This window comes from Bombina bombina, chromosome 3, assembly GCF_027579735.1.
Source record: "Bombina bombina isolate aBomBom1 chromosome 3, aBomBom1.pri, whole genome shotgun sequence".
Lineage (NCBI taxonomy): Eukaryota > Metazoa > Chordata > Amphibia > Anura > Bombinatoridae > Bombina > Bombina bombina.
The window spans coordinates 880,341,181-880,485,359 of NC_069501.1; the positions used below are offsets into that span (position 1 = coordinate 880,341,181).

The 144,179-nt window shown below is 38.6% G+C and overlaps 1 non-coding gene across 1 annotated transcript; it reads right to left on the reverse strand.

Moving 5' to 3' along the window:
- Nucleotides 1–56,414: 56,414 nt before the first annotated feature.
- On the reverse strand, nt 56,415–56,605 carry LOC128654935 (U2 spliceosomal RNA). Its single transcript, XR_008401573.1, has one exon. It is a non-coding gene; the product is annotated as a U2 spliceosomal RNA (small nuclear RNA).
- Between the last annotated feature and the right edge of the window lie 87,574 nt (nt 56,606–144,179).

Sequence of the window (144,179 nt, forward strand, 5' to 3'; positions counted from 1 at the left end):
ACTGGAACGTTGCAGGAGCGTTGCACAGCCCAAAAGGCATTACTGTATATTCATACAGTCCATAACGTGTGCGGAAAGCTGTTAGCCACTCATCGCCTTTCCTCATTCTTATCAAGTTATAAGCTCCTCTAAGATCTAATTTTGTGTAAATTTTAGCTCCTTGCAACCGTTCTATAAGTTCAGGGATAAGTGGGAGTGGGTACCTGTTTTTCTTGGTACATTTATTAAGTTGTCTGTAGTCGATAATAGGACGAAGTGATCCGTCCTTATTTTTAACAAAAAACATTGCAGCACCCGCTGGAGAGGTGGAAGGTCTTATAAAACCTTTCTTAAGGTTATCCTCTAAGTACTGTTTCAAATGAACCAATTCAGGTTCTGACATAGGGTATATATGACCAAAGGGAATGGAACTGCCCGGTAGTAAGTCTATAGGACAGTCATATGACCTGTGGGGGGGTAAGTTCTGAGCTTCTACTTTGTCAAACACATCAGAATATTCTTTATAACATTCAGGTAAAACATGATCAGTCATACAACACACAGAAGCTTTGGGAAAACAGACTTCCTTACAGTAAGTGGAATTAAAATTCACAACACCTTGCTTCCAAGAAATATCAGGATCATGTTTTATCAACCAATTGATACCAAAAATTAACGGGTATAAACTAGAGGGCAAAATGTCAAATGTACATGTCTCAGTATGGCCCTTCTGTGTGATAACTTGTAAGGGTGTAGTGTGATGGGTGATAGGCCCCGTATTCATAAGAAAACCATCAACCAATCTTATGGCTTGTGCACTATCTTTTTTTATTGTGGGTATTTTATGTTTTGTTACAAATGCTTGGTCAATGAAATTCCCAGATGCACCAGAGTCAATAACGGCCTGGGTTTTTGTCTTCTGTAGACGCCACTGCAAAAGAACAGAAATTGGTAAATGAGTGGTAAGCGCAGACAATTTATTAAGGCAATTTTGGTGTTGAAGATTCTTACCCCTCTTCTGTCTGATAAGCACAGGACAGTCTCTAACAGCATGGTCCTTTGCTGCGCAATATAAACACAAGTTATGTAGCTTCCTTCTGGCTTTTTCCTCTGGTTTTAGAGGACCCCTCATGACAGCAACTTCCATAGGTTCATCATTTGATTTAGATGGTGCAGTGACCACAGGATGGTATGCTGGGATTTTCTTGACAACAGGATCAGATAGTGCCCTTTCAGATCTACGTTCTCTTATCCTTCTATCAACAGTGATACATAAGGTCATAAGATTCTCTAAATCCACAGGAACTGCACCACGGGCTAATTCATCTTTTAATGTTTCAGAAAGACCTGTTCTGAACTGATTTCTCAGAGCAGGTTCATTCCATTGGGTGTCTGGTGCCCATCTTTTAAAGTCCGTGATATATTCTTCTACTGCTCTTTTACCTTGTCGTAGGTTCCTAAGAGCAGTCTCAGCAGTATTCTGCTTATGATGGTCTTCATATAATAGGGACATGGCAGAGAAAAAGGCATCTAAGGAGTCCAATATGGGGTCATTGTTCTCATAGAAGGCGTTAGCCCATGATTTAGCCTCTCCTCTGAGATATGAGATGACCGTTAGAACTTTGACTCGATCAGATGCATAGGTTCGGGGTTTTAAAGAAAAATACAAAGTACAGGAGTTTTTAAATTCTCTAAACTGAGTCCTGTCACCAAAGAATTTTTCAGGTGGAGATACAATTGGTTCAGGTGTTAAATCAATAGGAGCAGGTTTATCAGATAAATGCACATTAATAAACTTCCTAATGTGATCATTTTCAATTTTAATTTCTCTGAGGCCTTGTAGCATATGGTCCATGCTTTGTGCAAGGGAACCAACACGGTTTGTAAGTTCACTGATATCCATGCTGTAGGATATATGTTAGGCTTGGTAATATGTTATGTTAGGTGCAAGTATTTGATATCCTTAACTGCAGGACCACTCAGTCTCACACCAAACCTTTAGGTTCATTAGATGTAATCAAGAACCTAGTTTTTGCTCATAGATCTGAGGGTCACTGCTGCATGGATGCAGAGTGAAAGAAATGAGATTTAAAGGTATATTATCCCGATTGCAATAGCAGTTTGCAATATGCAGATAATTATACAGATAGTAGATAAAAGAAAGATAAATATAGATTAGTGTTAGTAGGTGAATGTCAGCCTCAAATAACACAGGTTGCAACCAGGAGGTGTTTCTATTTAAATTAAGCAGGAGAGCTCTATAACAGGTTATATTGTTTTTAGTTAACAGGCAGTCCTTAGTTAGTCTATAACGTTGTTAGTATTCATGTAAACAGCAGGCAGTCCTTCACAACCAACAGTATGATATTTGATAAGGCACATAGAATATTAAAGCACAGTTCGTCAAGCTGAATCGATAGATATTACAAGCAATCAGATTGTTAAAGGTAGCTGTATTTGCATAAGCGTCACACTGTATAACATGCAGGAAAGTCCTTAAAAGTAGTAAGTGAATTAAGGTATAATACGTTACCACCTTCAGAGAGTAAGAAATAGTAACGGTTACCGCAGCTTCAAGGTGAGTTGCTATTAAGCACAGGAGTTGGTTGTTTGCAGCCAGAGTGAGAGAGAGCTCCTGAGACTTACGGTGACGTCAGACGCCGATACACGGCTTTCAATGTATAAGCCGGGAGAAACAGATTTAACAAGTGAAAGATACTTTGAGGATTCCGGTCAAAATAAGGAAACCTGAAATATGACGATCCAAAGTTGAAAAGCACACAGCAATTGTAGTTACTAATAGTAAATTCCTAGGTTAGGAATATCAGCAAGGTGTCTTCGTTGTTGCTCAGCTTATAGCTAAGTGAATACAAATTACCAAGCATAGGTAGACTGGAGGAGGGGCCTTATATAGGAATGTGAATACCTGAACATCCTGATTTAAAGGGACAGGAACATAACAGATATCAGGTGTTAGGCTTTTTTTTGTCGGACTCTCCCCATTGATGTCTATGGGGAAATCGTGCATGAGCATGTCAAAACACGGCTTGTTTTTGGGTGAGGTATGGAGCTCAATGCCACCATATCGCCTGCACAAGCCGGGTTTTAAAAAACCTGTAATAGCAACGCTATAGGGAGGTGAAATAACAACGCTTTTGTGTCGGACGTTAATTTCCCTATAGCGCTCAAAACTCGTAATCTATCTGATAGTTAGTGCAGAGTAGAAAGACAATTATTGACAAGTTTGTCTAAATCAGTGTGTTTGTGCTAAAGTACATTCGGAATGAAAAAGCATAATTTATGTAAGAATTTACCTGATAAATTCATTTCTTTCATATTGGCAAGAGTCCATGAGCTAGTGACGTATGGGATATACAATCCTACTAGGAGGGGCAAAGTTTACCAAACCTCAAAATGCCTATAAATATACCCCTCACCACACCCACAATTCAGTTTAACGAATAGCCAAGTAGTGGGGTGATAAAGAAAGGAGTAAAAAGCATCAACAAAGGAAATTGGAAATAATTGTGCTCTATAAAAAAAAATCATAACCACCATAAAAAAGGGTTGGCCTCATGGACTCTTACCAATATGAAAGAAAGGAATTTTCAGGTAAATTCTTACATAAATTATGTTTTCTTTAATGTAATTGGCAAGAGTCCATTCGCTAGGGACGTATGGGATATCAATACCCAAGATGTGGAACTCCACGCAAGAGTCACTAGAGAGGGAGGGATAAAATAAAAAACAGCCATTTTCCCCTGAAAAAATAATCCACAACACAAATTTTAAGTTTATTCTTTAATGACATGAAAAACTTAAAACATCAGCAGAAGAATCAAACTGAAACAGCTGCCTGAAGAACTTTTCTACCAAAAACTGCTTCTGAAGAAGCAAATACATTAAAACGGTAGAATTTAGTAAATGTATGCAAAGAGGACCAAGTTGCCGCTTTGCAAATCTGATCAACTGAAGCTTCATTATTAAAAGCCCACGAAGTGGAGACTGATCTAGTAGAATGAGCTGTAATTCTATGAGGCAGCGTCAGACCCGACTCCAAATAATCTTGAAGAATCAAAAGCTTTAACCCAGAAGCCAAGGAAATAGCAGAAGCCTTCTGACCTTTCCTAGGACCAGGAAATATAACAAATAGACTAGAAGTCTTCCTGAAATCTTTAGTAGCTTCAACATAATATTTCAAAGCTCTCACCACATCCAAAGAATGTAGGATCTGTCCAAAGAATTCTTAGGATTAGGACACAAGGAAGGGACAACAATTTCTCTACTAATGTTGTTAGATTTCACAACCTTAGGTAAAAATTTAAATAAAGTCCGCAAAACTGCCTTATTCTGATGAAAAATCAGAAAAGGAGATTCGCAAGAAAGAGCAGATAGCTCAGAAACTCTTCTAACAGAAGAGATAGCCAAAAGGAACAACACTTTCCAAGAAAGAAGTTTAATGTCCAAAGAATGCATAGGCTCAAATGGAGGAGCCTGTAACGCCTTCCAAACCAAATTAAGACTCCAAGGAGGAGAAATTTATTTAATGACAGGCTTAATACGAACTAAAGCCTGTACAAAACAGTGAATATCAGGAAGTTTAGCAATCTTTCTGTGAAATAAAACAGAAAGAGCTGAGATTTGTCCCTTCAAGGAACTTACAGACAAACCCTTATCCAAACCATCCTGAAGAAACTGTAAAATTCTAGGAATTCTAAAAGAATGCCAAGAGAATTTATGAGAAGAACACCATGAAATGTAGGTCTTCCAAACTCAATAATAAATCTTTCTAGAGACAGATTTACGAGCTTGTAACATAGTATAAATCACTGAGTCAGAGAACCCTCTATGACTTAGCACTAAACGTTCAATTTCCATACCTTCAAATTTAATGATTTGAGATCCTGATGGAAAAACGGACCTTGAGACAGTAGGTCCGGCCTTAACGGAAGTGGCAAGGTTGGCAAAGGGACATCCAAACAAGATCCGCATACCAAAACCTGTGTGGGCATGCTGGAGCCACCAGCAACACAAACGATTGTTCCATGATGATTTTGGAGATCACTCTTGGAAGAAATAGAGGCGGGAAAATGTAAGCAGGATGATAACACCAAGAAAGTGTCAGCGTATCCACTGCTTCCACCTGAACATCCTTGGACATGGACAGGTATCTGGGAAGTTTCTTTTTTAAATGAGAGGCCATCAGATCTATCTCTGGAAGACCCAACATCTGAACAATCTGAGAAAACACATCTGGATGGAGGGACCACTCCCCTGGATGTAAAGTCTGACGGCTGAGATAATCCGCCTCCCAATTGTCTATACCTAGGATATGCACCGCAGAGATTAGACAGGAGCTGGATTCCGCCCAAGCAAGTATCCGAGATACTTCTTTCATAGCTTGGGGACTGTGAGTCCCACCATGATGATTGACATATGCCACAGTTGTAATATTGTCTGTCTAAAAGCAAATGAACGGTTCTCTCTTCAACAGAGGCCAAAACTGAAGAGTTCTGAGAATTGCAGAGATTGGTAATCTCGCCTCTTGAGATTTCCAAACCCCTTGCACTGTCAGAGATCCCCAAACAGCTCCCCAACCTGAAAGACTTGCATCTGTAGTGATCACAGTCCAGGTTGGCCGAACAAAGGAAGCCCCTTGAACTAAACGCTGGTGATTTGACCACCACGTCAGAGAGTGTTAAACATTGGGATTTAAGGATATTAATTGTGATATCTTTGTATAATCCCTGCACCATTGATTCAGCATACAAAGCTGGAGAGGTCTCATGTGAAAACGAGCAAAAGGAATCGCGCCCGATGCTGCAGTCATGATGCCTAAAACTTACATGCACATAGCCACTGAAGGGAATGACTGAGGACTGAAGGTGCCAACAGGTTGCAACCAATTTCAAATGAATCTTGTCTTTTAAAGACAGAGTCATGGACACTGAATCTATCTGGAATTCTAACAAGGTGACCCTTGTCTGAGGAAACAAGAAACTTTTTGGTAAATTGATCCTCCAACCATGTCTTTGAAGAAACAACACTAGTTGATTTGTGTGAGATTCTGCAAAACGTAAAGACTGAGCTAGTACCAAGATATTGTCCGAATAAGGAAACACCACAATACCCTGCTCTCTGATTACAGAAAGTAGGGCACCTAGAACCTTTGAAAAGATTCCTGGAGCTGTTGTTAGGCCAAATGGAAGAGCAACAAATTGTTAATCCTTATCTAGAAAAGAGAATCTCAGGAACGGATAATGTTCTGGATGAATCGGAATATGAAGGTATGCATCCTGTAAGTCTATTGTAGACATATAATGTTCTTGCTCAACAAAAGGCAGAATAGTCCTTATAGTCACCATCTTGAAAGTTGGTACTTTTACATAACGATTCAAAATTTTCAGATCCAGAACTGGTCTGAATGAATTTTCCTTCTTTGGGACAATAAATAGATTTGAATAAAACCCTAGACCTTGTTCCTGAAAAGGAACTGGCATGATTACCCCTGAACACTCCAGGTCTGAAACACACTTCTGTAAAGCCTGAGCTTTTACTGGATTTGGGATACGTGAGAAAAAAAATATTCTCACAGGAAGTCTTACTTTGAATCCTATTCGATACCCTTGAGAGACAATGCTCTGAATCCATTGATTTTGGACAGAATTTATCCAAATATCCTTGAAAAGCCCTAATCTGCCCCCTACCTGCTGAGCTGGAATGAGGGCCGCACCTTAATGTGGACTTAGGGGATGACTTTGGTTTTTTAAAAGGCTTGGATTTATTCCAATTTGAGGAAGGCTTCCAATTGGAAACATATTACTTGGGGGAAGGATTAGATTTTTGTTCCTTATTTTTATGAAAGGAATGAAATTGGGTAGAAGCCTTAGATTTACCCTTAGGTTTTTTTATCTTGAGGCAGAAAAACTCCTTTTCCCCCACTAACAGTTGAAATAATAGAATCCAACTAAGAACCAAATAAATGATTACCTTGGAAAGAAAGAGATAATGGTCTAGACTTAGATGTCATATCAGCATTTCAAGGTTTAAGCCACAAAGCTCTTCTAGCAAAAAATAGCTAAAGATATGGATCTAACATCAATTTTGATAATATCAAAAATGGCATCACAAATAAAAGGATTAGCATGTTGCAGTAAGCGAACAATGCTAGATATGTCAGAATCCAATAATTGTTGTGCTAATTCTCCAACCAAAAAGTTGATGCAGCCGCAACATCAGCCAAAGAAATTGCAGGCCTAAGAAGATGACCTGAATATAAATAGGCTTTCCTTAGATAAGATTCAAGTTTCCTATCTAAAGGGTCTTTAAAAGAAGTACTATCTTCCATAGGAATAGTGGTACTTTTAGCAAGAGTAGAAATAGCCCCATCAACTTTGGGGATCTTTTCCCAAAACTCTATTGAAATTGCTGGTAAAGGATAAAATTTTTTAAACCTTGAAGAAGGAATGAAAGGAGTACCTAGCTTATTCCATTCCTTAGAAATCATATTAGAAATACCATCAGGAATAGGAAAAACCTCTGGAGTAACCACAGGAGGTTTAAAAACAGCATTTAAATGTTTACTAGTCTTAACGTCAAGAGGACTGGCTTCCTCAATATCCAAAGTAATTAACACTTCTTTTAACAAAGAACGAATATACTCTATTTTAAATAAATAATTAGATTTGTCAGTGTCAATATCTGAGGAAGGATCTTCTGAATCATATAGATCCTCATCAGAGGAGGATAAATCATTATGTTGTCAGTCATTTGAAATTTCATCATCATCAACTTTATGAGAAGTTTTAAAAGACCTTTTACATTTATAAGAAGGCAGAAATGCAGACAAAGCCTTCTGAATAGATTTAGTAACAAATTCTTTAAAATTCATAGGTATATCATGTACATTAGAAGTTGAAGGAACTGCAACTGGCAATGTACTATTACTGATGGATACATTCTCTGCATGTAAAAGTTTATCATGACAACTATTACAAATGACATTCGGAGATATAATTTCCACAATCTTACAATAATTGCACTTAGCTTTGGTAGAACCGATGTCAAGCAGCAAAGTTACAACAGATACTTTTCAGACAGGATCAGATTGAGACAACTTGCAAAATGTAAAAGAAAAAAACAACATATACAGCAAAATTATCAATTTCCTTATATGACAGTTTCAGGAATGGGAAAAAAATGCAAATAGCATAGCCCTCTGACATAGAAAAAGGCAATGGGGTAATAAATGAATGAAAAATTTGGCGCCAAGTATGACGCACAACGTAACTGATTTTTTTTTTCCACCAACAACATCTGGAAATGATACACTTGCGTTACTAACGATGCAACCCTGTGTAAGGACTCGGCGTCAACTACGATGTTGGAAATGACGAACTTGCGTCAATGGACATACTTTCGCCCCAACAAATTCTCACGCCAAGAATGATGCAATAAAGTCTTTGCAAGAAAAATGTAGTCAATCTGAAAAAAAGACTAAACCCCAGATATGAAAAAATATTTCTTTATATGTTTATTTTCCCCAAATATGAAAATGACAGTCTGCACAAGGAAATACATGAACCTGACTCATGGCAAATATAAGTACAATACATATATTTAGAACTTTATATAAATGCATCAAGTGCCAAGCCATAGCTGGAGTGTCTTAAGTAATAAAAAACATACTTACCGAAAGACACCCATCCACATACAGAAGATAACCAAACCAGTACTGAAACAGTTATCAGTAGAGGTAATGGTATATAAGAGTATATCATCTATCTGAAAAGGGAGGTAGGAGATGAATCTCTACGACCGATAACAGAGAACCTATGAAATAGTTCTTCCATGCGGAAAACCATTGCATTCAATACGTGATACTCCCTTCACATCCCTCTCACATTTACTGTACTCTGAGAGGAATCGGGCTTCAAAATGCTGAGAAGCACATGTCAACATAGAAATCTAAGCACAAACTTACTTCACCACCTCCATAGGAGGCAAAGTTTGTAAAACTGAATTGTGGGTGTGGTGAGGGGTGTATTTATAGGCATTTTGAGGTTTGGGAAACTTTGCCCCTCCTGGTAGGATTGTATATCCCATACGTCACTAGCTCATGGACTCTTGCCAATTACATGAAAGAAATAAAGCATAGCTTCCAAATTCCATTACCACAGCATGTGACAGAGTTAAGTTAAGCACATAGTTAGTGCATGTCATTAAAACAATCAACAAATATTTTTTTGGGAATCAAAATCTTAGGAATGTTCTTAATAAGGTATGCAGTCATAATTACACATGGTATGGAAACATTAGAACGAACAAAAAATAAATAAGTAAACATGAATGGACTTATCTCATTGATATAGATGCTATGCACTGTTGCTTTGTAATAGAGGATACAAAAATAGACCAAACCTGTACTGGGGAAGCTGCACAGCCAAAACCCTGAGATTAATCAGATGTATTAACCCTGGAGCAGATCGATGAATTCTATCACAGGTGATAGAAGGAAACCCTGGTCTAAGGTGTTGTATCCCTTTAATTAAAGGCAAACATATTATAAGAAACAGTGCCACTCTAGCATCATGTTTAAACCCTTTGGGTAGAGTGTGTCCAGTTTGTAAATCCATCTGGATTCAATTTGGAGGAGTTTTTTGTCCCTGTTACCTTCTCGCTTTGCAGGAGGGACATGGTCAATTATCTTGGTTTTCAGTTGGGAAACTGTGTTCCATTTCCGCAAAAAGTCTAGCAACTGGCTGATCAGAAGTGCTTTTCACCATATTTTTTCTCAAGGTGTCACAAGTCTTTCCCACATAAAAAAGTCCACATGCACAAATAATTATGTAGATTATGTAAGTAGTGGTGCAAGTGACATAATGTTTAATCACAAATTCTTTGTTGGTATGGGGATGGTGGATCCTGGTTGGTAGCATCCTGGTTTCTTTACAGGCAACCATGTTCTTTGTGTTATTCTGTTGTCCATGGTCGCATCAATTGGTCCTTGAGGTTAATACCCCGACAAAAACATACAAGTGGTGGGTCGTAGTCCTCAAAAGGTAGATTAGGATCAGTTTTGATAATGTCCCAATGTTTTTGTAGAGTGGAACCTATTAGTTGTTTGTCCGGGTAGTACGTTGTGGTAAAAGTGAGTATTTTCTGTGCCCTCTTGGTATGTTTGGTTTCAGCTTCCACTGCTTTTATTTTGGATTTTTTTAACAATCTTGCTCCATAGCCCCTCTGTTTAAATCGTTGTTCCATTTAATTGATCTGAATTAGTTTAGTATCATCCAAAGTATTGTTCCTAATTACTCGATCAAACTGTGCCTTTGGGATAGCAGGTAGAAGTATTGGAGGATGGAAACTTCTGCCATGGAGAATTGAATTCCTGTCTGTAGGCTTTCTGTTCAAAGTGGTGCCAAATTTACCTTTGTTTTTAAAAATTCTAATGTAAAGAAAATCAATCTGTTGTTTGTATAGTTGTATAGTACATTTTAAGGGGCTTGGTAGCGCATTAAGGTTATCAAACCATTTTAAGAGTGCAGATTCCTCCCCTTGCCAAATTAGGAGAATATCATCGATATAGCGATAGAACGCTAAGATTTCTGGTGTATCCAGAAGTTTATTATTCTCTTCAAATTGCGCCACAAACAGATTTGCATAGCATGGTGCTATATTAGATTTGGGATCTATGCTTTATTTTCATTCCGAATGTGCTATACTAGCACAAACACACTGATTTAGACAAACTTGTCAATAATTGTCTTTCTCCTCTGCACTAACTATCACCTAGATTTAGAGTTTTGTCGGTAAAGACCCGCATAGCTAACGCTGCTTTTTTTCCCAGCGCACCCTTCAAGCAACGCTGGTATTTAGAGTTTTCTGAGTGGCTGTGTTAGGCTCAGAAAAGGGTGTGTTGAGCATAATTTAGCTCCACTTCAACCCTCAATACCAGCGTTGCTTACGGTAGCGGTAAGCTGGCAAAACATGCTCATGCACAATATCCTCATAGGATACAATGGGGCCGAGCTGGCTGAAAAAAAAACCTAACACCTGCAAAAAAGCAGCGTTCAGCTCCTAAAGCAGCCCCATTGTTTCCTATGGGGAAACACTCTCTAAGTCTACAACTAACACTCTAACATAAACCCCGAGTCTAAACACCCCTAACTTTACACTTATTAACCCCTAATCCGCCACCCCTGCTATCGCTGACACCTACATTATATTATTAACCCCTAATCTACCGCTCCGGACACCGCCGTAACCTACATTATAGCTATGAACCCCTAGCGGTAAGCTGGCAAAACGTGCTCATGCACGATATCCTCATAGGATACAATGGGGCTGAGCTGGCTGAAAAAAAACCTAACACCTGCAAAAAAGCAGCGTTCAGCTCCTAAAGCAGCCCCATTGTTTCCTATGGGGAAAAACTCTCTAAGTCTACATCTAACACTCTAACATAAACCCCGAGTCTAAACACCCCTAACTTAACACTTATTAACCCCTAATCTGCCACCCCCGCTATCGCTGACACCTACATTATATTATTAACCCCTAATCTGCCGCTCCGGACACCGCCGCAACCTACATTATAGCTATGAACCCCTAATCTGCTGCCCCTAACACCGCCGACACCTACATTATATTTATTAACCCCTAATCTGCCCCCCCAATGTCGCTACCACCAAACTACACTTATTAACCCCTAATCTGCCGACTGGACCTCGCCGCCACTATAATAAATGTATTAACCCCTAAACCACCGCACTCCCGCCTCGAAAACACTATAATAAATAGTATTAACCCCTAATCTGCCCTCCCTAACATCGCCGCCACCTATCTACAATTATTAACCCCTAATCTTCCACCCGCAACCTCGCCGCTACTATAATAAATTTATTAACCCCTAAACCTAAGTCTAACCCTAACACCCCTAACATAAATATAATTTAAAATAAACAAAATAATATTCCTAAATTGAAATAAATTAATCCTATTTAAAACTAAATACTTACCTAGAAAATAAACCCTAATATAGCTACAATATAACTAATAATTACATTGTAGCTATTTTAGGATTTATATTTATTTTACAGGCAACTTTGTATTTATTTTAACTAGGTACAATAGCTATTAAATGGTTAATAACTATTTAATAGCTACCTAGTTAAAATAAGTACAAAATTACCTGTAAAATAAATCCTAACCTAAGTTACAAATACACCTAACACTACACTATCATTGAATTAATTAAATAAATTACCAACAATTAACTAAACTAAAATACAATAAAATAAACTATTCTATAATACAAAAACAAACAAACACTAAATTACAAAAAATAAAAAAAAATACAAGAATTTTAAACTAATTACACTTAATCTAAGCCCCCTAATAAAATAAAAAAGCCCCCCAAAATAAAAAAAATAAAAAAAATGCCCTACCCTATTCTAAACTACAAAAGTAATCAGCTCTTTTACCAGCCCTTAAAAGGGCTTTTTGTGGGGCATTGCCCCAAAGTAATCAGCTCTTTTACCTGAAAATAAAAATACAATACTCCCCCAACATTACAACCCACCACCCACATACCCCTACTCTAACCCACCCAGACCCCCCGCTAACCCCCTGAAGATCATCCTTCCTTGAGTCGTCTTCACTCTGCCGAGCTGAATTCTTCATCCAAGGTGCACAGAGGAGGACCTTCATCTGGTAGAAGTCTTCATCCATGCGGGGCAAGAAGAGGTCCTCCATTCGGTAGAAGTCTTCATCCAGGCGGCGTCTTCAATCTTCATCCATCCAGAGCGGAGCGGAGCCATCTTCAAAGGAGCCGACGCGGAGCCATCGTCTTCAACCGACGACTTCCCGATGAATGAAGGTTCCTTTAAGGGACGTCATCCAAGATGGCGTCCCTTCAATTTCGATTGGCTGATAGGATTCTATCAGCCAATCGGAATTAAGGTAGAAAAAATCTGATTGGCTGATGCAATCAGCCAATCAGATTGAAGTTCAATCCGATTGGCTGATCCAATCAGCCAATCATATTGAGTTTGCATTCTATTGGCTGTTCCGATCAGGGGGGTATTAGGGTTAGGGGGGTGTTAGGGTTAGGTTTAGACTTAGGTTTAGGGGTTAATAACTTTATTATAGTAGCGGTGACGTTGTGGGCGGGAGATTAGGGGTTAATAATTATAGGTAGGTGGCGGCGATGTTAGGGAGGGCAGATTAGGGGTTAATACTATTTATTATAGTGTTTGCGAGGCGGGAGTTGGGCGGTTTAGGGGTTAATACATTTATTATAGTGGCGGCGAGGTCCGGTCGGCAGATTAGGGGTTAATAAGTGTAGGTAGGTAGCGGCGACTTTGGGGGGGCAGATTAGGGGTTAATAAATATAATATAGGTGTCGGCGATGTTAGGGGCAGCAGATTAGGGGTACATAGCTATAATGTAGGTTGTGGTGGTGTACAGAGCGGCAGATTAGGGGTTAAAAGTGTAATGCAGGGGTCAGCGATAGTGGGGGCAGCAGATTAGGGGTTAATAAGTGTAAGGTTAGGGGTGTTTAGACTAGGGGTACATGTTAGGGTGTTAGGTGCAGACTTAGGAAGTGTTTCCCCATAGGAAACAATGGGGCTGCGTTAGGAGCTGAACGCTGCTTTTTTGCAGGTGTTAGGTTTTTTTCAGCTCAAACTGCCCCATTGTTTCCTATGGGGGAATCCTGCATGAGCACGTTTTTGAAGCTGGCCGCGTCCGTAAGCAACGCTGGTATTGAGGGTTGAAGTGGCGGTAAATATGCCTGTACGCTCCCTTTTTGGAGCCTAATACAGCCCTTCAGAGAACTCTAAATACCAGCGTTACTTAACCCCTTAGTGACCAGACCACTTTTCAATTTGTTGACCATCTGGGACCAAGGCTATTTTTGCATTTCTGCGATGTTTGTGTTTAACTGTAATTTTCCTCTTACTCATTTACTGTACCCACACATATTATATACTGTTTTTCTCGCCATTAAATGGACTTTCAAAAGATATGATTATTTTCATCATATCTTATAATTTACTATAAAACAAAATATAAAATATGAGGAAAAAATGAAAAAAAATGCACTTTTTCTAACTTTGAGCCCCAAAATCTCTTACACATCTACAACCACCATAAAATACCAATGCTAAACAGTTTCTAAATTTTGTCCTGAGTTTATAAATACCCAATGTTTACATGTTCTTTGCTTTTTTTGCAAGTTATAGGGCAATAAGTACAAGTAGCACTTTGCTATTTCAAAACCATGTTTTTTAAAAATTGGCGATAGTTACATTGTAACACCAATATCTGTCATGAATCCCTGAATAACCCTTCAAATGTATATATTTTTTAAAAGAAGACAACCTAAGGTATTAAACTTGGGGTATTTTGACTTTTTTCATGCAACCATTTTACCACCAATCAATGCCAAAGTTTTGGGGGGGAAAAAAAATAATTTGATTTTTTGACAAAATAGCAATTTAAGAATACATTTACTGATAATATTAAGGGTTACTGCCAAATAACACCCTCATATGTCTTCATCAGCATCTCCTGGGTACAGTGATACCACCCATGTATAGGTGTGTTGGGTTCTCGGGGGGCTAAAAGCTCTTATTTTTAGGGAGCGCATTCCAGTTTTTCAACTTGGAATTTTCACATCGGTCATCATGCACCCTTGTCCTATTTGGGACATTTCTGAAGCTGGTCAATGGAATTTACCCACATCAAACCATATATTTTTGAAAAGTAGATACCCTGGGGTATTTCAAATGCTTGTATTTTAACACTTTCAATGCACTAATTCAACCACCAGACTTTGTCAAACTTTTGGGTAGTCATTATTTTGTGTTATTTTCACACACATTGTATTTTAGGCATGGATTCTCAGTTCCTGTTATGTGTTACTGCCAAAAAACACCTCAATATGTGTTCAACAACATCTCCTGAGTACAGTGATACCACCCATGTATAGGTGTGTCGGGTTCTCTGGGGGCTAAAAGGCCTTAATATTAGGAAGCGCATTCCAGTTTTTCAACTTGGAATTTTCACATCGGTCATCATGCACCCATGTCCTATTTGGGACATTTCTGAAGCTGGTCAATGGAATTTACCCCCATCAAACCATATATTTTTGAAAAGTAGACACCCTAGGGTATTTCAAATGCTTGTATTTTAACACTTTCCATGCACTAATTCAACCACCAGTCTTTGTCAAACTTTTGGGTAGTCATTATTTTGTGTTATTTTTCACACACATTGTACTTTAGGCATGGATTCTCAGTTCCTGTTATGTGTTACTGCCAAAAAAACACCTCAATATGTGTTCAACAACATCTCCTGAGTACAGTGATACCACCCATGTATAGGTGTGTCGGGTTCTCTGGGGGCTAAAAGGCCTTAATTTTAGGAAGCGCATTCCAGTTTTTCAACTTGGAATTTTCACATCGGTCATCATGCACCCATGTCCTATTTGGGACATTTCTGAAGCTGGCCAATGGAATTTACCCCCATCAAACCATATATTTTTGAAAAGTAGACACCCTAGGGTATTTCAAATGCTGGTATTTTAACACTTTCCATGCACTAATTCAACCACCAGTCTTTGTCAAACTTTTGGATAGTCATTTTTTGTGTTATTTTTCACACACATTGTACTTTAGGCATGGATTCTCAGTTCCTGTTATGTGTTACTGCCAAAAAACACCTCAATATGTATTCAACAACATCTCCTGAGTACAGTGATACCACCCATGTATAGGTGTGTCAGGTTCTCTGGGGGCTAAAAGGCCTTAATTTTAGGAAGCGCATTCCAGTTTTTCAACTTGGCATTTTCACATCGGTCATCATGCACCCATGTCCTATTTGGGACATTTCTGAAGCCGGTCAATGAAATTTACCCCCATCAAACCATATATTTTTGAGAAGTAGACCCCCTAGGGTATTTGAAATGCTGGTATTTTCACACTTTCCATGAACTTATTTAACCACCAGTCTTTGTCAAACTTTTGGGTAGTCATTTGTTTGTGTTATTTTTCACACACATTGTACTTTAGGCATGGATTCTCAGTTCCTGTTATGTGTTACTGCCAAAAAACACCTCAATATGTGTTCAACAACATCTCCTGAGTACAGTGATACCACCCATGTATAGGTGTGTTGGGTTCTCTGGGGGCTAGAAGGCCTTATTTTTAGGAAGCGCATTCCAGTTTTTCAACTTGGAATTTTCACATCGGTCATCATGCACCCATGTCCTATTTGGGACATTTCTGAAGCCGGTCAATGAAATTTACCCCCATAAAACCATATATTTTTGAGAAGTAGACCCCCTAGGGTATTTGAAATGCTGGTATTTTCACACTTTCCATGAACTTATTTAACCACCAGTCTTTGTCAAACTTTTGGGTAGTCATTATTTTGTGTTATTTTTCACACACATTGTACTTTAGGCATGGATTCTCAGTTCCTGTTATGTGTTACTGCCAAAAAACACCTCAATATGTGTTCAACAACATCTCCTGAGTACAGTGATACCACCCATGTATAGGTGTGTTGGGTTCTCTGGGGGCTAGAAGGCCTTATTTTTAGGAAGCGCATTCCAGTTTTTCAACTTGGAATTTTCACATCGGTCATCATGCACCCATGTCCTATTTGGGACATTTCTGAAGCCGGTCAATGAAATTTACCCCCATAAAACCATATATTTTTGAGAAGTAGACCCCCTAGGGTATTTGAAATGCTGGTATTTTCACACTTTCCATAAACTTATTTAACCACCAGTCTTTGTCAAACTTTTGGGTAGTCATTATTTTGTGTTATTTTTCACACACATTGTACTTTAGGCATGGATTCTCAGTTCCTGTTATGTGTTACTGCCAAAAAACACCTCAATATGTGTTCAACAACATCTCCTGAGTACAGTGATACCACCCATGTATAGGTGTGTTGGGTTCTCTGGGGGCTAGAAGGCCTTATTTTTAGGAAGCGCATTCCAGTTTTTCAACTTGGAATTTTCACATCGGTCATCATGCACCCATGTCCTATTTGGGACATTTCTGAAGCCGGTCAATGAAATTTACCCCCATAAAACCATATATTTTTGAGAAGTAGACCCCCTAGGGTATTTGAAATGCTGGTATTTTCACACTTTCCATGAACTTATTTAACCACCAGTCTTTGTCAAACTTTTGGGTAGTCATTTGTTTGTGTTATTTTTCACACACATTGTACTTTAGGCATGGATTCTCAGTTCCTGTTATGTGTTACTGCCAAAATACACCTCAATATGTGTTCAACAATATCTCCTGAGTACAGTGATACCACCCATGTATAGGTGTGTTGGGTTCTCTGGGGGCTAGAAGGCCTTATTTTTAGGAAGCGCATTCCAGTTTTTCAACTTGGAATTTTCACATCGGTCATCATGCACCCATGTCCTATTTGGGACATTTCTGAAGCCGGTCAATGAAATTTACCCCCATAAAAACATATATTTTTGAGAAGTAGACCCCCTAGGGTATTTGAAATGCTGGTATTTTCACACTTTCCATGAACTTATTTAACCACCAGTCTTTGTCAAACTTTTGGGTAGTCATTATTTTGTGTTATTTTTCACACACATTGTACTTTAGGCATGGATTCTCAGTTCCTGTTATGTGTTACTGCCAAAAAACACCTCAATATGTGTTCAACAACATCTCCTGAGTACAGTGATACCACACATGTATAGGTGTGTTGGGTTCTCTGGGGGCTAGAAGGCCTTATTTTTAGGAAGCGCATTCCAGTTTTTCAACTTGGAATTTTCACATCGGTCATCATGCACCCATGTCCTATTTGGGACATTTCTGAAGCCGGTCAATGAAATTTACCCCCGTAAAACCATATATTTTTGAGAAGTAGACCCCCTAGGGTATTTGAAATGCTGGTATTTTCACACTTTCCATAAACTTATTTAACCACCAATCTTTGTCAAACTTTTGGGTAGTCATTATTTTGTGTTATTTTTCACACACATTGTACTTTAGGCATGGATTCTCAGTTCCTTTTATGTGCTACTGCCAAAAAACACCTCAATATATGTTCAACAACATCTCCTGAGTACAGTGATACCACCCATGTATAGGTGTGTTGAGTTCTCTGGGGGGCTAGAAGGCCTTATTTTTAGGAAGCGCATTCCAGTTTTTCAACTTGGAATTTTCACATCGGTCATCATGCACCCATGTCCTATTTGGGACATTTCTGAAGCCGGTCAATGAAATTTACCCCCATAAAACCATATATTTTTGAGAAGTAGACCCCCTAGGGTATTTGAAATGCTGGTACTTTCACACTTTCCATGAACTTATTTAACCACCAGTCTTTGTCAAACTTTTGGGTAGTCATTTTTTTGTGTTATTTTTCACACACATTGTACTTTAGGCATGGATTCTCAGTTCCTGTTATGTGTTACTGCCAAAAAACACCTCAATATGTGTTCAACAACATCTCCTGAGTACAGTGATACCACCCATGTATAGGTGTGTTGGGTTCTCTGGGGGCTAGAAGGCCTTATTTTTAGGAAGCGCATTCCATTTTTTACACTTCCCATTTTCACATCCCATGCACCCATGTTCTATTTAAGACATTTCTGAAGCCGGCCAATGTAATTTACCCCCATAAAACCATATATTTTTGAAAAGTAGACATCCTAGGGTATTTCAAATGCAGGTGTTTTAACACTTTCCATACACTAATTCAACCACTAGTCTTTGTCAAACTATTGGGCATTCATTTCTTTGTGTTATTTTTCACATACATTGTACTTTAGACATGGATTCACAGCTCCTGTTATGTGTTACTACCAAAGAAGACACCAATATGTGGTCACCAACATCTCTTGATTCAGTGATACCACCTATGCATAGGTTTGGTGGCTTGTTTGGGCGGTGCAATGCCAAATGTCTGACATGTGTTTGTGATTTTTTTTCACATTTAACATATTTTCTTTGCCTATCGTCTTTTTTGGGGGTCTTTTAACATACCCCAATTTATTTGTTTTCCATAAATGTGATTATATTTAAAAAGTTGACCCCCCAAGGTATTATACATGGAGTGGTTTGATGACTTTGATGCAACCGTTTTAGCCCAAAAAATTGGAGAAAGTATATGGTGGTAATTTTTCAATTTTCATTGTTACAGACACATTGCTTTTTTACTATGATTTAGGAGATATTGTTGTAAGTTATTGCAAAAGAATACTTCAGGTTGTTTTCTGCAAGGCACCCTGAGTACACCTATGCCCCCCATGCATAGGTTTGCCAGGATTTTGGGAAGGTTATGTTACATGATTTTAGTTATTAAAAATGAGAGTATTTCTTCTGATAGGCCTATCTTTAGTTTGGGGCCTATCACATACCCCACTTTTATTTATTGCATTCAAAGTGTATATTTTTTAAATGTTGACACCCCAAGGTATTGTATATGGTGTGCTTTGATGCCTTTGAAGCAACCGTTTTAGCCCAAAAAATTGGAGAAAGTATATGGTGGTAATTTTTCAATTTTCATTTTTACAGACACATTGCTTTTTGACTATGATTTAGGAGAGATTGTTGTAAGTTATTGCAAAAGAATACTTCAGGTTGTTTTCTGCAAGGCACCCTGAGTACACCTATGCCCCCCATTCATAGGTTTGCCAGGATTTTGGGAAGGTTATGTTACAATGTTATGACTTGTGATTTTAGTTATTAAAAATTAGAGTATTTCTTCTGATAGGCCTATCTTTAGTCTGGGGCCTATCGCATACCCCACTTTTATTTATTGCATTCAAAGTGTATATTTTTTTAAATGTTGACACCCCAAGGTATTGTATATGGTGTGCTTTGATGCCTTTGAAGCAACCGTTTTAGCCCAAAAAATTGGAGAAAGTGTATGGTGGTAATTTTTCAATTTTCATTTTTACAGACACATTGCTTTTTGACTATAATTTAGGAGAGACTGTTGTAAGTTATTACAAAAACATACTTCAGGTTGTTTTCTGCAAGGCACCCTGAGAACACCTATGTCCCCCATGCATAGGTTTGACAGGGGTTTTGGTTAAAAAAAAACAGGCCCAATTTTAGAAAAAAATAGAGTAGTGAAATGTAAAAATCTGGCACAGTAAAAGTAAAAAAAACAAAAAAACATCTAACTGTAAACATAACCAAAAAATATATATATATATATATGTAACAGCAAATGTATTTATTTTTTTAAAAATTGACCATTGTATGGTACCGCTTGAAGCAGTCCCCAATGCAGAGTGCAGGCTGTCCAGGGCAATCAGGACAGTAATATATGGTGTCCCTTCTCTTCCCCCTCTTGGTACAGACTCTGCATTTTTTTTGTGGTTTCTGCTTTGTGGCAGTAGGGGGGATTTTAAAAATAAAATGGGTAGCCCCAACTCTGCTCTCTCCCATCACCGCCCGGGGAGCAGGTGCATCATGGTACAAAATCCCCGTAATAATCTGGAGCTGAAACTGTAAAAAAGTCTTTTAACTCTGGGGTTTGCTTTTTTGAACAACAAAAAAGCGTTGTGGGTTGCAATCTGCATTAGGTAAATTGCAACCTTTTTGTACCAGGCCCTTGTCTTCCGCATAATTAGGTAGGGCTGCAGCAGCTGATCAGCCAGATCAACCCCACCGATATGCCGGTTATAAGACTTGATGCACACTGGCTTCCTTATGATCTCAGCTCTGCCACGTACAGAAACCGCCACCGTCCTCTCTGTGTGGATGGTGGTAAGAAGGTATACATCCTTCTTGTCTCTGTACTTCAGTGCCAACAGCTCCTCTTGGCGCAGAGCTGAGGTCTCCCCCCTTCGTAGCCGGGTGCGTACAAGCTGTCCTGGGAAACCTGCGCGGTTCTTTTTAATTGTACCGCAAGCTACTGTATCAAAGCAATACAGTAGCTTGAACAAAAGGACACTTGTATAAAAATTGTCTAAGTACAAGTGATACCCTTTGTTCATTAGGGGTAATATCAGGTCCCAGACAATCTTGCCAGTGGTTCCCATATGTTCTGGGCAACCTGGAGGGTCAAGGTGGCTATCCTTTCCCTCATACACCCGGAAGGCCTGAGTATACCCAGTCTCGCTGTCACAGAGCTTATACACCTTTACCCCATATCTGGAGCGTTTGGAAGGAATATACTGCTTGAATCCCAGCCTTCCCTTATACTTCATTAGGGATTCATCAACGCATATATTCCTTCCAGGTGTATAAGCCTCTGCAAACCTGGCAGAAAAGTGGGTTATCAGGGGGCGGATTTTATACAGCCTGTCAAATTGGGGATGCTCCCTAGGGGGGCACAGGCTGTTGTCGCTGAAGTGCATGAAATGCAGAATCATTTCATACCTCTTCCTCGACATAGTCTGGGAGAAAATGGGGGTAGAGCAGATGGGGCTAGTACTCCAGTAAGAGCGAATGGAGGGTTTCTTTATGATGCCCATCAGCATAGTCAATGCCCAGAATTTTTTGAATTCTGGCACATTGATGGGGGCCCATTGCTGCTTTGCCAAATATGTTCCAGGCTTTGCAGCACGGAACTGATGGGCATATAAATTAGTTTGGGCGACAATGTTCCCCAATATATCATCGCCCAGAAACACTTCCAGAAACTGCTGGGGGCTAAAACCTGCCACATCTATATTTATGCCAGCATTTGCTGTGAAGGGTGGGATATCTGGCCTCTGGAGATGAGGCGTTACCCACTCTTCAGCAGCAATGGCAGCAACACGCCTCCTTCTGGCAGGGGGGCTGGCAGGGGGGGTAGCAGGGGGGCTGGCAGGGGGGCTAGCAGCCACAGATACATCACTATCAGTTGAGACTGCATCTAGTGATGTATCTGAGCACATGGCAGGGTCAAAATTGGGGTCTGAGTCAGAAATAGAGGCATCTGACTCTGACGCAAGGATGGCATACGCCTCCTCAGCACTATATCTTTTCTGTGACATGTTTGTATCTGTCACAGAAAACAATTACTAAAAAAAATTAAATTAACTAAATTAATTAACTAAATTAACTAGCAAAAAAGTACAGCTATGCTACTGCCAGTGATTTATAGCGATCACTGGCAAGCTAGGGGTTAATGGCTCTGAAAATTAAATTAAATTAACTAAATGTTTCTGAAAAGAGCCTTTGGGTTTTTAAAAAATTACAACAACAAAATTAACCCCTAAAAAAATGCACAGACAGCAAAAAAGTACAGCTATGTAACTGCCAGTGATTTATAGCGATCACTGGCAAGCTAGGGGTTAATGGCTCTGAAAATTAAATTAAATTAACTAAATTAATTAACTAAATTAACTAGCAAAAAAGTACAGCTATGCTACTACCAGTGATTTATAGCGATCACTGGCAAGCTAGGGGTTAATGGCTCTGAAAATTAAATTAAATTAACTAAATGTTTCTGAAAAGAGCCTTTGGGTTTTTAAAAAATTACAACAACAAAATTAACCCCTAAAAAAAATGCACAGACAGCAAAAAAGTACAGCTATGCAACTGCCAGTGATTTATAGCGATCACTGGCAAGCTAGGGGTTAATGGCTCTGAAAATTAAATTAAATTAACTAAATTAACTAACTAAATTAACTAGCAAAAAAGTACAGCTATGCTACTGCCAGTGATTTATAGCGATCACTGGCAAGCTAGGGGTTAATGGCTCTGAAAATTAAATTAAATTAACTAAATGTTTCTGAAAAGAGCCTTTGGGTTTTTAAAAAATTACAACAACAAAATTAACCCCTAAAAAAATGCACAGACAGCAAAAAAGTACAGCTATGCAACTGCCAGTGATTTATAGCGATCACTGGCAAGCTAGGGGTTAATGGCTCTGAAAATTAAATTAAATTAACTAAATGTTTCTGAAAAGAGCCTTTGGGTTTTTAAAAAATTACAACAACAAAATTAACCCCTAAAAAAATGCGCAGACAGCAAAAAAGTACAGCTATGCAACTGCCAGTGATTTATAGCGATCACTGGCAAGCTAGGGGTTAATGGCTCTGAAAATTAAATTAAATTAACTAAATGTTTCTGAAAAGAGCCTTTGGGTTTTTAAAAAATTACAACAACAAAATTAACCCCTAAAAAAAATGCACAGACAGCAAAATGCAGCAAAAAAAAAGTGCACCTATGCTACTGCCAGTGATATATAGTGATCACTGGCAAGCTAGGGGTTAATGGCTCTGAAAATTAAATTAAATTAACTAAATGTTTCTGAAAAGAGCCTTTGGGTTTTTAAAAAATTACAACAACAAAATTAACCCCTAAAAAAATGCACAGACAGCAAAATGCAGCAAAAAAAAAGTGCACCTATTTTACTGCCAGTGATATATAGTGATCACTGGCAAGCTAGGGGTTAATGGCTCTGAAAAGAGCCTTTGGTTCTATATTTTTTAACAAATAAAAGAAATAAATCTCTCTCTCTGCTAAATACAGGTCTCTCTCTCTCTCCAACAAAATGGCAAGTGAGGAGAGGAAGGGAGATCCACACTGATCATAGTCAATATTTACAAATATTGACATGCTCAGACAAATGGGGTATTTTATTATTATTTTTTTTTTTAGGGTGGGAGGCTCAGATTGGGTGACCCTAGCTTGCCCCTATGATGATGCAGGCTAGGGACACCCCCAGAGGCCCCATGATGCACTGGGCATCGCCATCTTGGATGCCTAGTGAAGGGGGAGGGGGGGGGCTATTTAGGGCTTTCTTTTATTTATTCGGGTTTTTTTTTAAAATTTTTTTACTTTTATTTTACAAATATCTAAGTGCCTCGACCCACCGAGGCACGTAGCACACAAGCAGAGCATCGGAAGCGTGTCCGATCGCTTCCGATGCTCTGAAACACTGCTGGGCTCCACGTGGAGCGAAACCGGAAGTGATCACTCGTGGGGGAGTGATCAATCCGGTCCCGGCACTCGGGAACAGTATTGCAGGATGCCTAGACCTCAAGGCAAGCCTGCAATACTGTTAGAGCAGCTGGAAGCGATTTCGATCGCTTCCAGTGCTCTGTTAAACCGACGACGTATGCCATACGTCCTCGGTCGTTAAGTGCTTTTTTTTTTGAGGACGTATGGCATACGTCGTCGGTCGTTAAGGGGTTAAAAGGTGCAGGGGAAAAAAAACATGCGTAGCTAACGCACCCCTTCTAACGCAAAACTCTAAATCTAGGCGATTGTCTTTTTTATTATTATTATTTACTTATTAAGATCACCCATCCACATTGTATAACAATTTGTTTCAGCACTCTAATCACTGACTAAGTGTAACATGGTGTCTCAATGTTATGTGTATAATAGTTTTTGTTTATCATGATCACTATGGTAACCCAGGGGTCAGATCACATGGGAGAGTAAACCAGAAGTTGTTCAGGATTCAAACTGCTACAGTTGTCTAACTGCACAGAGGGGTATGTTTCAATTTCAAATCCAGTGAGTGCCGCTTCCCTACCACAACTTCTGTTTGGGTTCTTTTGATATATATATATATATATATATATATATATATATATATATATATATATATATATATATATATATATATATATATATATATATAGTTAAGAAATTTATAGAACATTCTCTGCTATGTAAAGAACATTGGAATGTGAAATATCATGCAGTTGGATTTGTTGGGTGTTTTTCCTTTTCATGCTCCTTTAAAGTCTGTGGGGATTATTTATTATGTGTCTGTCCAACATGATCCAATCAGCGGATCATGTCTGACAGATATCGCTGAATGCGGAGAGCAATACACCCCCTGCAGATTTGCAGCCAATCAGCCGCTAGCAGGGGGGGGGGGGAATCAACCAGATCGTATTCAATCGGGTTGAATTGCGCCAATGTCTGTCCGCCTCCTCAGAACAGGCGGATAGGTTATGGAGCAACAGTCTTTAGACCGCTGCTTCATAACTGGTGATTCTGGCAAGCCTGAAGGCTCGCCAGAAACGCGGGCCTTCGAGCTCCCTACAGAGCTTGATAAATGGGCCCCTATGGGGGAATATGTTAACACAGTCATGATATTCCAAGTTCATGCATGCAATAATATTTTACTTTAAATTTGTAATACCCTATGCACGCAAAAATCTTAGTTCTAGCAGAGTTAACGCAAGAGCAGGAGTGATAAATAGAGCTCCACTCATAGCTTAGCCCATAATTGCTCCACACACACTGATGATTAATCCTATATGAAGCTGACAATTAAAACAACATATATTTAAACTCTCAATCAATTGTTATTTTATTTGTAGGTTCTTTAAAATCCAGACTTTAAACTGCAGACAGGTATTCCCCATACACTGGAGTCTGGACTAGTTATTTGCATTGTAAAAGTTAAATACTTTTTCTTTGAATTCTCAATGTGTTCATTCTCCCTGTGGGTATATGTAGATGAGGTCGTTTTTCTCAGAGTTGCTTTGCAGGCTTGACCTCTTCAGAAAGATAAAAACTTTTCATAACTGCATTCATTTATCTTTTATCTTCTCTAATATGTACATAAGATGAAGACAGAACACATTTTTAGTTACCTAGCTTTGTTGAAATGTATTACATATATGTCAAATGGAATACCACTTATATTTCCAGTGGTAATGTAAGTGATTTTGTTATATGGGCTCCATGTACTAAAGCGTCAGTTTGCTCACGACAGTGTGTCTGATCGACTCACTAGAACTCGCAGGTAGCGAGACGCTGCCCACTTGCCATATGTACTAAAAACAGTGTAAACATTGTTGAGTGCAGGCGAATGATTCATACATCTGATGCCTCACTAGTAAAGACTGTACTATTATTTTCTTACAACTTGTCAGTCATGTTTGTCCCACGTGACTGTAAGGTGTCAGAAACGTCACATTTGTCACAGGAAGTTATTTCAGTAATATATAAAGTCCACTTTATCTATTTTTTCAGGCAGAAAAATTACTGAACTTGAAGCGTTTCAAACTTATATATATATATTTAATAAATTAAGTAGGGAAACTTCAGGAGAACCAGCAGAAACTGGTTCTTGTTGATATGGTACTCGACTCTTATGACTATTTATTTGGTTGTCGTGCAAAGCAAACTTCCAGTCACCCTATAAAGAGTATCTGGACTCGTATCAGTGATGCTGTCAGTGCTCAGGGCCCCGGAAAAAAGAACGCTGACCAGATAAAGAAAAGGTACAATGACATTAATTTGCCAAAGCGAAATTGTCAAAAGAAAAAAAATTCTTCCCGTGCTACCGGAGGTGGAACAGCTTATGTCGCAGATCTGACCGATTACAAGCAGAGACTGGTGCAGTGTTTAGGCCCGAAGTTATCACCATGATTACAGACGATTGTGATAGCGACCTAAGAGGTATAAAATTTAATAAATCTAATTTCTTAAATTTTAAAACTTTTAATAGAATGTAATCCTATTAGAATGATATAGTGCAGTAGGTTTAGCCAATTTCTTATTAGTTCAAACATTTTGAAAATCCATGTTATTTTGCGACAATTTTGATCATCTAACATATAGGCCTATCCTGCCCATATTTTATGATGCATTTTCTATTTTCTGTGGTAGATGGTAGACAATCTATCTTCTGTGGTAGATGGTAGACATACATATTCTGGGAATATATGCATGAGTGCATCGATAACTTTTGTTAAATGATGCAAAAAGGCAGATTGACTGAAACCAATGATGATGCTGGTCACTGTCTGAAACGATCCGGTGGCAAAAAAGTGCAAGGCAGCAAGAAACTTGAGAAGTCCGGGAATGGCCATTGAACGTGCCGTCACTGGCTCTAGGAACTGTGCAACTTGAGCATATGAAGTCAATATTGAATGTCGATACAGATGGAACCTTTGAATAACCTCTCTTTTGGAAAGGCCATCTAAAGGAACCCGAGGAAGGAATACACGCTGTACCCGCAATCTCCTTCTTCTAACAACATTTTCTACAGCATCAGGTTCCTGAATTTGCCTTCTCCCCCTGATTTGCATCAGACGAAGAATATATAGCTGAAGAAGTGCCTCCATGGCTAGCAGGATCAACAGTGAGTAAAGATTCAAGTGTATTGTTCATCTTTTATATCACTTGTAGGCGTATATCTTATAGACCCTATTGTTTTTTATTGTGCTCGCCACCTATAAGTTGGCAAAGGAGTTTTGTAAATGTCAGTTTTTCAATGAATTTGGGGCATAGTACATTCAATCCGCACGCAGAAATTTAAACCGAAAAACTCACGAACACCTTGCAGACACCTTAGTACATGGAGCCCTATGTCTCAGTTTCCCTCATCAAATATCAAATACAGTCTAGAATAGAGGGATTTCAGTAAACGTTAAAAGAATGAGGCACATGCAAATTCCAAGATATGTATTAGCCAAAGCAATAGAATATTTAAAAAACTGTGGGGGGGGGGGTAGCCGACTGTGCTATAGAACAGTGGCATGTTACTGGAGCTCTGCTACAAAAAGTGACTCTTAAACTTAAGTTTTATTGCCAAAAAGCCCAAGAAAAGGCTCAATAGCCCTTAAATAAGGGGGGAAATCCTTCATAACTTGAAATCCGTCAGCATATAGCAGAAGATCGATCTTTGCTTACTACCCTCCTGAGCAGCTTCGGAGCATCAGCAGAAAAGTCTGAGGCTGTCCCTTAACAGTCTGTCCCTTAACTGTAGAAGAGGCTGCCCCGACCCTGTTAGTGTTATAACTACACTATTTAAATGTTGTGTAGCTGTAATAGCGGAACAACCACAGGAAAGGCTTAGCCTGCAGTGTCAGTATTAGTACAGCACTTTAATAGTAATGGATGATTCCCAGCAGTGGTGTAAGAGTGAAACTGAGTGTTTGCAAAGTAATACAGCAGGTAGAGGTTAGGATAACTGCTGATATAAGTATAAATGACACTATGCAAAAATATACGGCTGATATGTTCTTAGTACTTTGATTGTTGCAAAGTATAAGATATGGATAGAATGCAGACTGGAGATTTAAGCAGCAAATGATAGAAAACAGGTTATCCAATAGATAAGCAAAGTATTGCAAGCAAGGAATGGCAGACAAATAACAATTAGCAGTTCAATATAGATTGAGATATACTTGCAAGTACTAGCAGCTGTAGCAGAATGAATCCGGTGGTTGGTGTATGTTAACACGATGAGAAGGGAGCAGTAGCAGTGTCCGTGAAAGCTACTGGAAGGTGTGAGCGTGAAACATCGTGTAGATCCGGCTGTACAAAGTCAATCCGCTGGGAACAGGAAGTGTTCTGTAGCTGAGATCGGAGAGGAACTGAACAGCAAAATGTGTAACAAAAAGAGTCAGGTACTTTGTTCAGGATAGCGATGAAGGCAACAAGTAGCCTAATAGGTAAAAAAGGCTTGAGGCTCAATATCTGTCAGCTGGAGTGGAGGAGTGTATCCTTTAACCTGTGCCAAACAAAATAATCAAGCAAAGAGGATAGCAGGAAGTGCACTTATAAAGCAAAAGAAGGTGGGGCTGAATTAAAGGAGACATTACAGACCCCCCCCCCCCCTTCAGGGCATCATCACAGAGGATGCATTGGGTTTCTGAGGGTAACGTCTATGAAAAAGAGCAACAAGACGTGGAGCATGGACCAGAGAGTGCAACAACCAAGAGTCCTCCTCCTGCCCATACCCCTTCCATCAAACCAAATACTGCAGTCTCCCACGATGTATACGTGAGTCGAGGACGCTATCAACTTCATATTCCTCATGATCCTCGACAGTAACAGGCGGTGGAGGAACACTTAAGCGTGGAAATTCTTCACTGGTTCTGTAGGTTTGAGCAACGATATATGAAAATAAGGATGAATCTTGTATTTCTCTGGCAGGTCCAACACAACAGTTGTTGGGTTGAGAATACGTAGAATACGGAATGGTCCCGATGAATTGACAACCCAATTCTTAGAAGGTATAACAAGTTTAAGAAATTTGGTGGGAAAGCCACACTTGGTCGCCTACTTTATAATTAGGACCTGGACGATGTCTTGTGTTATAATAGTGTTGTTGATCAGTCTTGGCTTTGTGTAGGTGAACTTTCAGTAGTTGTAGGGCATCCTGTAGATTGGCTAAGTAAGAAGTGACAGATGGTGATGCAGAATCTATTTTAGGCAGTCGGATGGTTTGAGGGTGATAACCATAAGTGGCATAGAAAGGGGTCATCTTAGTTGAGGTCGATACAGAATTGTTATAAGAGAATTTGGCTAAGGCCAAATGATGGAGCCAGTCATTCTGCTGGTGTGTAATGTAGCATCTAAGATATTGTTCAAGGATACCATTCACTCGCTCAGTGAGGCCATTAGTCTGGGGGTGATATGCCGTTGAAAGTCTAGGATGTATGTTTAACAGTTTGCAAATTTCCTTCCAGAAATGGGAGGTAAACTGAGAGCCACGATCTGTTATAATGACATTTGGTATCCCATGTAGTTTTACAATTTGCTTTAGGAAGGTATCAGCAGTTTGGGAGGCTGTGGGTAAACTTTTTAAAGGTATTAAAGTGAGCAAGCTTCGTCAAATGGTCGACGACTACCATGATTGTGTTGTGGTTTTGTGATGGTGGAAGTTCCACTATAAAATCCATGGAAATTACAGTCCAGGGAATATCAGGAATAGGAAGAGGTGTGAGATAACCTATTGGTTTTTTCCTCTCGATTTTGTATCGTGCACATGTCTCACAAGATGTGACATTAATCTTGTATAGTTTTACCCATATTTGGCCACCAGAAATTCCTTTGCATCAGTTCGGTTGTTTTGGATATACCTAAATGACCAGACAGAGGATGATCATGATAATGATCTAGGATTCTGGATCTTAATTGTTTTGGTATGTACAATTTCTGATTCATTGTGAGAAGACCGTTTGGTTCTTTGTGCAATTGAAATTGGTGTAGGCAGCCTGTCACTTTCTAAAGCCTCTAAAATATCAACTTCAAGATTATTTAAAGTTCCGATTATTTTATGAGAAGGTTATCATATGTAAAGTGTCGTCTGTATGTGGTCTGCTATCTTACAGTCGAGAAAGGGCATCAGCTTTGGTGTTTAGTTTGCCTGGTCTGTATGTTATTAAAAAATTAAATCTATCAAAAAAAGTGACCAACGCACTTGACGGGAAGATAATGTCTTATTCTGTCTTAAATATTGAAGGTTTTTATGATCAGTGTAGATAATGAAAGCTTTGTCAGTGCCTTCCAAGATATGGCCTCCAGACCTCCAGTGCACATTTTATTGCCAGCAACTCCTTGTCACCTACTGAATAATTAACTTCAGCGGGTAAACAACGTTCTGGAATAAAAGGCAATGGGGTGAGTAGGATGTTTCTCATCAGATCTTTGGAATAAAACTGCACCCAAGCCCGTGTCTGAGGCATCCACCTCCAGAATGAACTGACAAGTATGATCTGGTAAACTTAAAATTGGAGCGGTAGTAAAACAGTCTTTTAGTAAGTTAAAGGTTTGATCAGCATCTGGGGTCCACCGAAATGGAACAGCCTTTCTGGTTAGATTTGTGAGTGGTTTCACAATAGTAGAAAAGTTGTATATGAATCTACGATAAAAATTAGTGAACCCTAAAAATCTCTGTAGAGATTTCAAGTTAGTGGGGTTTGGGCCAGTTCTTAATTGCCATCACTTTTTCGGGATCCATCTGTACTTTGTCAGGGGAGATGATATAACCTAAAAATTTTATTTCATGTACATGAAATAAACATTTTTCTGCCTTTGCAAATAATTTATGTTCACGAAGTCTTGTTAAGACCCACCTGACATGTTTTATGTGTTCCTGTGTATCTCTAGAATAAACCAAAATGTCATTGAGATAGATGATAACACACACATCAATTAGATCTTTGAAAATGTCATTTATAAAGTTTTGAAATGTGCCAGGGGCATTGCACAGCCCAAATTTCATAACCTTATACTCAAAGAGTCCGTACCTCGTTCTAAAAGCTGTCTTCCACTCATCCCCCTCCTTGATTCTTATTAAGTTATAGGCCCCCTTCAAATCCAATTTAGTAAAAATGGTGGCGCCATTTAAGCGTTCTAGGAGTTCGGGGATGAGTGGCAGAGGGTAACGGTTCTTTATGGTAATTGAGTTCAAGGCCCGATAATCGATGATTGGTCTTAGTGACTGATCCTTATTAGTAACAAAAAACATGCCTGCAGCTGCAGGTGAGACAGAGGGTACTATAAAGCCTTTTCTCAAGTTGTCATTCTAAGTATTCCCTTAAGTGTTGCAACTCCTTCTGTGAAAGTGGATAAATTTACCCGTATGGGATTTGGGAACCAGGGATTAAATCTATGGGGCAATCGTATACCCTATGAGGAGGCAGGACCTCAGCCTCTTTTAGATCAAAGACATCATTAAATCATGGTATTCAGAAGGAATAGCTATGTCTACTGCTCCAAGTAACTGATAGGGGAAACAAGTGGTTTTGCAGTAATGGGAATCAAATACAATATTAGGTTTCACCCCAATTTATACTCGGGTTATGTTTTTTCAACCATCTATATCCCATAATATAGGATGTAAAGAGTTTGGTATTACATCGAAACTGAGATATTCACTGAGACCATGATTTGTAGTAATTAACAAAGGTATGGTGTGCTGTGTGATGGGTCTGTTATGTATGAAGGAACCGTCAATAACTTTTATAAACACAGGTGTATGCTTATCAACACAAGGTATTTTATTTACAGAAACAAACTTAGAATCTATGAAATAATCATAAGCCCCGGAGTCAATTATTGCGTCAGTCTTGATTTGTTGGAGATCCCACTGCAAAGACAGAGATAATGTGAATGATTGGTGGTCTACACTTAATTTAGATGTGGCAGAATTGTATACTAGTCAGCTTACCCTTCTTTTGTCGGTTTAAAATTGGACAGGATGAAACTGAATGATCCTTATTCGCACAATAAAGACAGAGATTAGACATGCGTCGTCTCATTTTTCCTCAGTGATAGAGGACCTTTAATGACACCTATCTCCATGGGTGTTTGTTGGTGATTATGTTTTTCAGTAGTGGGGAACAATAACCTTCTAGGGGGTGTGTCTGTTGATAATTTTTCAGAGCGTCTCTCCCTAAAACCTACGGTCTAAAGTGGTTGCTAGTTTCATTAATCCTTGCAATGTATCAGGCATCTCAAGCCTTAAAAGTTCAATCTATAAGTGTGTCATTAAGTCCCAATCTAAACTGATTTTTTAGGGAAATGTTATTCCATTGGGAGTCAGTTGCCCACATTTGAAAATCAGTTATAAACTCCTCAACAGGACGTTTACCCTGTTTAAGTGCTCTGAGTTTAATTTCTGCTTGAATCTGGGTATTAGTATCCTCATATAAAGCTGCCATGGAAAGGAAGAATTGATCAATGGACTCCAAAATAGGATTATTTGACTCAAATAGTCTGTTTGCCCATGACCTGGGTTCGGCAGTTAAATAAGATATGGCTGTGCAGACTTTTATTTTATCAGAACAATAGGTCCTGGGTTTCATGGTGAATAGAAGATAACAGGCATTTTTAAAGTCTCTGAATTCATTTCTTTCCCTGAAAATAAAGCTGGTGGATTTACCTGTGGCCTCTGGAGGCTCAGGGTTTTTTGGTGCAACTATGTCTTTAACCCAAATTCTTTAAGGCATTGTTCTCGGTTTGCAAATCTGTAAGTGCTCTTGCCAGATATTACACTTTTTGATTAAGAGTGTCAATTTCAGTTTTCACAGTTTGGGGATCCATTACTATCTAGTAGCTATTTTTTAAAGCTTGATTATTATGTTATAACTAACTACCTTTAAATATTGTCGTAGCTGTAATAGCGGAACAACCACAGGAAAGGCTTAGCCTGCAGTGTCAGTATTAATACAGCACTTTAATAGTAATGGATGATTCCCAGCAGCGGTTGTAAGGGTGAATCTGAGTGTTTGCAAAGTAATACAGCAGGTAGAGGTTAGGATAACTGCTGATATAAGTATAAATGACACTATGCAAAAATATACGGCTGATATGTTCTTAGTACTTTGATTGTTGCAAAGTATAAGATATGGGATAGATGCAGACTGGAGATTTAAGCAGCAAATGATAGAAAACAGGTTATCCAAATAGATAAGCAAAGTATTGCAAGCAAGGAATGGCAGACAAATAACAATTAGCAGTTCAATACAGATTGAGATATACTTGCAAGTACTAGCAGCTGTAGCAGAATGAATCCAGTGGTTGGTGTATGTTAACACGATGAGAAGGGCAGCAGTAGCAGTGTCCCGTGAAAGCTACTGGAAGGAGTGAGCGTGAAACAGCGTGTAGATCCTGCTGTACAAAGTCCAATCCGCTGGGAACAGGAAGTGTTCTGTAGCTGAGAACGGAGAGGAACTGAACAGCAAAATGTGTAACAAAAAGAGTCAGGTACTTTGTTCAGGATAGCGATGAAGGCAACAAGTAGCCTAATAGGCTAAAAAAGGCTTGAGGCTCAATATCTCTCAGCTGGAGTGGAGGAGTGTATCCCTTTAACCTGGGCCAAACAAAAATAATCAAGCAAAGAGGATAGCAGGAAGTGCACTTATAAAGCAAAAGAAGGTGGGAGCTGAATTAAAGGGGACATTACAGTTAGTAAAGCTTAAAGTGATACTGACAAGGAGAAGATTAGTGGAAGGAATTTAAAGATTTAAAGGGGACACTACAACTAGTAGCAACTAACGGCAAGAGAACCAAGCTTGTCTAAAGCTGCCAGAGATTCTCAGTGCAGTGAGACGGTTTACACCATGAGATGATAAATTGAGCAAATGAGCCGCGGCAACTAGATTACATATCAGGAGGGCAAACCATAGCACGCACGAGCAAGCAAACCACATGACTTAAAGCATCATAGAGAGAATATATTTCAATGACATAAGCAACTCTTCACTCATTTTATCCATGAAGAATAAAAAAATTCAGCGATTAGAGGATCAGATCGAAGACCTTGAAAACCAGTCCAGGCGATCCAATATCTACATCCAAAATCTAGCCGAAAGCTATACCAACCTCCCTGAAACAATGTTGAAACTATTCCATCAACTCCTACTACCAGATGTATATAATACAATATTCCTGATGGACAGAGCATATATAGCATTATCAAGACCACCAGAGCCATCTCTTGCTAGGGAAGCTCCACTATTACCACATCAAAAAACAACTAATTAAATCAGCAAGACTCTCCTCTTCCTTGTCATTCGAGGGGAAATCGTATCCAGATCTATACAGATCTTGCTCTGGTCACACTCCGCAGATGGTAGAGAATTCAAACCCATGCTCTTGGTTCTCAACAACTCTCATATCAGATACATATGGAACTTTCCTTTTGGATTGGTTTTTAATTAACCAGAATCTACCTACTCTGCACGATCGATTGAGGAAAGGAAAAAGGCTATTAAAGAAACTCCATCCAACCCCAGACCCCCCCCCCCCAAACTGCAAAGGAAAACATTACAATGGGAATGGACCACCTGTGACCAGACAAAAAAAGTCAAAAAGGGACTCCAGAGATCCTAAAACTCCGGAGTGGGCTGCACAAGCACAAGAAGAAGAGAGCATTCCACCTTTCTTATTTTGTTTAGTAAATCATTACTGAAGATGAACAATGTTTATAATGAGTGTTGGTTAGCCCTGTTTACTTAAGCCTTCAGGTTACAACTGATTGTTGATCTAGTTAATTCTAAATATGTTATTGAAAATTCACTAATGTTTTGAAAAGGGTTCATTATTGCACCTTTTCTCCCACATAGATGGAAGACATTTTACCCTCTTGTCTTTCTTGCCCCCCCCCTACCCCCCCCTCCCTCCCCCTTCCTATCACAAAAAAAAAAAAAAAACATCTGGTGAAATCTACCTTCTTTCATAAATGGATGTTACTGCCTTACTAAGTAACCAGATCAGGTTTCCTCACAGAAAAGGCTAGTTTGTTTTGCTGTGGCTCAATTATTAGTATCATAGTTGATAAACTGTTATTTATGTTTATTTTGTTAAAAAAAAAAATTTTGGATCATCTCTTTTGTTCACATACATATTCTCTCTATGTAATATAACTATCATAACCACTCTTAGTGTAGGACAGAAGTCTTCTTTACCTCAGGTACAGATTTCTAGAATATTACATCTTCCCACTCAGGCTACCCACCAGCAAACTCCTAACATAGATAACCACTGTAATTATGGTACAATTGAGCGTCATTCCCTTTACTACACATGGGGCCCATTAAAATGATATCACACAATGTGAAAGGCCTACAATCCAATGTAAAACGCAAAAAAGCAATCACTGAGTACAAATCCCTCAATGCACATATCATACTACTACAGGAAACACTTTTCACTAAGGCAAATACACCCAGATACTGGGATAGATAATTCCCTCAACAATATCATAATGTGAGCCCCAAAAAACAGAGCATCCCTTAATTTCAAGGAAGAGGAAATAATCACAGACAAAAGAAGGACGGTTATCTCAGTTAAGGGCTATATACACAACACACCCATTATAATTTGTAACATCTTTGCTCCCAAACAAGAATCTGTCAGCCTTCATCTCCAAAATAGCAAACAGCTTACCCTATGGAAAAAACATTGACTGATAATTGGAGAGAATTTAATTTGACCATTAATAATCACCTTTACAGATCTAAACTTACTACACTTGGAATCCAAAGACAGGAGCGCAGCCACAACCTCTTAGGTGACTTTGTACTTGACCATAACTTGATAGATGCATGGAGGACCATGAATAAAAAAACTAGAGATTACACATATTATTCAGCAGTACACAAATCTCACTTGAGGATCGATTACATTCTTTTAAGCAAACACTAGTTCCATTACTAACTCAAGCACACTTACGCTCATGCCCTTGGTCAGATCACGCCACAGTAGAGACTCAGCTTCAGGGCATTATAAAGCAGGATAGACCCGATCCTGGGTGCTTAACCCCAGGCTGCTGGACGACTCAGTAGTTTCTGTAAAAACTACAAAAGATATAGCACAATTCATAGCGACAAATAAGGACACTACAGATAACCCATTGCATCTTTGGGGTGCTCTTAAAACATATGAGAGAGGGAACCTTATAAGCGAATCTGCGAAACAGAATAGAATCCATAAGGCGAGACTAGAAAACCTATGGGCAAAAATCAACTGGCTAAAGGTGACCAAGATAGGCAACACACGGAACAAACCAGATATAATGCTCGTTTAATAAACTAAAGGAGGTAACTAGAGCTACTTCAGTCCCCCAAATACAAACCACCTGGGTTTTTTCTCTGCATTGTTTGCCATGTGCTGCTGGCAGCCATTTTTACTCACCTCTCTTGCTGACTCTGTGTGCATACTGAGTGTGATGCTGCTCATTTCTGCACTTCATTTATGGCCAGACTGGTGTACATCATCCGTGTGAGACAGAATGCAGTCTCAGAATTGTGATGTCATCACTTATTATTTAAAGGGCCTCTGTTCAGTATGCTTTGCCCTTGCGTTATCTCAGACCTGTTTGAGAGAGCTCCTGTGTATTACCTGGCTGTCTGACATCCCTCCTGGTCCTGATCCCTGGCTTGTTCCTGACTCTGCGGTTCTCCTTGTTCCTGATTCCGGCTCGTCTGACCTATTCGCTTGGGCTCCTGACTCTGCTCGTCTGACTACCAGCTCTGTTTTGATTCCTGGCTTGTTATTTAACTTGTGGACTTTTTATTATTTTTTGCTGTTAATAAAGGTGTGATTAATTTTGCACTTCTCGTCTTAGTCTGATTCCTCGCACCCTGACACCTCCAACAGGTAGCATGTCAAACAACCCTAATTGAGATAGCCAACACTTAGCAGACTACTAACAAACCTTATATAACTTATCTACACAAGCTAAGGAACTGGCAGCAGGGGGCGCCCTAGATACATTTATGGATGATAGCATTCTGCCCTCCCTCACTGACGAAGACAGAAGCTCTCTTAACTCGCCCATAAACCCTCTCAGAGGTATTGACAGTCATTAAGGATCTAAAAACCAATAAGGCACCAGGCCCTGATGGTTATAAAGGCATATTTACAAAACATTTAAAAATATTATAATACCATTGCTAGTTTCCATATTTAATGCCATAATGAAGGGTAATGAGATTCCCAGTGAAATGCTCCTGGCTAGAATCTCGGTGATCCCCAAACCTGGGAAGAACAAACAATATTGCAAGAACTATAGACCCATCTCCCTAATATATCACAACATCAAAATATTACAAAAATGTAAGCTAATAGACTGAACGGGCCTTTGACTAACTTAATTCACACTGATCAAGTCAGATTTATCAAGGCAATGAAAGCCCCAGATAATGATCATAAAGTCATAGACAATAAATTAAGCTTCGATCAATAAAGTGCCTTCTCTGCTCCTATCACTGGATGCAGAGAAGGCTTTCAATAGAGTAAATTGGAATTATATGCATGCCCTATTGGAAAAGGCTGGAATTAGAGGGGAGTTCCATACAGATTTCATCTTTATACTCCCCATCAGATCGCTACCCATCTCAGTTTCACTTACAGACCTTAACAACCTACAAAGGGATATCCAGGCCTTCATTTGGAATAATAACAGAGCAAGTATTAACAAGCAAATATTAACTAGACATAGATCAGGGGGTGGGTTGGGCCTACCACACTTGGTCTCATATTATAATGCTGCCAGAATGGCACAAACTGCCCTGTGGCATAATAGATCAGGCAATATCCAATGGATACAGTTAGAAGCTGAGATAATGGGAATAGATGATATAGTCAAACTACTGTGGACGGCAAAGATAAATAGACCTCAGAAGGGGACAAGCTACATAGATAAAGCACACACCTTGTTCATGTGGGATAGAACCACTAAACTTTTTCCGTTACTAAATAATAACTTGACAGTCGCCCCACTGATAGATCTAAACTCCTCCTTAGATAAAATAGTACAAGGTAAATGGATAAACAGCAACTTGTACAGGATAGCTGATACACTTGATAATGGTAAGTTTTTCTCGATACAACAATACAATGAGTTAGACCAATCTGATAAAAACACCTTATTTCATTATTTCCATTTGAGATCTAGAGTAGCAGAGGTGCTTGGAAAAGCTCACACATAGCTCTACATCTTTTGAAATTATCTGTCTGTCAAAACAAAGACCAAAGAGATCAATAGCCAAACTGTACCCCATATTTAATAAGTCAGACTCCATCACCAAAAAGCATTTATGCACAAATGGGAAAAATAATTAGGTAAAGAATGGTCAGTCCAAGTATGGGTCGAAACACTGCAAAGAGGGACCTCATTTACTATTAGTTCCCCACTACAGGAAAATTACATAAGGCTGTGTTTAGATGGTATCTACACCCCTCCAGATTAATCAAGACGGGAGGTAAGGATAATAATCTTTGCTTCAGAGGTTATGGAGAGAAGGGGACATATCTACATACATGGTGGCACTGTAGTAAAATACAACCCTTCTGAAAGGACACAGCTAATTTACTAGGTAGAGTTTTTGACAAAGAGATAGAATTACTCCCTGAGCACACACTACTGCACTTTCCAGTTACAGGACTTACCACTAGCCAAAATAAGTTGATAGCTATAACCTGCACAGCTACCAGAATGTGCCTCATCAAATACTGGAATACAAAACCCCCAGGATTCTTAATCATAGAGCGAAATATAAACCTCTTCTATAAGATGTCTAGTCTGGCAGCCGACCTACTAGCGACTAAGGATCAATTCCTCACCATATGGGAGCCATTAATTATGCTCACAGAAGCAAGAGATAGATGCACTTAGGCGAAAGTGAGATAGAATTCTCACTAACGGGTAATGGGATTAGAATTGTACGACTACACACTAACTAGTTGTGAACAATTACTGAGAGAAATGTCAGTTATATTTGCATTTGTTAATTTTTACTTGCGAAATATTTTAAATGTTTTTGACAAGTTTCGAACTGCAAGTTGTTAGAAAACAGTTTGTTTCTAATATGTGAAGAATTGTTGTATTAAAAGAAAAATGTAAGCTGTAAAATGGATGTTATACCATATAACAATAAAAGCAATTTCAACAGAGTATTTAAACACTGTATAGGTTTGAGAAATATTGAACGCTACTACCATCAGCCATAATTCTTGGGTGAAATCACGATGTTTTATTTTCATAATAAAAAGTCATTTTAATCGATCTGAAAGTGCCACGATAAAGCACTTGTCATAAGCATTTCAGATAATATTTTCGTAGGAGGATACCTAATTCAGAAAAAAACACGTATCAAGCATATATACTGCCTTTTTAAAACCTACACAGAGTACCTATTGAAAATTAATTTCTTGTCTGTTTTGAATGTTGTTTCTTAGCTTTTATTTTGTTTTGTTTGCTTATTTGTTTTTTGCTCAAGTTCTCATTTATAAACATAATTCTTATTTAAAGGGACACTAAACCCATTTTTTTCTTTCATGATTCAGATAGAGCATGCAATTTTAAGCAACTTTCTAGTTTACTCCTATTATAAAAAAGCTGTCCTCTTGATATCTTTATTTGAAAAGCAATAATGTAAGCTTAGGAGATGGCTCATTTTTGGTTCATCACATAGGAAGCGGTTGCTGATTGGTAGCTTAATGTAGCCACCGATCAGCAAGCACTACCCAGGGTGCTGAACCAAAAATGGGCCGGCTCCTAAGCTTAGATTCCTGCTTTTTCAAATAAAGATAGCAAGAGTGTGAAGAAAAATGTATAAAAGGAATAAATTAGAAAGTTGATTAAAATGTTATGCTCTATCTGAATCATGCAAGAAAACAAATGGGTTTAGTATCCCTTTAATGCAAAATTAAAAATCATAGCAAAAAACTTGTAATGAATTATAATGCAATCTCCCAAGAATTCTTTAATGCTTTTAAAGAAGTGTTTTGAAATTTAAATGAATTGAAGGGACATTATACCTATACGGTAAATCTTGAAAGTGATGCAGTATAGCTGTAAAAAGCAGACTAGAAAATATCACATAAACTCTTAGTAAAAAAATATATTTTACCTCAAAATGTTTTTAGATCACCAGAGTAAGTGCTCAGTTATATAGAGCTACTGTTTATACTGTCATCTACATGTTGGAAAATAAGCCAAAAAGCTTTATCAGTGCCAAATTCATACTTAACTTTATTGTTATTTTCCATAATCTTGAAAGAATTCATAGTAAACTTCCTTAAATTGAGGAGGTAAACTGCATAACTGATCCTGCATGTGCCAGATGCATAATCCCTTGCAAGTCACAGGACTATCTTGATTGTATGTTGAAAGCCCATTTACAATAGAATATGGCTATTGAGGAAGGTTTGAAGTAAAATATCTTACTTTTTTACACAGAGATGTTCATGTGATATTTTCTATTCAGCTTTTTATAGATATTTTTGACTCACATTCAAGTTATTCAACATATTGGTATGATGTCCTTTTAATTATAAAATTACTTAAAAAGATATGAAATTATTAATTGCCAAAATGTCATGAATGTATATTTTTAGTTATGTGAAAAGGCAGTTATCATCAGTTATCATCTGATTTTCATGTGTTTAAGGGGATATTATTAATCTAAATTAATCTTTCATTGTCCACATATAGAGCATGTAATTTTAGGAGACTTTTATTATTGAATTTACATGTTTTTATTAGTTTCTTTTGTTGAAAACAATTAGATTAAGGATTAGCAATGCAATATGTTATCTGGCTGACGAGGTTGAATATGTTCAGCTAGGTAAAAATAGTGCATTGTGCTATGTTTTAACCCTTTTGCACAGGGTTCAAGTCGAGCAGGAACGTATGGGAACGGATTTCCTGCACTATTTTTGCAGGAGGAGCTAAGTTCCCTCTGAACAGAGAACATAAACACTTCAGTAAACACTGCTGCTGCTAGTGGGAAGAGCTGGAGCACAATTTGCTTAAAGGGATAGTGAGATCCTCTAGCAATCGGCAGTAACACTTCCTCCAATACACAAAATGCAAACCGTGTTATCACCCCACACTGTGTGTAACACATGGTGCTTACATTTCTGTGTGCCTTGCTCTGGGGTTATTTAGCTCCGTTTATCAGAAATAGGACTATTGCACCTTAAGTTGGTGAGACTCTGTGACAGAGGAGGATTCTCAGGCCCAAAGGCAACCATTCAACCCTTCATTGGATTTAAAGTGAAGGTCCATTTTATAGAATTAGTGCCCGGTTTTTAATAAACCTATTAAAAACAAGGGCACTTTAATTCATCAAAATTGACATTTCACTGTTTTCTTCAAAGACTTACCTTTTAATCCTCAATGCCGCTTCAGCGATTCCCCCGGCTGTTGGAAGCCTCTGCAGATGTCAGAAATGATGAATCAGGCTTCCTTCAATCACAGCTTCCCCCCCCCCCCGGGGGAATCTAGGCCTGATGCAATGCTGTGATTGGAGGAAGCCGGATTTGTTATTTTGGCCCTGCTCTTGTTTTTAATAGGTTTATTAAAAAAAAACAGGCACTAATTCATCAAAATGGACCTTCACTTTAATTTACTTTCATTAACCAAAGTGTATAGATTATATATATACAAATACAGTGTGTGCGTGTTTTTATATAAAACAATATTAATTGTGAGGGGGGAGTCTTGGCGAGTTCCAACACTTTTCTTGATTGGATTCGACCCTTGCCTTTGTGGGTTTAAACACATAGGGCCATATTATGAGTTGAGCACAAAATATTGCTTATGCAAATGTGATATTTGTGCTCTACTAAGTAATACCAGCTCACGCATATATGTGCTGGAATTACATGTGAGGTGCAATGTGCAACAATGTCATCGATCTATGATTGAATGTTCCGTCCTCCATTTTAGAAAAGGGGAAGATTCCAAACAATACACTTTTCGTGCATACATTGTCCATTTTGAAAAAGGGCAGGTATTAGATGCTATTTATTCCTTCATTATGATATGATATCTATATTAGTATGTAGTAAGATTAAATAAAATATTGGGAAATATTCACATCAACAGCAAAAAGTGTGTTATTACATATTTAAACAAATCTACCTTACAGTGTTATAAAGTCGCTATATACCAATTACGGAGCCTATTCAAAAAGCATTCAACTTATTTAGCTTCCAGAAATAGAAAAATCCTATATATATATTGTGACAGAAAGCAAGGCCTGGTTATAAATGGAAGATATTTAAGACCAAGCATTGTACATGCTATTTCTCCTTTCAGTTAAAACCCCAGGGAGAAAGTGTGTGTATTTGATTATCCCAGACAGCTGGGAACCTGTCCAGCAGCTAATCACAGTTGTGGCTAATTAGAAGTTGTGAGGGTTTAAATAGCAGCCTCACTTAGGCCTTGGGAGAGAGATATACAGCTACAGAAGCTGGTGTGTGTGTTTGTTGCACTGTGTAAAAGACTTTTGTTCCTGTGAACTGTAAAAGGACATTATTTTTACAAAGCACTTGTGGAATGCTGTGAAGTGCTGGGACACATTTAAAAGCATTTAGCTTTGCTGCAGAGGAAGCATTTCCCTCTGTTGAAAATGAACTGCCTGTTTGTTATTGCTGTGAAAAATAAAGCCTTTTGAACTACAGTGACTGTCCTGTGCTGCATTTGTGCCCTAGAAGACCGTGGTTAAAAGTGGTTCCTGTTACACTTGGTGGAGAATGCGGGCATCCACGTTGTAAGTCTGTGGGCATAATAATCTGCAAGCAACATGGAGGAAGTCATTAAAGCTTTGATCCATTCTAATGCTATACAGCAAGAGACTAACAGAAAAGCTGCTGAAAATAGTGCAGCACTGCAACAGTTGGTCTTGGCCCAGTCAGAGAGTGCTATGCTGCTGGCTAAATCACAGAAGGAGAACACTGAATTGTTGATACAACAGATGGCTGCTGTGCAAGCTGAGACATTCAGGAAGACCCGGGAGGAGCAGCAAAGTGCTACACAGACTCTGCAACGAGAGGTTCAAGCCATATCAGAAAGACTAAACTCTGAATATGTTGGTGGCAGCCAAGGTTCCAGAGTAATAAGGGCTAGTCATTATCTTCAAAAAATGACAGCAGCTGATGATGTTGAGGCGTATCTTTTGGCATTTGAACGCACAGCAGAAAGAGAAAAATGGCCGACAGTTGAGTGGGCAAGTATACTTGCGCCATTTCTTAGTGGTGAACCTCAGAAGGCCTACTTTGATTTAGAGCCAGCACAAGCCACTATGAGAAATTGAAAGCAGAAATCCTTGCACGCCTGGGGGTGACTTCGGCAGTCCGTGCACAAAGATTCCATTCCTGGATGTTTTCATCTCATAATGCTGCAAGATCCCAGATGTTCAACCTTATACACCTTGCCAGGAAGTGGCTGCAACCAGAGGTTAATTCGGCTACCAAAATAGTGGAACTACTGGTGATGGACTGGTTTCAGCGTGGATTACCTGCTTCCCTGCGGCGGTGGGTTAATCAAGGTGATCCTCAAACAGCGGATCAGTTGATTGTATTGGTCGAAAGATTTATAGCTTCAGGAGAAGTTTTGCAACAATCTTCAATGGATCAGCCCCACAATCCCAAGTCCCAGAGCTCTACAAGAACTGGTAAGACTGTTCAGGGGATAAAAGGGATAAGAGAGCAGCAGGTGTATAGGCAAAACACCAGAGACATTTCCCCAGGAATTAAGGAAACATTTAAATATAACCAACCTGTAAGATGTTTTAAATGTAATGAGGTTGGGCATATTGCTAGAGACTGTGATAAAGATGAATCTATGGACTGTAATGTTGCACATTCACTATTGTCTAATAGCAACAGCTCTGTTAATAATGATTCCCATTGGTGTACTGTGACGGTTAATGGTAAAGTGTCTAGGGCTTTGCTTGATTCAGGAAGTATGGTCACACTAGTGGCTAAATCTTTAGTACCAGATGCAGTATTAGATTATGGGGAAAAAATGGGAATTATCTGTGTTCATGGAGATAAACGGGCATATCCTACAGCTGAGGTGGAGATTGAGACTCAGTGTGGTAAATTAAAATATTGTGTTGGTGTAGTACCAAATTTAGCCCATGAGGTGGTGATAGGGAGAAATTTTCCAAAATTTCTGGAGTTATGGGAATCTCCAGAAATATGTCAAACTTCTGATATTTATGTATTTCCTTTCTCTGAAACTGATTTTGAAGGGGGTTCCATTGAAAAGGAGAAAAATAAGATTTATTGCCCTATGCCTGTATTAGTAGGTCATCAACCTTCTCAGAGTAATGAAGTACCAAGTACTAGCTTGGAAAATATTGATGATTTGATAGATCTGGTTGGTGGCCCTGGTAATTTTAAAAAAGCCCAATGGGAGGATCCAACATTGGTAGAGGCAAGAAATAATATCAGGGTTATAAATTATGTTAATTACAAAGTAAGTCAGCCAGGGAGAAGGAAACCTGAGCAAATATATCATATAAATCTGGTAAAACCTACAGAACTCCCTGTCACTGAACCAGAGGTGAATATATCGGAAACCCTATCTGTACATCAGAAGAGAGAGGTCAAGGATTTTATTAGAATGAACAAAGAGGTATGTTACGGTTACCCTTAGTCTCGCTGAGAGATGGACCGCTTAGTAGCCTGGATCCCTATTGCTAAAGAGGGGAGAAGCTGCTTTCCATAGTATTCTATATGAGTCTCGCAAATATAGAATAATCTCCCTTAGCTGCAGTACAGCTAGGATACCCTTCTGCCCACAAAAACGAGTCAACGCTGCGATTGAGGGTCAAACAAGAACTCAGGACTGGGATGCCCAGCCTGCTTTTTATTAAGGTTACATGCACACAGGGCACTCCCAGGGGGAGAGGGGGGGAAGCACAAAATCCCCCATCACACATTTAGATAGAGAGCACTGTCCTTTGACAGGCCACAATAGGATTACAGTACTTAAGATAACAAGTTTACAAGTTCATCTTATCAATTAGCAGTCTGGCTCCAGAGGTGATTAGACAATAGTTTCTAAAAGCTGAAAAAAAAGAGTTAACTCTTTATGAAATGAAACTTGTTACAGTTTTCTTGGAGCCCTTCTTAGGCGCTGGCTTGCTGGTTCAGGCATTGCTGCTGGGAAATAAGCTCTTCACAACAGAATAACTAATGCTTCTGTAACATTGCTCCCTTTCTGTGGAACACTCTGGCAGACACGGTCTGACCCCTTTTCGGGGCAGACTAAGGCTGTCCAGACCGCTGGTTATGCGGGGCTGAGGTCGGTTTGTCTGGACAACCCGTCGGCGTTGCCATTCTGTTTCCCAGGTCTGTAAGTAATGGTGAAATTGAAGGTTTGCAACGATAAGCTCCAACGTAATAGCCTGCCGTTATCTCCAGAGACCCGGTTCAGCCACACCAACGGGTTATGGTCGGTGACCAGAGTGAACTCCTGACCATATAAATAGGGAGTCAATTTCTTTAATGCCCACACCAAAGCCAAACACTCCTTTTCGACCGCTGCATAGCTGACTTCGCGGGGCAGGAGCTTCCGGCTGATGTAGGCAACTGGATGCTCCCCTCCATCTTCGCCTACTTGGCTGAGGACAGCTCCCAGCCCGAACATGGAAGCATCTGTATGGACGATAAAACGTTTGTTAAGGGCTGGGGCCGCCAAGACAGGAGCGTTAATTAGAGCATTTTTGAGAGCCTGGAAAGCCGTTTCACAGTGGGGAGACCACAGGACCTGTCGAGGTAAGTTCTTCTTGGTCAAGTCAGTCAGGGGTTTGGCAAGTGTGCTGTAGTCTGGTACGAACCGTCTATAGTACCCTGCCGTGCCCAGGAAGGCTAGGACCTGAGTCTTAGTGATGGGGGTGGGCCAATTGGCGACAGCTTCTATTTTGGCCGGCTCTGGTCGCTGCTTTCCACACCCCACCCGGTGACCCAGGTACTGTACCTCGGCCATCCCAAAGTGGCATTTTTCTGGCTTCAGAGTCAGGCCAGCAGCCCGGATCTGATCCAGAACCATTCCCACATGAGCTAAGTGGTCCTCCCAGGACTCACTGTGGATCGCTATGTCGTCCAGGTAGGCGCAAGCAAAACTCTGGAAGCCATCCAGGAGCCTATCCACCAAGCGCTGGAATGTAGCTGGGGCATTCTTCATCCCAAACGGCATTACCCTAAACTGATATAAGCCGAATGGGGTGACGAATGCCGACTTGGGGATAGCCTCCGGGGCCAGGGGAATCTGCCAGTAACCTTTGCAGAGGTCAATAGTGGTCAGGTAATTTCCCCTGGCTATACGATCGAGTAGCTCGTCTACCCTGGGCATAGGGTAAGCGTCCGTCACGGTATTTTCATTGAGCCTCCGATAGTCTACGCAGAACCGGGTGGTCCCATCTTTCTTGGGCACCAAGACAACTGGGGAGGCCCAGGGACTATCGGAGGGCTCAATTACCCTGAGCTGGAGCATCTCATCGATCTCCTTCTTCATTCCTGTCCTAACTGCTTCGGGGATTCGGTACGGAGCCTGGCGCAAGGGAGCTTGTCCCGGAGTATCTACCTGGTGGGTGGTTAAAGTAGTGTACCCTGGCTTCGGGGAGAAGGTGAGGTGTTTGGACTGGAGGAGTTGGTTGAGCTGCTCCCTTTCAGTGGGGCTAAGTCGGTCCCCTATCTGAACCTGCGCCACTATACCTGTGGGGAGGCTCTTTTCTAATAGGTCTGGAATGGGTAAACTGTCGGGGTCTTCCTGAGGGGAACAACATACGGCCGTCACGTTCTCTGGTCGCTCAAAATATTCCTTGAGCATGTTTACATGGAATGTCTTTCTAAGATTGTTGTCGTGGCAGCTAGCTATCACATAAGTGGTGTCTCCCCTTTTCTCTACGATCTGGTAGGGACCCTGCCAGGACGCCTGCAATTTGTCTGTCTTCACCGGCTTAAGTACTAACACCTTTTGTCCTATGGTGAAGATTCTCTTTCGGGCCCCCCGATCGTACCATACTTTCTGTCTTCTCTGGGCCAACTGGAGATTAGCCCGCACGGATTTGGCTAATTGCTCCATTCGGTCCCTGAGTTCCAGCACGTATGGCACAATTGGGACACCGTCAGCCTCCATCTCTCCCTCCCAGTGCTCCCGGATCAGGTTTAGGGGTCCCCGTACCTTTCTTCCGTAGAGCAACTCGAAGGGAGAGAACCCTGTCGTTTCCTGGGGCACCTCCCGATAAGCAAATAGGAGGTGCGGCAGGAAGCGTTCCCAGTCTCGGTATTCCTGAGTGAACGTCTTGAGCATTTGCTTGAGGGTCCCATTGAACCTCTCACACAGCCCGTTCGTCTGGGGGTGGTATGGGGAGCTTAGGAGGGACTTAATTTTGCAAACCTGCCAGAGTTGTTGGGTCAATTCAGCCGTAAATTGGGTGCCTCAGTCGGATAGGATTTCTTTTGGAAATCCTACCCGGGAGAACACCTGTACTAGTGCATTCGCTACCGTATCCGCTTGTATGTTGGATAGGGCGACAGCCTCTGGGTACCTGGTAGCGTAGTCCACTACGGTAAGAATGTATCGCTTACCGGAGGGACTAGGGGTAGCCAGTGGTCCCACTAGGTCAATAGCAACCCGGCTGAAGGGTTCCTCTACAATGGGCATATTTACTAGCTGGGCTTTAGGGTGATCGCCTCGCCTTCCTACTCGTTGACACACATCGCAGGTGTTACAGTAAGTTCTAACGTCAGCGTGCACCCCTGGCCAAAAGAACGTGTGAGTAATGCGGTGTAGGGTACGGGTAACGGCTAGGTGGCCTGCTAAGGGGATGTCGTGGCCTATTTTGAGGATTTCTTGACGGTATTTGTGGGGCACTACCAGCTGTCGCCTACGCTGTCCCCTTTTCTCTGTCCAGCGGTATAGTTTCCCTTTTTCCCATAAGAATGTTTCGTTATCTGCCCCGCCCCCTCCGGTCTCTGCTCGTTCCCGGTACTTTTGTAAGGTCGGGTCAGTCTTAGACTCTGCCTCGAAGGCATCTGGGGTGTCCCAGGGTATGGGGCCTAACCTGTCAGGCAAGGTCGGGGTAGGTCTTACCTGTGTCTCCCGCACTGGTGAGAGCTCTCGCTCCGTCCGGGCTTGGGCCCGTGTAGTCACTGGGTCCGCCTCGTTGTTGCATACTGGAGCATAGGCAGAAGTCATGGGGCCCAAATCGTTGCCCAGTAGTACTTCGGCAGGTAAATTATCCATTAGGCCCACGTTCACAGCCCCCTTTCCCGCTCCCCAATCAAGATGCACTTTAGCTGTTGGAATTTTGTACACATCCCCCCCCCGCCACTCTAACGGCCACAGTCTGTCCGGATCGCTTGTGCTCTGGCACCAAATGACTCTGTACCAGCGTGATAGTAGCCCCTGTGTCTCGCAATCCCTCGGTAGATCGCCCCTCGAGCCATACCCTCTGCCGATGGTGCTGGCGGTTATCTGAGGCAGCATATACAGGGTCTGCCTCGTGAAGCGGCCCCACATATCCCTCCATAGGGGCCTCTTGGTTAACACAGAGGGCCCGGGCCGGACGATAGGACCCAGAGGGGTAATTGTAATTCCTGGGTGTCTGGTGCGTATTAAGGGGGCAGCTAGCCATGAAATGCCCTGGTTGCTTGCATCGGTGGCAAGTCGGTCTGGGACGCTCAGAGCTGTTATTGGGTGGTCCTGAGTGTCGGACGGGCCCTGTGGGCACCGGGGCTCGGAATTCAGCACGAGGGGGTGCACGGTAAACCTCTCTGGGTTCGACCCGTGCTGGAGCTCGGTAGTTCATGGGTTCGTGAAGACGGGAGTCATAATGTTCATCGGCCAATTTGGCTGCTTCTTCTAAGGTAGAAGGCCGCCTGTCTCGCAGCCATTCCTTCCCTTGCTGTTCCATGCCATTATAAAAATGTTCTAAGAGAAACAATTGTAAAATTTCCTCCCCAGTCACCGCTTTACTTCCGCTCAGCCAGTGATTTGCCGCTCTCCGCATTCGGTGCGCCCATTCCATATGGGTATCGTTAGGCTTCTTTTCCGTGCCCCGAAACTGTCGGCGATACGTGTCCGGAGTTACAGCGTACCGTCGCAACAGTGTCTCCTTAACTAGCTCATACTGTGTCACTTCCTCAGCACCCAGAGTACGAAAGGCTTCCAGGGCTCGCCCGGATAGTTTCCCAGACAATATCGTGGGCCACTCTCTGTTGGGAATCTGGTGCAGGGCACATTGCCTTTCGAAGTCCGCCAAATATTCATCAATCCCTGTCTTGCTCTCTAGGAAGGGTCGAAATGCCGCATAGGGTATCTTGGGCCTCCCAGCATTTTCGACAGGGATGATTACCTGCGGGGCTTCAGCATTGCGGTGTGCGTTCGCTAGGTTGAGTTTGTGGGCTCGAGTCTCTCGTATATCCTCGTCCGCCTCCGCCATCAACTGCTGTACCAATTCCATGGAGGGGTTCGGCCCGTATAATGAGAGCCTTTCCCGAACAATCCTGGTTTTTTCGTCACTAATCGTGGTCGGTGTTTCCGCCATTGTGACGCTCTGATCCAGTTCGGTCAATTCTGCGATCAGCTCTCTCCTCGGCCGGTTGCTGGCGTACCCCCCTCTGCTTTCAAGTAAATCCTTTAGGGTTGTACGCTTCAATTTTTCGTAAGCGCTCTCCATCCGTTCTGTACCTCTCCTAGGAAATCCAGGAAAATCCCGCCGCTGCCGCCAAATGTTACGGTTACCCTTAGTCTCGCTGAGAGATGGACCGCTTAGTAGCCTGGATCCCTATTGCTAAAGAGGGGAGAAGCTGCTTTCCATAGTATTCTATATGAGTCTCGCAAATATAGAATAATCTCCCTTAGCTGCAGTACAGCTAGGATACCCTTCTGCCCACAAAAACGAGTCAACGCTGCGATTGAGGGTCAAACAAGAACTCAGGACTGGGATGCCCAGCCTGCTTTTTATTAAGGTTACATGCACACAGGGCACTCCCAGGGGGAGAGGGGGGGAAGCACAAAATCCCCCATCACACATTTAGATAGAGAGCACTGTCCTTTGACAGGCCACAATAGGATTACAGTACTTAAGATAACAAGTTTACAAGTTCATCTTATCAATTAGCAGTCTGGCTCCAGAGGTGATTAGACAATAGTTTCTAAAAGCTGAAAAAAAAGAGTTAACTCTTTATGAAATGAAACTTGTTACAGTTTTCTTGGAGCCCTTCTTAGGCGCTGGCTTGCTGGTTCAGGCATTGCTGCTGGGAAATAAGCTCTTCACAACAGAATAACTAATGCTTCTGTAACAAGGTATTTTCTGTGGTACCGGGAAAAACTAATGTTATTAAGCATGACATAATAACAGAACCAGGGAAGAAGGTCTACCTTAAACCCTATAGGGTCCCTGAGGCTCGTAGAAAGGCTATTAAACTGGAGGTAGAAAAAATGTTAAAGCTTGGGGTAATTGAGGAATCACAAAGTGAGTGGAACAGTCCAATCGTGCTTGTTCCAAAGCCGGATGGTTCATTAAGGTTCTGTAATGACTTTCGTAAGCTTAATTGTGTTTCCAAATTTGACACCTACCCAATGCCTAGGGTAGATGAGTTGATAGAAAGGCTAGGAAAAGCACGTTATCTCACTACAATTGATTTAGCGAAAGGGTATTGGCAGGTGCCTCTCACTAGTCAAGCAAAGGAAAAGACAGCTTTTTCAACCCCAGAGGGCTTATTTCAGTATACGGTGTTGCCATTTGGTTTACATGGGGCCCCGGCAACATTCCAGAGGATGATGGATAGAATTCTGAAACCCCATGTTCGTTATGCGGCAGCATATTTGGATGATGTTATAATTTATAGTACAGATTGGGAATCCCATCTTCCAAAAGTTCAAGCAGTACTTGATGCAATACGGTCCGCTGGGTTAACTGCCAATCCTGCAAAATGTACCGTTGGTTTACAGGAAGCTAAGTACTTGGGTTATACTATTGGTAGATGATTAGTTAAACCTCAGACAACAAAAGTAGAGGCCATACAGAACTGGCCACAGCCTCTAACTAAAAAACAAGTAAGAGCATTTATTGGGATAACTAGTTATTATAGAAGGTTTATCCCGAATTTCGCTACAATTGCGGCACCCTTGACAGATCTCACAAAAGCAAGGGCCCCAATTATGATAAAATGGTCCCCAGAAGCAGAACAAGCTTTTAAGCATTTGAAAGATGCCCTTTGTGCCCATCCAGTTTTGGTAACCCCCAATTTCGGTAAAGATTTTATTGTACAGACAGATGCCTCTGATGTTGGTTTAGGAGCAGTTCTCTCGCAGGAGTGTCAGGGAGAAGAGCATCCTGTCCTTTTCCTAAGCAGAAAACTTATTCCACAGGAAAAGAACTATTCTATAGTGGAGAAAGAATGCCTTGCCATTAAGTGGGCTTTAGAGACCCTTAGGTACTATCTGTTGGGAAGAAAATTTAAATTAATAACAGATCATGCTCCTCTCACATGGATGAGTCAGAATAAGGAAACAAATTCAAGGGTTACTAGGTGGTTTCTTAGCTTGCAACCCTTCAATTTTACTGTTGAGCACGGGGCCGGTCTTTTGCAGGGCAATGCTGATGGTTTGTCTCGGGTACATTCATTGATATCCATGGTCGCTCAACCCACTGGGTGTGAGCTGGGGGGAGGATATGTGACAGAAAGCAAGGCCTGGTTATAAATGGAAGATATTTAAGACCAAGCATTGTACATGCTATTTCTCCTTTCAGTTAAAACCCCAGGGAGAAAGTGTGTGTATTTGATTATCCCAGACAGCCGGGAACCTGTCCAGCAGCTAATCACCGGTGTGGCTAATTAGAAGTTGTGAGGGTTTAAATAGCAGCCTCACTTAGGCCTTGGGAGAGAGATATACAGCTACAGAAGCTGGTGTGTGTGTTTGTTACACTGTGTAAAAGACTTTTGTTCCTGTGAACTGTAAAAGGACATTATTTTTACAAAGCACTTGTGGAATGCTGTGAAGTGCTGGGACACATTTAAAAGCATTTAGCTTTGCTGCAGAGGAAGGATTTCCCTCTGTTGAAAATGAACTGCCTGTTTGTTATTGCTGTGAAAAATAAAGCCTTTTGAACTACAGTGACTGTCCTGTGCTGCATTTGTGCCCTAGAAGACCGTGGTTAAAAGTGGTTCCTGTTACAATATATATATATATATATATATATATATATATATATATATATATATATATATATATATATATATAATAGGTGATAAAACAACGTTCTCCCTTAGTTTTTTCAACTAACATTGTAAAAAATTAACCAAACATGGAAGGAGGGAAATAAGAAATGAAAAATTATAACTTCACATTATTGTTCAAGCCATAGTATATTAAAGTATCAAGAGTATTAATACTGATTGGAACAGCCAATAGAATGCGAGCGCAATCCTATTGGCTGATTGGATCAGCCAATAGGATTGAAGTTTAATCCTATTGGCTGATTGCATCAGCCAATAGGATTTTTTCAACCATAATTCCGATTGGCTGATTCTATCAGCCAATCGGAATCTAAGGGACGCCATCTTGGATGACATCACTTAAAGGGACACTGAACCAAATTTTTTTCTTTTGTGATTCATATAGAGCAAGCAATTTTAAGCAACTTTCTAATTTACTCCTATTATCAATTTTTTATTTGTTCTCTTGCTTTCTTTATTTGAAAAAGAAGACATCTAAGCTAAGGAGCCAGCCAATTTGTGGTTCAGAACCATGGACAGCACTTGTTTATTGGTGCTGTCCAATCAGCAAGGACAACCCAGGTTGTTCACCAAAAATGGGACGGCATCTAAACTTAAATTCTTGCTTTTCAAATAGAGATACCAAGAGAATAAAGAAAATTTGACAATAGGAGTAAATTAGAAAGATGCTTAAAATGTCATGCTCTATCTGAATCATGAAAGAAAAAAATTGGGTACAGTGCCCCTTTAAAGGAACCGGATGTCTTGAAGATGGACCCGCTCCGGATGGATGAAGATAGAAGATGCCATCTGGATGAAGACTTCTGCCCATCTGGATGACCACTTCTCCCGGCTTGGATGAAGACTTCTCCCGGCTTTGTTGAGGACTTCTTGCCGCTTTGTTGAGGAATTCTCCCGGTTTTGTTGTTCAAAACTGTAAGTGGATCTTCGGGGTTTAGTGTTAGGTTTTTTTAAGGGTTTATTGGGTGGGTTTTAGTTTTAGATTAGGGTTTTGGCAACTAAATGCCCTTTTAAGGGTAATGCCCATCCATATGCCCTTTTCAGGGCAATGGGGAGCTTAGGTTTTTTTAGTTAGGGTTTCATTTGGGGCATTGATTGTGTGGGTGGTGGGTTTTAATGTTGGGGGGTTGGTTGTATTTTTTTACAGGTAAAAGAGCTGATTTATTTGTGGCAATACCCCGCAAAAGCCCATTTTAAGGGCTATTGGTAGTTTAGGCTAGGGTTTTTTTTACTTTTGGGGGGCTTTTTATTTTGATAGGGCTATTAGATTAGGTGTAATTAGTTTAAATATCTTGTAATTTGTTTTTTTATTTTGTGTAATTTAGTGTTTGTCTTTTTTGTAATTTAGGTATTTGTATTTAATTTAGTTAATTGTATTTAATTTTGGTAATTTATTTATTTGTAGTGTAAGGTTAGGCGTTAGTGTAAGACAGGTTAGGTTTTATTTTACAGGTATATTTTTATTTATTTTAGCTAGGTAGTTAGTAAATAGTTAATAACTATTTAGTAACTATTCTACCTAGTTAAAATAAATACAAACTTAGCTGTGAAATAAAAATAAAATATAAGCTAGATGCAATGTAACTACTAGTTATTTTGTAGCTAGTTTAGGGTTTATTTTACAGGTAAGTATTTAGTTTTAAATAGGAATTATTTAGGTAATGATAGTAGGTTTTATTTATATTTATTTAATTATATTTAAGTTAGGGGGTGTTAGGGATAGACTTAGGTTTAGGGGTTAATAACTTTAGTATAGTGGCGGCGATGTTGGGGGCGGCAGATTAGGGGTTAATAACTTAATGTAGGTTGTAGAGAAGTTAGGGGCAGCAGATTAGGGGTTAATAATATTTAACTAGTGTTTGCAATGTAGGATTGCGGTGGTTTAGGGGTTAATATGTTGATTCTAGTGGTGGCGATGTCAGGAGCAGATGATTAGGGGTTAATCATTTTATTTTAGTGTTTGCGATGTGGGAGGGTCTTGGTTTAGGGGTTAATAGGTAGTTTATGGATTTAGTGTACTTTTTAGCACTTTAGTTATGAGTTTTATGCTATAGCTTTGTAGTGTAAAACTCATAACTACTGACTTTAGAATGCGTTACGAATCTTGCGGGATAGGCTGTACCGCTCACTTTTTGGCCTCCAAAAAAAAGCTTGTAATATTGGCGCTATGTAAGTCCCATTGAAAAGACTTTACAAAAATTGCATGTTAATTTACGTTACAGCCAAAAAAATACAGCTGTACCTACAAGACTCGTAATAGCAGCGGTAGGGAAAAAGCCGCGTTATGAGCCTTAACACTGCTTTTTTACTCATAACGCAAAACTCGTAATCTAGCCGTAAGTTTATGGTGTTTATGAATGATTTGACTGTTTTGTGTAGGGAAAGTGCATCGATTAAGCATGCAATTCTTTGTTTCAATGGTTCGGTAAGGAGTCTAGTTTTAAGATGAATATGAATAAATCTGAGTATATGTTGTATGGGAAATGGGAGGGTGTGTTATGTGTCGATGTTCAGTTTATTAGGGATAAGATTAAGGTCTTAGGTGTGTTTTTTTCTTCTAATTTAAAAAGTGGCGTTAATTGGGAGTTTGTTGTGGATAAGATTTAGAAGAAAATTTATTTTTGCAATTTGAGATTGTTATCTTTAGATGGGAAAACTTTAGTGATAAAGCAAATAATTCTGCCTATTATTCTATATATAGCAAAGGTATTTTTTTCTGCCGGTTCTTTGGTTAAAAATATTTATTATAGAATATTTTCTTTTTCGTTGGGGATATAAGATGGAGACATGTCGAAGGGAGGAAATGAAGAAGTTACATAAGATTGGTGTTTTAAGTATTTTGCTTTTAACCTAAAAATGCCATTTTATGGTAATGATTGTTTTTTAAAGAATTATATGACATTTTAAAAGGTATAAGTGGTCCAATTTTTTTTTTATCTCAACCATATGCTTTTAATCCTTTACTGTGTTATGTTATTTTAGATAACATTATTAAGGATTATGGTTTTAAGGATTTTAGCCCAGAAGATTTAACAGATCATAAAATCATTTTATATGTTTTTAGGCAAAAAATAAATTGTTTTTAACATTTCTAATTTTTCAAGTGATGTGTCTGTTAAAATTTGTGGAAAGTGTCTATGAAAGAATTAAGAAATTATCTGAAGGATTTAGCATGGGGTATATTTAGAGGAGGTTTGCCCACAAAAGATGTCCAGTACAGAAGAGGTCTGTTGGCTAGTCCTGTGTGCCCCAGGTCCTCCTGTGCAGTCAATGAAACACTGTACATATTTTTTGGAAATGTTTTTTTTTCACAAAAAATTTGGAGACTGGCTGGGCCTACTTTTAAATGTTTGATGAAAATGCTTCTTTTTTTGAGGCAGTTTTATATGGTAATGAAGCCAAGTTTTTAGGAATATGGTAATCTATCATTTGTTTTAAGGAAGTATTATGAAAGGCAAGCAATCTTTTACTACTAATTAAAGATGAGTTTTCACCTAAAGATTGTGTAAGGATAGCTTTTAGTTTAATGTATGTATATTTCTTGAGGGATATTAAGATTTTCGGTAGAAGAAAATCTGCTAGTATGTGGAACTTTACTTTGAGGAATTCCTTACTTTAGTTTTTGTTTTGTTATAAACCTTTCTTTTAGTGTATTTGTTCCTATCTGATGTTATCTTCTGGAAGTGATACTTTTTAATGGATATATTGCTATGTGACTTTGGCTAGACTTTTGTTTAAGATTTATAAATTCCTGTATTACTGAGTAGTTAAAAAAAAGTTAAGTGTTACACAGCAGGACCTTTCCACAGACTGTTCAGGTTTTTGTGGATGCTGAAAAACAAAGGCATTTTAGATTGCTAAGTGTGCAGTCAATGATTATTGAGAAGATGCTTGGGATGCCTGGCAAGGAGATATTTTGTATCCAGCTATTTTGCCATTATGGTGCTTTTGATGTTTCCTTTATGTCCAAAGAGATTGCTTCCCTATGTTACCATAAGGCTGTGTCCTTTAGGGGTCACCCTGATCTGCAGGGTTTTCATTTCACTCACAGTATGGTGAAACCATGAGAATTACTGTGTTGGTTGATGTGTATAATCCTTTTGTTAATGACTCCTTCAAAGTGAACTGGTTGCAGAGATTTTGCTCCTGCGTGAGTCTTGCAGAGAGACTTAAAAATGCTTATGGGACATTTACTGGGAAAAGGAGGTTTTATATGGAGTTTTTTTTTGTTTGTTTTTTTGGTGCACCGGTTCTGAAGGTACTGCAATACAAGGTCAGTGCATAGAGTGGACAGAGCAAGTTCTTCTTTCATCTCCCTGTTCAAAAAGTCAATTTATTATATGATCCCCAGATAGGGGACGTATCAGATATTAAACTGATAAGAACAGATACTAAACTTGATCTTAGCCAAAACACAGAAAAGCAATATAGAGTTCTTTTTGGATGAGGCAGGAGATGTGAGACAGCATCCTCCCCAAACATTTTCCATCAACAGCAATCAAGGCTACCTTCTGATTCCTTTTATGCCTCGGTATTGACCAAAAATGTCAAACGTTTGGGCATACAAAGGATACCTGTAAAGATGATGTTTCTTGCAAGAATTGTAGTGAACAAGGCCATTATGCAGTAAATTGTATGGTGGAGAAGAAAAATTGCCACTGCGGGGCTACTGGATATTTTTAATGACATTGTCCACCACAGTTACTGGAAGGTAAGAATTTTGCTCAGGTGGTTGCTCAGGGTGCTTGATCTTGAGGCAAGGACAGCAATCTGTGAAAGTAGAGGCACCCAAGGGAGATACTGTAGAAACATGATACTGATCCCGTTGAGGGTCCCCCCAACCAAGCATATTGGGCCATCTTCTATGAAGGATATTATAAAAAAATATATAGAGCAGTTCGAAGTCCCTGAAATCTTGCAGGGCAAAAATGAGAAGGAGATTCATCCTACAACTGGTCAGCTAAAGAGATGTCTCTAAGGTAAGAGTTGAGTAATGAAAGCATTGTGTGGAAATTGAATGTGAGTTTGTTGGAGAATTAATGAATTGTTGAGTGTTTTGTGAGGGAGTATAAATGGATGCAGAGGAGAAAGTGGGTTTTTGATTGATGGGAATGGGTAAAGAGTGAATGTATGTTTTTCTTTTTTAGGAATGGAAGGATGAAACGTGAAGAATGGAGTTTGTGAGACTGACAGAGGGATTTAGAGCATTTGAGAGAATTGAAGATATTGGGTGAGAATGTGAATAATGAATTAGAAGGTCCTAAGTGTGTGAGAAATGTAAAAGTATTGTGATGCAGGTGAGAATGGAAGCATTTGAGGAAAATTAAAAATATACAAGTTAAGAAAGTTTGTAGGTATAAGCAAGGTATGGTGAGTGTGTTGGATTAATCCGGGTTTCACAGAGAAGGGAAAGATGAAATTATGCATGAATTGTTTTTGTTTTATGAGAATTTGTATAGATTAAAGAATATGATTAAAGTTTGTGTAATGAGGTTTTGAATGATGTGGAAGTAAAAACTAATAATGAGGATTTATGTATGCTTGAAATAGATGTGAGTTTGGGGGAATTAATTGGTATTGTGAAAGGTATGAAGAAGTGTAAGTGCCTGGAAGTGATGGGTTGCTAGTGGATTTTTATTGTAAGTTTTGGAGTCTGATTGGTGAGTGTGTGCTGGATGTTTGTAAGTGTTTGTAAGTGGGTATTGAGTGAGCATAAAATGTCTAAATCAATGAAAGTGTAATAATTTTAATATTAATATTAAAAAGGAGATAAATAGAATTTGAAAAAATAGAGACCTCTTCTGTTATTGAAAGTTAATTGCAAGATTGTTTCAAAGTTGTTGGCTGAAAGGTTAAAGTGTGTGGTTGGAAAGATTGTGGGTAAAGAACAAGTGTGTGCAGTGCCTTGGCGTTGGATTGCTGAGAGTTTCGTGGGTTTGAGTTACAATATGATACTCTAAGGAATGTAAACATTCAGTGGCGATTTTGAAAAAGCTTATGAGATGGTTTCACATGAATATATGTTTAATGTTTTGGAGAAATTAGGTAGTAACAAACATTGTGTGATTGGATTAAGAGTATGTATAGGGATTTTATAAGTAGAATGCAAGTGAAAGTTTTTTGTCTGAGTTTGTTCAAATTAAATCTGATGTGTTTCAGGGATGTTCATGATCACCAATTTTGCTTGTTATTGTGAATGAGCATTTGATGCAATTGTTAAGGAAAGATAAGATTATTTGTGTAGAGGTGCCTGGTAGTGGTAGGAGAAGTTTAAAAGTAATATCATATATGGAGGATGTGACTGATGTATGTAAATCTCCATTGAGTTTGAAGAGAGTGCGATTGCATGTGGATTGGTTTTGTAGAGAAAGTGGGTTTAAGGGTTTGGAAAAAAAAGTGTGAGGTGAAAGCTTTTGGTGAATGGAGAGAGTTAGATTTTAGTGGATGGCCAATTCAGAAAGATGTGATTGAGGTGATTGGAGTGAAATCTAATGAGGATTTTCTTTTTTTCAATTTTAAGTTTTTTTTTATTGAGGAAATGAGATACAGGTTTGATTAAACATAACACAATCACAGGAAGTTGTTTGCATGTGCAAAGAAATAACAAAACGGATAGTGTATCCAAACATGGTGTATCTATGAGAGGCATACAGTAAGGCAAATAATCCTGTTAGGATAAGAAGAGCAACAATATTATATGCTGAAAATGAACATGAGTACTGTAAGTGGAAGTTCCTGATCTTGATAAATTAGACTTCAATTTTTATATTAAATATATTGTTTAATATGATACATATTGATATTAAACAGGTGTGTGCAATTGAAAAATAAACTAGTTGGGCATGGTCATACATTATACAAGAAGAAAAATGTCCATAGGATTGTAAAGTAGATGGTAACATTTAAATAAAGCAGAAATATTGGCCCTCAGGGGCCTCAAAGAGAATCCAAACTTGGTCATCAGAGCATCTGATAAGGGAGGGTCTGTGGTTGTCATGGACAAAGACTTCTTTTTGAAAGAAGCAACACAACAACTATCAGACTCTTCCCAGTATAGGAGTCTAACAATGGATCCCACAGTTAGATTTAAACAGGAACTATTAGACCTTATAGACGATGGGAAAGAAGCAGGTTTCTTAGATGAAAAGACCAGTGAGTATCTTATAGTGGATTTTCCTGTTAAGCCCATCTTCAATTTCCTTCCGAAAGTGCACAAATCCATCTTAGAGGTAAAAGGTCGTCCTATCATTAGTGGCATCGGTTCAATTCTAGAACCATTGTCACAATGGCTGGATGCTATATTGCAACCCTTAGTACAGAACCTGTCAAGCTACCTGAGAGACATGAAACAACTTCTGATTGATGTAGATTCTCTCAGTTGGAGTGGGAGTTATAGTTGGGTATCTTTGGATGTCACTGCCCTGTACTCCAGTATTCTGCACAGTGCAGGCCTGGAGGCAATTGCATTTTTTCTGAGGAGAGCAACCAACTATAATCCCCAATTTTGTCAATACATTCTTAGGGTTATGGAGTTTCTCTTAACCCATAATTTTTTTTGAGTTTGAAGGTGTCCATTACCTCCAGAGATGTGGGACAGCCATGGGGGTGAAATTTGCGCCCTCCTACGCCAACATATTCATGGGTTGGTGGGAGCTGTCCCACATCTATGGGGGCGATGGCCCCTGGAAATCTAAGATAAAATACTATAGAATATATATAGATGATCTTCTGATCATCTGGGAGGGGGAAGAGGCAGAGTTGGTGGAATTCCTCAGAGATTTAAATAGCAATACAGCAGGCATTAGACTAACCATGATTATGGGAAAACCCACATTAATTTTCTAGATGTAACATTAATGGGAGAACAGGGAAAGATACACACTAAAGTGTATAGGAAACCAATCACTGGGAATACACTTCTACACATGAAAAGTAGTCACCCCCAAAGGGTATTTTTTTCCGTGATGAAGGGTCAGTTCATACGTATAAAACAAAATTGTTCAACCCAGATAGAATTCGAACAAGAATCTTTGGACCTGGAGAATCACCTCTGCAGTAGGGGTTATGATAGAAAATAGGTTGCAAGAGTAAGAGAGACCATCTCCAGAAGGGAAAGGAATTAATTCCTTACCCCAAAAGATTCAAATTTGAAGAATACAAATTTCGGAAAGATAACTTTTGTAACCAAATACAGTGCACAGTTTCATAAGGTATGCAATATCATACGCAAGCACTTTTGTATGCTTACAGCAGATGAGGGACTTGCAAATATAGTGTCCAAGGGGTGTAGGTTCGCATACAGGAAGGGCATGACTATTGGCAACGTGGTTGCCCCCACACAATTGAGGGCAAATCATGTTTCCAGTTCATCTTGGTTAAGGCACACTGGTGTCTATAGATGTAACTATGGCCCTTGTATAGCATGTGGTTGTTTACAACCAGGTGAGGGTTTTATCAGCACAGCCACCGGAGAACATTTCAGACACCATTCATTTCTGAATTGCAGATCAACTTATGTAATTTATCTGTTAACTTGCGAATCTTGCCGAATACAATATACAGGTCTCACCACCAGGGAAGCAAGAGAAAGGATCCGAGAGCACATTACCAATATTAAAGCAGGCAAGCTCACAACTCCCCTAGTACAACACTTCAAAATCAAACATAACAAGAATGTAAGTTCGTTAAAATGGACGGTTATTGAACAAGTGAAGTGCAAGAAAAGAGGGGGGCAGAGAAAATTTGCTAGCTAAGAGAGAGGTGTTCTGGATACACAGGCTAAGAACTAGGGTTCCCACAGGATTATATTCAGAATTTGATTTAATACATTTTTGGGAATAGATCAACGAGCCTTAGTGTGTCCAGAGCGCCTCTCTTTTATCTCTTATATCTTTATATCCTCTATTTGTTAAATTGAACCCATACATTGAAATCAAAATACTTTAACAGTAACTGTTATCATTATTTTTGTGTATGTGGTAACTCTTAATTTCAATTTCAATTTTAATGTTCAGTTTAAGTTTTAATTATATCATCACTTTTGGTCATGTCATTAACCATGGGTACTAGTGAAGTAAATTTAGACTCATATAGACAATAAGTGATGCTACTGAGGAAATATGTGAATTTGTTGTTCAACAGGTATTGTCTAAAATGAAGCTGACATATTTGTGTTAAACATGAAACAGTTAATTTAGAGCCTCAATAGACAAACACATATGATACAATTTTAAACCAATCACAAGGAGCACAGGTGTTTAAAATGTGAATTAAGGATAGACACTTTAGCTAAGATTATGGCCAGAATGGCCAAAACATGTCAGTCAGCAGTTTGTCATTCATGTGCGTTTGTCTAGGCACTATTTGTCACGATAACCTTCCTGCTTATTTTTGAAGTCTGTACACAGCTATCAATAAAAGCAGTTTTATATGCAATTGGATTACTGGTGCAGCTTCAATTTTTATTTTTGGTAACATTTAATGCATAGGAGTAAGAGTTAGGTCAATTATGAACACACCTGCAAGTGTGAGTAGGTATTAATGAGTTAAAAGAACTAGCATCAAATATTTGGGAGGGGGTAAGTCAGCAGACAAAAAACACTTTAAATCGGAGGTGGGGGAGGAGGGGGGAGGGTAGTGGATATAGTGATATGGTTACTAGTAGCTAACGAGTGTAGCATGGTATGGAGAGGACACAATGGGTATTTTGTTAAAGGTATTCAAGTCAATTGCGGTGTTGACGGATAAATGAAATATGGTAGATTGCTGGTAGTGTATGAGAAGTTGTTATCAATGTTAAGCGAGGTGAATATGGGGAATACAGTACGAGTACAATATGACATGTTTCAGGATTAGTAACCTCTGACTTTCAAGTTGGGTTAATCATTTGAAATGATGCCAAAGAGAATAAAGAAACTACGCAATGAAAAAATATTTCAGCAGGATAGGTTAGTTGCATCTAAATAAAATTCATTCCCTATATATATATATATATATGCCTCACAAAAAACTCATTAGCCTCTGATGAAGCGCATGTACGCATGCGCGAAACGCGTCAGGTGTCTACCTGTACTTACACCTGTCATTTGGCCGTCTGGCTGAACTAAAGAATTAAAGATCTATATATCTTGTTTGCTGTCTCCGGAACATTCTATAGTGCCATTATCTAAAATACTATACTTTAGATTTGGCTAAACTAATTTTGAAACACCATTGTTTATGAGTAAGGAAAACTATACCTGCTAGCTATTGTACTGCTATCTTTGCATTCTTTGTATAATTTTTTGATTTTTTTTTTCCCATTTAGCAGCACATTGGGTCGAACTTGTATATATATAAATCTTTACACTACATTGTAACTATATCTCTAACAATACTATTTGCATATATATACACATATAGTTCTTTTGGACATTAGTGCATTTCCCATAATGGCCACCAGCAATTTACCCATAGGGGTTATAGATGAAAATAAACGTAAACGCATTATGGAAACTGCACTAAAAGGTGAAGTACAGATAACTAGTTTAGTCAAAGAGGATGATATTACTAACATTTTTTCTAAGTTAGAACAATTGAGATTCAAGGAAACCAATTTGTGGTGGGACATTGAATTCTTGGAATTATATATATCAGAAAACAAAGTACCTAGGGGACTACGCATGAAAAAATTCCCATCATTTGCATTGAATAATATAAAATTCATGGAGGAATGGAATATTAATTTGACCAATTGCTCCATCATATTGATGAAACAATTACTAAACCACAAAAAAGAAGAGAGAGATTTGATTTTAACTGAAATCAACAATAGTATGATTTCTTTAAAACCTTTTGAAGAGAGTCAGAAATATTCAGATTACACTAAACAACTTAACGAAACAATAGACCAATTAGACACTATTCTATCTGATAGGAAAGTACAAAAATACCAAAGAGATGTCAAGGATTATGAACTTGACATAATGTATTCTTGGCAAAAACACAAACCTACTAGATCTAATTGGTCAACAAATAAAAACAAAAATAATAAGTCAAAAAACAAGAATAAGCAAAAAAATAAACATACACAGGGTAATAAGACCAAACATGACACTATTAAACATGTCACTTTCTCTAGTATAGACACAGATCACTATGACAGCAGTGAACAAATGACTGAGGATGAACAAACACCTAGTACATCTAAGGTGACAACACCTAATCCAACATTAAATACCAATAGAAGAGAACTTAAATCATTGATAAAACAGCCACATCAAACCAGCACCCCAAAAAAGAACGATACTACTATAGAAACTGAAAATTCAGAGTCCACTTACCGTTACCCCAGCAGGGTCAGAAAAAATGTAAAGAAATAGCGGTTATTAACCTCTCTGAATATCCTTTGTCCAATACAGAAATAGACCTACTAAACAAGGGCCTATCATATGCACCTGTGCACAATTTTGATTTAGTCAACACTCTAATCGATATAAATAAATTTGTAAGAAAAATAGTTCTGAAACAGCACTTTCAAAATACCGCAATTGACACTAATACTCACAGTAGGCTCACTGACACTCAGGATCCTATACCTACTACCCAACACTTATCAGTAGGATTAAAATTTACAGATTTACTAGATTTAACCAACCTTGTTACTTTAGAACAAGATTCACTTAGACACACTGAAGCTCTAACTAATAATTGCACTAATTTTATTTATAAAAACACCTCTCACTTTTATCCAATACATTCAAGACACCACCTACTGGACACATATCAGAGAGTTGTAGAGAGGGAACTCACAGATCTATATAGATCGGTTGATTACAATCCCCTCAATATTAATTCTGACAATATCACTAAAACACAGAGAAAAGTTCTGTCCAAACTTCAGAATAATGATAATATTGTCATAGTCCAAGCGGACAAAGGAGGGGCAGTAGTATTATTAAACAAACATGATTATGTGGAAGAAATAAACTCTCAACTTAGTGATAGTCAACTGTATACTAAATTGCGCTTCAATCCTACCAATTCCATCAAACATATATTAACACATTTGTTAGATTTTGCAGTTGAACATCATCACATGGACAAAGAACTGGCAGATCATTTATATGTGCACGAGCCAACCACCCCTTACTTTAGAATTGTACCCAAAATACACAAAGGCTTGGAAAAACCTCCTGGCAGGCCCATAGTGGCCAGTAATGGGTCCCTTTGCGAAAGATTGGGTGATTGGCTCGATCACATTCTCCAACCTACCATGTTAGCTCTTCCAGGATACATACGGGATAGCGCACACTTAATTACTCAACTCAAAGACATCAATTGGAAGGACACATATACATGGACTACCATTGATGTCACTGCCCTATACTCCAACATTCCACATATGTTGGGTCTTAGGGCAGTAGACGCTATGTTACATCGCCACTCTAACTATGGAGATGAATTCATATCTTTCATTGTACAAATCACTGAATTTTTACTTCAAAATAATTTCTTTGTTTTTCAAGGAGAATATTATTTACAAAAATGTGGCACAGCGATGGGGGCAAAATTTGCCCCCGCCTATGCCAACATTTATATGGGGTGGAATTAAATCGTATTTTCTCCAGTACTTTTCCTTTTGCTACCAATGTCATTATGTATGGTCGTTTCATCGATGACATTGTAATCATTTGGAATAGTCATGATGGACAACCAGTGGACAAATTCATAGATTATATGAACCATAACAATTATAATTTGACTTTCACAGCAAACAAACATGAAACTAAAATTGATTTCTTGGACCTCAGTATAGAGAGTAGAGCTGACAGAATCTTTACTAGCACTTATCGAAAACCATTGGCACGCAATACCATACTGCGTGCGGATTCCTGTCATCTCTCTCACCTAAAGAGAGGTATTCCAACGGCGCAATATTTACGATTGCGCCGTAATTGTACAGAACTTAACAAATACTATACACAGGCACACGAGCTGACAGCTCGATTAGTAGATAGGGGTTACCAGAAACATCTACTAACACGCATTCAAGAACAAGTAGGGAAAATAAACAGACAGGACCTACTTATAACTAAACCTAAGAGAAGGAGCACAGAATTCAATCAAACCAGTACAAATAGTAACATGCTATTCATCACCCGATTCAGTAAACAATACCAACAGATTTGCAGAATAGTAAAAAAGAACCTTACTATCTTAAAAGGTGATGAAACATTAAGCAATATACTTACAACAGGCGTAAAGTGTGTAGCTAGAAAAGCCCCGACCTTAGGAGATATTACAAGGAAAAACTTTGCAGGAAAATCCACCAGTAATAAAAACTGGTTAAGCCTTAGATCTGGCTGTTTTAAATGTGGACATGTCCCTTGTAAGGGTTGTACTTGTATTACAGTCACTAACACATTTTCTTCAAATATTACTAAACAAACTTTTCAAATAAGAGACAGGATAGATTGCAATTCTATATTTGTGATCTACTTGATCAACTGCCTATTTTGCTCAAGTCAATATGTAGGCATCACGACCCGTCCATTAAAGGAAAGGATCCGAGAACATTTACGTTCTCTAGATGAGAAAGAACCAAAAACACCAGTGGCTAAACATTTTAGAACTCATGGTATAGGCCCTAAATATTTTTCGTTTATCGGCATAGATACCATAAAACAACACCCCCGAGGGGGAGATAGAGGTAAAACTCTTCGCAAAAAGGAAATATTTTGGATAGTAAAATTACACACTAGGGCCCCAGAGGGAATTAATAAGAGGATGGACGTAGATCTCTTTACTGAATAGTTAAGAATACTTACATCTCTATATGACTGTAGTGAATTTTATTTCTTTGAATAGACAAGTAAGTAGTGAATGAAAATGCCCTGATAGTGAGAGATATACTTTCAACCAAAAAATCTTTGAAAAACAAATTTTGAGAGAAGTAACTACTAACAAATATTATAACTCTCACGTATAATCAAATATAAAATGCACAATATAATGTAAATTAGATAATACAAAAGTAAAATCTCTCTCTTCTATATTTGGTTTCCTTACTTTAACCTAACTTACTGTTTGAATAACCTTTAATTTGATCCTTAAGAGATCAGTGGGACTAATTCCCCTCCTCCAAGACTTACATACCCTTGTTCATATCTACCATATCCTTTATATTGCACTATCTACAGCTTATGAATATGTCTTTAAATTTTTTATTGGATATTTGATTGTCTCAGTATGATTCAGTACAGATAATTGAGTACTAATACTTCATCCCTAGTCACAGTCCTATAAGGTTTCTAAACTGTAGTTGACTTGAGAATTAAACCCATAGCAGGGATATAGCACAAAATAATATATGCTCTATCTGTACTATCAGACCATATAATCCACAAACACAGGATGTGGTCTTTTCAAGTGACCTGTGATAAAACATTAAAGTTTTCCCTAACCCACTGGTGCTTATTATGAGTCACCTATATTGAAGGTCCTTTTGTTTTGAATACCATTAATAATTTAGAACTGAGACATCACTTACAATAATTATTATTATTTGTTTTATATGTTATAACATTTATTAAGACTTTATTTTACATTTGTTTTTATTTTCTATTATCTTTTAGTTGTGTTTCTTTTTCTCTAACAATATTATATTACTTAGATGACATATTTAACTGAAATATTTTGATCTATATATGGGTTCTCTAACTGAAATCAAACAGTTAACATGTTATTTTTTTATATGTCACAGTAATTGGAAACTGATACTGTTGTCTTTTTGAAATAAGCAATAGATCTTTTATTGTATATATTACTTTATTTTATCTTAGTTTTTATTGTTAGGATTTGTTATTGTGTGCTCTGTTGGATATGAACAATATATCTTGCGAGACCTATTAGGGGGCAGGTAACCTCTCTCAAACAATCAATCAACCATTACCTGCACATTTGCAACTCGCAAACTGACTGTTGATTGGTTACAGGCCCCAATATAGGTCTTGCCTCACAAAAAACTCATTAGCCTCTGATGAAGCGCATGTACGCATGCGCGAAATGCGTCAGGTGTCTACCTGTACTTGCACCTGTCATTTGGCCGTCTGGCTGAACTAAAGAATTAAAGATCTATATATCTTGTTTGCTGTCTCCGGGTCTCCTCCTTCATTCCCCCTGGTGGGACTTACCCTTTATATATATATATATATATATATATATATATATATATATATATATATATATATATATATATATATAGCATAATGCCTAGCCTAGAGGGATGTTTCATGTTTGAAGAAATACTGTCTGCCTTGCTAATTAGTAAAATAGAAATATTTTGCTAAGGATATATGTATGTGAAATCTAGATTAAATCAATAGATCAGCATATTTTTGGAGTGGGACAAACTTCTAATTGTGGGAAGTATGTGTTAATGAGTTCCCAACTTAGCTCACATATAGAAGCTAGGGTAGACAAGCAGGGTATATGTGCTGAAGCTGACACGAGTATTTCTGGTAGCTGATATTGATAGTAAAAGAGATACATTACTAATAATGTGGTTCTAAATCCCTATAAGGTAAAATCCCAATAGTCATTCCAAAGCATAGACATGTGGTATTAACAGAAAATTTCTAAGACAGAATACTAGTAACAGGATTTAAAATTTACATTTAGGGCTCCATGTACTAAGCCGTCAATTCATCCGTCATTTTAGACGCGGATAAACTCGCCGTTACTCGCCGCGGGCGAAATGGTGTCCGCTGTCACTATGTACTAATAATCCCCCAATAAATAGACAAGTCTAGCCCGCCGCGAGCAGTGGCGGATTATTGATAAATTTGACGTCTCGCTCGCCGCGACTAAGCTGATGTACTTTTAACTTTCAGTTGAATTGTCTGGCCAATTATTAACACGTGACATGCAAGGTGTCACGAACATCATAGTAGTCGCAGGAATAGAATTTTGCTCCTATAAAAGTTCAACTAATCTAAACAACTTTATTATTGTTCTAAATTTTTTGAAGAGTGATAACAGCGTTATTTTTGTAATATTTATTTACAATTTGGATATGGCTTCATCTGGATCTGATAATATATAAATATTAATATAAAAATAATTATAAAGATTGACAACTATACAATACAAATTTAAAATATAGATTACTCTTTAATTGCAGTCGACAAATTTGGCGCAATTTATGTACATGGAAATGAGAGACAAATTAGACGCCAGTTATGCTGTACAATGCTGATATTACTGCCTTTTATATATGTCTAGACTGGCGTCTAGATTGACTTTCCTATTGTTTTGTACCTTGCCCGCCACCTAAAAGGTGGCGAGGCAAAAATAACAAGGTGGGAGCGGAAATTGTAGCGAGCGGACAAATAGATTTTTTAGTACATTCGTTTTTGGCGAGTTGGTGGTCAAATGTGTCTAATTACAGTGAAAAATGGAGCGGTAGCGAGGTTTGGCGGATAAGTACGCTCGCAATTTTAAAGATGCGAGTTTTAACATAATTGACGGCTTTGTACATATCAGTTTGCGAATTTTGACGCGAGATTTGTTGCGGGTAGCTCGCTGACTGCTTAGTACATGGAGCCCTAAGTGTTTCCATATATGCATCATCAAGATTAAACCTTTTTCTATGTGAGAGGTGTGAAAAAATCAGAATTAAAAAAACTTACGCCTAGATTTAGAGTTCTGTGGCCAAAGGGGTGCGTTAGCTATGCATGCTTTTTTTTCGCCCGCACCTTTTAAATACCGCTGGTATTTAGAGTTCACAGAAGGGCTGCGTTAGGCTCCAAAAAGGGAGCATAGAGCATAATTTATCGCCACTGCAACTCTAAATACCAGCGGTGCTTATGGACGCGGCCAGCTTCAAAAATGTGCTTGTGCACGATTCCCCCATAGGAAACAACGTGGCCGTTTGAGCTGGAAAAAAAACCTAACACCTGCAAAAAAGCAGCGTTCAGCTCCTAACACAGCCCCATTGTTTCCTATGGGGAAACACTTCCTAAGTCTGCACCTAACACCCTAACATGAACCCCGAGTCTAAACACCCCTAACCTTACAACTATTAACTCCTAATCTGCCGCCCCCGCTATTGCTGACCCCTGCATATTATTATTAACCAATAATCTGCTGCTCTGTACACCGCCGCAACCTAGGTTATCCCTATGAACCCCTAATCTGCTGCCCCTAACCCCCGCCGACACCTATATTATATTTATTATATTTATTACCCCCTAATCTGCCCCCCCCCCAACGTCGCCGCCACCTACCTACACTTATTAAACCCTAATCTGCCGACCGGGCCTCACCGCTACTCTAATAAATTTATTAACCCCTAAAGCTAAGTCTAACCCTGACACTAACACCCCCCTAAGTTAAATATAATTTTTATCTAACAAAATAAATTATTTCTTATAAAATAAATTATTCCTATTTAAAGGTAAATACTTACCTGTAAAATAAACCCTAATATAGCTACAATATAAATAATAATTATATTGCAGCTATTTTAGGATTTATATTTATTTTACAGGCAACTTTGTATTTATTTTAACCAGGTACAATAGCTATTAAATAGTTAAGAACTATTTAATAGCTACCTAGTTAAAATAATTACAAAATTACCTGTAAAATAAATCCTAACCTAAGTTACAATTAAAACACTACACTATCAATAAATTAATTAAATAAAATACCTACAATTATCTACAATTAAACCTAACACTACACTATCAATAAATTAATTACATACAAATACCTACAAATAAATACAATTAAATAAACTAACTAAAGTACAAAAAATAAAAAAGAACTAAGTTAAAAAAAATAAAAAAATAATTTACAAACATTATAAAAATATTACAACTATTTTAAGCTAATTACACCTACTCTAAGCCCCCTAATAAAATAACAAAGCCCCCCAAAATAAATAAAATGCCCCACCCTATTCTAAATTAAAAATTGAAAAGCTCTTTTTCCTTACCAGCCCTTAAAAGGGCCTTTTGCGGGTAATGCCCCAAAGAATTCTGCTCTTTTGCCTGTAAAAAAAAACATACAATACCCCTCAACATTACAACCCACCACCGCCAATCAGATTGAGCTCGCATTCTATTGGCTGATCGGAACCGATTATGGATCTCTTCAGCCCCCGCTTGGATCAAGACTTCAGCCAGATGATGGACCTCTTCAGCCGGATGATGGACCTCTTCAGCCCCCGCTTGGGCTTGGATGAAGACTTCGGAGCCTTTTCTGGACGGATCGGTGATACCTGGCGTGGTGAAGATAAGGTAGGGAGATTTTCAGGGGCTTAGTGTTCGGTTTATTTAAGGGGGGTATGGGTTAGATTAGGGGTATGTGGGTGGTGGGTTGTAATGTTGGGGGGCATATTGTATGTTTTTTTTACAGGCAAAAGAGTAGAATTCTTTGGGGCATGCCCCGCAAAAGGCCCTTTTAAGGGCTGGTAAGGTAAAAGAGCTTTTCAATTTTTATTTTAGAATAGCGTAGGGCATTTTTTTATTTTGGGGGGCTTTGATATTTTATTAGGGGGCTTAGAGTATGTGTAATTAGCTTAAAATTATTGTAATATTTTTATAATGTTTGTAAATTATTTTTTTATTTTTTGTAACTTAGTTCTTTTTTCATTTTTGTACTTTAGTTAGTTTATTGAATTGTATTTATTTGTAGGTATTTGTATGAAATTAATTTATTGATAGTGTAGTGTTAGGTTTAATTGTAGATAATTGTAGGTATTTTATATAATTAATTTATTGATAGTGTAGAGTTAGGTTTAATTGTAACTTAGGTTAGGATTTATTTTACAGGTAATTTTATAATTATTTTAACTAGGTAGCTATTAAATAGTTCTTAACTATTTAATAGCTATTGTACCTGGTTAAAATAAATACAAAGTTGCCTGTAAAATAAATATAAAATCCTAAAATAGCTGCAATATAATTATTATTTATATTGTAGCTATATTAGGGTTTATTTTACAGGTAAGTATTTAGCTTTAAATAGGAATAATTTATTTAATAAGAAATAATTTATTTTGTTAGATAAAAATTATATTTAACTTAGGAAGGTGTTAGTGTTAGGGTTCGACTTAGCAATAAATTTATTAGAGTTAGCGGTGAGGTCCGGTCAGCAGATTAGGGGTCAATACTTGAAGTTAGGTGTTGGTGATGTTAGGGAGGGCAGATTAGGGGTTAATACTATTTATTATAGGGTTATTGAGGCGGGAGTGAGGCAGATTAGGGGTTAATAACTTTATTATAGTAGCGGTGAGGTCCGGTCGGAGGATTAGGGGTTAATAAGTGTAGGTAGGTGGCGGCGATGTTGGGGGGGGCAGATTAGGGGGTAATAAATATAATATAGGGGTCGGCGGTGTTAGGGGCAGCAGATTAGGGGTACATAGGGATAATGTAGGTTGCGGCGGTGTGCGGTAGGCAGATTAGGTGTTAAAAATGTATTAGAGTGTCAGCGATGTGGAGGGGCCTCGGTTTAGGGGTACATAGGTAGTTTATGGGTGTTAGTGTACTTTAGAGCACAATAGTTAAGCGCTTTATGAACCAGTGTTAGCGCAGAAAGTTCTTAACTCCTGGCTTTTCTCTGCGGCTGGAATCTTGTCGCTAGATTTCTAACCAAGACTCTAAATACCAGCGTTAGAAAGATCCCATTGAAAAGATAGGATACGCAAATGGTGTAGGGGGATCTGCTGTATGGAAAAGTTGCGGCTGCAAAGTAAGCATTAGACCCTTTCCTGACTGACTCTAAATACCAGCGGGCGGTCAAAACCAGCGTTAGGAGCCCCTAACGCTGGTTTTGACAGCTAACGCAGGACTCTAAATCTAGGTGTCTGTTAACAACAAATAAAATAATTTTGAATAAGTATATAAACCATTCCTCTACAGTCTTAAGGCTAATAAGTAAAGAAGGGGAGAGTCTCCTTATCCTATTCCACATGGAGTATAGGAGTCCTGTAAGTTCACCTGTATCGTCCGTATTACTGTCCAGTGTGCGGCTGACAGTGCATTTAATCTGGGAGAGTTTCAGAGAGTTGCAGATCCCATGATCACCAAGTCCAAAAGCCTCAGGATGGACAAGGAGCCAAGTGGAGAGATCAAGGTGAAGATGCTCCCATCCAAGACTGTGCCCTTCATTGTCTCCAACTTGGGGGCCAATGTGTCTGGTGTAAGATTGTATCAGCTCTCTGAGGGGCTAGCTGCATCCCCCAAAAAAACGCCAGGGACAGATCGCCTCCTGAGGTAATATTACTATTCTTTGCCAGTACTGCTAGTGTGTCGGCAAACCGGGCTGCCATTGGCGGAAGCTCTGTCTTAGGTAGAATTCCTGCTATCTGGATGCTGGCTGGCCAACACATTAGGATCAGGCCCTTCTATGTTCAAATAAGGATCCTCTGTATCTTCTCCTCGGAGCAGTAGCAAGAGATTGTTGAAGTTATGGCTCATTCTCCATTCCATATTGGCAAGAAGATTGCATAATGCTGTAGTGAGTTCCTCCTCGATGGTGAAAGCCATTCTTATGCTTGATCGATAGAATGAACCTCTAGTCAAGGTGGAGGCATGCCTGGGTTGAGTAAGAGCCTATTGTGTGTCTAGTCTCATCCGAGATGTGCCATGTGGGCTAGCTGGTCATCGGAAGCTTGGGCAAAGTAGTCAACTGGATCCAGTGAGAAGCGTCCAAACTCTGAGCTCCTAGTGTGGTCGGGAGTGTACAAGGATATTTGGAGGCAGGATGGGCTATATAGTAGGGATTATTATTCTGTGAGCACAGAGTTTAGCAGAAGTATGTCCTCTCCTATTTGTACTAAGAACAAAAAAGGCCCAGCACTTACTGCCAAACAACCATTTTGTGGCAAGCTCTGCTCCCAATGAGGATTTTGAAAGAAGTGATAGTTGCCAGAATATGTGTGCCATAGTGAAAAAAGAAAATATATTTCTTGTCTTTGCACTCTTTAATCTTAGAGGGTAAGGAGAGATTGTTCCTATTTTACTGTATATTAGTTATCTGTTTCCAGTTCCATATACTAAGCTATCAGCGAGGTGTTTGTGAACTTTTCTGTCTAAATTTCTGTGTACGGATAGAAGATCATATGTACTAAGCCCTGAAATTAGTAAAAAAATGTCATTTACAAGTATCGAGCGAACTTGTCCGCAACTTTTATATTCTGGCCTTTTTTGTAGCATAAAATTCCACACTCCACATAAATCTCGCAATAAACAATAATTACTTAACAATCTATTTATCTGCCCGCTACTTTTTCAGCATCTATCTTGTGAATTATCCCTCACCAGCATTTAGGTGGTGAGCACAATATTAAACAATAGGGTTTATAAGATATACGCCTACAAGTCATATAAAAGAATGTCAATAGACTTGAATCTTTACTCACTGTCAATGGTGCTAGCCATGGAGACACTTCTTCAACTATATATTCTTCATCTGATGCAAATTAAGAGAAGAAGGCAGAATCGAGAAGCTGATGCCATAGAAAATGTTGTTAGAAGAAGGAGAATGCAGGTACAGCGTGTATTCCTTCCTTGGGTTCCTTTATATGGCTTTTCCGATAAAGAGGTTGTTCAAAGGTTCTATCTGGATCATCAGTCAACTTTAACTTTATATGCTGAAATTGCACATTTTCTAGAGCCTGTGACGGCAAGATCAATGGCCATTTCCAGACTCCTCAAGTTCCTTGCTGCCTTGCACTTTTTTGCCACCGGAATTTTTCAGGCCGTGTCCAGCTTCATTATTGGGTTCAGTCAATCAGCTTTTTCACGTCATCTTACCAAGTTATTGAGGCACTCATGCATATATTCCCAGAATATGTTTGTCTACCATCTACCACAGAAGAGTGGCAATCTATAAAGTCTCAATTCTATCATATGGCAGGTATGCCAAATTTGCTTGGGGCCATATACTGTACCCATATTGCAGTAAGACCACCATGTTTATGGGAGGAGATGTATAGGAACAGAAAGTCTTGCTATTCTCCAAATGTACAGATAGTGTGTGACCCAAAAATGAGAATTATAAGTGTAAGATCCAAATACCCTGGCTCCTGTGATGATTCTTACATCCTAAGGCAGACTGGATTGTATCAAAAGTTCGAGATTGGAGAGATGTTAGAGGGAGGGGGCCAAAACTGACATATGTTTAGGTATACTGGCATAATATATCATTTTGTCCATTTTAACCGATTAAAAAAACCATAAAAACAATATCCATCTTTCCATTTAAAAAGTATGTATTTATTTTGTTTTATACATATACTTTTAAAAAATGATCAAAGTAAAATTAGTAATTGATACAAATGTGACACTAACATCTACACTTTAAAAAAAATTGGATACATTAGTGAAGAATTATACTGATGGATATTGTTTAATATATGTAAAAAATAATTGCATTACAAACTTTGACAAAATGTTTAATATGTATGTTTTTGTATTACAGGGGATGCTGGTTACCCTTGTTATGAATGGCTGCTGACACCGAATAGTAACTTCAACTCAGGAAAAATAGTCAGTTTAATAAGTCACACAAGACCACCAGGGGTGACAATGAAAGAACATTTGGATTACTGAAAATAAGGTTCAGAAGTCTGGACAGATCTGGCGGTACAATGCAATATTCAACTGAGAAAATTGCTAAAATATTATTAGTTTGTAGTAATTTGCACAATATTACCACCAAAAGAGAATGCCCCATTGTGGATGATATTCCAGAGGAAATTTTTAGGGAGACCCCAAATAGACATGGCATGGCCATAAGGGATATGGTTTCCAATCAAAATTTTGACAATTGATTTTTAATTAAAAAAAAGTCTGTATTGTGTTCTTACAATATGTTACCTATATTAAAAATATTTAATAAATGTTACATTTCTTTATTTGAACAGCCAATAGGATGAGAGCTACTGAAATCCTATTGGCTGATTTGAACACCCAATAGGATTTCAGTAGCTCTCATCCCAGTGGCTTATTTGAATTTGAAGAATCAAATCAGCCAATAGGAATGCAAGGGATGCCCTTTTTAAATGGCTACCTTGCATTCAACTTCACTGTACTGCGGTGGCCGTATGAAGAGGATTCTTCACGCAGGATGTCTTCGGCTTCCAGGATGGCTCCACTCCCCACCTCCGGGATGAAGATAGAAGATGCCCCCGGGATTGATGAAGACCTCACCAACTGGATGAAGACCTCACCACCTGGATGAAGACTTCTTGCCGCCTGGGTGTCCGGAACTCAGAAACCATGAGTAGATATTCTGGGGTTAGTGTTAGTTTTTTTTTTTTTTTTTTTTTTGGGTGGTTTTTTTTTTTAGATTAGGGTTTGGGCTTTTTAAAAAGAGCTAAATGCCCTTTTAATGTAATTTAATTTTAATTTAAAGTTAGAGGGTGTTAGAGTTAGGGGTTATTAGTTTAATTGAGTGTTTAGCAATGTGGGGAGGCAGTGGTTTAGGGGTTAATAGGTTAATTTAGTGGCGAAGATGTGGGAGGCCAGAAGTTTAGTGGTTAATAACTGTATTTAGTGGCGGCGATGTCGGGGAGAGGCGGAATAGGGATTAATAGCTTTTTTTTAATGATGGCGATGTCGGGGGCAGCAGATTAGGGGTTAATAACTTTATCATAGTGGTGGCGATGTCGGGGAGTGGCAGAATAGGGGTTAAAATTTTACTATAGTGGCGGCTATGTCGGAAGCGGCAGATTAGGGGTTAATAACTTTAATTAGGGTTGGCGATATTGAGGGCAGCAGAGTAGGGATTAATTACTTTATTTAGATGTCGACGATGTCAGGAGCAGCAGATTAGGGGTGTTTAGACTTGGAGTTTAATTTAGGGTGTTAGGTTTAAACATAACTTTTTTTCCCCATAGACATCAATGGGGTTGCGTTACGGGGATTGCCATTCCGCACTTCAGGTGTTATTTTTTTTTTCTAACACTCTATGATGTGTCTATGGGGGAAATCATGCATGAGCACGTCAAAGGAGCCCTTGGCTTTTGTGCGGTATGGAGCTTAATGCCACCAAATCGCACGCACAAGGAGGCTTTTCAGTAACTTGTAATGGCAGCACTATGGAGAGTGAAATAACGCAACTTTTGTTGTGTTCGTTTCACACCCTGTTTAGCGCAAAACTCGTTATCTAGGTGACTGTTAGTAAGCATGCAAAACAAATAAAAACGGTAAAGAGATAATATACACTTATCTTCTATTTATTGAGACATAACATGTTATTGTCTATAAAATTGTCCTTTATAGTGATACAAAACCCAAATTTTTTATTTTCTGATATAGATAGAGCAATGAAATTTTAAGTAACTCTCTAATTTACTCCTATTATCTATTTTCTTTGTTCTCTTGATATCTTTATTTGAAAAAGAAGGGATCTAAGCAAAGCAGCCAGCCAATTTTTGGTTCCGAACTTGGAGAGCATTTATTTAATTGTGGCTGACATTTAAAGGGACAGTCTACACCAGAATTTTTATTGCTTTAAAAGATAGATAATCCCTTTATTACCCATTCCCCAGTTTTGCATAACCAACACAGTTATAATTATATACTTTTAACCTCTGTGATTATTGTGTATCTAAGCCTCTGCAAACTGCCCCTTTATTTCAGTTCTTTTGACAGACTTGCAGTTTAGCCAATCAGTGACTGCTCCCAGATAACTTCACGTGCACAAGAACAGTGTTATATATATGAAATAAGTCAACTAACACCCTCTAGTGGTGAAAAACTGTTAAAATGCATTCTGAAAAGAGGTGGCCTTCAAGGTCTAAGAAATTAGCATATGAACCTCCTAGGTTAAGCTTTCAACTAAGAATACCAAGAGAACAAAGCAAAATTGGTGATGAAAGTAAATTGGAAAATTGTTTAAAATTACGTGCTCTATCTGAATCATGAACGTTTATTTTGGCCTAGACTGTCCCTTTAACAACCAATCAGCAAGGACAACCCCCTGCTTCTAAACTTACATTCTTTATTTTCAAATTAAGATAGCAAGACATTGAAGACAATTTGATAATAGGAGTAAATTAGAAAGTTGCTTAAAATTGCATACTCTACCTGAATCATGGAAAGAAAAAAAAAATGGTTTTGTGTCCCTTTAATAGATCACTATTAAAAAAAAAAGAAATATATATATTTTTAAATAGATATAAAGAGAACTAAATTGAAGGCAAAAAGATTCCACGTTATTTAAGAGAAATTAGGACTGAAATACCAAATAGTAGGGCATCTTCGCCACCCCTTCCTTTGACACTGATAGACAGACAGATGTCTCCAAAAAGCAGTGGAGGAGTGAGAACTCTGGCTTTCACCACACAAAAAGATAAATTACTTACAAGAACGGTCCACAAAGGATTAGAAGTTTTAAAGAAATTATTTAAAAAATCAATGTTTGAATATTATGAATTGAATACATATGAAATTGAAATAGTAAATGTTCAATTAATTTATCTAATACAGGTGAAGATAATCCTGTATGTTCACATAAGGAGGACCGTTCAGATAGAATTGAAAAACATTATTATATTGATCTTAATGAAGATAAGACAAGACAAAGTGATGAAAGTTCTATTGTTGGAAGAGAGGACAATATAAATATAGAAAATGTAACCAAAATTAGTATATATTGATTATTTTGATAGTGGTTTGTAAGATAAACACAACTACTCCAATTATTTGCCATTGATTTTCAGAAATTGGAAATGATTTCAAATGTGCCTTATTTGATAAAAGTGTACGGGGGCTACTTATCAAGCCGTCTACTTTTCTGGCTTCGCCGGTCCAATACGTCCGCCTAAGCTCGCCTACCTTCGCCGCCGCGGACCTTGAATACGTTCGCCTAAGTTATCAAATAAAGCTGTCAAAAAGCCGCGGGGCGATGAGCAGCGGACTGTGACAGTTATCACTCATCCGATCTCGCTGCCCTTCGGCTTTTTCCCAGCTTTATTGCTAGCCTGTCACTAAGCACTCACACTAAACTACACTGTTCTACCCCCTATACCGGCGCCCCCGGAGGCCCCCGCAACTAAATAAAGTTACTAACCCCTAAACCGCCGCTCCTAGACCCCGCCGCAAGTCTTATAAATGTATTAACCCCTAAACCGCCGCTCCCGGACACCGCTGCCACCTACATTATACCTAGTAACCCCTATCCTGCCCCCCCTACACCGTCGCCCTCTATTATAAAATTATTAACCCCTATCCTGCTGATCCCGCACCTCTCCGCAACTAAATAAATAGTTTAACCCCTATCCTGCCCCCCACTACGCCGCCGCCACTGTAATAAAATGATTAACCCCTAAACCTAAGTCTAACCCTAACGCCCCCCTAACTTAAATATTAATTAAATAAATCTAAATAAATTAACTCTTATTAACTAAATGAATCCTATTTAAAACTAAATACTTACCTTTAAAATAAACCCTAATATAGCTACAATATAAATAATAATTATATTCTAGCTATCTTAGGATTTATATTTATTTTACAGGTACCTTTCAATTTATTTTAACCATGTACAATAGCTATTAAATAGTTATTAACTATTTAATAGCTTACCTAGCTAAAATAAAGAGAAATGTACCTGTGAAATAAATCCTAACCTAAGTTACAATTACACCTAACACTACACTATACTTTAATAAATTATTCCTATTTAAAAATAAATACTTACCTGTAAAATAAACCCTAAGATAGCTACAATATAATTAATAATTATATTATAGCTATCTTAGGATTTATATTTATTTTACAGGTAACTTTGTATTTATTTTAGCTAGTTAGAATAGTTATTAAATAGTTATTAACTATTTAATAACTACCTAGCTAAAAGAAATACAAAATTACCTGTAAAATAAATCCTAGCTTAAGTTACAATTAAACCTAATACTACACTATCATTACATTAATTAAATAAATTAACTACAAATAACTACAATGAAATACAATTACATAAACTAACTAAAGTACAAAAAATAAAAAAAGCTAAGTTACAAAAAATAAAAAATTAAGTTACAAACATGTTAAAAATATTACTACAATTTTAAGCTACTTACACCTAATCTAAGCCCCCTAATAAAATAACAAACCCCCCCAAAATAAAAAAAATCCCTACCCTATTCTAAATTACATAAATTTCAAAGCTCTTTTACCTTACCAGCCCTTAAAAGGGCCATTTGTGGGGGCATGCCCCAAAAAGTTCAGCTCTTTTGCCTGTAAAAGAAAAATACAACCCCCCCCCCAACATTAAAACCCACCACCCACATACCCCTAATCTAACCCAAACCCCCCTTACAAAAACCTAACACTAATCCCCTGAAGATCATCCTACCTTGAGTCGTCTTCACTCAGCCGAGCCACCGATGGAACTGAAGAGGACATCCGGAGCGGAAGAAGTTAATCCTCCAAGCGGCGCTGAAGAAATCTTCCATCCGATGAAGTCATCATCCAGGCGGCGCTGAAGAAGTCTTCGATCCGGCCGATGTCATCTTCAAAGAGGCGCTGAAGAGGTCTTCTATCCGGGCGAAGTCATCTTCCAAGCCGGGTCTTCAATCTTCCTTCCGCCGACGCGGAACCACCTTCTTCACCGACGGACTACGACGAATGACGGCTCCTTTAAGGGACGTCATCCAAGATGGCGTCCCCTCAATTCCGATTGGCTGATAGGATTCTATCAGCCAATCGGAATTAAGGTAGGAAAATCTGATTGGCTGATGGAATCAGCCAATCAGATTGAGCTCGCATTCTATTGGCTGTTCCGATCAGCCAATAGAATGCGAGCTCAATCTGATTGGCTGATTGGATCAGCCAATCGGATTGAACTTGAATCTGATTGGCTGATTCCATCAGCCAATCAGATTTTCCTACCTTAATTCCGATTGGCTGATAGAATCCTATCAGCCAATCGGAATTGAGGGGACGCCATCTTGGATGACGTCCCTTAAAGGAGCCGTCATTCGTCGTAGTCCGTCGGTGAAGAAGGTGGTTCCGCGTCGGCGGAAGGAAGATTGAAGACCCGGCTTGGAAGATGACTTCGCCCGGATAGAATACCTCTTCAGCGCCTCTTTGAAGATGACATCGGCCGGATCGAAGACTTCTTCAGCGCCGCCTGGATGATGACTTCATCGGATGGAAGATTTCTTCAGCGCCGCTTGGAGGATTAACTTCTTCCGCTCCGGATGTCCTCTTCAGTTCCATCGGTGGCTCGGCTGAGTGAAGACGACTCAAGGTAGGATGATCTTCAGGGGATTAGTGTTAGGTTTTTGTAAGGGGGGTTTGGGTTAGATTAGGGGTATGTGGGTGGTGGGTTTTAATGTTGGGGGGGGGGTTGTATTTTTCTTTTACAGGCAAAAGAGCTGAACTTTTTGGGGCATGCCCCCACAAATGGCCCTTTTAAGGGCTGGTAAGGTAAAAGAGCTTTGAAATTTATGTAATTTAGAATAGGGTAGGGATTTTTTTTATTTTGGGGGGGTTTGTTATTTTATTAGGGGGCTTAGATTAGGTGTAAGTAGCTTAAAATTGTTGTAATATTTTTAACATGTTTGTAACTTAATTTTTTATTTTTTGTAACTTAGCTTTTTTTATTTTTTGTACTTTAGTTAGTTTATGTAATTGTATTTCATTGTAGTTCTTTGTAGGTAGTTTATTTAGTTAATTTAATGATAGTGTAGTATTAGGTTTAATTGTAACTTAAGTTAGGATTTATTTTACAGGTAATTTTGTATTTCTTTTAGCTAGGTAGTTATTAAATAGTTAATAACTATTTAATAACTATTCTAACTAGCTAAAATAAATACAAAGTTACCTGTAAAATAAATATAAATCCTAAGATAGCTATAATATAATTATTAATTACATTGTAGCTATCTTAGGGTTTATTTTACAGGTAAGTATTTATTTTTAAATAGGAATAATTTATTAAAGTATAGTGTAGTGTTAGGTGTAATTGTAACTTAGGTTAGGATTTATTTCACAGGTACATTTCTCTTTATTTTAGCTAGGTAAGCTATTAAATAGTTAATAACTATTTAATAGCTATTGTACATGGTTAAAATAAATTGAAAGGTACCTGTAAAATAAAAATAAATCCTAAGATAGCTAGAATATAATTATTATTTATATTGTAGCTATATTAGGGTTTATTTTAAAGGTAAGTATTTAGTTTTAAATAGGATTCATTTAGTTAATAAGAGTTAATTTATTTAGATTTAGTTAATTAATATTTAAGTTAGGGGGCGTTAGGGTTAGGGTTAGGTTTAGGGGTTAATCATTTTATTACAGTGGCGGCGGCATAGTGGGGGGCAGGATAGGGGTTAATAAATTTATTATAGGTGGCGACGGTGTAGGGGGGGCAGGATAGGGGTTAATAAATGTATTATAGGTGGCGACGGTGTAGGGGGGGCAGGATAGGGGTTAATAAATGTATTATAGGTGGCGACGGTGTAGGGGGGGCAGGATAGGGGTTAATAAATGTATTATAGGTGGCGACGGTGTAGGGGGGGCAGGATAGGGGTTAATACATTTAATATAGGTTGCGGCGGGTTCAGGGAGCGGCGGGTTAGGGGTTAATACATTTATTATAGTTGCGGTGGGCTCCGGGAGCGGCGGTTTAGGGGTTAATATGTATAGAGTAGCTTGCGGTGGGCTCCGGGAGCGGCGGTTTAGGGGGTAATAACTTTATTTAGTTGCGGCGGTGTAGGGGGGGTCAGATTAGTGGTGTTTAGACTCGGGGTACATGTTAGGGTGTTAGGTGTAGACAGCTCCCATAGGAATCAATGGGATGTCTGTCAGCAGCGAACTTGTACTTTCGCTATGGTCAGACTCCCATTGATTCCTATGGGATCCGCCGCCTCCAGGCTGGCGCTTTGAAAACCAGGTACGCTGGGCCGTAAAACTGCTGATCGTACCTGCTAGTTTTTTGATAGCTAGCAAAAGTAGTGAGAATGTGCCGCACTTGTGTGCGGAACATCTGGAGTGACGTAAGAATCGATCTGTGTCGGACTGAGTCCGGCGGATCGAAGCTGACGTCACAAAATTCTACTTTTGCCGGTCTCGAGCCTTTGATAACTAAGGCGTATCAGCCTCGCCACAAATACGCTGCGGAATACGCAGCGTATTTGAGGTTGACGGCTTGATAACTACCCCCCTGTAAGTTCAAATACAATTCGATGGCATAGAATCAACAAAATGGTTGATCCAGTTAAAGATATAATAGACAAAGGTATATTATGTATTTCCCATTGTTTACTAGAAATTAATAAAATAATGACCACTTATAGATATCTATTTAATAAAATGCATTATGCAATGTTTACAGACTGAAAAAAATATGGATATCATCCACAAAACCAAAGAAGGTATATATATATATATATATATATATATATATATATATATATATATATATATTATTCTGAAATAAAGTTATTTTGTACCTTTTTTTTAATGTTTTTAGATCTTAAATATTTTGAAGAAAAAAAAGATCAAAGCACACAAATGTTTCAGGAGGATAATTTCCAAATTAAATTGGCAAGAATAAGGGCTACAATGGGAATGTTGATGGAACAAGTTGATTTTCTTTACAAAAAAATATGCCATTTAAAAATATTCCATTAGTAGGGGTGCGTTAGTTACGTGTTCTTTATTTCCATTGCGCCATTCTTAACATAGGTATTACGAGTCTCAAAACAACCTCGGAACGCATCGCGGTAACACAACTATCACGTTTATTTTTTACGTGTTATCACGGCAGAGCTAATCATTCTCCCATAGAGATCAATGATATATGAAAGAAGCAAGGATTTTTTAGCTAAAACTCGATCTCGCGAGAAATACGCACTCCTCTGTCATATTACATACAGGGAGTGCAGAATTATTAGGCAAGTTGTATTTTTGAGGATTAATTTTATTATTGAACAACAACCATGTTCTCAATGATCCCAAAAAACGCATTAATATCAAAGCTGAATAGTTTTGGAAGTAGTTTTTAGTTTGTTTTTAGTTATAGCTATTTTAGGGGGATATCTGTGTGTGCAGGTGACTATTACTGTGCATAATTATTAGGCAACTTAACAAAAAACAAATATATACCCATTTCAATTATTTATTTTTACCAGTGAAACCAATATAACATCTCAACATTCACAAATATACATTTCTGACATTCAAAAACAAAACAAAAACAAATCAGTGACCATTATAGCCACCTTTCTTTGCAAGGACACTCAAAAGCCTGCCATCCATGGATTCTGTCAGTGTTTTGATCTGTTCACCATCAACATTGCGTGCAGCAGCAACCACAGCCTCCCAGACACTGTTCAGAGAGGTGTACTGTTTTCCCTCCTTGTAAATCTCACATTTGATGATGGACCACAGGTTCTCAATGGGGTTCAGATCAGGTGAACAAGGAGGCCATGTCATTAGATTTTCTTCTTTTATACCCTTTCTTGCCAGCCACGCTGTGGAGTACTTGGACGCGTGTGATGGAGCATTGTCCTGCATGAAAATCATGTTTTTCTTGAAGGATGCAGACTTCTTCCTGTACCACTGCTTGAAGAAGGTGTCTTCCAGAAACTGGCAGTAGGACTGGGAATTGAGCTTGACTCCATCCTCAACCCGAAAAGGCCCCACAAGCTCATCTTTGATGATACCAGCCCAAACCAGTACTCCACCTCCACCTTGCTGGCGTCTGAGTCGGACTGGAGCTCTCTGCCCTTTACCAATCCAGCCACGGGCCCATCCATCTGGCCCATCAAGACTCACTCTCATTTCATCAGTCCATAAAACCTTAGAAAAATCAGTCTTGAGATATTTCTTGGCCCAGTCTTGACGTTTCAGCTTGTGTGTCTTGTTCAGTGGTGGTTGTCTTTCAGCCTTTCTTACCTTGGCCATGTCTCTGAGTATTGCACACCTTGTGCTTTTGGGCACTCCAGTGATGTTGCAGCTCTGAAATATGGCCAAACTGGTGGCAAGTGGCATCTTGGCAGCTGCACGCTTGACTTTTCTCAGTTCATGGGCAGTTATTTTGCGCCTTGGTTTTTCCACACGCTTCTTGCAACCCTGTTGACTATTTTGAATGAAACGCTTGATTGTTCGATGATCACGCTTCAGAAGCTTTGCAATTTTAAGAGTGCTGCATCCCTCTGCAAGATATCTCACTATTTTTGACTTTTCTGAGCCTGTCAAGTCCTTCTTTTGACCCATTTTGCCAAAGGAAAGGAAGTTGCCTAATAATTATGCACACCTGATATAGGGTGTTGATGTCATTAGACCACACCCCTTCTCATTACAGAGATGCACATCACCTAATATGCTTAATTGGTAGTAGGCTTTCGAGCCTATACAGCTTGGAGTAAGACAACATGCATAAAGAGGATGATGTGGTCAAAATACTCATTTGCCTAATAATTCTGCACTCCCTGTATACGGAATAATGCACAACAAAAACACACATCAAATGTACAAACAAGAATCACGCAACATAGCACATATGCATTACACATTCACAATCGAAAAAAAAAAAAGAATGCACAACATTTACACTAAACAAGGAATACATAAATACGTTACGATCTTGCAACGTGGAAAAAAAAACGAAAAAAGAATTGCACACTCATACACAAACAAAACATTCACATTCAAGATTACGGAACTTTAGTACATATAAATATTTACACCACTTCACAAATACAACACCATCACAAATATCTATTTACATTTACAGATAATACTTTTGGACGTTATGCAAAAAAATCATCGCATTATACACATTACACAAATACTAACTCAATATGAGCATGCACAAATTCACACAACTAATACACATTGCACACATACTAATTACAAACAATGCACACCTGAACATACTTTACTTTGCAAACCGGTACATCATTAAACATTTACATAGGGTATATAAGCACGCTACAAGCATGGCTTCTTTGACTGTGTTGCTGGAGGGTTTTGTGAGATTAGTGAGATTTAGCGAGTTACTGTTATTGTGAGAGTATGTGTTAGTGTGAGAGAGTGTGTTAGTGTTATTGTGAGAGTTAGTTAGTTAGTGGTAGTGTGAGATAGTGAGTAAGCATTAGTTACTGGTAGTGTGAGATAGTGAGTTAGTGTGAGAGTTAGTGATAGTGTGAGAGTTAGTTCGTGGTAGTGTGAGATAGAGAATTAGTGTGAGAGTGAGTTAGTGTTAGTGTGAGAGTTAGTTAGTGGTAGTGTGAGATAGTGAGTTAGTGAGAGAGCTTTAGTGAGCGAGAGTTTGTTTTGGTGAGTGTGCAAGTGGTTTTTCCGAATACGTATATTAACACATTTACACGCAAACACATTCAATACATACATACACTTATTAATAATACTACATACACTCCATACCCCATACCCTCTCATACTACACTCCATACCCCATTCCCTTTAATCCCATACCCCATTCCCTGTAAGCCCATACCCATCCCATAGTTAGATTTTGTTTACATATCCTAATTTTAGTCTTTTTCTACATTTTTGTATGTTTAATACCCCTTACACTCTTTTATTTACATCCCTTTCACACTTTTTGTACCTTTTACAGTTTGTTATTTATTTTGACCCCCTTTCATTTGGGCACATTCACTTTTTGTTGAAGTACGTCGGGAGGGAGGGATAGGGGGCAGATTAGCCCATAACTATTAGAGTTCCTCAGGATTCAGTTTAGAGACAAGATTATAGAGGAGGTCAGGCAGGAGGTTAGTCAGGAGAGAGGGAGAGGGAGGGGAACTGGACAGGAAGGGGGAAAGGAAGGGGGAGAGGAAGCGGTGGGTGGACCTGGCCACTTTGTTCAAGATGAACAAGTGGCTGGGCCCAGTGGCATGCAGTGTAGAGCTTTACAGTCCGGGAAATAGAGGCTCACATCACAGGGGAAAACCAAGCTGAGTAGGGAGGCGAGATATACCATGGATGAGAAGGAGGCCCTCATAGAGGCTTATATGGAGAGGACTAGGTGGCTGCAGGCTCAGAAGGCCACCCCTAAGGAGAAGAGGAAGCTATGGCTTGAGATCAGGGATGCCGTTAATGCAGTGGGGTCCATAACAGGGATGTCAAGTCTATACAGCATCGCTACCGGGACTGCAAAATGGAACTAAAAAGAAAACTCTCAAGGGAGAACCAAAAAGAATCTAACAGTGACCGGTGGTGGTTCTGAAATGATAGTTGAATATTCCCGATGGGAGGAAATGCTGCATCCCAGCATCTCCGTAGTCGGTATCTGATGAGTCGATACCGGGAACCTGCCACTCTCATCTTCCGGTAAGCTCATTTAATAATCTCTTTACATAAAAAATAAATAATATATTTAAGGATATGATTAACAAAATTACACTTTTTTAGACATTATTACGTAAACGCATTCACAATTACCTTGCTAAAGTTGCATTTCATGAAAAGCCATCACATTAGTATCTAGTCTACAGATTAGGGCCTCGCTTCCATTGAGTCGTAATTCAGTTTGCGTGCACTCGCAAACCGATAAATATGCTGTCGGAAGCAATATCGTTTATCGACTGTTTCCAATGGCGCGTTATACCTCGATATCGGCAGCCGGACTTCGGCTGCCGAAAAGATCTTCGCGTCCCATAGAAAGTAATAGAAGCCGTTAATCGATAAATTATACCAGGTTTCCAATGAAAGCGCTAACCGTTAATACATTGTCGGAGGCTGTCGATACATTGAGATATATTACCCCCAGCTCAACTAGGTGTAAAAGAGGAAAATTGTGCTTTTTGAGACCTATTTTCTATTGAAATTATAAAACTAATGCAAGTGTTTTAATGTAGAAATAAATTGTTATAAGTAATATTTATTGTTGTCTCATGTATAGAAATAGTTGAACTTATATTCTAATAGAAATATCAGTATATATTTAAATATAATAATATATGCAAGAACATATCTACAGAATGCAAACTAGACCTATGCCTAGGGCAGCAAGAAATATTACTTATATTTATGAAGTGTTAAATATAATTGTTAAATAAGTGTTAAATATAATTATATTAGAAAATAGTATTTGATTATTAAAAATATGGATAAGTGTTTTTTTATTTTTCTTGAGAGGCGATCGCAGGTAAGAAGCACGGACGTTAAACGTAAATTCTATAGCGTAAGGTCGGGTTACCTTAGCAACTAATTGATTTTCAAGAAATCCGACGTCAGATGGAAGCGTTAACACAACGTTAACTTACAGCTACACGAAAAGAGCGACTGCGCGCAACACGCTAATCTTTTCAATGGAAACCTGGTACTAAAATGCAGCCGTAAATTACTTTTAGCTGTCGGCCGCTTCGGTAGCTTACGGCTCCATTTTTAACGACTCAATGGAAGCGAGGCCTAGGTGTGCATTTAAACAGACTGAAAACAAACACAAAAACGCATTCAGATTGGCCATATAGATATCAGAAACACGGTTTGGAAAATGCGGAAATCGTATTGATTGCTTTTGCTTACAATAGAATTACAAAGGCAGCCTCATTAATACACTTTTAAATACAACATTAACATCTTTATTTGGAACTGTGCTAATATCTTGATTTCTTTCTTTTTTACAATATACAGAGTCTGAGCCCAGGGAGGAGGCAGCACAGAACCCACAGGCTCCTCCTTCACCAAGGTATGAGAGTGGTGCAGATGACTCGCCACCTCGGGGAGACATGGAAGACATCCCTGTAGCCTCATCCTCTGAAGAAGCCCGCACTGCAGAAGAGATCCCTGCAGCAGCCCCTCCTGCACCAGCAGCCCGCTGTGCACTAGCAGCCCACCATGCACCAGCAGCCTGCCATTCACCAGCAGCTACTCAGGAGGAGATACCAGCAGAGATAGCAGATCTGCAGATATTAAAAGATTTTCTAGAAGAGATGCGTGCCTCCCGGAGGGAACAGGTGCAAAGCAGAGTTCACCTGATGGAAGCAATTAATGAGATTCGCCAAGACCAAAGAGAGATCTTGAATACTCTTAAGGATATATTGCAGGTCCTCTGGGAGGCACATAACACACCATCTGCTGCTGCCCCATCTGCTGCTGCTGCTGGACCATCTGCTGCTGGACCATCTGATCCTGGGCCATCTGCTGCTTACCATCTGCTCCTGGCCCTCCTCCATCTCATCCTAAATCTCCTCCTCAGATGGGTGATTCCAGTACTCCTCCTTCCCCTCTTCCCCAGACATCTCCTAGGATAACTCGTTGGAGGGGGCAGTTGCCCCCCTAGAGCCTCAGTCTCGTGGGAAGAGGGGAAGGAGGAGGAAGTAATTTTGTATATATTTTTAGTTATTTAATGTGTAATGGATGGGTATGTGATGATGTGGTCTTCTTACACTTGTGGAGCACACTCTGTATATAATCGGCTTCTATGGGACTGGGTCCATGGAGGCAGATTGTTTGCAGAGTGTGTTTTACAAGTGTGTGGAGACCACATTATCACATACCTATCCTTGTTGAATACATTGATTGGTTTCTGTGATGTGATGTCCAAACTGTTTCCCTAATCTCAAACAAAATGACCATTACAATTATACATGATGGCATATCACTGTTTTGATGCCAACACCACAGCTTAAAGGGACAGTCATAACATTAATTATTGTTGGTTACAAAGAAAACACTTATGCATTATCAAGTTTGGAAAAACAAGGCTTAAAGAAATACACATTTTACTTCTGTGATTAACCTTGTATCTATGCCTCCTTATTTCAGTTCTTTTGACAGACTGGCATTTCAGCCAATCACTGATCAATCCAGGGTAACTATACTGCATGAGCTCAATGTATTCTATATGAAACATAAAAACTAATGCCCTCTAGTGGTCAAAATGCATTCAGATTAGATGCACTCTTCAAGGTCTAAGAAATGAGCAGATGAACCTCCTAGGTTTAGCTATCAACTAAGAACACAAGAGAACTAAGATACATTGGTGATAAAAGTTTCAGATATATTTTCTAAAAATTGCATTTTTTGAGATTTAACCCCTTAATGACCACAGTACTTTTCCATTTTCTGTCCGTTTGTGACCAGGGCTATTTTTACATTTCTGCTGTGTTTGTATTTAGCTGTAATTTTCCTCTTACTAATTTACTGTAACCACACATATTATATACCGTTTTTCTTGCCATTAAATAGACTTTCTAAAGATACCATTATTTTCATTATATCTTATAACTTACTATAAAAAAATTATAAAATATGAGGAAAAAATGGAAAAAAACACACTTTTTCTAACTTTGACCCCCAAAATCTGTAACATATCTACAACCACCAAAAAACACCCATGCTAAATAGTTTCTAAATTTTGTCCTGAGTTTAGAAATACCCAATGTTTACATGTTCTTTGCTTTTTTTGCAAATTATAGGGCCATAAATACAAATAACAAGGGGTGGAGGCGGCGCCAAAAGAGGCGATCTAGCACTTTGAAATAAATTTCTAAAAACCTGTGTTGGTATCAAATCTAAATAATCTAATAACAACTATATATGTTATACATATCCCCAATAGATCAAAATGAATACAATTGGACCTTATGATTTAATTAATTTAATATGTATTTCTCTAGACTAACCCAAACCACTTTTTATCAGAGTTTGATTTCTTAGGAAATTCTTAAAAAATGTTCTTAAAAAATGCAAGGTGCTGCAGGTTTCAATATTAAATAACAAATTTTTATTACACAAATTCCAGATAATTCTAGAAGAATTCAAAGTGTTCAAATAAGTATAAAATCACTTAAATACTGTGACACCGGTGTCCATTAATCTAAAAAATAAAAAATAAAAAATAAATGAGAAATAAAATTGTTAATGTCCTTAAAAGAATTACAAGCAAACTTTAGACAAATAATTGTAACGCTCTAATCAGACAAAGGTTCTAGAACAGTTTCCAACCACTATATATAGCTGTTAGCAAAAAACCCGTTTTGAGAACTCTGTGCATTAATATTTAATGTTGACTATGAATAGAAAAGCCTTAAATAAAGCTATTGTGTTGTTATAAAAATAACCAGACTGGTTAACAATTGCAGTAACTTCTTAAGGCAGTGACACAGTTCTTTGTATATAAAAGCGCTATTGGGAGTCTGTTTGCAGCGATGTTAGTATAATCATATAAGTGCTGTTGTATAACACTCTTCCGTTAGGGCTTTAGAATCTCTTAGGTTGTAATGGCTGTAATAGCTTCCACAGGTGTAAATTAGTGCTTCAGTGTTTCAGCGGTAATTTGTTAGTCTTTTGTAAAAACATTCAGAGTACCTGTATTTAAATAGTTGTCAAAATCCAATTCCACACTTTTTGAAGTTGAAAAACACTCACCCGGTCTTTCTGTAGTACAGGCGTTTAAACCTTCAGCCTGTTTGTCTATGTCCCACCGTGGTCGTGTTAGTTTACCTTTGATAAGTGCTGGTAATCTTCTCTTGATATCCTTAGTGTGCACACTAGTAGAAAAAAAGGTTGATCTGTACTACTACCGTATAACCAGGTCCTCCAAGTCTTACTGGCGTGACGGTTCTGGGAGTAAATGTGTCTCTGTAGTCTTTTCCTTTCTGCAGGGCTGGAAAGTAGGCAAGTCTACACGTTTCAGCTCACCAGGGAGCCTTTGTCAAGATTCCTACAACCAGCTGATTCTGTTTATTTAAAGGGAGTTCCGTTACCCCTTTCTTGGTTCTCAATAAATGTTTACTCAAAACATCCTTATTACTCACTTTCAACTTTAAAAAGTGTGGAATTGGATTGTGACAACTATTTAAATACAGGTACTCTGAATGTTTTTACAAAAGACTTACAAATCACAGCTGAAACACTGAAGCACTAATTTACACCTGTGGAAGCTATTACAGCCATTACAACCTAAGCTATTACAGCCATTACAACCAAAGAGATCCTTTTTACATTAGAAATATATGCTCACAGTAATATATTTGGAGATTAACAATGTGGAAGTCATACATGACACAATACTGAGCATTTACATTAAAGGGACAGTATACACTCATTTTCATAGAACTGCATGTAATAGACACTACTATAAAGAACAAGATGCCCAGATACTGATATAAAAGTCCATGATAAAATGGTTTAAAGACTTACTTAGAAACTCTCAGTTTAGCTATGTTGAAATGTTAGCTGGAAAGCCCATTGCAAGTGGGAAATAAGACACTCCCCATTCCCCCTTCTTTTGCATATGAAAAGACCCTTTACACAAACAGGAGCAAGCTGGAGAAGGTAGCTGATGGTATTTACATCCAACTTTGGGGCTTGGTTAGGAGTCAGAAAATCACAGCAATGTTATTTAAAAATAAGCAAAACTATACATTAAAAAAAAAAAAAAAGATTATGGGCTATATAATTAGATCATCGTCCTTTTAAGAAAAAAGATCAGGACATAACATCTAGAATAAGTAGGCATCTCATATATTTATCATATGATAAAGGTCAATGCATATTGATTACTTAATTCAAATACAAAAGTGCATCTTTAGGAATTAGATATGTAGAAAAATCAACACAACACAGTAATTATTTATAAAAAGGAAAATATTGTTGACAAACAAATTAACAAGATGGAGTATATTCATAGATGTGTACTTGCCTCAAAATATATTATGCATGAATAACATATTACCTTCATTCGTTCCTTCAACGAGACAGCCATCAAAAGAGATTTTTGTGTTCTTTACCAGCAATGGTTCAACAATGTACATGATTGACACAATCCATAATCGTCATGGTTTTAAACTTGTCTTCTCATTCGCAAACGTAGGTTACGTGTAAAATCAAATATTGTGGGACAACATAATCCAATCAGACGAATTTAACACCTTGGCATGTCGTCTTAAGCAACATGGCGCATCCTAGATTGCATAAAAACGTCATCCAATCAAAGGCGCATACGAGATCGCGTAAAAACGGCATGCAATACAAGAACTCATTTTACAGCTTGACATGTGACGTCTTAAGCAACATGGTGCATTCCAAGATTGCGTAAAAACGTCATCCAATTAAAGGCGCATCCAAGATCGCGTAAAAAAGTCAGCAAATCCAAGAACTCATTTTACAGCTTGGCATGTGACATCTTAAGCAACATGGCTCATCCGAGATCACGAAGAAACGGCATCCAATTCAAGAACTAATTTTACAGCTTTGCATGTCAATAAGAAACATATTTATATGGGCAAGTGGGGGAGCTGTACGGGCGGCAATACGGGGAGAGCAGTGAGGGGGGCAAAGTGGAGTTTTTTGTGAGGGACAGGACAGGAGGACTGCAAAGGGCCGGGAGTGGTTTTGGGCTAGGGAGGGGCTTCTAACTGGGGAGGGGCTTCTGACTGGGGAGGGGCAGGAGGCTGATGCCCAGAAGTGGAAGGTCCATCTAAAATATATAAAAAAAAAGACATATATGATATCAATAAATATTATTATCTTGAAATAAATAAAGATTCTACATTAGTTAAAGTCGTGATTATTGTTCTCATAAAATATTGATACAAAGTCACAATAATTACTATGTTTTAAGTTATTGATTGATTGGAATCAAATATAATTACTTAGAAGATTTAATAGATCCTTTAAACTCAGAATGCTCACTGTTATTTTTCATGTAATACTTCATAAATAGATTACAAATCATATTTATCAAAGGCAACATTATGTGCTAATATTTATGATTTGATAATATATTTATATTTTGTATAATATTTCGGTATGCATGTATGCATTTGCGATTGAAATGCAATAGAGTTCTTTTAGACACATGTCCGTGGATTGATTTCAGGATATTCAACAATTGAATAATATGGGAGTGTGTAATATTATGAAATTGAAATGGCTACTCCACCTAGCCTTTTAAACCAGGTAAACACTGATTTACATATATATTTTGGTGATTACCTTTGTAATCTTTAATGGTTCTAATTTTAAGCTTGATGCTTCAATCAATTACTCTTCAGAATATATACACAGTAGATACTACCATTCATATTATCGATTAATAATATAATCTTCTCTATATGATTCAATTTTCTGATTAATGTTGTGAATCTCTCTTTTACATTAGGATCAAATGTATGTCATCCCAATATTAATAGACACATTCATCAATGCATGCTTTAATTTTGGGGAATATTAATGTTTGAAGGATTGAAATTGGGAGTCTACACATAAATATATTTTAAATATATTTACAGCTCATACATCATGAAATTAAATCAAGGAATTTCAACATGTTTATGTTTTATGTATACTTAGAAATGGTTTAGAATTTATAAACAATGATGACATAAGGATATGGTCTGCATCTAGGCACTCAGATGAATAGCAATGACTGTCTGTAGAATCAGAAGATGATTATTGTGGTTTTGCATGGAATATGCATATGACATCATGATGTCATTAATGACAAATCATACACAAATTTACGAAAAATACAAACATATGATCATGCTGCATGATATAGAAAGGGGAGCAGTAGTGTATTGTAAAAATAATGGAAGAATAAATTTTAAAGTGCCAGAGCTGTAGACTTTCTTTTTCTTCAAGAGAATGTTTTTTAAACAATAATACATGTTCGATACATGTTATATATATTTGACATACCATCAAACTCAAAGGGAGCCACTTCCTCCTCCATCTCACATGTTACATCAATCTCTGTAAAACATAATATGTTGTGTACACGTTAAAATCCTATATTCTAACATATGTTACTGTTGCTCAAGGACACACATCAATGTTGCATTAAAGAGATACTTAACCAAAGTTAGGAATTACATCATTTTGATGGAGCATACAAATGAAATAAGATTTGTAATTATCGATGAGTAATAATTACATTTTAGTGTCTGTATTTTTACCATATTCTTAAAAGCTGAGTACATGGAACATTTAAGAGTTCTCATGTGTGTATCACTTGTTGATTGTTGTCTATATTTATACTAAAAAGAAACATATGCTAGCCATGTTCTGAAGCACAAAGGTGTAGACTAAGAAGCTTTGAGATCTTAATCTTGAAAATAAAAAAATAAAAAATAAAATATATATATATATATATATGTATTTTTTTATTTGTTTCCTAAATTAATGTTTAAATTAATGTATAAATGAAGAGATCATGTATTCTTATTTTCAATCTTTTATGTTGTTGGCTGTCGCTTTAAGCCATTTTGTGTCTTCTTGCATTGTTATCAATTGATAGAGATTGTTAAGTTTTTATTTTGATCTTGCTAGTATAGCTTTTATAATGTAGAATATAGTAAATAAGGATACTGTATTCTTCACATATATACTAAGTCACGTATACATTTGACCAACATGTCTAAAGCAATGCCACTGTTACAGCAAACACAAGTTCACGTGTGTGCACAATTCTATCTTTCGTGATCATTATTCAATTCTTCAAAGTGTAATTGTGCATCCTTTATTCGGAATTGATTTGGATATAGTAGTGTAATGAGTATAATTTCTAAATACTTCAAATATATTTGTGATTGGGTGTATTACGAGATTCCAATTTAATATTTGTTAATATTGAATGATAACAATTAATATTTCGAACTGTGGTATGATTTTATAGTCAATGTATTAAATGGCGGATAATAGTGATTTCACAGATGTGCAATTTAATTTTAGCTCTGTGACGCATATTCTGGAGAGCGCAAGAAACATCATTCCTATTTCATGTGTGACGAATCTAAATTCAGATATCTAAACATATGTAGTGTGTGTTGTGAGATCTATATATGTTGAATATATGACTATATACGCATTGCTTAAATATATACTCAAATATTAATATATTATATAAAGTCTGATATTTACCTGGTTCAGCCGCTAGACTTTCTTCTCCCAGGTCACCGGTTGGAGAAGCAGCTGCACTGGCCTCCGGGTCTGGACTTTCCAATCCAGCAGCTGGGAGGGAAGAAGAAGTTGAGAAGTGAGCAGATCTAAATCTGCTGGGGTCCCGGAGATTGAGGAGGGCCAATAAAGTCACCTCATAAGGTTGCAGGTACAGTTTCCGTGGGGGTGGATCCTGCTTTCCATCCCTTCGACAGACTTTTACCCACTTCTTTTATGAGGGTGACTTTATTGCTTGGACGCAACCTCATATCCCCGAACCTCCGCATGATTTGATCCGTGGTCCTCTGGATGCCACACACCAAATTAACATAATTGGTGATAGACAACGAGAGAGCCTTCGTAATTCTCTGCTTCTTTCTTCTTGTTCCCAAACAGCTGCGGATAGAAGTCCTCGATGGTGTTGACCAGTGCTGCACTCTCCAACCGCGAGAACCTGGGAGACGTCATGCCTGCCGAGTTTACTTATATATATACATTACACCCAAATATTTTGTTTCATGATCCGAAGAGAGAATACAGTTTTAAAAATTAAAATGTAACTCAATCTATTTAGGTTATTCTTTAAATATCCTTTACAGAAGAAATAGCAATGCACATGGTTGAGCCAATAACACAAGGCATCTCTGTGCATCCACCAATCTTCAGCTACTGAGCATATCTACATATGGTTGTAAACGAAAGTATATCAAAATAATGAAGGAAATTAGATAATATAAGTACATTTTAATGTGTAAAAATATGTTTTATTTAGGTATCCTGAAAGAAATGCTTTTGAATTACCATCCCTTTAATGAGCTATTCTGCAATCTTTAAATTTATCTAAATACATCTGTCTAAACATTGTAAATTTGCATTGTTGCCCACCCACAAATAAGTAGATATTTCCCAGTAATGCTTTGCTGATCATAAACCTATGCACCTCCATTTCTCAAACTTAGGATAACATGAGAATAAAGCATATTTGTATTACCTTCTTTATTGTTTGCCCCACTGTGAATGAAATATCGTTCAATGGCTGTATTTATACAGCTTTACCTTAAAGGGACATTAAACTATATGTTCTTTCCTGATTTAGATGGATAATACAATGTTAAAAAAACGTCTAATTTATTTCTATTATCTCTTTAGTTTTTTTCTCTTGATATTCTTTCCTGAAAAGCATATCTAGATTGGCTCTGTTGCTGCTGATTGGTGGTTGCACATAGATGCCTTGTGTCATTGTCTAACCCAAGTGCATTGCTATTTCTTTAAACTAAACTAAAGGGGAATGGAAATACCTATAGATATGTGATATCTATCCAACAGGTAAAGAGTATAATTGCTATAAATTATCTTTTGATATAGCTATAGTTAACTGACCCTTCAAATAACTCCACTAGGGCTGAAAAGTAATCAATATGGCATACAATAACTAGCTTGGTATAAATGTGAAATTTACTTACATTTTAATTAAAGATCATTTCTAACATATTACCTTAAAAATAATTCAAGCTGAATAACCTATATTTAGTGTAAGAATGTTTTTGGATACCAAAGAAAGATTAGAGATTAGAATGTAAATCTAACATTAAACTACACTGTCACTTTAATGCAAGTTAAACACTTTTATTTCTTAAAAGTGAAATGAACAAAGTTGTTATGTATGATTTAGACTACATATCCTCGTCATAAACATTTTATGATTTTAACATCTATAAATCACACAATAAAATCATAGATGGATGTATTTAACTCCAACTTGAAATTTCTAAGATATTTAACATTAACATTATCTGAATAAGCTGTGTTGATAGTTTTCATTCAATACATTAAACTAAATTAGTATATTTGATATGAGGCATGTGCTTGTAAAATAGATGAAAGACAATTAGATGGCTGAAGCACATCCTAGAGCTGCCCATTTAAGCTAGGACATGCTACATATCAGTTTGGAGCTAAAACTAGACAATTGCGGGAAGAGACAATTCAATGGTTAAAGCGCATTCTATATCTGCACATTTAAGCTAGGACATGCTACATATGCGTATTTCGCATAAACAAGTTATTTGCTAAAAGAGAAAGAAATGGTTAAATTGCATCCTAGAGCTGCCCATTTAAGCTAGGACATGCTACATATCTGTTTGGAGCTAAAACTAGACATTTGTGGAAACATACAATTAAATGGTTAAAGCACATTCTATATCTGTCCATTTAAGCTAGGACATGCTACATATTTGTTTGGAGCTAAAATTAGACATTTGCGGAAAGAGACAATTAAATGGTTAAAGCGCATTCTATGAGGCCTATTTATCAAAGGTCTTGTGGACCTGATCCGACAGTGTGGATCAGGTCCTCAAGACCTCGCTGAATACGGAGAGCAATACGCTCTCCATATTCAGCATTGCACCAGAAGCTCACAAGAGCTGCTGGTGCAACACCGCCCCCTGCAGACTCGCGGGCAGGGAGGTATCAATCAACCCGACCGTACTCGATTGGGTTGAATTCCGGTGATTCCTGTCCGCCTGCTCAGAGCTGCTTCATAACCGCTGCTTCATAACTGGTGTTTCTGGCGAGTCTGAAGACTCGCCAGAAACACAGGCCCACAAGCTCCGTTCAGAGCTTGATAAATGGGCCCCTATATCTACACATTTAAGCTAGGACATGCTACATATGCCTATTTCACATAAACGAGACTTTTTCTAAACAAGACATTTGCTAAAAGAGAAAGAAATGGTAAAATTGCATCCTAGAGCTGCCCATTTAAGCTAGGACATGATACATATCTGTTTGGATCTAAAACTAGACATTTGTTGAAAGAGACAATTACATGGTTAAAGCGCATCCTAGAGCTTCACATTTAAGCTATGACATGCTACATATGCGTATTTTGCATAAAGGAAACATTTGCTAAATGAGAAAGAAATGGTTAAATTGCATCCTAGAGCTGCCCATTTAAGCTAGGACATGTTACATATCTGTTTGGAGCTAAATCTAGACATTTGCAGAAAGAGACAAGTAAATGGTTAGAGCACAATCTATATCTGCACATTTTAGCTAGGACATGCTACATATGTATTTTTCGCATAAACGAGACATTTGGTAAAATAGATAGAAATGGTTAAATTGCATTCTAGACCTGCCCATTTAAGCTAGGACATGCTACATATCTGTTTGTAGCTAAAACTAGACATCTGTTGAAAGAGACAATTAAATGATTAAAGTGCATTCTATATCTGCACATTTTGCATATTACACAAACACAACTGTTTTTGAAGATTACAGTGGCAATTGTCTAACTAATTAACCATGTTGGACACAAATACTCACCAATGAGCCACCCATGGGGAATCTGTCTGCCCTCAAACTGCTGCCACAGTGACGACTGTCTGAGGATGCGGGCCTCATGACAAGCCCTGCCGAAATTCGCACACACCTGCATAATCTGCATCCGTGCGTTGCATACAAACTGCACATTCAGACTATGGAAGTGTTTGTGATTTTGGAAGGGCAGGTCATCTTCTGGAGCACGCAGCGCAATGTGGGTGCAATCTATTGCTCCCAAGACAGTGGGCATTCAAGCTATTGCATAGAATTCTCTCTTCAGGTGATTACAATCACCATCATTTTGAGGGAATCCTATATAACGCTTACTGACTCGTACCATGGCATCCAGAAAGTTATCAAAAACCACAGAGAAGGTACCCTGAGACAGCTCATGCATGTACCCCTCTCCGGATTGAAAATGTCCAGAGGCCAGGATATGTATGCAAATTAGCATCATGGTCATGCCAGGGATTGCAGTCCGCATACGTCTACGTGGCTCCATATGAGGTTTAAGAACATCATAAAGCTTAATGAGCTGTTCACGATTGATCCTATTTTTGTCATAAACCTTGAAATCACTCATGTTATCCGAGGTGGACCTCACCCTGTGAACAGGAGGACCTCTAACCAAACAAACACTTTGTCTATCTTGGAGACGCCGAGCACGCCTGATTCTATTGAACACCACTTGTGCAACAGCACCAGCAGCAACTAACTGCGGATCATCCATATTTGCCAAGCTAGCAGCACAAAGCCAAACAGCAGAGCAAACACACAAGGAGTAACAAGGTATGCAAAAACACAAAAGTGATTTGATACAATGTCGATCACAAAGGACGCTTTGGCCATGTTGTTTGGGGGATTTATAGTGCAATTAGTCCAATGGTAGTGTGTAAGTAATGATTGCTGATTGTACACACTTGATTGTATGTGAGCCGTGCGAATGCTTTCAAAGTGATCGTTTTTTTTAGGTGTTTGCTGGAATTTCATTTTACATGTGAAAGTGTAAAATATAACATATACAGCGCATCTTCGTAATGTTTGTTCATATGCATAATAAATACTTATTAAACGCAATCTTATAGTAAAAAGCACACGTCCACGCTAACATGAATGAAAGTGCATACTTGTGTATAATGTGCATAGACATGGCATAGAATCTGATCGATCAATGTTTCTGCAATATTGTTTCAAAATTATAAAGTAATGGTTCACAGCTATAATATTCTATATATAAGTGATTGGCGAGATGTGAATATTTTACACGTCCCATTGAAATCGTAATAACAATGAAGATCTTCCGGCTGACATCTGTAGTATTGTATATATAAGTGATTTGTGAGATGTCAATATTGTACACATCCCATTGAAATCACTATAATAATGAAGATCTTCCAAACTCTCGTTTACGTATATGTAATATTGTATTATTGAGTGAGAAACTTCTGAAAAAGGCGGTACAGTCCAAAAGCTGTAATCTGTATGGTTGAGGCTTATAATGACATCATCATATTAGCAACCTGCCTGTCTAGTTTGCATATCCTCTTTCTGTTGTTGTATTTTACAACATTGTTATTGTGTACTGATTAAAATATAAATGTGTGCTTTGTTGTTGTGTGATGTGTGTTATGTACATCTATGTATGTATGCTGATTCTCTACCACATATGCTGACTTATATAAAGCAGTATAGCATTGTTATTCCTTCCGAATAGGTGACAGCTCTAATATGTTCTAATGATGTTCTTATTGTATGTAATTCCTAATGGTATATTATGAGTTAATCGTGATGTTAAAGGGACACTAAATCCATAATTAATGTTTCGTGATTCCGACAGAGAATCCAATTTTAACCAACCTTCCAATGCAGTTGTATGATGTAAATGTGTTTATTGTTTATATGTGTTTTTTGGCCAGAATATCAATGCACATGCATGAGTGAATGGCCAAAGGCATGTATGTGCATCCATTAATGATCATGTGTTGAGCCTATGTTCATCCAAGCATATAAGTTGAATAAATGAAATGTTATAATAGAGGTAAATGAGACGTGTTTACAATTGGCTACTGTTTGTGAATAAGGAAATGTAAAAAAAAAAAATTGGCCCATTTAAATAAGATTTAATTTTTCAAACCGATTTCATATTGGTGATGGTGATTTGTAGTTGATGTAATGTAATTTTCTATAACAATTTAATGTTGTGGTGATGTTCACACAAGTAAAAGCCATAACTCCATAGGGAAATAGTAAATTCTTGATCTATTTGTCATAGCGAGACTAACGCAAGAAAGAATGAGTTGTAACGCTGGTATTACGAGTTTTCAAGTCTATGAATTTAGTGTGCATTAGGTAAATCTGCCTGTCACGTGCACGAGCATGTCTTCCCCATAGAAGTCAATAGACGAGAAAAATTTGTTGAGAAATAAAATCCAACACTTGTTTTGAGCGTAAAGTGAGTGACATCATGTTATTGTGTGAAAATTGTGTTTATTTCCTAATAAAAATCTGTTTTGTGTAGGTAATGTGCTGTATATTTTTTGTATGTATCGATTAGTGTATGTATGTGATAATATATGAAGTTAGATGTAGCTACATGAGTGTATGTTCCCGTCTGTCTATGTAAGTCAATGTAAAGTTGATTTGTGTGCCTTTTTTTCCAAACACCTGAGAGCTCGTAACTTTGATTCGTTCTATTTTGACATGAAAATTTTAAATCGTAAAAATAAATATTGTGTAGTGTAGTGTAAGTGTAATGTTTTTGAGGTGATGTGTGGATGTTTTTGTTAGCGGTATATGATTAACTACTGGGTCAGGGTTTACGTTATGTATTTGAGCGGAGATGGTTATTTTTGGTGCGTTACATAAACTGGTAATACCAGCGGTAGGGAAAAAGCAGCGTTAGGAGGTTTTTTACGCATAACGCACAACTCGTAATCTAGCCGTTTGTTAATAATATTTTATATGTTGATCAATCTTAAAACTTTTAGTACTGAAATATACATTTGTTTTCGCTACAAAAATATGTTCATTGTCATTTGAATAAAAAAATAAAAAAATATGTTGAAAATAAAAAAAAATCAATAAAGCAAAAAAAAATGTGGTACACTTTTTCTTTGTTTTGTTTATTAAAAACAATTTTTTTTTGTTACCGTTCAGTCAAAAACACAACTAACAGTAATATATAAATTGAATAGATAACTTCAAGTAAAGTGAACTTACAATAACAAAAATTGTGAATTAAATTAGAAACAACTAACATTTAAAGTGCTGTATAACATGTCCCCCCCCCCCAACAACAAAAAAAACAACGTTCAAACATGTCTAGTCCTCTTTGGGTCAGAAGGTCCCTCTCGTTCCCTAAGAATCGAAAGTATAGAATTTAATATATGTTCTGCTAGGTGTAAAGAACGATTGATCTGCTCATTGCGTTCTTCATTCATTCGCCTCTGCTACTCAAACCTCTCTCTGTCCAGTTGCGATTGTATTTCAGATAATGAAGAACAACGATCCATGTATGAAATGATCAAATTTCCCTATGATCCACCCTATATTGTCTTGCAAGTGATAGCATTTCATTGAGACACAATGATCAAGCGGTCCAGCTATTGCAGGAGTGTCTGGTACCACAGGGTGCACTTGATCTTGGTGTGGAGCTGGCTGTGCAGGTTAACAGGATATTCTATTTGAGGAGGTTCATGAATTTCCTGTGGTTGGGCATCTACCATATCCTCCATAAAATCCGGTGTCTCACTTCAACCCTGTTTTGAACTTCCTCCAATGCCGGCATTTCAGGTTGTACTGGGACTATATTTAAGATTATCTCCCATGATGATTATTCTGAATCTGTCAAATTGTAATAGAATATATATGTAATAGAATGTACACTCTAATTGTTATGAACAGATAGTGAATTACTCATTCATAAATTTAATTCTGGTTATTTTATGATTTGCACAATATGTATTTTGAAAACAAAACTAAAATTTAGATTTGTAAGATAAGAGAAGTATATATTTTCAAATTCATCTTTTTATATTTTTACATATAAAAACATTTAAAAATATAAATCTCTCTCCCTATATATATATATATATATATATATATATATATATGTGTGTGTGTATAAATATATATATATATGTATATATAATATATAAATATAAATATATATATATATATATATATATATATATATATATATATATATATAGGGAGTGCAGAATTATTAGGCAAGTTGTATTTTTGAGGATTAATTTTATTATTGAACAACAACCATGTTCTCAATGAACCCAAAAAACTCATTAATATCAAAGCTGAATAGTTTTGGAAGTAGTTTTTAGTTTGTTTTTAGTTATAGCTATTTTAGGGGGATATCTGTGTGTGCAGGTGACTATTACTGTGCATAATTATTAGGCAACTTAACAAAAAACAAATATATACCCATTTCAATTATTTATTTTTTACCAGTGAAACCAATATAACATCTCAACATTCACAAATATACATTTCTGACATTCAAAAACAAAACAAAAACAAATCAGTGACCAATATAGCCACGTTTCTTTGCAAGGACACTCAAAAGCCTGCCATCCATGGATTCTGTCAGTGTTTTGATCTGTTCACCATCAACATTACGTGCTGCAGCAACCACAGCCTCCCAGACACTGTTCAGAGAGGTGTACTGTTTTCCCTCCTTGTAAATCTCACATTTGATGATGGACCACAGGTTCTCAATGGGGTTCAGATCAGGTGAACAAGGAGGCCATGTCATTAGATTTTCTTCTTTTATACCCTTTCTGGCCAGCCACGCTGTGGAGTACTTGGACGCGTGTGATGGAGCATTGTCCTGCATGAAAATCATGTTTTTCTTGAAGGATACAGACTTCTTCCTGTACCACTGCTTGAAGAAGGTGTCTTCCAGAAACTGGCAGTAGGACTGGGAGTTGAGCTTGACTCCATCCTCAACCCGAAAAAGCCCCACAAGCTTATCTTTGATGATACCAGCCCAAACCAGTACCCCACCTCCACCTTGCTGGCGTCTGAGTCGGACTGGAGCTCTCTGTCCTTTACCAATCCAGCCACGGGCCCATCCATCTGGCCCATCAAGACTCACTCTCATTTCATCAGTCCATAAAACTTTAGAAAAATCAGTCTTGAGATATTTCTTGGCCCAGTCTTGACGTTTCAGCTTGTGTGTCTTGTTCAGTGGTGGTCGTCTTTCAGCCTTTCTTACCTTGGCCATGTCTCTGAGTATTGCACACCTTGTGCTTTTGGGCACTCCAGTGATGTTGCAGCTCTGAAATATGGCCAAACTGGTGGCAAGTGGTATCTTGGCAGCTGCACGCTTGACTTTTCTCAGTTCATGGGCAGTTATTTTGCGCCTTGATTTTTCCACACGCTTTCTTGCGACCCTGTTGACTATTTTGAATGAAACGCTTGATTATTCGATGATCACTCTTCAGAAGCTTTGCAATTTTAAGAGTGCTGCATCCCTCTGCAAGATATCTCACTATTTTTGACTTTTCTGAGCCTGTCAAGTCCTTCTTTTGACCCATTTTGCCAAAGGAAAGGAAGTTGCCTAATAATTATGCACACCTGATATAGGGTGTTGATATCATTAGACCACACCCCTTCTCATTACAGAGATGCACATCACCTAATATGCTTAATTGGTAGTAGGCTTTCGAGACTATACAGCTTGGAGTAAGACAACATGCATAAAGAGGATGATGTGGTCAAAATACTAATTTGCCTAATAATTCTGCACACAGTGTATATATATATATATATATATATATATATATATATATATTATATATAAAAATATAATATATACAAATATGTATATATATATATATATATATATATATATGTCTTCATATATATGAACATATATATTGATACATTTATATAAGATTAAAAGATTTAGTAACAATGTTCATTGTTGGTGGTATCACTCATTCAGAAGACTAAAGGGTGAGATAACAAAAACATCATATTCATTTGATTTTTCCTAACACAAAACTTAAAATTTATGTAAACTATGGATTTTTTTAAATTTTGTTTAATTCACAAGCACCTTGGTTGTATATAGCCTATATCGTAATTTTTGGATTACAATACTTTTAAATTCTAATACTGGATTCTGTTAGTGTAATCTATTTGTTCATATCCTGGCAAGGCGGAATGTGTTGAGTCTTTGCAATTTTTAAAAATGTAATGTGTATTAATGTGAAACAAATCAACAATGGTAAATTTTGATATGCAAATTTTGTATTTGATTGGTTTTAGAAATAATATTTACATCAGTTTCTGTGCATTTTCTTCTTATCTATTAAATGCATATATATTAAAAATGTGTGTGTACTGTCCCTTAAACCCAGTAAGAAAAAGCAAATAAGCAGCAACTGGGATGTAAGTAAAACGTAGCTTTTATTTCAGCAACAAGTTAAAAGTCCATGGAGGGACATAGTAGTGATTATGGCGTATAGCCGAAACGCGTATACTGAGCACTTTCTCTTGTACCTATGCCCCTCCATGGACTTTTAACTTGTTGCTGAAATAAAAGCTACATTTTACTTACATCCCAGTTGCTGCTTATTTGGTTTTTCTTACTGTGTTTGATGTCTTATGCCCTAATAAGCAGCAACGCTTCCCCAGTGGCAGCCGTGGAGTCGGCTTTGATGGGAGACTCCAAACGCTTAGGACGATTCCAGCACCTGCATTGGCCCTGACAGACAAGCCTCCAGACGAGCCTCCTTTCCTCAACGTCCCATTGGCTCACAGAGTACAAGTGGATACTTCCAGTTCAGCTGCTTCAGTGTGGAGTGAAGCGAACGGAGCGACTATCTATGAGGGGGCCTGGTTCTCAAAGGGATGGTTCGTGAGGCAAACGGAGTGGCAAGAAACTGCAGTGGCTCTCCATCGTAAATATCCGTGATGGAGCCTGGTCTTCGTGTTGACAGATCGGTGAGTGAATTGGATCTAGGTTTTTACCTACTCAAGTCGGCTGCCAGCAGGTGATTATTTTTGTACAAGCTGATTTCCACCATGGAACTATTTCACAAATATTGTTGTTTTGGACACTTGTCATCTTAATACCTGATAATATATGTGGAGCAGCTTGTGTTTTGTATGTCAATTTGGCTTCACTTTAAGGATTTCCATTTGTGAAAGCAATTATTTATTTCAATAAGCGTGTGTCCATTAGAGCAAACATTGCATTTTAGATTTCACAATAAATATAATCTAAAATACAAAAAGAAAAAGAAAATAAACAAAAAACATGTTTTTTTATTTAAAAAAGTTTCTTACCTGTACCTCTGACAACATTGGTTTCAGGAGTGCTGGTCCTTATATCAGGAATAGTATCAGCTGATGACATGGGGTGGCTAGTTGTGGAGGTGCTTCAAATGAATTGTCCATGTAGGACTTCAGTACTTGGCATCTACGTGGATGACGATGTTGATGGTCTTGATGAAGCTGCGTCATTGTTATCCCTACACATCACAGAGGACGAGCTGTTAAAAAAACAGAAACAAACATATATAGATCATTGTTTTATATGTAAAAGGACAATACAATACAATTAAAATGTTAAATATTAGGGAATGACATTTAATATAATTAAATTGTAACTCAGATTTCAATACATAAGCCATTAATCAAAAAGCTTTAATTTACATACATTACATTTTTGCAAAGCTAGACACAGGCATCTTATGTTTGACTGATAACCATTTGCTCATTACTTTTTATTTTTTAAAAAATGACATCAAATTAATTTATTATTATATTTATCATTTATTTGTATAGCGCCACCAAATTCTGTAGCGCTGGATACAATGATAGGGGTATACAATGACAAGGATTTGTGCTAAAATACAAAACATAATTAAACTAAACAAATCTAGTACAGGAGAAAGAGGGCTCTGCTCCGGAAAGCTCACAGTCTACAGGTTTAGGGTGCAGAGGCATAAGGTTGGGGTAGCTTGTCACATCGGTAGTTGCAGCAATGAGTCAGGCAGTTCATGTATCAGTTTGGTTCAGATGAGGGATGGAGGAGAGATGGTAAGCCTCTCTGAATAGGTGGGTTTTGAAGGAGCGTCTGAAGCTATACAAGGTTGGAGACAGTCTTATGGAGCGGGGTAGAGAGTTCTAGAGGACAGGAGCAGCATGTGCGAAGTCTTGGAGGTGGGAGTGGGGCGTAGAGGTAACAGGAGTGGAGAGACGTAGGTCAGAGGTTGATCGAAGAGGATGGGATGGGAAAATTTCACAAAGAGAGAGGAAATATAGTTGGGAGTTAGACTGTTGAGTGCTTTGGTAGTTAGGGTTAATACTTTAAAATGTATTCTGGAGTGTATGGGGAGCCAGTGTAGAGACTGGCAGAGCGGAGCAGCTGATGTAGATTGGCGAATTAGGTGGATGAATCAAGAAGAAGCATTCAATAATAGATTGGAAGGAGGAGAGATGGTGTTTTGAAAGGCCATATAGGAGTAGATTGCAATAATCAATGCGTGACAAAATAAGGGAATGATTAGGTATTTTTGTAGTTTTTTGAGTAAGGAAGGGAAATGTTGTGTAGGTGTGAATGGCAGGATTTGGTAAGTGCTTCTATATGTTGTTGAATGTGACCTCTGAGTCTAGTGTGACCCCAAGACAGCGGACCTAGGGTGAGGTGATGAGAATAGAGTCTCGAACCGTCATAAAAATATCAGGTGTTGAATGTCTCGAAGGGGGGAATAAGAAACAGCTTAGTTTTGGACGGATTGAGTTGGAGAGAGTGAAGACATCCAAGAGGAAATTGCAGAGAGGCAGTTGGAAATCTGGTTCAGTAAAGAGGGAGAGATATCAGGAGAGGAAAGATAGATTTGGGTATCATCAGCATATAATTATGTAAATTTCCAAAACAAAATTGCAATTATATGTTATCACATAATTTTATTTGTTCTCTTATTATTTTTACCTAAAAGATAAAGTTTGGTCTGCTCATATGCTAATTAGATACAACTTTAAAGATACAGTCTACAACTTAATTGTTGTTGTATTGAAAACATTTAATTAACTTAGGTGTGATCTTGGATCTAAGCCACTACAGACTACAGTTATTTAACTACTTTAGACAGACTTGCATTTCAGCCAAGCAGTGCTCACTCCTAGGTAAATCCACTTGCATGAGAACATTGTCACATGAAATATCAATATAAATTTTATAAAAATGTAAAAAAACAGTCATCATTTTTGGCTTCCTTCACGTTAAAATAAATTGGCTTATTAACAACCAAGGTTTTGCTTTCAAATAATAATTAGTATAGAACAAAGAAAATATTTTGATTCAATATAATTTTATATTGCTGGAATAATTCAATACATATATATTTATATTTATACATTTGCACTATAAACCAAAATAAATCTGTTATTGACTGGCACTTTAAGCATTTTTTGCATAAAATGAATTACTATACAAATAAAAGAAAATTATGCCTAATAAGGATAGGATGACAAGGAAGATAATAAAAATATATAAAAAATATCTATTATTTTATTTGTTAGTGATTTAAATATAAACATTCAAACCATGTCATAAAAATTTAGCAATATAGGGCCTATATGTGGAACATGCTAAATTGAAACCAAATTCCATGTTTTTTTTAAAGAGGTTATAAGAAGCTTTAAAAAATGTAATTCATTTTTGAAATTAAGACATTCTTCAAAATATAAAAATGGGCTCCATGTACGAAGCAGCGAAAGCTGCTCCTTAACACAATGGTTGGTCACGTGTGACAGATAATATTCGGATCACTAAGAAATTTGTTGGAGAAAAAAATTGCTTCAATGCAAAAATGTCCATAAATTTACATATGTGTCCGGTCAGAATAATAAAAAAAATAATAATAAATGAAAAATCCTTAGAGCTGCTAAAATCCTACTGGCTGTTCCAATCAACCAATAGGATTAGATCTGCTAAAATTATATTGGCTGTTCCAAACATGCTATTGGCTGATTGGAACAGCTAATAGGATTTTAGCAGCTCTAATCCTATTGGCTGATTGAAATCTTTCAGTCAATAGGAATGCAAGGGACTTCCTCTTGGATGATGTCACTTGCATTGAAGTTCTAGTGTAAGGTGGAGACCGTATGAAGAGGATGCTCCGTGCCGGATGTCTTCAGGATAGACCCGCTCTGCACTGGATGGATGAAGATGCCTGGATGAGGAATTCACCGGTTGGATGAAGATGGAAGAGGCCGCCCGGATTAAGAATTCTTGCTGCCTGGTTGAGGACTTTGCTGGCTGGATGGATCCTTCAAGCGGAACTTCAAGAAGTGTTAATAGTTTTATGTAGGTGGCGGCAATGTTGGGGGTGGCAGATAAGGGGTTAATAACTGTATGTAGGTGGCGGCGATATCGGGGGTGGCAGATTAGGGGTTAATAACTGTATGTAGGTGGTGGCGATATCAGGGGTAACAGATTAGGGGTGTTTAGACTCAGGGTTTATGTTAGGGTGTTAGGTTTAAACATAACTTTTTATTTCCCCATAGACATCATTGGGGCTGCGTTATGGAGCTTTTCATTCTGTGATCGCAGGTGTTAGGCTTTTTTTTGCTGGCTCTCCCCATTGATGTCTATGGGAAAATCGTGCACAAGCACATCAAAGCAGAGCTTGTTTTCGGTGCGGTATGGAGCTCAACGCAACCATTTCGCCCACACAAGCCTGCTTTTTTAAAACTCTTAATACCAGTGCTACAGGGTGGTGAAATAATGCAGCTTTTGTGATGGTCGTTAAAATCCCTATAGCTCTCAAAACTCATAATCTAGCTGCTTATTAGTTTAGTAATTTTAAGAATTACTTTTGTACACCTCTTTGGAAGGATACTATGCACATATGCTATTTTGTGTCGAATACACATTGTTAATCATTGTTAATCATTTTGTGTTGAATATACATTGTTAATCTTTTTTAACTTATAATGTTATCATAATTAAACTTTTCTAACCCGTATATGTCCTATCTTCAGCTTTCTTAGCTATTCTAGCTTTTTTAGCGCTCCTAATCCTGCATATTTTTAGTTTTCCTTTGAGATCTGGTTGAGAGATCTCGCCTATAGGAGGAGCTTGTATCTTTTGTATCTGTATATACATACATACATACACACATATTTGAGTTTATATATGTATATATAAATATAAATATATATATATATATATATAAACAGTATATCAGTATATATATATATATATATATATATATATATATATATATATACACACACACACACATATACACAAATACATATGGTTCAGCACACCTTACAAAATAATTTTTATTTATATTACTTCCTAGGGGTACAGTTAACAAAACCAAATAATTACACAAAATAGAATATTGGCGCACATCCACTTCTATATTATAACATTTGAAAATATTGCAAGAATCACCTAAGCTCATTTGTTAAAATTTGGATCTTAGTACACAATATGGCCATATTTTTCTTAAGCCAGTCACCAACTTAAGCGACATATGGCCATATTGTGTAACTAAGATCCCAATTTTAACATATGAGCTTAGGTAATTTTTGCAATATTTAAAATGAATAATTAATATTATTACAAAATAATATTCTATATTATTATAAAATAATATAGAAGTGGATGTGCGTCAATATTCTATTTTGTGTGTGTGTGTGTATATATATAAACATGTCCAATATAAATGGCACACTCCAACATATACAACTCCCTGGAGCACTGCTAAACACTGATACAGAGATCCAGACTATATCCAATAGCTGGCCAGAATCCCCAGAATATACAGCAGGCCTACACAGGTAAGTGGCAAAAAATTAGCCTTTTATTAGACAAAAATACGAATTGGCCTGTTGCCAAATGTTTCAGCTCATGCAGGAGCTTTCCTCAGTGGAGGCCCAAGTAGACATAAAGTGCATAGCAATAAAACATCCTTATATACCCTTATAAAACACAAATTAAACTGACCTGTGTGAATCAATCTCCAGAGCAAACACATCATTTGCACTGTGTCTATAGGCCACGCCCATCAGTAGCTGTGCCTATTATTAACATAATCAGCATCAGACAAAGTTGCTAAGGCAACCTGTAAACACCACTGGTCACCAATGATCCATACCCAATTGTCATGAGGACACGCCCACCGGGGTGTGTACTGCTATCTTTCATAACTCTTACTGGATCAGCCCACAGTATTATGTGCAGGATTATGTAGGCAAACAGTATTAATAATGAAAATAGAATTCTGGAGACAGAGTCAGAGCAATATATAAAACTACATAATATATACTTATATTAAACAAGCTGCATTAGGGTTATGGCATTCAAGCATTCTAGCTAGATAGTGATGCAAAGCATAAGCACATATAACAGACTCTCTTGATATTACACTAAATAAATATTTTGCAATATACATATAATTCTAGCATCATAATAAAACACTTAAGGAGATTTACACATTGCTGTGTCAAGACCTGATGGAGGCTCAGAAGGAAAGGAGCACCAGTCGGGAGTATAAAACATATCAAATTTTATTGGTATAAATAAAAACCTGGAAGCTCAGGCTGTGTACAGGAGATCAGCAAATTCAGCTGACGTGTTTCAGCAGTTGCCATATTCAAAACTGATAACAAAGTGTAAAAATAAGCTGCCATTTAAAACCAAAAGTCACCTCCTATTGGACATTCAATTGATTCTTAATTGACACCATATGCGCTTGTGTAGGTAACGCATTATGGCGGCAGTACAGAGCTTACACAGAAAGTAATTCACATATCAGTAATCAATATTTATGAATGAAACATCATGATTATAAGCACTTCCTAATGCTAATAAAAAGTATACTATTAGCAAATGTAGCCTTTTAGAGATGCACAAATAACCCAAATACTTTAGTGATCTGCATAGAGTCATGGGTGTTATTGATTGATAACAACTAATATCTAGATATGATACAGTACATTAAGTTGCGGTTATTAGGGGACAATAATCCCAAAATGTGGTTGTCCAAATAAAAATACAAAAATACACAACTAATACAGTTTTATCTAAAATAATAGCAATAGGAAAGGCCATGGCTCAACCACTGTAAGTAAAGTCTTAAAGAGTGTAAATACATCAATCAAAAGATGGCCACTCCCCCTGTCATTGGATTGTAAGTTTATTCTATTGATCGTTATCGTTGTAAAACCCTATGGATTTATTGTCCCCATTTCCGCATAGTGAACATTAACCAAAGGCTTATCCTACCAAACTTGTGTTATAAACACTGTGTGTAGTTAGTGAATTAGACATGTACCCATATTATATCTTCTGTAGCTCTAAAGAGGGGCATAATTAAACAAGGGGCCCATGTTATGCTAATGTACAGTGACCTAAATTCCCCTACTATGAGTCATATGATACAGGTATGTGGTCCACTAAACTAGACCTAGCCTTGAAGGGGTAGGGGCCTTAGTATAGGAAAACAGAGTTCCCTGTGACCCTAAATTTCGGTTATCAGATATGGACCTTTTATTGCCAAAAAAATATCAAGTCATAGTCAGAGTTGAGACCTTTGGGGTATCTGGTTATCTACGATCAATCGAGGGTTGTTAAACCCTATAGATTTATTGTCCCCATTTCCGCATAGTGAATGTTAACCAAAGACTTAAACTACCAAGCGTGTGTTATAAACACTGTTTGCAGTTAGTGAATTAGATATGTACCCAAATTATATCTTCTGTAGCTCTATAGGGGGGCATAATAAAACAAGGGGCCCATGTTATGTTATACAGTGACCTAAATTCCCCTATTATGAGTCGTGTGATACAGGTCCGCTAAACTAGACCTAGCCTTGAAGGGGTGGGGTCCTTAGTATAGGAAGAGTTCCATGTGACCCTAAATTTTGGTTATCAGTTATGGACCTTTTATTGCCAAAAAAATATCAAGTCATAGTCAGAGTTGAGACCTTTGGGGTATCTGCTTTGTAATTTAAAAATCCAAAAAAACTATATTTTCCCTAGTAATTTATCCATATCCCCCCCAATATCTTAGCATGTATCTGAACAAAATGATGAACTAAGGGTATACTGGCCATTCCTGAGTTGAGACCTTTGGGGTATCTGGTTTGTAATTTAAAAATCCAAAAAAACTCTTTTTCCCTGAAGGTGTCAGCAATCTTAGCATGTATCTGAGCAAAATGCTGAACTAAGGGTGTACTGGCCATTCATGATTTAATACTGGACGAATGCTCATTAACCCTAGATCTTACTTCACAAGTTGTGAGGCTCATATAGTGTTTGTCACAGTAGATACAAGTGATTAGATAAACAACGAAGGTAGACCTGCAGTTGAGACAGGAGTGTTTTTAGAAGGTATGTCCTGTGACTGACAATTTAAATCATTCAACTGTCTCTACTCTTTTGCAGGCTACACAACTACTATTACGGCATTTATGCATGCCAAATGTAGTCATCCAAGAAGACCCATTTCTTGCCTTCTCAGGAAGTTTTGTAGGAGCCAATATATTTCCCAAGTTTTGCCTCTTTTGTAGGCAAATTTACAGTTCTTTCCTGACAAATTAGCTAAACCATCATCTGCCCTCAGGAGGGGGAAATGTCTTTTGATAATATCACAAATGCTGTGATATTGTTTAGAATAGCCCGTAATGAACAAGACATTCTCCTCTCCTGAATTCAAAGTTGTACCAATTGGTTTCTTTTTACCTAATAGGTCAGTTCTTTTACAATTTTTAACTTAATTCACAGCCTCATTGATAACACGGTTATTGTACCCCCTTCTCTTGGAGACACTTTACAAGACCCAAGGACTCCTTAGAGTAGCTTTCCTCATCTGAACAATTTCGTTTGAGGCATATCAGCTAACCCTTCGCTATACCACTAAACACGCTCTTGGGATGACAACTAGTCACGTGCAAAAGAGTATTGCCTGAGATTGGCTTCCTGTATACATTGGTGGAAACCTGATAGTGTAATGTCCAAATAGTGGATGCTATGTGGATCCCATTCATGGCTAAAACTAATCCCTAAGACATTCACATTTAAATATTGGACAAAGGAATGTAGATCCTCTTGGCTACCTTTCCAGATAAACAGGAGATTATCAATAAATCTCCAGTATAAAACTACCCTTGAGTCGAAGGGGTTCCCATCTCCATAAATGTGGACCTGCTCCCACCACCCCATGAAGAGGTTAGCATAGGAGGTGGTGAATTTCGCCCCCATAGCAGTGCCACAGATCTGGAGATATTAAACCCCCTCAAACTCAAAGTAGTTGTGTCGTAAAAGAAAGTCTGTGACTCTCCAAACATAATCACACAGTTCAGCATTTTCCCCATAGTATTTCTCTATATAATAGGCTATTGCCAACAAGCCCTTTTTGTGGGGAATGGAAGAGTAGAGCACCCTGACATCAACTGTCAGCCATTAGTACTCTCTGTCTCATACTATGTGGGAAACCAAGTTTAAAACATGAGTCGAATCTTGTACATAGCTTCAAAGATTTACCACCATTGGCTGTAAAATCTGATCTAGCCATTTGGACAGATGTTCGAGTAAAGACCCTATGCCGCTAACAATGGGTCTACCGACAACATTTTCCAACGACTTGTGCACTTTTGGAAGGTGGTTAAAAATTGGTGTTACAGGATTGGACACTAGGAGATAGTCACTGGTATCTTTGTCGATGAGACCCTTATACAGACCGTCATCAACTAGATCCCTCAGTTTGGATTTAAACAGTCTTGTGGAATCCGAATTTAAAATCCTATAGTCGTGTCGGTTGTTTAACTGTCTAAGGGCCTCACCAACAAATTTCTCCTTGTCCATTACCACCACTGAACCACCCTTATCTGCGGCCCTAATGACAAGGTTAGAGTTGGAATTCAATTTCTCCAATGCCTCCCTTTTAGCCTTAGATTAATTAAAATTATGTTTTTTTTCTGTTGAAAAGCAAGTTTTGTTTCTATTATTTTTTGGAACTTTTCTATAATGGGGCCTCTACTCTGGATAGGATACAAAACAGATGGACATTTTAATTTAGGAGTACAATTAAAATCTGAAGTATTTTCTTTACAGGAACCACTATCTAGTGACTCTAGGACTGACAATCCACAAAGATCTTGAAATTCTAAATTACCTATGTCATGTGAGATGTTACCACTAAGTGAAGAATTTACATCGATATAATCAATGTCACAAGTAGCAGATTTGATGGAAAAATGTTTCTTAAGTGTAATTTTTCTTATGAATCTATTCACATCTAATAAGGTGTTGAATAGATTAAAAGAAGTAGTGGGAACAAATCCTAAGCCTAGACTCAGGACTCTGTGTTCTATTTCATTTAGTTCATATGAAGATAAATTAATTACACTATTTACTGATATCGTGTTTGTCTCTGGTTGGTTCTCAATGGATAACCTCTTTTGTATGCACCTCTTGCATCTTGCCCCCCCCTCTTCCGGTTTCGAAGTGGGAAGGGAAAAAAAAACCTGATTTAATTCTATTTGTTCTGAGGTACTGGGGATATCAGTAGGATGTTGTATAACTGTCTCTTGGGGGGCATATCTAGAGACATAGGTGGCCTTCTTAAGTATGGAGATAGGGGCAGTAGTCAATTTCTTAGGTCTCACTACCTGTTTTACTTGTGTGTAGGGCACATTATGACCTACCTGTGGTGTTACATTTGGTAGTTTACTTAGTGCTTCCTCTTCACCTGAGCTATCACTATTATTAAATTCTTTTCTTTTTTTGAAATCTCTCTTTTCTGTTCCAAACATAAACAATGTTATAATAACAACTGTTACTATTCAGCTGCCGATTTGGTTATTTCCGAGAGCGAGCGTTGAAAAAGCGCTTTGAGTCAAACGAGCGAGCGTTGAAAAAGCGCTTTGAGTCAAACTGTGAGAAAGGCGCTCTATAAATACTAGTCATTATTATTATTATTATTATTATTATTATTATTATTATTATTATTTGAGTAATCTAATTGATTGTGTATATGTTTGTTATGTTTGTGTTCTAACAAAACAGATTTGGCTTCAGAAACAGCATCCCTTAACAACATATCAAATTTTGGTAATCAGTATTGTCACATCTCTTTTCTAAGGCTGAAAGGGATGCATTGGAGAAACTGAACTCTAACCTTGTCATCAGGGCTGCAGATAAGGGTGGTTTGGTGGTGGTCATGGACAAGGAGAAATTTGTTGGTGAGGCCCTTAGACAGTTAACCAACCAACATGACTATAGGATTTTAAATTTGTATCCCACAAGACTGTTTAAAACCAAACTGAGGGATCTAGTTGATGACGGTCTGTATAAGGGTCTCATCAACAAAAATACCAGTGAGTATCTCCTAGTGTCCAATCCTGTAACACCAATTTTTAACCACCTTCCCAAAGTGCACAAGTCTTTGGAATATGTTGTCGGTAGAACCATTGTTAGTGGCATAGGGTCTTTACTCGAACATCTGTCTGAATGGCTAGATCAGATTTTACAGCCAATGGTGGTAAATATTTGGAGCTTTGTACGAGATTTGACTCATGTTTTGAACTTGGTTTCGCACATAGTATGGGACAAAGAGTACAAATGGTTGACAGTTGATGTCAGGGCGCTCTACTCTTCCATTCCCCACGAAAAGGGTTTGTTGGCAATAGCCTATTATATGGAGAAATACTATGGGGAAAATGCTGAACTGTGTGATTACGTTTGGAGAGTCACATACTACTTTGAGTTTGAGGGGGTTTTCTATCTCCAGATCTGTGGCACTGTTATGGGGCCAAAATTCACCCCCTCCTATGCTAACCTCTTCATGGGGTGGTGGGAGCAGGTCCACATTTATGGAGATGGGAACCCCTTCGACTCAAGGGTAGTTTTATACAGGAGATTTATTGATGATCTCCTGTTTATTTGGAAAGGTAACCAAGAGGATCTACATTCCTTTATCCAATATTTAAATGTGAATGAATTAGGGATTAGTTTTAGCCATGAATGGGATCCACATAGCATCCACTATTTGGATATTACACTATCAGGATCAGATGGTAAACAGGTTTCCACCAATGTATACAGGAAGCCAATCTCAGGCAATACCCTTTTGCACGTGACTAGTTGTCATCCCAAGAGTGTGTTTAGGGGTATAGCGAAGGGTCAGCTGATACGCCCCCCAAACAAAATAATTCAGATGAGGACAGCTACCATAAGGAGTCCACAGGTCTTGTAAAGCATCTCCAAGAGAAGGGGGTACAATAACCATGTTATCAATGAGGCTGTGAATTCAGTTAAAAATTGTAAAAGAACTGACCTGTTAAGTAAAAAGAAACCAATTGGTACAACTTTGAATTCAGGAGAGGAGAATATCTTGTTAATTGCGGACTATTCTGAACAATATCACAGCATTTGTGATATTATTAAAAGACATTTCCCCCTCCTGAAGGCAGATGATGGTTTAGCTAATTTGTCAGGAAAGAACTGCAAATTTGCCTACAAAACAGGCAAAACTTTGGGGAATATATTGGCTCCTACCAAACTTCCTGAGAAGGCAAGAAATGGGTCTTCTTGGTTGACTACATTTGGCATGTGTAAATGCCATAATAGTACTTGTGTAGACTTCAAAAGAGTAGAGACAGGGGAATGGTTATCTAATCGCTTGTATCTACTGTGACAAACAGTATGTGGGCCTCACGACTCGTGAAGTAAGAGCTAGGGTTAGAGAGCATTTGTCCAGTATTACATCAGGAATGGCCAGTATACCCTTAGTTCATCATTTTGTTCAGATACATGCTAAGATATTGGGGGGGGATATGGATAAATTACTAGGGAAAAGATAGTTTTTTTGGATTTTTAAATTACAAAGCAGATACCCCAAAGGTCTCAACTCTGACTATGACTTGATATTTTTTTGTCAATAAAAGGTCCATATCTGATAACCGAAATTTAAGGTCACATGGAACTCTGTTTTCCTATACTAAGGCCCCTACCCCTTCAAGGCTAGGTCTAGTTTAGCGGACCACAGACCTGTATCATATGACTCATAGTAGGGGAATTTAGATCACTGTACATTAGCATTACATGGGCCCCTGGTTTAATCATGCCCCTCTATAGAGCTACAGAAGATATAATATGGGTACATGTCTAATTCACTAACTACACACAGTGTTTATAACACAAGTTTGGTAGGATAAGCCTTTGGTTAATGTTCACTATGCGGAAATGGGGACAATAAATCCATATCCATTTTACAATGATAACAATTAATAGAATAAACTTACAACCCCATGACAGGGGGAGTAGCCAGCTTTTATTAGATGTATTTACACTGTCTCTTTAAGACTATACTTACAGTGGCTGAGGTATGGTCTTTCCTATTTCTATTATTTTAGACAAACTGTATTTTTGTATTGTTATTTGGACAGCCACAGTTTGGGATTATTGTCCCCTAATAACCGTAACTTTGTGTACTGTATCATCATATCTAGATATCAGTTGTTATCAATCAATAACACCCGTGACTCTATGCAGATCAGAAATCTGTTTTGCTGTGAAAAGCTAATAAAATGGACTGAGATAAAGGCTGCCTGGAGTGACTTAAAAAAAGGCAGAGATTTAGAGTTGTAAATGTAATAAAGTATAATATACCAATATTGGTTATGAAAAGCTGGGGAATGGGCAGTTAAGGTGTTATCTATCTTTCTAAACAATAATAATTTTGGAGTAGACTGTACCTTTAATGTAACCTACCATTACAAAAAATAACAAACTAAATTATCCAAAATCAAAACAATTATTACTATTCTAATACCCCCCCCAAAAAAATCCACCCCAAAATAAAAAAAAACCCTAATCTACAAATAAACTACCAATAGACATTAAAAGGGCCTTTTGCAGGGCATTTCCCCAAAGCTAACATCTCTTTTACATAAAAAAACAATTAACCCCTAACGTTAATAAAAAAAATCTATAAAACCATAATCTACCCATTTCCCTGAAAAGGGAATGTGGATGGGCATTGCCTTTAAAAGGGCATTCAGCTCCTTTTCGGCCCAATACAAATAACAAAGCCCTAATCTTAAAAAAAACACCCCAAAAAACAACAAAAAAACTAAGACTAAGCCCCAAATTGGTACTCACCAATGATGAACAGTGGAGCTTAATCTTCATCCCAGCGACGATCCATCTTCAACCATCGTGGTGGCAAAGTCTTCTGTGAGATAATCTGCGACGTCGGTGGTCCTCTTCAGAGCATTGACAAGGATATCCTCTTCATGCGATCTTCGGCCGCACACTGAAGATTGAATGTAAGGTAACCCTTTTATATTGTATATTTTTACTTTAATTTAGGTGTATTTTAAATGTAGTTAGGTTAGGGAGTTTAGTTATTAGATTAATACTTTTGGGTATGGCAGTTTAGGGGTTAATAGATTTATTTAGTGCTTGCGATGTGGGGGATGGTAGTTTAGGGGTTAATAAATGTATTTAGTGGTTGCGATGTGGGGGGTGGTGGTTTAGGGGTTAATAGTGTAGTTTATGGGTGTTATTGTACTTTGTAAGGTATTTTTGATGTGTTTTGTGAAACTTTTTTGTTTCGCAAAACACATACCTACAGGTCTTTGAGTGCGGAATGAATCATTGCGGTAAAGGTCATATAGCACACACGGGAAAGACATAACGTGCTACTTGTAATATCAAATCAATGACCATTCCGCACACAAAGACCATATCACTTACAGAAAACCATGATGCACGACTTGTAATCTAGGTCTATATGTATTACAATGTATAATTTAAGATGCATTAGATATTAGGTGGATTTCTTGAATGCAAAACTAATGCAAAAAATTATGGATGCAATGATGTGCAAGTATATCATAATGTGAAATGTATAAAAACTATAACCCCAATTCGAAAAAGTGGGACAGTATGGAAAATAAAAAAAAATAAATAAAAAAAAAAGTCATTTGAAATTCAATTCACCCTGTACTATATTAAAAACACATTATTAACATTTTATTTGATGTTTTTCTTTTCAAATTTAATGTATTTTCGAAAATGTACACTCATTTCAAATCTGATGACTGCAACACTGCAACAATGGGACAGTCGACTGTTTACCAATGTGTAATATCACCTTTTCTTTTAATAACACTTATTAGTCATTTGGGCACTGAAGACACCAGATGGTTAAATTTAGCAAGCAGTATTTTCCATAATTCATCCATTATGCATTTCTTCAGCTGTGCAACTGTACGGGGCCTTTATTTCCTTATTTTGCACTCCATAATGAGCCAAACACTTTTAATCGGAGACAGGTCAGGACTGCAGGCGTTCCATACTAGAACCCACATTTTCTGCTTATGCAACCATGTGCTTGTAATCCTGGCAGAATGTTGTTTGGCATTGTACTGCTGAAAAATGCAGGGACTTTCCTGGGAAAGACAACATCTGGATGGCAGCATATGTTGCTCCAAAATGTATACATATCTTTCTGCATTAATGGTTCCCTCACAGATGTATAAGTTACACATGCAATGGCCACTGACACACCCCCATAACATGAGAGACTCTGGCTTTTGGGCCTGATGCTGATAACAGCTTGGATAATCCTTTTCCTCTTTGGCCCGGAGAACATGATGTCTGTTTTTTCAAAAACTTATTTGAAATGTTGACTCGTCAGATCACAAAACACAATTCCACTGTCCTACTGTCAATCTCAGATGATTGAAATAGCCAATAGGATTTTAGTAGCTCTAATTCTATTGGCTAATTGGAACAGCCAATAGGATTTTTGCAGCTCTAATCCTATTGGCTGATTGAAATCTTTCAGCTAATAGGAATGCAAGGGACACCATCTTGGATGACCGACAAGACTTGTAATAGCAGCGTTAGGGAAAATAAATCAAGATGTACACTTTTTTCAGTTTTATATAATTTTGTAAAATGTTATAATTTACAATTATAAATAAGTATTCCAATGGATATATTTTAGTTGTGTATAAGTTGCACAGTTTGAAAGTGTTATCTGAACTTTGTATTAAACCAGAAACAATAGTTTTCATTTGGAGTTGGATGAATGTAACTTGGATGAATGTAAAAGTGATACAAGAATAATCATTTAATTAATTTTTTTTTAAAAAAAGACAGGAAGAATAAATTAATGCATGCAACAAATGTTTAGTTGATTTGTTCATGTTGTTATTTTTAATTATTTATCCAAGCAGCAATGTCCTTGTCAGGTGATTGATTCCTGTAACAGTCAATAAGTATATAAGCTTCACGTTTGTTCTTATCCCTTTCAATACCTCAGGGTCTCTACTAGTCTTGTCCTATATATAGTCAGTAATCATAGATGCACTCACTGGATCTTGATGAAATAAAAAAAATGTATTTCATCAGTAAGGTTTCGGAGTTACACCTGTCTTCAGACATGAACAACAAATAAATAAAGCCCACTTACCTTACTATATACCCCACCATCACCGTGTTTTTTCAATGGCGCTGCCGGTGGCATTACAGGAAACCTGTGACGTCACTGAGTGCCCATAATCACATGATCCATCACTCATGTCCATAACCATGCAACCCGACGCTGCCTCACAGCATCTATAAGAAAAACTATGTACACAGAACATATGCCTGATCAAAAGAAAACCATATGAATACAAGAAATTTAAAAGATCTAAAAACAACCCCCATGAACTACAGATATTGCAGTTACTGTTGGGGGGTGTTTGTATTATTTTTACAGGTAAAAGAGCTGTTATCTTTGGGGCAATGCCCCACAAAAGGCCCTTTTAAGGGCTATTGGTAGTTTATTGTAGGCTAGGTTTTTTTTTGTTTTGTTTTTTTTGGGGGGGGGGGGCTTTTTTATTATTAGGCTATTAGATTAGGTGTAATTCTTTTTTTATTTTTGATAATTTGTTTCTTATTTTTTGTAATTTAGTGTTTGTTTTTTATGTAATTTAGTTATTTTTATTTTTAGTAATTTTAGTGTTTATTTTTTATTTTTTGTAATGTAGGTTTTAGTGTAAGGCAGGTTAGGTTTTTTTCACAGGTAATTTTGTATTTATTTTAACTAGGTAGTTAGTAAATAGTTAATAACTATTTACTAACTAGTCTACCTAGTTAAAATAAATACAAACTTACCTGTGAAATAAAAATGAAACCTAAGCTAGCTACAATATAACTATTAGTTATATAGTAGCTAGCGTAGGTTTTATTTCACAGGTAAGTTTGTATTTAGCTTTAAATAGGTATTATTTAGTTAATAATTGTAACTTTAGTTTAGCTCTATTTTAATTATATTAAAGTTAGGGGGTATTAGGGTTAGGGTTACGTGAGGGTTAGGATTATGTTATGGTTAGTGTTAGGTTTAGGGATTAATGGATTTATTTAGTGGTAGTGATGTGGGAGGCCAGAGGTTTAGGGGTTAATAACTTTAGTATAGTGGCGGCGACATCGGGAACAGCAGATTAGGGGTTAATAGTTTTATGTAGGTGGCAGCGATGTTGGGGTGACAAATTAGGGGTTAATAACTATTTGTAGGTGGCGACGATATCGGGGGTGGCAGATTAGGGGTTAATAACTGTATGTAGGTGGTGGCGATGGTGTTTAGACTCAGGGGTTTATGTTAGGGTGTTAGGTTTAAATGTAACTTTTTATTTCCCCATAGACATCAATGGGGCTCAGTTACGGAAGCTTTTCATTCCGCGATCGCAGGTGTTAGGCTTTTTTTTGCCGGCTCTCCCCATTGATGTCTATGGGGAAATCATGCACGAGCACCTTAAAGCAGCGCTTGATTTCGGTGCAGTATGGAGCTCAATGCCACCATATCGCCCTCACAAGCCTGCTTTTTTAAAACCTGTAATAGCAGCGCTATAGGGAGGTGAAATAACGCTGCTTTTGTGGCGGTCATTAAAATCCCTATAGTGCTCAAAACTCGTAATCTAACTCAGTGATTTTTAACCTTTTTTTTGCCGTGGCACACTTTTTTACATTAAAAAATCCCGTGGCACACCACCATCCCAAAATTTTTAAAAAATCACACATTGTAGCCTAATACAGCATACAGGGAGTGCAGAATTATTAGTCAAGTTGTATTTTTGAGGATTAATTTTATTATTGAACAACAACCATGTTTTCAATGAACCCAAAAAACTCAATATCAAAGCTGAATAGTTTTGGAAGTAGTTTTTAGTTTGTTTTTAGTTATAGCTATTTTAGGGGGATATCTGTGTGTGCAGGTGACTATTACTGTGCATAATTATTAGGCAACTTAACAAAAAACAAATATATACCCATTTCAATTATTTATTTTTACCAGTGAAACCAATATAACATCTCAACATTCACAAATATACATTTCTGACATTCAAAAACAAAACAAAAACAAATCAGTGACCAATATAGCCACCTTTCTTTGCAAGGACACTCAAAAGCCTGCCATCCATGGATTCTGTCAGTGTTTTGATCTGTTCACCATCAACATTGCATGCAGCAGCAACCACAGCCTCCCAGACACTGTTCAGAGAGGTGTACTGTTTTCCCTCCTTGTAAATCTCACATTTGATGATAGACCACAGGTTCTCAATGGGGTTCAGATCAGGTGAACAAGGAGGCCATGTCATTAGATTTTCTTCTTTTATACCCTTTCTTGCCAGCCACGCTGTGGAGTACTTGGGCGCGTGTGATGGAGCATTGTCCTGCATGAAAATCATGTTTTTCTTGAAGGATGCAGACTTCTTCCTGTACCACTGCTTGAAGAAGGTGTCTTCCAGAAACTGGCAGTAGGATTGGGAGTTGAGCTTGACTCCATCCTCAACCCGAAAAGGCCCCACAAGCTCATCTTTGATGATACCAGCCCAAACCAGTACTCCACCTCCACCTTGCTGGCGTCTGAGTCGGACTGGAGCTCTCTGCCCTTTACCAATCCAGCCACGGGCCCATCCATCTGGCCCATCAAGACTCACTCTCATTTCATCAGTCCATAAAACCTTAGAAAAATCAGTCTTGAGATATTTCTTGGCCCAGTCTTGACGTTTCAGCTTGTGTGTCTTGTTCAGTGGTGGTCGTCTTTCAGCCTTTCTTACCTTGGCCATGTCTCTGAGTATTGCAAACCTTGTGCTTTTGGACACTCCAGTGATGTTGCAGCTCTGAAATATGGCCAAACTGTTGGCAAGTGGCATCTTGGCAGCTGCACGCTTGACTTTTCTCAGTTCATAGGCAGTTATTTTGCGCCTTAGTTTTTCCACACGCTTCTTGCGACCCTGTTGACTATTTTGAATGAAACGCTTGATTGTTCGATGATCACGCTTCAGAAGCTTTGCAATTTTAAGAGTGCTGCATCCCTCTGCAAGATATCTCACTATTTTTTACTTTTCTGAGCCTGTCAAGTCCTTCTTTTGACCCATTTTGCCAAAGGAAAGGAAGTTGCCTAATAATTATGCACTTAACAATTAAATTATAAGCGCTAGAGGTGAAAAAACCAGCTTAACTATTGAATTCCCCTCCAGGAAAGCAAGAAATTGAGAGCAAAAGGTCAGATGGTAGTTAAGCGCTAAGAGCAAGGTTTGTGGGAGGATGTTATATATCTATAAATAAAGCTATATAGCGGTATATATAGTGGATAAAAAATCTAATATTGGATAGGTGATAAGTGCTGTGTAGGTACCAGTACTCGAAATATATAAATAAATATAGTGAATAAAAGATAAAGAAGAGAAGAAAGTACAAATATAGATACAATTTATTAAAATAGGTTTAAAACAATATATCAAATATTTGACAATTAAAACATCTGTATCTAAAAGTGCAGGGACGTCTCCCTTATTCATTACTGTTTAGTAACAGTTGATAAAAGAGATCAAATGGCAGTGTAAAGTACTTGCGTTTTAAATTGCTGTTAGCAACTGTGAGGTGAAAATGTATCTCCTTAGATGTTCAGTAGAGATGCAAAGTAACAGTCGGGTAGAGACCGCGTTGTATGCGGTTCGGCGTTCCCAGATGGTGTTGATTGCGCCTTTTTTGTGACCGGTGTGATGTCACTAAAGCCGGTTGCGTGCAGCGTTTCTGTGGTAGCCCCTATTCCGCAAAGATTGTGGAAGTCTTGGGGGAATAAACTGTGGAACTTGGCGGTCAAAATAAATGACTTGATGGTTAAAAGCAATATAGGGATGAAATGATCCTCAGATTGTGCAGGCTGTGCGGTCGCGATGTAGCGACTAAAAGTGCGGTTTGTTCCCTTTGGTTGCTAGTAGCAACTGGTGGATCCTTTTAATGTTGAAACTTGGCGGTCGTTAAAAAACGACTATTAAGGCAGGTGTGTCTTTGCGGTCGTTGTCAAAAAACGACTAAACGACTAGAAAGTCTTAGAGTAGCTTGGCGGTCACTTTATAGCGACTGGGAGATCTTATGCGGTCATTAGTAACGACTCTGATGTTCCTTGAAAGTTGAACAAACACTGTAGTAAACAGGTAGTATTTTCAAAATGATACTTCCAGCATGTGAATGGCATCCAAAGCTAGAGATGAGTAGATACGCAAGGCAGAGAGATCTGTAATCTGAGTAGAAAGTGAATCACTTTCTACTCAGATTACAGATCTCTCTGCCTTGCGTATCTACTCATCTCTAGCTTTGGATGCCATTCACATGCTGGAAGTATCATTTTGAAAATACTACCTGTTTACTACAGTGTTTGTTCAACTTTCAAGGAACATCAGAGTCGTTACTAAAGACTGCATAAGATCTCCCAGTCGCTATAAAGTGACCGCCAAGCTACTCTAAGACTTTCTAGTCGTTTAGTCGTTTTTTGACAACGACCGCAAAGACACACCTGCCTTAATAGTCATTTTTTAACGACCGCCAAGTTTCAACATTAAAAGGATCCACCAGTTGCTACTAGCAACCAAAGGGAACAAACCGCACTTTTAGTCGCTACATCGCGACCGCACAGCCTGCACAATCTGAGGATCATTCCATCCCTATATTGCTTTTAACCATCAAGTCATTTATTTTGACCGCCAAGTTCCACAGTTTATTCCCCCAAGACTTCCACAATCTTTGCGGGATAGGGGCTACCACAGAAACGCCGCACACAACCGGCTTTAGTGACGTCACACCGGTCACAAAAAAGTCGCAATCAACACCATCTGGGAACGCCAAACTGCATACAACGCGGTCTCTACCCGACTGTTACTTCGCATCTCTACTGAACATCTAAGGAGATACATTTTCACCTCACAGTTGCTAACAGCAATTTAAAACGCAAGTACTTTACACTGCCATTTGATCTCTTTTATCAACTGTTACTAAACAGTAACGAATAAGGGAGACGTCCCTGCACTTTTAGATACAGATGTTTTAATTGTCAAATATTTGATATATTGTTTTAAACCTATTTTAATAAATTGTATCTATATTTGTACTTTCTTCGCTTCCTTTATCTTTTATTCACTATATTTATTTATATATTTCGAGTACTGGTACCTACACAGCACTTATCACCTATCCAATATTAGATTTTTTATCCACTATATATACCGCTATATAGCTTTATTTATAGATATATAACATCCTCCCACAAACCTTGCTCTTAGCGCTTAACTACCATCTGACCTTTTGCTTTTAATAATTATGCACACCTGATATAGGGTGTTGATGTCATTACACCACACCCCTTCTCATTACAGAGATGCACATCACCTAATATGCTTAATTGGTAGTAGGCTTTCGAGCCTATACAGCTTGGAGTAAGACAACATGCATAAAGAGGATGATGTGGTCAAAATACTCATTTGCCTAATAATTCTGAACTCTCCGGGTATATATATACACATACACACAAACACACACATACTGTATGTATTGTGCTGTTATGCCATGCCTCCTACAAACTACCCCTGCACTGGGAGTAAAAAACAAGCAAAGTTTAAAAAATATGTCACACTGTTGTCAGTCTGCCGTGGCACACCTGAGGATCTCTCACGGCACACTAGTGTGCCACGGCACACTGGCTGAAAAACACTGATCTAACTGACAAAGTGCTTTGCTTTACATGGATTAACATGCCCAAAAAGGTAATAAAAACATCTTCTAAGCTGAAATTTGAATTGGCTTGTTTGCTTGAAATAAAAAATATATTAAATAGGATGATTTACCACTATTTTCTCCTGCAGATTGAAACAGATAATAAAATAACTAAACAAAACCAAGTTTATTTAACAGATTTAGGAGTAAATCAAAAGAGGAGATAACTTTAACCAATATTATGGTTGCAATGTAATGCTTTAAAAAAATATCCAGAAAATGTCCAAAAATGTGCAGAAAAAAACCCCATTACCTTAATACTTACCTATATTCTAATAGTCTAAGGGGATGGATATTAAAAGTAAGGCTTAGGACTATTTATACAGTAGCTTGATATTTTTTGTTTTAACATTTTTACAATAAAAAATAGGCATATTTACTGTAAAGTATCTAAACAATGCTAATAGTTAACTTACGATATGGTTTGAGTTTTAGGGATAAGGAACAATAACATTTTCCAAAACAATGGCACCACAATGATTTTTTTTATATATATACAGATAAATATATATCAAAATACTGTCTGTTCCATGACTAAGAACAAAGTGTATCTAGGATGCATTCTAAAATTGCATACACTAGCAAAATACCTTTCAGATTAATTTATTGTTTTGCTTCATTATAGTTCATGACGTGTTTTAAAGCATTGCAGGCTTCTGGTTTTACTAGAATTTAAAGAATGCAATTATTTTAAATGAATTTTACATTTTATGTGTTTTTTTTTTTTCAATCCCATGGGTCTCCTTAATTCATTTCTGTAGAATTAGCTTGAAATATTATATGACAAATTATATGATTATATAAGAAGAGATTCAAAGTTGCAAAATAACAGCTTTTAAAAAGCAATAACAAGTTTTTGGATTAACCACCTGATCAAAAAGGTCTGAAGCAATTATATCAACCGCACACAGCATGCCTGTTGAGATGAAAAGGGTGTTTGTTCTATAAGCATATGATATTTACATTTTTTTTATTTGAACAAACAGTTATATTTAAGTTACGAATATAGTTCTTTTTTTATGTGTGTTTCATTATAAAAAAAGGATCCATTAATAATGAAATAAATAAATTGACAATGGTGCCACAATGGCCTAGTACAGTCACAAAAGAACTGAAAAGATTCAGACGATAAAGGTACTAACAAACAATAAGCACTTGCAGGTGCTATAAAGGCTGTATACATCCATCCCTCTTGTTTATACAAAGGTTTATGCTGTGTTCCTAATTGCTGGGAGATCAGTGTGTAGGACAACTGTGAGGTTTCAGTCAGCCTTTATAGCCCCTGGAGGTGTTATTGTTTGTGAGTATCTTTATCATCTGAATCTTATTAGATCTTTGTGACTGCGCTAGACCATTGTGGCATCCTTGTTTATTTATTTATTGCAGATCTATCAAGCTTTGCCCGTGACCTTATACAAGTAACTTCCTCAGCGTAAGGACTACAGAAGAACCTTTTTTGGACTAGTTTATAATACAAGTTTGCAATGTGAATTTAGAGATCTTTTTTTTATTTGTTTATAATATTATCACTAACTGTGAGTTTGTTTTTTATGGTATCTTCCTATATATACATTTCTTGAACTGTCCATTAATAATGGGTAAACATACTGAGGTGCTAGCCTGTATCTTTTTTAATGTACAAGGGGAAAATATTATAGTACAAAACAAAAAATATATAGTGCTCAATGTTCAAAGCAGCAGAAGCTGCTTTCAATATCTTTTGGTATGTTTTAGCCTGCTTTCTGCAATTCAAGTAGCAGCAGTCAAATGTGTGAGGTGGTATGCATAAAACACTGGGCTGATTGACATGTTGCAAGAGAACAGAGGAAGTGTTGTACAAGAACTTGCAATGGTACATCTGGGCAGCGGACATAGAGGGTTGGCTGCCATTCACCGCAAAGCCAGGTAGACAGATTCCCAAGTTGAGAACCTTGTCCATCCATCCACCCTTTATTAGATGGAATCAAAATCTCTAAATATAAATCACAAAAGAGCAACCATAAAGTATGACAAACATGCATTTTATAATGATAAAATGATGCTAAATTATATATGTATATTCTTCAAAGAATTCTAAGCACACATGTATCTACTCCAAGCAATGGATTTACAATGTAACCTTTCACATGGAAAACAAGGATTAAAGCATGAAAATGGAGGAGCACACATCTCATGCAGTCAAAGATTTAGTTATGAATTCTCTAGCTCATGGGTTTTCAAAGTCTTAGGCAGTGGGCCTCTCAGCGCCACCACCTCCTCATTATAGATTTTACTTTATTTTTTCTCTTTACAGAAAATTGCAATATTTTTTTTTAGTTTTAATATGGGAAATTTACATCTGATCCAGGGTTCACACACAGCTCTCAAGAGCTGATTCTGCTAAAACGAAAAGAGTACTTTACGCATGTGTCAATTTGCAGTTTGTTATTCCTGTGTTAAATGGAAGTTACTGATGAAGACAACAAATTCAATGCAGTGGCTGAATGAGTTTGACGTTAGTGCCTTTCTTCTTCCTACATCCCACTCTTTGGCTTATTCCAATACCACATGGGAAGTGTCATTTTCAGCTCTTAAAAAACATTCTATGTTTTTCCAAATCAGCTGCTGCTTGTTGTTTCCATTGGATATTGCAAAGTGTCATTGTTCGAGCTCTTTTTCCCTTACATGCTCTAGCGCTGACCCTCACCCCCTCCTCGGGAGGTCCGCCTCACACTTTTAAAACCACTGCTAGCTTTTCCAGTTTCTAGTGTCTCCATAAGTTTTATATAATTTAAAGGAGACATTCACTAAAGAATTAAAGGGACATTATATGCTAGATTTTTCTTTGCATAAATGTTTTGTAGATGATCCATTTATATAGCCCACCAGGGAGTATTTTTGTAACAATGTATAGGTTTGCTTATTTTTTAATAACATTGTGATGATTTTCAGACTCCTAACCAAGCCCCACACTGTCAGATGTATACATGTGCAGGGAATTGGGGGAGGGGGAAGTGTCTGCTCTTTTGTTTTTCCAGCCCAATTCACTGGGTGTCCGAGTCAACCTCATAAACAGTGCTAAACTGGGAGCTTCTAAGTAAGTATTTAAAAGGTTTTATACTTTATTTTTAGATCAGCATCTGTGCATATTCTTCTTTATAATAGTGTCTATTACATGCAGTACTGTATATAAAAATTGGCGTGCACTGTCCCTTTAAGAGACAATGCAGTGTTAGTTTAAAGGGACAGTATACACCAATTGTCATATAACTGCATGTAATAGACACTACTGTAAAGAAGAATATGCACAGCTACTGATCTAATAATCCAGTATAAAACTGTTAAAAAAACTTACTTAGAAGCACCCAGTTTAGCATTTTTTATGACGTATTCTGGGACACCTACTGAAAAGAGCTTGGTAAACAAAAATAGCAGACACTCCCCACCTCCCCCCTTACCTGCATATGAAAAGACAGATAACATAAACAGGAGCCCAAAGGAGTCTGTAAACACGTGTATACATCTGACACTGTGGGGCTTGGTTAGAAGTCTGAAAAACAGCACAATGTTCTTAAAAAATAAGCAAAACTATATTTTTATAAAAACACTACCAGATAGGCTATATAAATGGATCATCTACAAAACATTTATGCAAAGAAAAATATAGTGTACAATGTCCCTTTAATGTTAGACAAGTAACATAGGAATCAAGCAGAATGGAGAGGGTAAAGAGGAGTTTAAGTGCAGTGGTCAGTTGCATTCCTTTTTCTACCTGTTATATGCAAGGCTGGTGCTAGACTATTTTGTGCCCACGGCAAGACCAGTTACTTGCGCCCCACCCCACGTGAAAAATAAAAGAAACAATTAAAGCAACAAAACATGACACTTTTAAATTTCTTTTAATTATCAGGAATAAGTGCCATAAGATGCCAAAAGCAACAATATTAAAGGCAAAATATAAAGTAACCAAATATAAATTACCTATATTAACAAAAAATATATTTTAACTTTATTAAACAAACATAAATTAACTGTAATAACAAAATATATATTGACTGTATTTTTCTTACAGTCAGACAGAGAAACAAACAAAAAAAGCAACAGAGTTGTCAGAGAAAACTTTCAATTTCAGACACATCAAAATCTCACTCTGCGTGCTTTTTCCTTTGCAAATTTTGTCACCATTTCAGCCAGATCAAGTGCTGCTGTCTGTGTATGTTCAATTGATATAGTTGCTAAGCCAACTAGTCTCTTTTCCAACATTGTAGAACGTATGTAAGTTTTTATAAGTTTGAGCTTTGAGAAACTACTTTCACCACTTGCCACTAGTGATGTCGCGAATAGGTCGCCAGCGAATAGTTCCCGGTGAACATAGCTTGTTCACGTTTGCCGCGGCAGGCGAACATATGCTATTCGTTATCATTGAGTAATACTTTGACCCTGTATCTCACAGTCAGAAGACACATTCCAGCCAATCAGCAGCAGACCCTCCCTCCCAGACCCTCCTACCTCCTGGACAGCATCCATTTTAGATTCATTTGGAAGCTGCATTCTTAGTGAGAGGAGGGACAGTGTAGCTGCTGCTGATTTAATAGGGAAATCTATAGCTAGGCTAGTGTATTCAGTGTCCACTACAGTCCTGAATGACTCATCTGATCTCTGCTGTAAGGACAGCACCCCAAACATCAGTCTGCTTTTTTTTTTTTCCTGTGTAATCTAATTGCAGTTGCCTGCCTGCCAGCGTGTGTGTCAGACTCACAGCGTATACTGTGCCCACTTGCCCAGTGCCACCATTCATATCTGGCGTAACAGTAGTGTAGATTTAAAAAAAACAACACTTTTTTGACTGTGTTAAATAATAGCAGTCAGTTTCCTTCACACGTGTGCGTTTCAGTGCCTGCCTGCCAGGGCACAGTGTCACCCCAGTGCAACTCATATCTGGTGTAACAGTAGTGTACATACCTGATGTTTTAAAGCACGTTATTCCAAACAATTTAGGAATGTTAGGTGATTTATGCCCTTTATGGATTAAAACCAGACTCTGCATCAACTGTGTAATTTTCCATGGGAGTTTTGCCATGGATCCCCCTCCGACATGCCACAGTCCATGTGTTAGTACCCTTGAAACAACTTTTCCATCACTATTGTGGCCAGAAAGAGTTACTGTGGGTTTTAAAATTCGCCTGCCTATTGAAGTCTATTGCGGTTCACCTGGGATCGCCCGCTCGCGAACAGTTGCGGAAGTTCGAACGCAAAATTTTAGGTTTGCGACATTACTACTTGCCACTGATAATGGAAGTGTAAGAAGGATCCTCAGAGCAACAGAAACATTAGGCACGTTATCCAGAAGTTTATTTTGTAGTATGAAGAGAAGTACTTCTTGTGGCGGCATAGGCTTTGGAAGTCTTCAAGCTATTGCTTCAAGTTCTCAACGCAGATCTTCAACATCAATATCTTTGTTTCCATTATGCATCAATGACTTTTCCAAATTCTTGCAGTCCTTAACCCATTAATGACCACAGCACTTTTCCATTTTCTTTGGGACCAAGGCTATTTATACATTTTTGCGGTGTTTGTGTTTAGCTGTAATTTTCATCTTACTCATTTACTGTACCCACACATATTATATACCATTTAACTCACCATTAAATGGACTTTCTAAAGATAACATTATTTTTATCATATCTTATAATTTACTATAAAAAATATTATAAAATATGATGAAAAAATTGAAAAAAACACACTTTTTCTAACTTTGATCCAAAAATCTGTTACACATCTATAACCACCAAAAAACACCCATGCTAAATAGTTTCTAAATTGTGTCCAGAGTTTAGAAATAACACATTTTTACATGTTCTTTGCTTTTTTTGCAAGTTATAGGGCCATAAATACAAGTAGCACTTTGCTATTTCCAAACCACTTTTTTAAAAAAATTAGTGCTAGTTACATTGGAACACTGATATCTTTCAGGAATCCCTGAATATTCCATGACATGTATATATTTTTTTTTAGAAGACATCCTAAAGTATTGATCTAGGCCAATTTTGGTATATTTTATGCCACCATTTCACTGCCAAATGCGATCAAATAAAAAAAAAATCGTTCACTTTTTCACATTTTTTTTACAAACTTTAGATTTCTCACTGAAATTATTTACAAACAGCTTGTGCAATTATGGCATAACTGGTTTTAAATTTTTCTCTGGGATCCCCTTTGTTCATAAATAGCAGACATATATGGCTTTGGCGTTGCTTTTTAGTAATTAGAAGGCCGTTAAATGCCATTGCGCACCACACGTGTATTATGCCCAGCAGTGAAGGGGTTAATTAGGGAGCATGTAGGGAGCTTTTGGGGTAATTTTAGCTTTAGTGTAGTGTAGTAGACAACCCAAAGTATTGATCTAGGCCCATTTTGGTATATTTCATACTACCATTTCACCACCAAATGCGATAAAATAAAAAAAAAAAGTAAAATTTTTCCAAATTTTAGGTTTCTCACTGAAATCATTTACAAACAGCTTGTGTAATTATGGCACACATGGTTGTAAATGCTTCTCTGGGATCCCCTTTGTTCAGAAATAGCAGACAGTTTTTTAGTATTTAGAAGGCCGCTAAATGCCGCTGCGCATCACACGTGTATAATGGCTAGCAGTGAAGGGGTTAATTAGGTAGCTTGTAGGGTTAATTTTAGCTTTAGTGTAGAGATCAGCCTCCCACCTGACACATCACCCCCCCTGATCCCTCCCAAACAGCTCTCTTACCTCCCCCACCCCACAATTGTCCCCGCCATCTTAAGTACTGGCAGAAAGTCTGCCAGTACTAAAATAAAAGGCATCCTTTTTTTCTTTCTTTTTTTTCTTTGCATATTTACATATGCTGCTGTGTAGGATCCCCCCTTAGTCCCCAACCTCCCTGCCCCCCCCTCAAACAGCTCTCTAACCTCCCCCTCTATCTTCTTGGCAGCCATCTTGGGTACTGGCAGCTGTCTGCCAGTACCCAGTTTACAATATATAGTATCTCTTTTTTATTTTTTTCTGAAGTGTAGCTCCCCCCCCCCAAGACCAACCCCCACCCCTCCCAGATCCCTTAGATTACTTTTTGGGGCATTCCCTCCCCTTTCTCCCACTTATACTTTATGTTTTCTGTAGTGTAGCAGTTCCCACCCACTCCCTCCCCGTGCACGTGCCTGACCGCTGCCCCCAGGCACGTGCACGTGTCCGTGCGCACCCCTGACTGTCCCGCCCCCAATCCCACCCCTTCTCATGCTCAGAACCCATCGATGGCCGCCCACCCGCCTCCCACTGCAGCTCCCACCCACCAACGAATGCGGCCATCAATGTCCGATGTAGAGAGGGCCACAGAGTGGCTCTCTCTGCACCGGAGGGGTAAAAATTGTTATTGCAGGATGCCTTCCAGGATCACTTCCAGCTGCTTTCCAAACCGAGGACGTACGCCATACGTCCTCAGGCGTTACCTGTATTTTTTCTGATGACGTATGGTGGACGTCCTCGGTCATTAAGGGGTTAAGTAAATCTTCTGTTGATTTTTTCTTTATACTGTATATGTCATATAGAAAGCCAAATAGTGAATTATATTGTTGTAGCTGTTGGAATCTCTCTTCAATAGATTGTATGGCCATGTCTAAAACAGCATAGTAAAAACCTGTTTTGAATTTCTGCTTTGGATCTTGTGGTGCTTCTTCTCGGGCCTCATATTCAAACTGCCATTTCTTTCTCCTGTTTCGAACTTGATCTTCTGTCTCAAAGTTTGGTACTATCTGTATCTCATTTGCAATCTCAGTAGCATCTGTCAAAACTTGTTGAAAACCCTTATCACACCTGCAGGTTATGAGATAATTCTTGGTCACTTGCAATTGTCTTGTAGCTGAATTTAAATCAGCTTCCTTATTTTGTAGTAGCTTGCTTGTAAGATTGACTTCAAAAAGGATGTTGTACCATGTAACAAGGGATACCACAAACTTGAATTTACTAACTGCATCAGCAAGGGCATTGGCTTCAATTCGGGAAGTATTTCCAGATGGACCTGATAGGCTTGTATCATCAAAAATCTCTATCAAAGCATCATATATATTACCAAGATGATATTTCAGTGGTTTCAAAGCATCAATCCGACTCTCCCATCTTGTTTCACTCAATGGCTTAACAGTTATGCCTAAGTCTGATATATGGCTAATTAGAACTTGCCAACACTTAGTTGATGTAGAGAAATCATTATAAATCTGTTAAACTAACCTGAAGAAAATAGTTGCTTTCAGACAACACCTAGCAGCATCATTGACTACAAAGTTTAAAGAATGTGCATTGCAGGGCACAAAAAATGCAATTGGGTTTAAGTCCAGTATTCTCTTTTGTGCTCCATTTTGTTTGCCTTTCATGTTACTCCCATTGTCATACCCTTGACCATGCAGATTTTCAATTGGCAATTGAATTTGCTCCAGCTGTTCAAGAAGAGTTTCTGCTATAAAGGCACCTGTAGTCTCCTGTAGTGGAATAAATCCCAAGAAATGTTTTCTTATAGTAATACTTTCAGACTCATTATCTGATAGTTTGCTTACATCGACAAAACGTACTATAATTGGCCCATATTCATCAAGTTCTGTACGAAGCTTGAAGGGCCGTGTTTCTGGTGAGTCTTCAGACTAAAGACCACTGCTCCATAACCCTGTCCGCCTGCTCTGAGCAGGTGGACAGGAATCGCCGGAAAGCAACCCGATCGAATACGATCGGGTTGATTGACAACTCGCTGCTGGCAGCTGATTAGCCGCGAGTCAGCAGGGGGTGGCGTTGCACCAGCAGCTCTTGTGAGCTGCTGGTGCAATGTTAAATGTGGAGAGCGTATTTCTCTCCGCAATTAGCAAGGCCTTGCGGACCTGATCCGCACTGTCGGATCAGGTCCGCAAGACCTTTGATAAATAGGGGCCATAGTCATTTGCTCAATATGACTAACATCAGGTGTGCAGTCCAAAATAATTGAATAGTATTTAGCTGAGATTGTACTTGTTATAATTTGCTACTTTATAGCACTGGCTAGAAGCTGTATAAGCTCATTCTGGATATCTTTTCCCAGCCAGGTAGTGAACCAATGTTTCTTGATCTTTAACCCTACGCAAATGTTCATTCATAATAGGATCAAAAAGGGCTAGATATTCCACAAACTTTAAAAAATTTCCATTGCCGGCACTATACAACTTGTCATTTGTACCACGGAATGACAAGTTTTGCATGACAAGAACTCTTACCAAAGCAATCAAGCGTTGCAAGACTTGTTGCCAATATTGTTCTTGTTGCCTAATTTTCTGCTGGTTAATAGCATCAATTGCTTTTTCTTTAGATAAGCGCAATTCAAGTTCACGCCAGGCTTGATAGTTTTCCAAATGGTCAGTATTCCTCTCATGTGAAGAAATAATTGCTCCAATGTTCTTCCAGTCTTTTGAACCTGTTTCTTGTAGGGATGATGCAACATTTCTTTTACTGAACAATTTACAGCAAAAAAAAAAAAAAAAACACATCTTTTGAGGTTGAATATATCAACCATTGATGACACACTTCTTCACCATTTGCCAGTCTCCTCTTGTAGTGTACAGGACAAAATCTTCTGTTTTTTGAGTCTTTGGGAAAAAATCATGTGATACAACCTCCTGTGGTCCATGTTGAATTATAAGCTGTCGTAGATCATCACTGCAAGAGTAGGGCCATTTGGCAGGGTCACTGTAATCCAAACCAGCCACAATATCATCTTCTTTTGATGACTTTGCAGTGCTACTAGTCTCACTTTTATTGACATCTTTTTCTTCTGCGTTCTTTCTAGAAACATTTCCAAATTGTGAAACTTCAGTATGACTTTTAGTAGGAGCACAACATTCAGCTTCCCCAGTGGCAGGTTCTACAAGAGTACAGTCACATTCTTGTTCTTGATTTGCTTTCTGTGTATGAAGGTATTTCAAGAAGGACCACTCTTGCTTTGCTTGCTCCTTAGCTTTTTCTGCCTTTCGTTTGCAGTACTGGGCTCCAGAAGGTCATTTTTATCAGCCATAGCTAACTGAAGAAAATAGCAAAAAACATCTGGTTCTGTAAGGATAGTTCAGCTCTATGGTCCATCTTAGAAAATATAAAACTACTTATTTATGTATTATGTATATTACAATCAGAGACATAAGTGACTATGCCACAATCTCCCCCAACTACACCCACATGGTCACCCCTATGTTTGCCTTTAGGCTGGGAAGTTGACCCCATTGTATAAGGTTTTATTAATTAACAAATAACGTTAGTAAAATTCACCTGAGAAACAAATGACCCCAGACACCTCAGGCCCAGCAATTGATCCTGGGCAAAATTAAAGAATTATTTTTTTCATGACAATTTAGTAGTTACTGGTTAAAACTCAATTACAAGCTAGCAAGTCACAGTGTCACTATATATATTTACATTTACAATTTACATTCATCATCAAATTTGCTTTGTCCAATTAGTGTTCTTTGTTGAAAGCTAAACCTAAATAGGCTCATGTGCTAATTTCTAAGGCCTTGAAGCCCATCTCTTCTCTGAAAGCATGACAGTTTTCAGAGCTAGAGGGTGCTATTTCATGTGTGCCATATAGATAACATTTTGCTCACGCCTGTGGAGTTACGTATGAGAAGGCATTGATTGACTAAAAAGCATGTCTTTTAAAAGAACTGAGAAAAGGGTCAGCCTGCAGAGGCTTAGATACAAGGTAATTACAGAGGTTAAAATGTATATTAATATAACTGTGTTGATTATGAAAAACTGGGGAAGGGGTAATAAAGGGATTATCTATCTTTTTAAACAACAACAATTCTGGAGTAGACTGTCCTTTTAACCATATACCAAACATGACAAGTATAATACTTGTTTATTTAAGCGACAAAATATTTTAAAAAATCAACTCATGATTCAGGTAGAGCATGCAATTTTAAACAACTTTCTAATTTACTACTATTATCCTTTTTGGTATCTTTATTTGAAATAGCATGAATGTAAGCTTAGAAGCTTTAGCTGGCCTCCACAGTGTGTAGACTGTGTATCACTGTGGAGACAAGGCACTAGGGAGATCCTGAACAATTAATATTATTGGTAGAGCTTCCTGTGTCAAGGCATGGTGCTGAGGCTGATTGTGGTTACAGGGAGGGCCTGTGGCTGATGTTAGTTACGGGGGGGGGGGGCTGTGGCTGATGTTAGTTACAGAGGGGCCCTGGGACCGATGTTAGTTACAGGGGGGCCTTGGGACTGATGGTAGTTACAGGGGGGTTGATGGAAGTTACAGAGGGGGGCTGTAAACCCTAATCAGCCCCAGGCCACCCCTGTAACCTCCATCAACCACAGGGCCCCCTCTGTAACTACCATCAGTCCCAGGGCCCCTCTGTAACTTACATCAGCCACAGCCCCCCCTGTAACTGACATCAGCCACAGGCCCTCCCTGTAACCCCAATCAGCCTCAGCACCGTGCCCTGACACAGGAAGCTCTACCAATAAGATTAATGGTTCAGGTTTTCCCTAGTGCCTTGTCTCCACAGTGTTACACTGGGGTGCTGAGGCTGATGGTGGTTACAGGGGGGGCCCTGGGGCTGGGGGCCTGGGCTGATGGTGGTTACAGGGGGGTCCTGGGGCTGATGGTGGTTACAGGGGGGCCCTGGGGCTGATGGTGGCTACAGGGGGGGCTCTGGGGCTGATGGAGGTTACAGGGAGGGCCCTGGGGCTGATGGAGGTTACAGGGAGGGCCCTGGGGCTGATGGAGGTTACAGGGGGGGCCTGGGGCTGATGAGGGTGTACAGCCCCCCCTTTGTAACTACCATCAGCCCCCCTGTAACTACCATCAGTCCCAGGGTCCCCCTGTAACTACCATCAGTCCCAGGGCCCCCCTGTAACTACCATCAGTCCCAGGGCCCCCCTGTAACTACCATCAGTCCCAGGGCCCCCCTGTAACTACCATCAGCCATGGTGCCCCCCCATAACAACCATCAGCCACGGTTCCCCCCCTGTAACTACCATCTGCCCCCCCATCACAACCACCAGCCATGTGCCCCCTCTGTAACTACCACCAGCCACAGGCCCCCCCCCTGTAACTACCACCAGCCACAGCCCCCCCCCTGTAACTACCATCAGCCACAGGGCTCCCCTATAACTACCATCAGCCCAGGCCCCCAGCCCCAGGGCCCCCCCTGTAACCACCATCAGCCTCAGCACCCCAGTGTAACACTGTGGAGACAAGGCACTAGGGAAAACCTGAACCATTAATCTTATGGGTAGAGCTTCCTGTGTCAGGGCACGGTGCTGAGGCTGATTGGGGTTACAGGGAAGTCCTGGGACTGATGGTAGTTACAGGGGGGGGCCCTGGAACTGATGGTAGTTACAGGGGGGCCCTGGGACCGATGGTAGTTACAGGGGGGCCCTGGGACTGATGGTAGTTACAGGGGGGCCCTGGGACTGATGGTAGTTACAGGGGGGGCTGATGGTAGTTACAAAGGGGGGCTGTAAACCCTCATCAGCCCCAGGCCCCCCTTGTAACCTCCATCAGCCCCAGGGCCCTCCCTGTAACCTCCATCAGCCACAGGGTGATCCCTGTAACCTCCATCAGCTCCAAAGCCCCCCCCCCTGTAACCACCATCAGCCCCAGGCCCCCCTGTAACCACCATCAGCCCAGGCGCCCAGCCCCAGGGCCCCCTGTAACCACCATCAGCCCCAGGACCCCCCTGTAACCACCATCAGCCCAGGCCCCCAGCCCCAGGGCCCCCCTGTAACCACCATCAGCCTCAGCACCCCAGTGTAACACTGTGGAGACAAGGCACTAGGGAGAACCTGAACCATTAATCTTATTGGTAGAGCTTCCTGTGTCAGGGCTGGGTGCTGAGGCTGATTGGGGTTACAGGGAGGGCCTGTGGCTGATGTTAGTTACAGGGGGGGGATGTGGCTGATGTAAGATACAGAGGGGCCCTGGGACTGATGGTAGTTACAGGGGGGGGGGGGGCTGGGACTGTTGGTAGTTACAGGGGGCCCTGGGACTAATGGTAGTTACAGGGGGGCCCTGGGACTGATGGTAGTTACAGGGGGGCCCTGGGACTGATGGTAGTTACAGGGGGGGCTGATGGTAGTTACAAAGGGGGGCTGTAAACCCTCATCAGCCCCAAGCCCCCCTGTAACCTCCATCAGCCCCAGGGCCCTCCCTGTAACCTCCATCAACCCCAGGGTGATCCCTGTAACCTCCATCAGCCCCAGGACCCCCCTGTAACCACCATCAGCCCAGGCGCCCAGCCCCAGGGCCCCCTGTAACCACCATCAGCCTCAGCACCCTAGTGTATCACTGTGGAGACAAGGCACTAGGGAGATCCTGAACAATTAATCTTATTGGTAGAGCTTCCTGTGTCAGGGCATGGTGCTGAGGCTGATTGTGGTTACAGGGAGGGCCTGTGGCTGATGTTAGTTACGGGGGGGGGGGGGGGGCTGTGGCTGATGTTAGTTACAGAGGGGCCCTGGGACTGATGTTAGTTACAGGGGGGCCTTGGGACTGATGGTAGTTACAGGGGGGCCCTGGGACTGATGGTAGTTACAGGGGGGTTGATGGAAGTTACAGAGGGGGGCTGTAAATCCTAATCAGCCCCAGGCCACCCCTGTAACCTCCATCAACCCCAGGGCCCCCCCTGTAACCACCATCAGCCCCAGGCCCCTCCCCCTGTAACCACCATCAGCCCCAGGGCCCCCCTGTAACCACCATCAGCCCCAGGCCCCTCCCCCTGTAACCACCATCAGCCCCAGGGCCCCCCTGTAACCACCATCAGCCCCAGCTCCCCCCTGTAACCACCATCAGCCCCAGCCCCCCCCCTCTAACCACCATCAGCCCCAGGCCCCCCTGTAACCACTATCAGCCCAGGCCCTCCTGTAACCACCATAAGCCCAGGCCCCCAGCCCCAGGGCCCCCTGTAACCACCATCAGCCTCAGCACCCTAGTATATCACTGTGGAGACAAGGCACTAGGGAGATCCTGAACCATTAATCTTATTGGTAGAGCTTCCTGTGTCAGGACATGGTGCTGAGGCTGATTGGGGTTACAGGGAGGTCCTGTGGCTGATGTTAGTTACAGAGGGGCCTGTGGCTGATGGTAGTTACAGGGGGGCCCTGTGGCTGATGGTAGTTATAGGGGAGCCTTGTGGCTGATGGAGGTTACAGGGGGGGCTGTGGCTGGTGGTAGTTACAGGGGGGGCCCTGTGGCTGGTGGTAGTTACAGAGGGGGCACATGGCTGGTGGTAGTTACAGGGGGGGCCGTGGCTGATGGTTGTGATGGGGGGGGCAGATGGTAGTTACAGGGGGGGAACCGTGGCTGATGGTTGTTATGGGGGGGCACCATGGCTGATGGTAGTTACAGGGGGGCCCTGGGACTGATGGTAGTTACAGGGGGGCCCTGGGACTGATAGTAGTTACAGGGAGGGCTGTGAACCCCCATCAGCCCCCCTGTAACCACCATCAGCCCCAGACCCCCCCCGTAACCTCTATCAGCCCTAGGCCCCCTCCATGTAACCACCATCAGCCCCAGGGCCCCACCCTGTAACCTCTATCAGCCCCAGGGCCCCCCCTGTAACCACCATGAGCCCCAGAGCCCCCCCCCCTGTAACCTCCATCAGCCCCAGGGCACCCACTGTAACCACCATCAGCCCCAGGGCACCCCCTGTAACCATCAGCACATGCCCCCCCTGTAACCACCATCAGTCCAGGTCAACAGCCCCAGGGTCCACCTTGTAACCCAATCAGCCTCAGCACCCCCACCCTGTAACCCCCATTAGCCCCAGGGTCCCTTTTGTAACACCATCAGCCTCAGCAAGCCACCCTGGCTGCTGTAACCCCCATTATTAGCACCAGGGTCCCCTGTAACCCCCATCTCAGCCACAGGGCCCCCTCTCCTAATCCCAATAAGTCTCAGCACCCCCCTCCCCCCATCCCCCGGGCCGTCCCATAATCAATATATGCCCTTCTCTCTCCTAGGGCACAGCAGCTGCAGCCGACCTCTCTCCAGGGTCGGAGTTGACTGCAGCTGCTGCGCCCTAGGTGGCTGCCTAGCTTGACTAGTGGGAGCGCCAGCCCTGGTTTTATGGCCCAATGATCTAAAGGTATTTGTGCTGGCAAAATTGTTTAAGAATGCTCACCACTACTTATGTTTCCCTGGTGGAATTACCTAAAGCAACTTTTTACTCAGAAAACAGGGTGTCTCGCTAAGGGGCCTATACAACATTTGGTTAGGAGATGCATACATTACAAAAGTGCACAATGTTATTGTAATTTTAAAAAGCATGCAAAGGGATAAATGAACCACTCACACAAAAAAACAAAGGAAAAATTGTATTGTTAAGGTACATCAAAAATCGTATCAAAATTGTTCACCAAAAATCAAATTTCTCAAAAATATAATATTTGTATGTAAATTACACAATCATAAATCATATTAAATCAGCACAGCATGAATTGTAATTTAAGTACACGGGATGTGCATGAAGCACATAAAATGTCTGTACTTATAACTGCAAAATACAAAGCTTAACTGTTAATGGGTTGAACATGGAGTTCCAGTTGCATATATGATATTGTCGTTCAAATCGAAGCATAATTATCTAAACATTTCCATCCTAACTGTATTTCTTGCAAATTAAAAGGTGGTGAGCTTTTATCAAAGTACTCAAAACACTAATTACTCTGAAGGGAAAACATATGCATACAAAAATAACAGCACTAAAACCAGCATATTTTCATTTGTATAAGCCGTAATATAAAAGTTTAAACATATGCTGGGTTCTCTCTGTATATTTAGTCCTCCATTGCAAACTTTTACATAGCAGAGAGCTCTCATACACCGAGATTACAAGATATGCGCTAAACCTGGTGCGTAAATAAAACTAAAAATTTTGCGGCACCGCACTTTCCATAGCGCTGCCATTACAAGTCACAAAAAAATCTTCATGTGTTGTGCGATATGGTGCGTTAAGCTCCATACCGCACAAAAGCCAAGTTCTGACTTGACGTGCTTGTGCACTTTTTCTCCCATAGACATCAATCGAGAAAAAGTGTTAGAAAAAACACCTGCAATTGCGGAATGGCGATCGCTATAACGCATTCCCCATTGATGTCTATGGAGACAATAAGGTTTTCTTTAAATCTAACACCCTAACATAAACCCCTAGTCTAAATACCTCTAATACGCCGCTTCCCGACATCGCCAGCACTAAATAAAAATATTAACCCCTAATCCACCGCCCCCAACATTGCCAAACTACAATAAACCTATTAACCCCTAATCCGCCGCCCTCCGACTTCACCAACACTAAATAAACCTATTAACCCCTAATCCGCCGCCCTCCGACTTCACCGACACTAAATTAACCTATTAACCCCTAAACAGCCGACCCCCCCACATTGTAACTGCTATAATAAACCTATTAACCCCTAAACAGCCGACCCCCACATTGCTACTAATAAAATAAAGCTATTAACTCCTAAACCGCTAACCCCAACCCAACTACTATAATGAAGCTATTAACCCCTAAACCACTGACCCCCCAAATCGCAACAACTATAATAATATAATAAACCTATTAACCCCTAAACCGCCGACCCCCCACATTGCAGAGAAACCTATGAACCCCTAAACCTAACACCTGCTAACTTTAAATTAAAGTTACAAATGTGCAATGTGGGTGGGAGGCAGATTAGGGGTTAATAGGTTTATTATAGTGTTTGCATAGCAGGGGGATGGCGGTTAATAGGTAGTTTATGGGTCTTAATGTACTTTGTAACATTTTTATTATGAGTTTTGTAAAATATTTTTGTTTTGCAAAATCCATAACTACTGCTCTTTTTTTAGCAGAATGGATCATGTCGGTATAAGCTATAATGCTAGCGGAATAGCCTGACCGCAAAACCTGTAATATGGGTGACATGAAAATTCAACATTTAAAAGCTATTTTTTGAGTGCAGAATGGAGAGTTGCGGTACAGGCTAAAACGACAGCGGTAAAGCCGTACCGCCGCAACTTGTAATACGATGACCTGCCATTCTGCGAGTAAAGGACCATTTTTCAACAGTATAGCAGTACCACAAAACTTGTGATTTAGGTGATTATTTGTATGGGAGGAAGTTTGCCACTCGCAGGGACAGACCATTTACTTTGATAATTGAACCAAAACTGTCTTTTCATGTTTTTGCTTGCTAACTTTTCATCATCAGGCCCTCAGAAGGGAACACTAAACAGTATCTGGTAACCTTACCTAATATCAGTTTGATTACATGTGTTTATGGCTAGAAGTTAAAATAACGCTCTACTTGTAATCTGGCCCAAAATAAGTGGTAATGAATGAATTTAAGGTTAAAACCAATAAACAATTCAATAAAAAGGGTTCCTATCATAAGTAGAAACTAAACTGCCTGGAAAAAGTAACGTGAGTTGATGTGCAGAAATAGGGTGACATTTCAAACAGAAAATCTAGAAATGGTTGATTTAGTATCAGATGCCTCTAGGGCAAAATAATAAACCCACTTTTGTACACTATTCCTGGAAATATACACCGAGATTACGAGTTTTGCGGTAACAGGAGTGCGTTGATAACAAGCCTTTTTTTTCACCGCTCACTTAAGACAACGCTTGTATTACAGGTTTTTTTAAACCCGGCGTTGACCGCAAAAAAATGAGCGTAAAGCAAAATTTAGCTCCAC